Genomic DNA, 144,179 nt, shown 5'->3' on the forward strand with positions numbered 1-144,179 from the left:
ACAGGTTTCCTTATGGTGCAGGTTTCAGTGGTGCTGTTCCTGCCCTTGGTGGCAGGTGCCAGCTGGGGAGGGAATGCCAGGCCCTGGGTGCTTCTAACCAGAAGCACCAACACAAGATGTTCTCTAAATATTTTCTTGCAGTACTATTTTTAGTATTTGGTGAGGATGCAGTGGGATCACTGTGCCCTGTGTGAATGAGCACTGTATTGCTAAATAGTCCCAGTGGTTACCACCATGACAGAATTTTTCTCTCCAGCCACAGATAAATCAGCAGTGGCCAGTTGAGTCGGGTTTGCAGCGAGCTCCTGACTCTCTTTTGGCTGCTCTTTCTTTTGTTCTTTGCCCTCCCTGTAATACTGAATGCATGACCCAATTCACTCTATGGATCAGTGTTTGGAGAGGTGAGGAATGACTGCAGGGCTAATACTCCTTACAGGTCACCTCCCATCTCTGGGGAAGGCTGCAGGAACACCACGCAGAAGACAAACAGGGGAAGGGAAAAGGGCTCAAGACATGCACTGACAGAGCAGTGTGCAGTGGGAATGCAGCTGTGCCAATAATACCTACAGAGCCAGGATTTTGCATCAGCCTGAAGGAATTATTGCTACAAAAGCTGCACAGAAAAGCCCCTCCTTAAAAATTCAATGATGAGAAAGTAGACTTACATTATTAACAAAGCAGTTTTAATAGAAATGTTTAGGCTTGCACTTCAAAATGACTTACAAATAAATTTAAGCACAATGCATGTATTCTTTTCTTTAAAAAAACCCAACCATATTCATACTAACATAATATATATTTTCTGAGTTATAAAATCCCATATAAATAGCAAATTCTTCTCAGTACAGATTACAAGAATTCATAGAAACTGGGATGCATATCTGAAAAGAATCCTGAGTATGCATTCCACAACTGGCAGAAAATAGAACAATGTTAGAGTTGGACAAAAAAAATGCTGTTGTCCCAGCATGTAATTTTCTAAAAAAACCCCAAAAACCAAAACAGAACAAACCCACAAAAAACCCCCCAAAAACAAAAAAGCCAAAACAAAAACAAACAAAACAAAAAACCCCCCAAAACTGAGAACTTTTTGGTTGCTCAACCTTGTTTAGCTCCCTAGACTCAGGAATGGCTCTGGATGCTCCACTCCCTGAGATTTTTTGGAGCACCCTGTGGATTCTTCAAAAAAAGAAAATGGTGTCTGTCTTCAGGTGGACAGAAATAAGGCACTTCCTTAGAGCAGGTCAGTGTGGGCTGTAAGCAGCAGCTTGGACTTACAGCCAGAAAGCAGCAAAAAGTGACTCATGAATGATGATGTGTGGAAACAAATTTGGAAGAGGCAGCCAGTTCTTACACTCCTCAAGGTTCCCCCGATTATCCCCCAAAACAACATAGATTCAAACAAGAATGAATAAGTGGAAACTTTACATGTTAGAAAAATCAAAGCAAAAGTTTCCCTTTTTTTAGACTGAGGTAAGCAAACAAGCAAGTTGGACTAAGAGCAAGTCATAGCAGCATTTAGATCAGAGCAGTGACCCTGTGCTTTCTCCTCTCCCTTCCAGGAGAGCTGCTCTGGAGAGCTCGTGGCTGGCAGTGTTCCAGTGGTGTGACTGCCTCTCCCAGGAGCTGCACGAGGACACCGACGTGCAGAAGCCTCACGGTGTGTTTAACCTGGAGCTGTTTTATTTTAGTAGCACAATGGGGTTTTTTTCTGGTCATAATGAAAAAAAAAAATCAATTATTCATGGAAGAAACACAGACAATTCTGCCTGTTGTTTTCAAAGAGTAATGCAGTAATTACATCTTTCTTTAAATACTGCTGTCAGGTAAAAGATGATGTTTCTTCACAGGGTCACGAGCTCTGACTTTACAAAACCATGAATCACAGGAGCAGACTCATACATGCAAGCTGCAGTAAACAGAGGCTTACATTTTGCTTCTTATTAGAGGGTCAACTCATAGAGATAATGAAGTAAATTAGAGCCATTTATAGTCTCCTGGCTTATTCCCAGTTTAACTGGGATCAAAAACTGGATGAATGATGTTATACCGAAGTTGAGCCATAGTTGCAGAGAGCAGAACTTCACAGGTAAACAACAGATCCATGATAGCATTTTAGAATCAGAAATTCCCAACAGTTTTCTGTCCTTTCAAATATTAAAAATAACTTCTTTCTTCTTGGCATTCTATAAATACTCTCATGGTAATTTTCTTCCTGCTTTAGGTTAAAGACAACAGGAAGAACAAATTGTAAATATTGCACAGTATGTTAGGATGCAAGACTAGAAAAAAAAAATGGCACTTGCAGGGTGACTTTTCAGTCCAAAGAAAAGCTCTTCATTTTTTCTGCTAATTCCTGTCTCATTTCTATGTGTTTTTTCAGGTTTTGCACTTCATGGGGCAGGTTAATGTCCCACACTGACACGCAGGATTGTAACTCTGGAGAAAAAAAAAGAAAATTTGAAAACTGCAACAGAGATGAGTTATGGCATAATTAGAAATTATTTTGCTTATCTGCTTCTTCTCAATTACTCATAAATCTACCCAATGAAGCATGATCTTTAGGACCCAGAAGATCAATTCCATGACACTTTGTGTGTGAGGTGATGCAGTTATGGGTTACAAGCTGTTTGTACTTGTACAATGATTTGCATTCTAGTTCCTAAATTTAGAGTATCCCATTTAAATGTACTTGAAAAAAACATTTCTGGTGCCCGTGGGCCTTAAGGAACTGACCTGAGCTACAGCTAATGCCAATACTGAGGTGCCTGGTAAAATTTCATCTCTGTCTTTCCAAGCAGATATACCCTAAATGCCTATGAGACTCAAACCCCATTCACTGTAAAATAAAAACTGATTTCATATGCTAGTGAATACACTGAGAAAAGGTCACTTCTTCAGTCTCCATTCACGCAAACAACTCTTTATTCATGAAGAATTCACACTGTTTTTAGTGGAATAGGGACAACTGAGAACACTTACATGAGCTGAGGCTTATAAACTAAGACCCCAAGGATTCTGGAGTCTCTGATTCTTCTCTGTAATTACGTAATTCTTAAATAAAATAAAAATACTAACAAGCCAGTAAATGTTCTTATGGTTACAGGAATTTGGGAATACCATCATGTAAACCCAATGTCTCTAAAGTTGACCAATTTCAGTCAGTTCATCTACACTTGCCCTCCTTAACTTTATACTGTCATGGCCACTATTCCTAATAGTCCAGATCACTCAGCAATAAATGGTTAGGCTCCTCCAGCAGAGGCCATATGAGCACCCAGCAGAGTGTAAGAATTAGCTCATGCCTTGTAGACACACTTTCATGGTGTGAGAGTGGCGTTTGCCTCATCTGCACCCACGTGACAGGGCTGATTCATGAGCAGCCTCTGATCAATTCTGACCCATTTTCTGCAGCACTGCTGTTGAAGCTGATCATTTCCTCATGCTGGTACAGCAGATCATTCCTAATTAAATAAAAGGTCTTGCATTTGTCCTTACAGCATTGTATCCTATTGGATACAATTTCCTTCCATAGACCATTAGTTCTATTTGTCGGGGTCACTTTGAGTTCTAATCCTGCCCTTGGGTAAGCTTGTCTTAGCTGTGAGTTGTCTGCAAAACTAAAAAGTACATTCACTATTCTTTCATTCATATCAATCATGAAAACACTGGGGACTCCTGACCTAGCACAGACATCTCTGGAAATCCATTTGATACATTCTGCAATTAGACAATGAGATTTACTCTCCAAATACAGTTTTGCAACAAATCTTATCATATCTTTCAAACAGTGGCTTCCTCAGACCCATTTTTAGAAGTTACTTTCAGTTTGTATGAGCCCAGATATGCAAAAGAAAACAAAAACTATTTAATAGTAGTGTTTCAATAAAATTTTGTCAAATGATGATCATGATCAACTCTTCACTCTCAGTGAGTAGTCAAACACAATAGTGTCTCCTCCACTAATAATACAAGTTAGTAAAACACCATTCAGATACCTTTGTGATATTTGTTGTCTTCGGTGTCACTTTTATAGCAGTATCCCAAAACAAGGACCACATTCTTGAGACTCCCTTTTTCAAAGAAATAAAATGTCACATCTTCATTTCAATGTGAATTTTGTAATTTAAGGACAGAAAGAGTAAATGGCATCAAGGCATAAGAGCATAAGAGGACAGAAAGCAGAGTTCAATCAATCAGACCCTTTATTCAAAATCATTAACCATGAAAAACCCAGACACAAAGACAATATAGTTCCCATCTCCATTTAATGTCAGGGTTTATCAGGGTTCCAAGGCATAAGCGCAGGATCAGCCGACCAGCCTGCTGAACAAGCCCAAGAACAAAGCACCCTATTATACAGCACAGGCAGAGCTGGTGCAGGCACAGGGAACAGATGGCACAGCAAAAGGACAGGCTGCAAGTGAAGTCCCAGTGCACAGCAAAACGTACCAGTTCAGGTATGAAAAAAACCAAACCAACCATATATGACAAAATACTGAGTAAAAACTATGAACTGAAAGTTTTAAACTTATGATGGCATATGGGTGGGAAGTAGAAATAGGGGATAGATCATAAAGTGCCTACTGAATTACACAAAAAAGACCTGGAAGACTGTAGTGGTTGGATCACAAAAGGATAAACAGAACATGCCAGTGTTTCAGTATCAACTTCCTGCTTATTTCCAACAAGACATGTCTGTAAATGTCTTGCAAAGACAGACAGAAGCTCTCAGGTGTTCTCCTGCCACAGCAGCTCCCTGATCCTATTGGCAGCACAATGAGGATGGAGAGCCCTTGGCTGTCAGCTAGTAGAGGTTACAGGGCCCAGCCTGGGTCCCTGGTGAGGACCAGGCCAGGGAAGGAGCAGCCCCCACTGTGCAGACACCCCCACAGCTCACATGGCTTCAAGCACAGAGCCTGATGCTGCCAGGGCAAAGATGAGGAGGGGAGCAGCTTCTGGGGCATAAATAGACTGGAGTATGGCTCAGCTCTGACAGCTGCAGTTGGGAAGTTTTTTAACATGCCCGGGACTTCTGCAAGGTAGAGAGAGTGTGCAGACACCCCCACAGCTCACACGGCTTCAAGCACAGAGCCTGATGAGGAGGGGAGCAGCTTCTGGGGCATAAATAGACTGGAGTATGGCTCAGCTGTGACAGCTGCAGTTGGGAAGTTTTTTAACATGCCCGGGACTTCTGCAAGGTAGAGAGAGGTTTTTCCTGCCCTGAGGTCAGCACTATATTCTCCTCTGAGAGTGATGTAAACCTGGTTATAGTAGATGAGGGATGGTAGGAACCATACACATGCTCCATGCTCAGATTTTTCATAAATTTAATTTTAGTCCTATCCATAGTCCTTACAAAAGTGATTGGAACTTAACTATAATGTTTCTTATTTAGACCTAGGTCCTGTCTTACCATACAGAAATCTAAATTTGCACTTGTAAAATAAACTACAGATTTACATCTAAATTATGCTCTATGTTAAGTCTCATGCCTACTGAATGAACACATCAATGTGTTAGGTGACAGAGTTGGAAAAAGACATTGTATTTCCATATTCATATATGAAGTACAGATAAAATTAATGTCTCAAAGTCTGGCAATCTCTTTTTCCTGAAATATTTACCTCTGCTTGACATTATATATTTTAACCTTAAATGAAACTATTTCACACAAATATTTTCAAAAATATTTCCCTCTATCTTCTCTTATTTCATATAAACAATGTGGTACTGTCAAAAAACTGCTCAGCAGCCTCAGTGCCATTTTCAGAGATTCCAGTAGAAACCAAGTCCTTGAATTTAGGAAAAAAACCCCTAGCCCTTATAAATAATTGCTGCAAAAAGATAATCAAAAGAAAAATGACACATCAAACTGCATGTATCAATCTTATTTTCTGTTCTTGAGATTTGTGCAAATGCCGCTAAACTCCTCAATATTAATTTTTCTATAAATAAAATATGAATTAAAAATGTTGATGTGACTGATCCTCAAGGCTTTTTAAATCAAACTATACTATACCATCTATTTTCCTTGCTGCTGCCATCTATCAATGATCATTGATAGGCAAAAATTATTATGTTTTCATATCAACTGTTCTTTACAAAATGCTCAAAAGAAAATTTCTCTTTATGATACGAACATTGTAGCTATCAGGACTAGATGGAATGATAATGCTGTGCTATAGCTGGCACCTTTGACAGCTGGGCTCTGACCAGACTGTAACACTTGTTGTTTCAGGCAAAGGAAAGTCAGAGGAAGGTGAGGTATGTTTGACTCATAGGACGTTGCCAGCACTATGACCTGACTGTAGTGTATGGATTCTTCTGGTGCCAGAAAGGAAGAAACAGCCCGCAGAATAAGATCCTGATGGCAAGGAGAAAACATCCACAACCTGCAACTGTGATATTTGCTAGCAGAATTACAGTGTGCTGCTGAATTCTCAACAGCTTCAGTGTTCAGTTGCTTGTTATTTTTGGACAGCAAACACACTTTAAATAACACTGACAGGGAAACTCCAGAGTTTTTCCAAAACACAGTGGAAAGTGATGGGAATCCACATATTGTGTCACAAAGTACTTTTCAAACTAATGAGTATTTTGACTGTATTCACCAGAGCAGTACCACAAACTTGAGTCTATATGGCCTTTATTACTTTTGGGAACAGTGCACAGGTGAAGGAAGTTTTGACAGCCAAGGAGTGTCCCTTCCTCACCCCTTCCTCATCTGCTGTTTGTGGGCACCACTGAAACCTCACAACTCCTGTCTACCTACAGCAGCTCAAAACAACTGTCCCTGGTGACAGCAGCAGCACATCTGTACAAGTCCACACCCCAAGTCCAGGTGTGTAGCACTTTACCAGCTCTGCTGTGATCTGCCTGTGACCCAGATCTAAAAGAACAATTCCTGAATGAGGATGGAAGAAGAAAACTAGCCAATAAGCAATGAAAGAAAAATTGTTAAAATCCAGTATAGTCCACAGGGAGAAAAGGCAGAAGCGTAACATTTGAGATGGGGAAAGAACACAGGCAGACCACGAGACAGAGGATGGTGAGAGCTCTGTTGAAGCACAGCACAGGGATGCAGGTAAGGTGGGGAGTTCACATGCAGACCAGTGACAAGTCAGGGAAGAGCTGCTGATTTATGTGGGCACAGGTATTCAGCCTACTGGTGTTCTGTTTACACCCTAGAGTCTGACGCTGATGGAAGATGACAGCCGTGGAGGACAATGAATGAACAAATCCTGGATAATGCTAATCTGTTCCTGGAACACCCTAACAAACAGTACAGAGCAAACCTAAACTTAGCAGTGATTTCAAAGTACTCATCACTTGAAGGTTTTACTCACCCAGCTGAGCTGTTATCATGACTCGAACAGAATCACAGAACTTGTCTATAACTCGTACAGGACGACGCGTTGACAAATCAAGCAGCAGGATATGTCCTCCTCCTGTCCCTATCCACAGGGCAGTATTTTTCTGCAGACAAATGGTCTTCACTCTTCCAGAATAAGCCAGTTTGTGTTTTGATTCCTTATTTAATTTTTCCACTTTGTTCCTATAAGTATGGAAAGAATTTGCATTGGAATTTGGTGGCACCTCTTCTGCAGCTACTAAAATGACACTGAATACCAGACTTTTAAGCAATCATTCACCAAGTCAAACACAAAACTCTCATGCAAACAAACTGGGATGAAAACTACTGGACTCCAAAGAGCCATCTGCTCTGCTTCAGAAGACCTTTGAATAGAAGGCAGGAGGTTAATGTCACAGCAAAGCAGAAGAGCACACCTACACCTGCTCCTAACCTCACCTTAAAAAAGAAATGAATGTGGCATGCTAAGAACCATAAAAAAGAAATGAATGTGGCATGCTAAGAACCATAAAAAAGAAATGAATGTGGCATGCTAAAGCAGAGGAACAATTTAAATGCAAATGAAAAAGTTGTCGCAGTTAATAAAAATCTGATTTCCTACTGAATTTGTGCACTGTAAAAACATTCTTATTCAGGGGATGCAGGAAGTAACTGGATTAGCTTTAGTACCTGTAGAACAGCAAAATACTTTCCTCTTTCTCGAGCTAAACAAGCCTTCTTGACATCATAGAGAAACTGGGGAAGTACAGTAAGGGTCTTTAAAAAGTGGGATTCTGCATGGAATATTCTGAAGTTCTGGGCCAAAAGAAAGGATAGGAAATCCACACTTGCCCAACAAAATGGACAAATGCCTTACTTCTGGCAGGTTAGGGTACCATGCTAGAGAAGGCAATCTGATATTTCCCTTCCTATCCACCAGGCCAAAAATCTGACATAACCACTTACTTAAGAAAATGTGCACAGTCGATTAATTCAGAAAGTTTTTCTGTCTTCTTGTCCCAGATTTCCACAAAATGGCTGTTTTTCTTTGCCAAGTAGATGGATTTGTCTATTGCTATTGAAATAATGTTTGCATCACTGTAAGCATTATGACAGAACCTAGAAGAGAGAAGAACTCCGGTCAGATACATAGAAAATACCTAGTAGAAAAACTTCACTATGAGTGGGATTAGCTTCCCTCTGACTCTTGCAGAATCATTCAGCCTTAAAATCAAATTAGGCTAAGATACAACTGAAAGGCTTTGTTTAATCTTCCTACAATTCAACATAAATTCTCACAGTAACAGAGTTAGGCTGATGACATCCTTGGAGGCACATTAAAGCTCAAAGTCTATTAATAAATCTTTCTCATCAAACACTGTTTTCTCTGCTCAGGAAAAACTTCCCTTAATTTCAGAGGAGGATTGTCCACGTGAGAATTACATCAAACACTCCCAAACCCTCAGTCAATAATTTCTAAATAGCGAGAAGTCAGCAATCAGACATGATTAAATATATATAGGGCAAAGATATGCACACTTATCATACTGACAAACATGGAAGGACAAATACTATGATAAATATGTATATACAGTTCTAAGTAAAGTAAACAGGGCCTGGACTAAGCCAGCTGGAGATGAAAACTGCATAGATATTGACTTCATCAATCATTTATGGAGTAAAAATATATTTCCTTGTTTAAAAGCAGCAACAAATACTTTCAACATTCTCACTGATACTCCATCTGCATTATGGAAAGAAAAGAAAAGAAACAAGTAAACTCAAAGAATGAGCTCTAGAACAAGACATTATATCAAAGTACTGTCAGAAACCTTTGATGAAAACAAATCAGCCAGATAATATCACTTATAAAAATCAAAAACTTACAGTTGACTTGTCTTTGTTTCAATGAGCTTTTGAACAGAGAAGTCACTGGTTAAGGCCATGATTTTTGTCCCACAGCCTCCCCAGATGACATTTTTTTCAGATAAGCATGAGGATTCATTTAAGCACATCAGGGGTGTGCTCACATTTCCTATAGTCAGTATCTTCAAAGGTGTAGCACCCTTACACTGCAAGAAAAAATATATTCTGCATTAGAAACAAGGAGGATGCAGACACTCAGAATCCTGTTAAAACAAGGCCACACAGCCTGCTGAATTAAATTTACTCATGCAGATTTTCTGATGGCCCAGACCATTTCCAGAACATTACTGACTGAAAAGCACCATATTCCCATTATAGGTATCCCATAGGAGACAGCCTGAGAGCAGAAACAGGCCAGAGCAGGGACTGACACTTTCTGCAAGCCCTGGCACAATTCAAGGACTGGCTGGAAAGATACATCTATGTGTTTGAAGATGTCCTACACTGGACAATATTCTAATTCTGAAATGCACTGCAGCTCCATAACTGCTCTAAGTGCTTATGGTCAGGAACTAAACCTTCAGGGGCCAGATGATATAAACAGCTCCCTGCATTTCTTCATCTGTTCTATGAGCAGAACTCTGATCTACAGAAAACCTAAACAATATTTTATTTTTCAACATAGCTGTTATACAAAAATTTACTAAATGAGAGGAAAAAGGAGCTATCACAGCAATAAATAAAGGAGGTCAAAGCTATTAGAATATTCTTAACAACAATCAATAATGTCAGTCTCTAGACAGTTTGCCAGGCCTTTCAAAGGAATTTTCCAAGTCTTAACTCTTTTGTATAGCAGTTATTGTAAAGCGTGCAGTTCCTCTCAGACTGCAATAGAAAATTAATTTTAGTTTTAGAGAAGCAATTAAAAAAAAGTGGCATGAAATAAAGCTACGCTTAGTAGCTGCTTTAGATATTACTGATATCTCTGTAGCACACACAGCAAAGTTCTCTACCTTTACTGCTCTGTCTTCAAAAACTGCCAGTTTGCCATCAGCTGTGCCTACCAAGAAGAAATTCTTCTGTTTGCTGAAATAAAATAAAATAATTAATTCTAGAAGTGTCTTAATCAGGTAAGAAAAATTAAAATGAGAAGTCTCTAGTATTTCAAGTATTCAATTAAACACTAAAAGCAAACACAACCCCTGTGATCATGAATGTAGTCCCAAGTTGCATTGGGTGCAAAATTAAGTGGAAACAGGCAAAATAAGCAGTTGTCAGAACAAAAGTGCAGTGTGTACAGATGTCATTTTCTGAACACCTCAGTTTAGCAGTATTTTCAAATGTAACCCAAAACATTTAAAATTCATTTATACCTTTGCTTTGAAAGAGAATTACAGTATAAACAAGTGATAGAATCTGACATTTTCTGCAGACGATGCCTTCTTGTTTCATCTTCTGTGTTAACTGCCCACAGAGAACCAGACTGGGTTCCTGCTACAATCCAGTTTTCTTTCTCAGTAGGAAGAGTCACTAAGGCCAAACTTATAATTTTACTGTCTGCAATATCCTGAGTCAGAAAAGAAGAAGAAAAACAACTTGGTCATTATTTCAGGAACGGTAAATGCTAGAAATTTCTGATGATAAAAATATAGCACAATCTTCTTGGACTCTGGACAGACCCTTGCCCTAACTCTCCCTTTCAGAAATCTAATTCCCTCTTAGCAGAATACATCATCAGCTGGGCCACCTATCTTCCAAGTGCTGGGAAGGTCCCCTCAAACAGCACACAGGAAAATCTCTCAGCTGGATACTGACAAAGAAAGACACTCTATTCTAATCAAGATCTTGAAGCCATCAGAGAATTGAACAAATGGAACTCTCTCAATACTAATTGCTAACAATGAAAATACTGCCCTAATATTTCTTTTTCTCATTTTATTTTTAGAAAAACAACCCACATAATTTATACCAAAGCTACCAATTCAGATGTATCATGGTCAACAGATGGCAGATGGAAACAGAACTGAAACAACTTTGATGATGAATCATGCTCAGTTCTGGCACACATGTTCATCACAGTACATCAGTCCTGGGTAAAACCTTTTCTCTTTGCTGATGGGATACAACTGAGATCTACAAAATCAAATGAAAAGAACAGAAGGGCATCTCCAAGTGGCACAAAGAGATGGTATTTGTGGGAAGTGAGAAGCTGTTAAGAGACAACCTGGATTGTAAAAAGGAGGTAAAGATATGAAGGTCTGCCTAACTATTAACTCCTTTCTGTAGTCTCCATACTAGAAATAGTTTCCATCTCAGTAGAAAAAAGTAATCCAGTAGTAGAAACACAGTATTATGAGAAAGTTCAGGCTGGATAGCAGGAAGAGAGCAAAAAGCAATTGCTTTTCTATTTCATTTCATGGATACAGTGATGACTCACTTAGGAGCAATCTTTGTTCTCTCAAAGCTTAGCTTTCCAGAAGTAATATCCTGCTGTAAAAATGCAATTAATTTTTCTGAAATATATCTGTCTGCCAGAAAAAAATAGAATAAATGTCAACCTTCCCACATACCTCACAAGTGTGTCCATCTGTGTTCAGGTTAACAAATGAAAGTTGTGCCTTTTCTGTGTTCCCATTGCCTATCCAGACTCCTGCCTTCTTGCAGCTTTGATTGGCAGCCACCATGCACTCTGCTGTAGATGTGCTAGGTATGGAGACATATCTCATCAAACAGATAAGCTCTGCAGAATTCAGGATCTCATAAACCTATAAAGAAAGCCACAGCATGCCCATGGTGACAACAATGGCCTGTACAGCAATAAGTAACAAGCAATAGATAACAGCATTTTTTAGATATGGACACAGTATCTCAGCAGCCCTAGTCATTTGTACTGCCACAGAACAGTGTGCAACTGCACTGATAGTACTTAACAAAGGCTTTTTGCATAGCTCTAGTAAAGACCAAGAAGTAATCTGAATCCTGTTTCACTCCAATTGCTACAAAGCAACACCGGGAAAATAGCAAGCTAGAACATGTGGTTGGTAGATTTCAATGGAACAGTTTATTCTGGAAGGTGAGAGCAGGCAATATTTCATGGCAGTTTCCATTCCAGAAAAGAGCAACAGAAAGAAACCTGTGCTTCTCATTAACTTAATGTCTGATTCCTTTTTAGAAACCACAACTTTGTACTGCCATCTATCATAAAAAAGCAAATAAACTAAGTAATACCTGGCAAGATGTTGGTCGTTCCTGAGGGTTTTCCTTCAAACACTTTTTAATTAAGTTTTCAACTTCAGGCCAAGGGGAACACCCATATTCTTTAACAGGATCTAGAATGTAAAATTACATAACTTCTTAACCAGCATTTACCATAGTTCTAACTAACTTTATTATTTTTAGAATTCATTTAACTTCTTACTGAGCTGCTCTAAGATATATCACATTCTTAGGTAAAATGTCAGCATGAACAGCTTGGAATTGCTCATCTGCCATTATGGGCTAGAGCATGAAATGCTAGAACTAGAGTCTGTTTAATTAATAGCAGTTAAAGGAAATTGATTTTGCTTTATCTTTTTCTTTGATGTCCCTGTGCCTGGGACTGAATCACAGATACACAAGGGCTGTGTTTCCATTAATGCTGACCATTCAAGGCTATGGCACTTCAGTCAACAGTCCTTCAAAATCTTGTAAACACTGTTTTCCACATTTATTCTTCTGAGTATATGGAATACAGATGAACTTCCAATAAAAGATACAGCAAACAGATAAACAACTCCATATAGCATTTACAAGATATGGAAATTTAAATTCCCACTTAGTGCTTGGAATATGTATCCTATGACTATAGCTGCAGAACTCTCTGAGAATAAATCATTCATGATGGTGCCTGTATTGCTTTTCCTTTTAGTTTATCATAATCCACAGCAAATATTCCAGTCCTAGCTCAGACAGAGGTAACATTAGTGATGTACCTCCAAATGAACATATTCAGAGCAGCCAAAGACAGGCACTGTTTGCTTGAGAGATCAGCCAGCCCCTCTTTTGGTGGAAATACAGAAATTAGATACAGAGGTAACATTAGTGATGAATACCTGCAAATGAATACCTGCAAATGTATTCAGTGCAGCCAAAGACAGGCACTGTTTGCTTGAGAGATCAGCCAGCCCCTCTTTTGGTGGAAATACAGAAATTATGAACACAGGTGGAAGGAACTGTACTATCTCCAGAAACTAATACTTCAATTATTCCACAGGGCTTATAATACAGTCAGTACAGCTGCATTTAAGAGATACTTAGTCATCAGTTCCTGGGATATTCCCTTCAGGAAGGGGGCAGAAACTGAGCTTAGAACTGGACTGTTCTCCTAAAGGAGCAGAAAATGTATGAACACTCTGTCTCTCATAATAGAGAAGCTATGCCAGACTGAGTGATGCTGTTCTTTCCTAAATGGAGCAAAATACTCCTTAAAGAAATACAGCTGCATTTAAGAGATACTCAGTCATCAGTTCCTGGGATATCCTCTTCAGGAAGGGGGCAGAAACTGTCTGAGCTTAGAACTGGACTGTTCTCCTTAAGGAGCAGAAAATGTATGAACACTCTGTCTCTCATAATAGAGAAGCTATGCCAGACTGAGTGATGCTGTTCTTTCCTAAATGGAGCAAAATACTCCTTAAAGAATGTTTCATGAGTATATCCACTATTGCTGGGCAATAAATAAGAACACCAGACACTCAACTTGTAGTGCTATAAAAATTCAGCAACTCTCAACACTGGCAGAAGTTGCCCAAATTATGTTGTCCAGATGATTACATCATGTCCAGCCTGATAGCCTGTTTAATCTTCTTTCCAGCAGCCAATAATTACGTATTGTAATGCAGAAGGAATATGAAGAATGTTGTATTTTTCTAAGTCTCCTTCTATGATCATTGTTAGATACAACATAACTCATAAGATATGCTATTTCTGGAGGCAGGACAAAAGCTAAAACTTTTAGAAACAAGGCATACCTGGTAATTTTCCTTGTATTGCTAATTCATCAAATTCATTTGGAAACTTCAAGCCTTCCATTATTCTACCTCCTCCTGTTAAAATGTCATAAAGCAGCAAGCCAAATGAATAAACATCAGCTTGCTGATTGTAAATAACATTTCCTCTGGCAACCTCTGGTGCTCGAAATCCTGCAAATAAATCATTCATTAATAAGTATGCTTCATATCAAGATGAAGCCATCTTTGTACTTTAAAAAGTAAACAATTATTGATAAAAATGGCACAGGAAGTGTGAGGAAAAACATCAAGCTATTTCTCGGCTGGCAATAGCTTGTATTTGGCAGACCTCCAAAAATATCAGCAGTAAGTATAAAAGAAGGGGAAAGTACATCAGTTACAGAGCTCCTGCCCCTTTTAATGTAAAATAATTACTTTATCAATGAGTGCTGAAAATCAAGGGCAAGTCTGCAGTTTTTATTGATGGCCTAACATTTAACACTTGAAGTCACAGTCCCAAGAACAATTTAAAAGACCTAAAGGAACTTCTCAAAGTGGTTGAACTGTTCAGGGCTTTAGAATGGATGCTAATAGGTTCTCTCTAAAGTTGGGGAACAGTGAAGATATTTATTGCCTTTAAAAAAAATAAGACTTATGCACACTTTACTAGAAATTAAAGAAAGATATTTTAGCAGTATAATTTCAATATCACAATAACCATATTAAAACCAGACAACAAAAAATTATTATGAATGCATGTAATTTAATTTCTTCTTTTCAAACCTTTAATATACTCCTTGATTGTTCTAAAAGGTCTTCAAACATGAACAGGAGGAATGGCCAAAAAAGGTATAAATCTGACATCACAACTTGTAATATGATTAGGACTACTTCTTGTGATTTTTGACTAGAATATAGATTTGAGTTACTTCTTACAGACTACATGAAAAATATATTAGCTATTTTTGGACATAATGGACTTCAAATCAAATCCTTTTTCCATACCTGGTGTGCCTTCTGAGGTTTTTATTCCCATTCGGCAGCAATACTGGGCAATGCCATAGTCAGCTATTTTTGCAATAACAGCTGAATTGGGATATAAGGTAAAGAGCAACACATTGTGAGGCTTTAAATCACGGTAGATGATCATGGCTGAATGCAGGTACCTAGTGATGAAAAAATATTTACTGAAAGCATTCACAAGTTAGGGATGCATCTGTATACACACACTGAGTGCATTATTCTTGTAACAGTAAATTGTGCTTTCTAACATGAAATATTGTGTTAAAAATGTCAAACATAACCAACATGACACAGTCTTTCTGGATGATGACTTCAGAATTGTTCTGAAATACTGTTTACTGTTTACTACTTTACTATTTACATTGCAGTATTTTAATACCAAGTTTTATCTGAAGAGTCACTGATAGTTTGAAAAATGCATCTTAGAACCTTAAGCTTAAACCTCCTGCAGGTTTTTTCACTTTAAAGTCACACGGAAATGAGGTGAGGTGATTAAAGGACTTTCAGAACTTGAAAAATGCACTAAATTCATTTCTTTGACATTTCATTAAGAAATCAACATCCACGTGGAAACTGCATGAAGAGTCTTGCAATTTCTCTACTTATATGAGCATCACTCATTAGCAGGAAAAAAAACAGGTAATTAAAGTATGCATTACATATCAGCCAATCAACCATAAAAATACAAGCGTTTGTCTGATCCAGGAAACATTCTGCTTGAGATGTGAGAGAACAAAAGATTTTCATTTGCAGTATATCATCTTTGAAGCTATATCCTGTTTTTACAGCAATGCAGAAGTCACATTTACCTCAAGCCATCTGCTACATGCAGAGCTATCCTGTGCTGAAGTGTTCTAGTCAAACTTGCATTGTCCTGCTGAAGCAAACGATCAAGAGATCCTTTGAGGGCCAATTCCATCACCAGCATCCGGGGACGGATTGCAGCAGCCAGCAAAGACACCAGACTGGGGTGGTGGAGGTGACAAAGCACTGCAAGCTCCTGTCAATTGTAAAATCAGATGAAATAGTGCAAAAAGCATAATCTCTACAACTGAAGTAAACTGAGGAATGGTTTGGAACGAGAACTTGCAATTTACTTAAACTTTTAAAACTCTTTGCTAGGGCTGGTACTCCAAGAGCAGCACTACAGAAAAAAGGCAGGATTTCTTACTTGTCTTAGGAGCCTGAGGGAAGTATGTTTATTGAAAATCTTCACAGCAACATCTTCACCACCATAGGATGCACGGTACACAGATCCAAACCCACCATCACCTGTTGAACAACAACATTGAAGAGTATTATTAAAAAAGGGATAACAACCATTTCTCAAAAATAATAGCTGAAAGGGTTCAGTTTTAAAACATGTGGAACATTTACTGTGTTAAGATTCATGATCAATAAACTAAACACATAAAAACTAGTGTCCTAGTGCACAAATTAATGGAAAATTCAAAACTCAATAACCTGAAATTCAGAATACCTTAAAATAATACATTTCTTCAGAAAATAAATCTCTAAAATCCTTTTCATATGTTGCAGAACTTACTTCAATAGATTTGTTTACATAATCTCTATAAAAAAACCACACCCTAGAAAATAATGCTTACCCAAGAGAAATTCTGGAGCTTCATCAAATTCCAGGTCATCATGGTTCAACATAATATTTCTAGGCAAATCAGCCAGTATCAGATCAGGAGCAATCTGAGCAATTGGAATGGTCTGTCTTGGTTGATCTGGATTTACCAAAAGGTCACCTAAGGAAAACAAAAGAGAAAATGAAAAAGAAAAAAAAAAGAAGGGTATCAGTGAAAAAGCACTGAAAGGCATGAGGACCTCTGAGAATGTGTAAGATCAATATACCTAAAATAAGATTAATATATGTGCTTATATATACACATATATATGTCTGTATATATATACACATATGTATGCACACTGACATACATACTAATTAAGTTTGCCATTCAAATTCTTGGCTCTCATATGTTTAAGTATTTTCGAAGTTCTATATATGTACCTATGAAATGTGAAAAAATGCTGCAATATAACACTAACCAAGACATCATTTTTCTGTCTGTAAAAAGAAGGAATGCTGTTAATATGTAGAATGCCATACTGAATATTGTCTTTTAAATTACTGTGCTATGTGATCCAACCAAGAGATCAAATATTAGTTTTACTATCTGCTGGATTCAGTTCCAACATTGAAGCTGCATTATCAGTATTATGACAAAATTATTCTTTCCATTATTGCTATTTTATATAACTTCACAGAGCAGATGCAATCTGTCTCATATTCTATTCTCATATATACTAGGCAGCTGACATAAAAAAAAAACCCAAGCTGCTTCTGACTTACACTGTAATTTTTTTCTTACAGAAATGAAACATTTTTAAATAACATGAAATACCCAAATGTTATAAAGGAGATGTTGCATATTATTTGTGTAGATACAAGTGTACCTCTATATACCTCAAATGGCATAAATATATACCTTCTTCAGCCTTCCTAAGCAAGTCATCAAGAAGTATTTTTTGGTGTTCTTCACCATCTTGAAAGCTGTACAGAGCCCATTTCTTCAACAGTGTTTCCCCTTCACCACAAACATCTATTTCCAACAATCCTGGAAACCATTCTTCCATAAGAGAATCTATGTGATCCACAACTTGCCCCAAAAGGATGCACCCTTTAAGAAACAACAAGAGGGATATTACAGACCCAGTCTGCCATATTTTTAATTGCAAAGATAAACTCTATATTCCAAAGGCAGAAGCACAACAAACCAAAATGCCAAGCTGCAATCAAACCAAAGTAAAATTCAGGCTCAGGAATAATTAACCTTTTCTGCAAGAAGGTGCTGTAATTTTCAAAAAACTGTCTGGATTGTTGTCAAATACTGCTGATTCCACTAGACAATAAGCTTCAGGAGACCAGTTCAAGTAGATGCCTTGTCTCCAGTACATTCTGTTTGGACGAAGAGCTCGCTCTAGAAAACACAAAATTAGATTAAAAGTCCAATATGAATGTCAATTTTAAAATATTTAGAATAATTAATGGTACTTTGAATATATAATTATGATTGTAGGGTTATACTTACCCAAATAAGAAACAAAATAAAGGCTACAACCGTGCAGGCAGCACAGCCCCACAAAAACTAAATATATGTCAACTTGTGTTCAGTTCTAGAAGGCATACCCACAAACTGTAAGTATTTAACCAGATGGTAAGTCATGCAGCAGGTAGGCATTACAGAAATGCTTAGGTACATTCAGGCTCAAGCACAGAATATCTCAGGCAAAATATGAAAAAAAGCTGTGATTTAAATTTTTCCTGTCACACACTCATGAAATAGCAGGATGCAACTGGAATTTGATGCTCAGAAGAAACTCAAATGCCGGACATCAGGCATTTACTAGTGATATTTGTAGAGTATTATCATGTGAAAGCAAGGAATTCTTGAAAAAAAGTAAAAACATATCCCCTCTTTCTGATAAAAGCAAAGCTTTGAGACTTAATAAAGGGAGAATTAGTAAACCTGAAGAAAAGCAGTTTATTTTTCTGTGTGGAAGACAAATCCCTTACTGTATTCTCGGTGGAAGCAAATAGCAATAAACATCCCCTATCTCTAGCATGTGAAGGAGAGAGACAACCTTTACTTTCTTTTGCACACAACTGCAAGATCAGGCACTATCTGTTCCTGGATACTTTTAAATTCCAAAAATGACCACTGTCTTTTTGTTACATTTGTGAAATGTCCAATTTAGCTAAAGCTAAATGTTGGGGACTAAAGCTTTAACAGGCATGTGCTGGCATTCAAGGCAAACTTGCACACCATTCCTTTTGAAGACAAAGATTTGTACCTCTTCCTGATAGCATGTAAGGAGATATCTCAAGCAACCTGTTGATGAGCCTGGACCAAAATCCCATAGGAAAGTATGGCATCTCATACAGCCTGATGATAATTTCTGAATTTTCACAGTGGGGAAGCTCTATAACAGGTCTGTGATCAGACAAGCTGAAAGAAGAAAGACATTAAGACAGTATTTGATGATGTAATAACTGAGCTTATGACATATATTACTTATAATGTAAAATGTATTATTTATTAATGAATGGATGATTCAGATGGTCAGGAAGCTAACAGATAGTGTGTTTGTTTATTCTGCTTGCTGGTGTCAAAGTGAAGTTCTGACTGTAATTTAAACCCAACAGTACCTCACTAATGAATCATTAGATATTTAATGCAAATATGAGAAAAATCTGAGACATACATAAGGCAGGTAAAACATTCAGATAAAATCTTCCTATCCCAGGGCTTTGAAGGACATAAAAATCCCAATCACTGCAGCCATGAAACACTCTCCACTTGGCAACATAAACATTACTAAACACATAGGGAAGCCTGTAACTGAGGCAGAGAAACTGAGTTATCTGCTTCAGATAAAACAAAAATACCACATTCAAAGTCATAACACTTTTTTTGTCACCACATTTAGTATCTACATTTTTTGAAGAAGATAGTGCCTCTGAGTAACTTGTCAGTGGTTCTTACTTCATGCAAATAAGTTATAGAAATGTTTTGTTATCTTTTATATTTCAATAAATATCTGTAATGCTGGCACAGTGCTCTGAAGCTAAATTATAACCTCCTTGCTGTAGTCTTGAAGCATTGTAACTGTAAAAGAAGTCTTATCCTCATAAAGTGTTCTATCATTTATAGTTTCTATTTACCCACCATGTTGATACAACATAAGCTTCATCTGCTACAAGATCAGCTTAACATATCTCTTCTGAAAGCATTTACCAAAATGTAATATACAAAGAGTATGTCATGGTTTCATGTACCAAATTGCTCTGATGATCAGTGAAGCTAGTGAGCCTGATGGGAGGTTTCAATTTTGATCTATCTCTATGGCTGTCATTTGTGAATTTAGCTCATTGCTTACCTGCTTGGGATTAGTAGCTGGTCCTCTCCTAATGGCAAAGCAATCTGAAACTTTTCCAGAAGCTTAAAGTATTGTGACATATAGATTTTAGGGAACTTGCTCTTCTTCAAAAGGAATTTTTCCACATCTGAACGCTTCACAATTCCCTTAGGGTATTTCGAACAGCCTTCCACTTTCACCATCAGAATCTTTTAAAAAAAGTGAAACAATTTCAGATGTACATTCATCATTAGATGAAAGTTTCAGAGGTTAGAAAATCTGAATGTATATAATAAATTTTGAGAGTGTTTCTAGATCAACATTTCAATGATGGTCTCACTTAAACAGTCAGTCTGCTGCTCTGACATTCCAACTTCATATCCACTCACTTGTCTCTGCCATCTGTACCTAGCATACAATCACAATTCTTCCCCACTTCTTACAGCCTTTAGCTCAAAGTTCCATCTTTCATCCCAACCTGTGGCAACATATTGCAGGATTACCTGGCATCCATGGGGTTTTTCTGTTCTGCATGTATTCTTGTGACTGTTGTAGTTTAAATGATATTGAACATTACAATGTAAGAACAGACAAGCAATAACACAGTTGTCCAGAAAGCAACAGAAACAGAAAGAACCAAGTTAAAAAGATGGTGGTCCTTGAGAAAATTCTAGATAATGAAACAATAAAGAAATGGTGAAGAAGGAACACTGAGGAGGTACAGTGGCTTTAGACAGGGGAAAATGTACCATAAATGTATACACAAAAAGTGTTCAGTCTGACCTGTGCCATGATTTTACACAGCCACTTCGGATCTACGAAATACAGATCTCTTAGCTGCAGTGCTGGGTCTTGGAAATGAAGGAGAACACCTGCACAAAGAACACTGTAATTAGCAATGCAGTGCTCAAGATCAATATTAAGCAAAGTAAGCACTCCACTCTGGGCTGTTTTTATTATATGACTTGACATATATACTTTGAAAAATAAATACAGCTATATTGATGTCAATATCTCAGAACAGTAGATTGCAAGCACAGCATGCTCAGCTTTACCTTTATTTTCAGACTTTTTGTTAGATTTTTAATGTGACTTGCTTTTTTACTGAGATCTGTGTGGTTTATTATTGAATCTTAGGAAGTCAGTACTGCACTGAGATAAGCTGTTACATGTATTTCTCTAACCACAATTCTGTCTGAGTGATTGGAGCAATTGCATCTTTCTTCAGCAACTGTGCTGCCTAACCAGCAGTAGAATGTTTTCAAGGAGGGGTAAAAGAGAGCAAGAGATATAAACTGTTACAGTACTGATCCTTCATCTCATGAAATTCCCTTCCTAATAATGTGGTTTAATAAACTAATGTTACCCAAGCTTAGACACCTCAGCCTACCATTTTGTGGCTACCTTGTGAAAGATGTAAAATCACGTACAGATCTGTCAGCAGCAGATTTACAACAAATGCTAACAAACACACATTGAAGAGAATATTTTACCTGATTCATTCAGAAAGTGAATTGCATGAGGGAGCTCATTTTCATCCAGCTGTAACTGGCCTTCTTGTACCAGTTCCAGCAAGCGTTTCTGATCAATTACAGGAAATTCCACTGGGACGTTTTTACGTTCCAGCAAAATTATCTTTTCCAGCTCCAGGTAGCTGTCAGGGATTAGCTGACCAACCACTGGTTGATCTCTGATCTGTAAAATTAGGAATAATCTTAAATGTATTAATTTAGTCATGTGAAATGAAGAAAATAAAACCAAGATATAAAGTGTGTGTCCACTCAATAGCAGCAGAAAGGAACAAGAACACTCATTTATTGACTAGCATGGCTTCTGAAGCGTAGATATAAGTAATTATTCTTTCAGAATTATAATGTCTTTCTATAAATAATTACTCATAGAAGAAAATATTTCCGTATTACTTGTGTGGAAACATATGCACCTCCTTATATATACTCCCTTCTCCACACATGCTGACCTACTAACTTTTTTGAGGAAATGGGAAACAACTTTCCCAATATTTACAAACTGGCTTCTTAACTGTAATCTTTCTCTCACCAATGTACTGTGATGTTTTTAATGTGTCAACAATATAATTGGTACCTTGTGCAGATGAAATTAGTACCTTGAGTAATTTCAAAGACTTCAGAGTACCTGATGACAATGCTGAATACTTAACCAACGCTGTCTAATCTCTAAGAAGGTACCTTGTAACATTCCTTTCACAAACTACCTACATCATTTATGGTAATTATCTCATTTCCTTCAGGCATCCGTACATCTGTGTAGAAGTTTAAACATCAGTTGAAGTCATAGTCTCAAGAGATGTAGACATTAAAGGAACAGTATCTTTCAAAAAGCAGAACTTCTCTGGGGTGTTCAATAAGTATGGTGAGACACAGAGCCACATAAAAACAGCAGCTCAATTCATGCCTACTGGATGTGTGAGAGGAGGAATTAACCCATTCCACATGAGAAGGCACCTCCTTGCCATTTAGGACTGGTTAGCTGTTCCTTGCACTATGGAAGGAAGTTAGAGAGAATTTGGATATGGCTAAGCTGCTAATTCCTGAGAGAAACAAGAGACTTGTGTACACTTTAACTCATCTATAGCACCACTGGTGTGAGGCTAGTCATAAATACATCATTTGCTCTATAAAATCTTCCAACCAGTCAATCAAAAGAAATTTGGGTTCTGGTACGATTTATGAAGCTCTGCCATTGATTAAAGTAGCACAGGATATCACCTCTTCTCTTTAATGTGTTATGACATATATGAAAAATGTGTTGTTGCATAAATTAAAAAAAAAAGTATATTCTTTTTGTTACAGATAAGATCTTATGTTTCTACAAGCTCCATGTCTGGGCTGGTCTCTTCATTCACACTTAGGGCTTCATGTTGTGGCTAAGAATAGGGCAGAGAATGAGTTGGGATGACTTTGGAGACAACAGAATTACAAGTGCAGATATTCCAATGTAGGAGGGTCACTCAGTCCACAGGATCTTCCTTTCCTGCTTTAATTCACTTCCCTCTTTATAGAAATAGTTGCCTGCTATGTAAACTGAAATCAGTAAATGGGAAATCAGCTGGTTTTCACAAACCACAACATCATATTTCCTGTCCCCTGAAATCCTGCAGTACTTACTGTAATTACATGATGTTGCCCAAGAAAACAAGGTTTTAATTAAATTTCTTTGTAAGACAAAGATGGCTCATTTTTAATTAAATATTTGATTTATGGTCCTAGTGCTTTAAAACAAACCTTAGCTGGTATTTTTACTAAGTTGCATTTTTGGGAAGAAAATCAAATTAAAACAAACTTGGTGATTTTCCTTCATTATTTTGCTGTGTGTAACATTTTATAGAAGGCAAGATGACTTTGCTATCACACAGGAATTTATTTAATTATGTATTAATGGTCAAAAATGTACTCACTTAACTAAACATGGATATTTTCAACATCAAGACAGTATGCATCTTACCTTGAAGTGAAGACTCTCCTTTATGATGATTTTCCGAAGTCTGATAATGGAATCAGATTCTTCTGTAGCATTGACAAAGTGGTAATCCTGGATTGCTGGGAAGCCTCGCTTGTTCAGCAGCTCTCTGGTAATTTTACTCATGCAGGCCTTTCGTTGCATTTCATCAGAAACATCCAGATGGGTGCCAACAAGAATCACAGGGGATGTTGATGCTCGAGCCTGTTGGTGAGATCCACACTGCTGATTAACTCAGTGTTGATTTTAGTGTTTTATATTCACATAAAATGTGAGCAATTTAGTCAAACACTGAGACAGCCATCTATTTCAAAATAGAAATATTAAAAAATTAGCTTTTCTAAAAGGAAGGAGTGCATATCTGTATTTCATTCTTTGCAGATTAACACTATTGGCAGTAAAATAGAGGAACAGTATTTGTTAAGGACATCTAACAAAATGGAAAATCCAAAAGATATGGTACTTTGTTAGCTGTCATTAGAACAGAGCAGCAGGGAAACACCAGCAGGTACTGCACAGCAAAGGAGAATACATCAGAAGTGATGTTCAAGAACACTAAACTGATTGCAACGCTGTGTCCTGTATCACTGCCCAAGGTGAAAAGAGTGGAAAAGGCAAGTTCATTAACAGTAAACAAACTCTTTATGTGAGTGTACTGCCCAGTCATGGCTAAGCATCCTATAAAAGAAAAGACAAGTATGCTCACTCACCATGGAATGGCTCCATAGATAAACACTTAGAAAAAATGACAAATATACAGGCAGATTCTCAGGTCAGTTCCCTACCATAGTTCTGGAATAATTTCTATTAATAATAGGATATTAAACATACACTTAATAGTTTAAATGATTTAAAGCCAGTACCAATGATTTCAATTCAGTTTTAAATTAGTCTAATTCTGATTCCCCTAAAATTTATACTGGTGTAAAAGAAAAATGCAAGTTTAACTCATTATTTTTTTAATATTATTCCTTTCTTATTTTTATCAGTAAATTCAAAATATTTACTGAATATACAGAATATACAAACTATTCTTTTGCACATTACTTTGTACAATTTTACGTCCAAAATGGTGCTATCATGTCTTTTTATATCTAAAATTACTGTCATATCCAATACATGATGTATTTCAGCTCTTGTTTAATATTACTATTCTTACTTTTTGAAGAATTTTTTTTCTTCTTCCCCTATATAAATATTTATGGTTAATTTGCTGCTCACCTACAGCTCCCTGGAAAGGAAAATTCCATTCTGTATGTCTTACCTTGATGTTAAAAAGCCATGGCTTCATAGCATCCACCTCTGCTTGTCCTTTGCTGAGATCATAAACAGCAAGATATAAAGCCCTCTGTGTCATGAAATGAGGATGGGTACTGTAGAACTCTTCTTGTCCTAATGATCAAAAATTTCCATTGATTAGTACTTCCTTGACTGAACATCTTCAGATCACAAAAAGGCAGAGGAAAACATGTCCCCAGAGCATGTGTTCACAAGTGAAATGAATGTTTGCAGAAAGTTATATAAATTGACAGGAAACTGTAAAAACTACGAATTTTAGAAAGGCACTCTGTGGTAGCTCATTGACTGAAATGTAATTTTAAAACACATACACTGGTTTTATATCAAGTGTAAGATTTAACTGGATAAACACAGGTGCTGCATAGACAACTTAAAAGGTTGTGATTCTTTCAAAATTTCAATACTGAATTTCTCCCTCACTCTTTCCTTTCCTTTTCCTTTCTTTCTTTCCTTTTTCCTATACTTTCAGCAACTTCAAAATAAATTCATATAATTAAGCACTTAAAATTTCAGCTAAAGCTGGACATCCAGCTTGAATGGCCCTGGTCTGTGCTTATGCATTGTGATAGACTGTATTTAAATGATAACAGACCTCTGTTTAAAACTAAGTTTTCTATAGCCTCAAATAGCCCTGGATTTAGAAGTGCTTCTGTACTCCCCCAAATTTAGGAAGTTTTCCAGAAACACAAGGTTCAAGGACCCATCCTAAGTGCTTTGTTGCCTGTGACCTTACAAACCTGTGATACTGCAGAGCCTAGAGAGACCTGGACTAGAAAATGGAGAAACAGAGTTTAATGAAAGATTCTTCTGGTGATTACAAGCAGTTTCTTACTATTCTGAAATGATTATTTTAAATATTATAGTTGAAATGAGTGGTCAAACCACATTTGGTGATAAGAAATTCCTGGGGCTTTGAGGGATTAGCTGCTAATTTACAGAATCCACTAATTTGTAAGTGGTCATTAGACTTTGGGTGTACATTTGTGATTCTACTGTCCCCAGTCTGAATTACCACAGGCTGACTCTAAGAACAAGTAATGCATTAAAACATTAGAAAAGTCAATAGTAAAGGAAAATAAACTGAGGAAATACCTCCAAAGTCCCACACATTTAATATAAGCTCCTTCTTCATTTTGCCTTTCCCTTGAATGATCCAGTCTTTTACATCAATGCCTACTGTGGCTTTTGGAGAGCCCAGTTCTGTTCGTTTGCTTTTCATGAGCTGCTGCAGCAGGGTAGTTTTCCCACTGCCAGTGTTGCCAACAATCATGAGCTTCATTCTGTTATAAGGCACAGCCTTCTTCAGTCGCTGCTGAAGAAATCTGGTAGAAAAAGGTTTGCAAAACTCACAGAAGTGCATAACAGAGAAAAAGATGAACAGAACTCAAAAAGAAAGAAAAGTCTAGAACCATACAATTTTCTTCAAATTTTCAATATCTGTTTGATATTTCTGTTCTTTTAACTGTCTACTCTAATCTCTAGTTTAAAAGCTGAAGTTCAATTCAAAATATGTCTTTTATTGCTTTGTAATTATCCCAAAATTGTGCTCTGTGCAGTGCACAGAGGAACTGTGGAACACAATAAACACAATAAACATATTACAAATAATTAGTAAGCACCAATTTATTGCACAGTTTGTGGAAGCACCAAATTCAAGAGGTAATACTAGTATGGTCTAAACCACTCTATTTTATCTGTGTGTGTTATCATAACCTCCCCACAACAGCATGCTGGATTTCATATGACAAACCAGCATGTCTTTTCAAATCAGCATGTTATCTTCTCAATAATTCTCTTTTTTATTGCAAATCCCAAGAAAGCAAACCAGGAATATTCAAGAAGAATAGGGAAACAAACCTGATAATGTCTCTGGCTTTGCATCCCACATGCTTGAAGTCTAAATTAAGATGGAGTCCTTCCAAAGGAAGATCCCAGACTTTGGACAGTCTTCCCATTTCATCAGGAAAGAATCTCAAATCAGGATTATGACTTACATCCAGAGAAGTCAAGTTCTCTAGGAAGCCAATCTGAGGAGGAATCTAAATAAAATAACATTTAAAGGGCAATAAAATGTTAAAAAAATGAGGAACATGAACACATTAATTATTTAACAGAACTAGGTATTATTTTTACTGCTGTAGTTCATTTTTTTTGTAAAAAACAGGCCTAATATCCCACAGTAAGGGAGAAAAGACCTTATAAGTAATAAGAAAAGACCTTATAAGCAAAAAAAACCTACTTATAAGTAAGTTTGTATACTGACCTTATAAGTCAGTATACAAACTGACTATATGACACATTCCAGGCAGAAAAGCTGAATAGCATACAGCAATTTTCCCTCACAGAGAAAGGAAATATTTGCACTTACATACCATTTCACTAACACAATGCAACTGTATGAGAGGTGACACGAAAATCAAATTAACATTGAAAAACTGCATTCAACTGAAAAGCAATTAAATTTTCTTTAGGTAGACTCTTACACTTTACCTCCTTTAACTTGTTGTGGGAGAGGTGTAGCTTTTCTAGCCTAGACCATGCACATGCCTTTTCACTCAAGTCCAAGACATCTATTTGATTGTGATTAAATAACAGCTCCCTTAAATTCAGTGATTTCCAGTGCATTGGTCCAGGCAGGCTTGTGATCTTGTTTTGGCTTAAATCTACTGATCTCAAACTAAAAACATGAAAATAAAAAAGAGAGAAGTTAGCAAATGAAAAAGTAAAACCCAGATTAGCTGGAAGCAAAGCTGTATTAATTTTTAATAAACAAGTGGATTAGCTATCAGAAGAGATGGTTTTCTGATTGAACTACAAATACAAGCAGATACACTTGGATGCAAATACATGTATGTGCAGAAATTACACAGTTCACCTAGACCTATTGGACAAGTTTACATTATTATGAAACATGAACCACACAAAAATGCATGCAGGACCTTCTTCATTTGTCTGAGCTGGGAGATGCAGGACCTGAAAACTGCATTTTTTTTTCAACACATCCATAAAATCTGAAGCTGTGAATGTTAGCATGCTGAAATTGTGCAATATCATGTTAATTTCATTAATATAAATTCCCAGATCTGTGGATCTGCTCTCTCTATGGTACCATCAGCACACACAACTTCCCACACCTATTGGATCACCCCTTCCAAGCACTCCCTCCACAGTCTCATTCTAGTGATCTCTTAAGGTCAGCAACTTCTATAAAAAAAGCAAAAGTCCAATTTTCACATAAGTAATGCTTTGAAGGTATAGCAAAATAAATGTCACATGCATCTTTATCACAAGTCCTTCTGGAGGAAATGTTCTTCTTTGAGAATAAATAAGTATCTCATGCTATTTAGGAAGTGAAAAACTAATCTCAGTTGCAAAAGTCTGCAGAACTCAAAAAGGAAAAATTGCTGATATATTTTTATTGTTGGTTCCAAGGAAATATGAGATTAATTCTAGTATTCTCAGCAAGAATTGTCAGCTTCAGCTGTGAAGGAATATATTTTCAACAATAACAGTTTGAATCTGAGGAAGAGAAATTTTCAGAATCATGAAAAAATGTGATTAATTTGTCTTCAGTGTAAAAGCTACCATGTTATGGATTTAACCAGTGAGGATTCCCTGAAAACCAGTAAACCATACAGAATTTTCTGCATAACAATAATTTTGTCATCAGATTCTCTTTATCAATAACTTGACATTAACATCAATGAATAAAAGAGTAACTTACTGTGGTAGAAGAAGAATTGCTTCTGGAACATTAATAAAACAATTCTGGGATAATTTTAAACTTGTTATGCTGGATGACAAGTCAGGTATCTTTTCTAGAGCAGAAAAAGGGATTAATCCTATGATTTTAAGAATGATTTAAATTATTTTTAAGACTGGAGTTTAGACAGACTAAAAGGTCAGTCTATCCTTTTCATACAAAGATATCACCTACCAAAGGCAGAGTTCAAATCCTTTTTCTTAAAGCTTATTAAAAACTAAAGTCCCAAAATTAATTAATATATTCTCTTTTAACAAACTATACATTGTTATTCTTCACCTCCTGGTGGCATTAAACACCAAAATAATCTTACACTTTACTGTACTGCAAGTATACAAAAGATTCCCATGTGACCTAGGATTTGTTGGGTCTTATTCACTTATTCTTATAAAAATGAATCTAAACATTCAGCTGTGTTTAATGCAATTCTAAGAGTTACCTTCTGAAATAATGTGACACTAATTTCTAAATGGAAGATTTTATGTCTTGAAAGAATAAATTCAAACAGTAATTTATGAACTCTCACAGTATCATTGAAAATCTTATTTGTATAATTTTTATTTTGCATAAATAAAGTGATTTTGACACCGTTACAAAAAATATGCTAAGCCACTGACCCACACACTGGATGGACTCAATTCAGGTCCTTAACTCTGGGTTCCAGTGAAGGGGATCTGCCTTGTGCTACCTGAGCTGTGTGCACAAGGTTTAAAGATGAAACACAGGAGCTCTGGGTGTAAAACACAGATCTGCTTTTTCTGGACCAGAAGCTGAAAGCCCAGGGGAATGATTCAGGGTGTCTCAAATGACACCTGCATGCAGGGAACTAAACCAAACATTCTCTCTTGTTCTGAAGATAATGCTGGATACAGTGTGCCAAATATTTAATCATAGCATCATCACATAGGTTGGAGAAGACCTCTAAGACTATTGTGCCCAACCATTAACCCTACACTGCCAAGTTCACCACTAAAGACCTAAAGGCCACGTTCACATGTCTTTTAAATACCTCCAGAGATGCTGACACAACCACTTCTCTGTGCAGCCTATTCCAGTGCTTCTTTCAGTGAAGAAATTTTCCCTAATACCCAATCTAACGTCCCCAGGCACAACTTGAGGCCATTTTCTCTTATTCTATTGCCTGTTCCTTGGGAGAAGAGACCAACCCCACCTGGCTGCAGCCTCCTTTCGGGCAGCTGTAGAGAGTGCTAAGGTTCACCCCTAGTGCTCCCCATCAGACTTGTGCTCTAGACCCTTCACCAGCTCCTCTGTCCTTCTTTGGATTCACTCCAGCACCTCAACATCTTTCTTGAAGTGAGAGGCCCAAAACTGAAGGCAGGATTTGAGGAGTGGCCTGACCAGTGCTGAGTACAGGGTGGCAATCCCTTATGACTGTCCCCCTGTGTGCCCTGGTCCTGCTGGCCACACTGCTGCTGGTACAAGCCAGGATGCATCTATGTATTACAGTACAGTATTAAACCCGTATTACTACTAGATTTGCAAGCTAATAATTTTCTATTCTTTGAACCTTCCTTAACAGTGTGTGCAATCTCAAGCACACTCAGTCATTTTTACAGCATCCACTCCAAATGCAGGAACAAGAGGAGGTGAGGTGAGTCAGATCAAATGACTGGAAGCATACCCTGTGTTTCAGTGATCAAAAGCTGATGCTTAGGAAACTGTATAAACAAGGACTAGTACATGTGGTATTACTCTTTTCTGTTCTCCCAAGATTCTAAATGTTGGTGGCAGAGGAATTTTATGACTTGAATAGTTTCTAGAAGGTGAATCCTGTTTTCACAGATACTTACCAAGAACATTCATCCTGGCATTGAACTGCTCCAGTTTTGTACAGCCCATGAAGACATCCTCAGCAAGGGATGAAATACTGTTCTTACTAATGTTTAAAATTTTCAGGTCTTTCAAACATAGGGGTGAACATAAGCACGAAATTTTGTTTCTATGATAACAACAAGAAAAAAGACAATCCATGTTTTATTTAGAAACAATTAGGGAAAAGGTGAAAGTAATGTTGATCTGACAAAGTCATCATTACACCAGTAAAGCAAAAAGAAAACTTCATCCACATAAAGACTGAGCAAAACAGCAAAAACACTAGTACATGTAGCAACATGGAATAACATAACTGATATTAAAATTAGTTTAATTAATTTGAAGACCAAGTGTCAAAATGTATTGTAAGGTTAAATTTTCTGATTACATACTGGAGCTCAATTTCTTGCAAAGAGGTTTGCAGTGTTTGTGAGAGATTCTGTGTACTAAAACCATGTGTTTGCAATATCATAATTACAGAATTACTAACAACCTATTGAATTTTTTAGAAAAGGATTCCTGTATGGAATGCAATTCAGGATGAGTATATCATTTTACAAAATGTATTCTGGGGAGAAGAACACTAGTAAGAGAAAAGAAATATCCCAAAAATACAGAGATAAAAGATCCATCCACTGTTATGCCAGGGCAGTATTACTAACAAAGTTCACCATCTCATTTAGCAAGAACTGTAGGAAATGAACGAGACAGTCTCTGCAGTTTACAGAGCTATCACCAATTGCATTCTTAAGAATTCCACATAGGTATGAATTACCTTACTAAGAAATAGGATAATAAGTGCTGGCAAACAAAAAACTATATGTTTTACCTGTTTCTGTGGTTTAAAACACATCCATACCAATACCTAAAATTACATTACTACTACTTCCAGAAAAGCTTTTATGCATATGAAATACAGTGGAAACTGTATTGTGTATACAGAAAACCTAGTTGAATATGTCAGACCACACAGCCCTGTGGATAAATAGTATGGCAGAAAGAAACTGAGCTACAACATATTTAGTATGGTAATGGAACAGTGCTGCTATTAGATTCTATCAAGGTCCAAAGTCATTCTCACATCTTGTACTTTGCAATCCAACTACAAAAACTGTAGCAATTTACACATTTGGAAGACAATGGCAGTATTTTACCAGTGACTAAATAATTCTTTACATGCTGTAAAGAGTCCTCATTCTGCATGACAAATCTACTATTTCCTATTATGTTTGTAATGCTACAGTCCATTTTCTCATGCTACTCACCCTTCCAGCAAGAGCTGCTCCAGATTTTCAGCAACACTTGTAAGAAATTCAGGAGTGCACACCAGCTGGTTGTATGAAAGGTTAAGTTGCTTTAGAGTTGGACATCTGAGGCAGGGATCCAAAGCAAAGGAAGGGCCAATGTCATTGCGCGAGATGTCGAGATTCGCGATACAATTCATTCTCAGTAAGTGCGTGGGGAAAGAAGTAAATCTGTTACTGTGCAAATCCAGGTAAGTCAGGCATTTCAAGTTCTGAAAGAAAAGGATAATTTGTTTGTAAGAAGTTAAAATATTCATTTATATGTTTGCAATTGAGTTATATTTTTATACAAATTATTAATTTATGTATATTTATCTCACACAGAAAAGTAGCAAAAAATAGCAATCATACCAATGTAACCTATAGTATTTCTACAAAAAAATAAAGTATAGGGCATTATTGAAAAACAATTAGCTCCATTTCATAAAATTTAAGATATTCATTGCCTGCAGCTCCCTGTTCCATTGCCACTATTATGCTACTTAATATCACACATCTTAAAGCAGTTCTCTGCAGTAAATTACTTAAAACAATCCCATAAAAACACTTTTATTTCTAATGAACATGAATTCACTGAATGAAAGCTGAGTAAATGTATGAGGCATGCCAAAATATACACCTATTTTCTTGAGTAATATTGCTATGGATACATTATTACAATATATATGGATTACATTATTAGAGATCAACACTTTATTTTAACTAATTTCAACTCGTGTTACATAAAATTATGCAGAATTACTTCACACAGTTGTTCTGGAATGTTTGTAAGAGCATTTTGGTGGAGCTCCAGTTTCTCAAGGTGTTCCAGATGACTAATTAAGCAGCTGTTCTGGCTGATGGCATCAATGTTCTCCAGCTCATTTGATGAAAGATCTAGTGATTTAATATATTCTTTCTCTGAGATCAGTGAAGAAAGACTGTCTGATGGTCTTATATGTGATGACAATTTTGAGATGCCTTCTATTAAAACAAAATGTGAAAATATCATGATTTAATTTATCATTTAGGTAAAATTATGATCATTTAGCTTGGGATCTAAAGATGCAGAAGAAAGTGAATGTTTGGATATTGGTTAAGATCCAAATCCATGAAGAATTGTATTAAGACACAGAAATTTATAAGACAGTAGAGAATGGAAAGAGGTGAATGTTTATGCACTGCACAACAGAAGGAGCTTTTGAAAGCTAAAAGGGGCACTCATGAAATTTCATTGCCTACGTAAATTATTTGTTGACTCCAAGAAATAAAAATCTCTGTATATGCATTATTTGTACTTTACTGTAGTATTTCCAAAATGTATCCTCCTCTTAAACAAATATATAATGTGTCTCAAATCTTTGCATGCTATGCTTCTGTAAGCATTAAGGATGCAAAATCTGTTAATACCTCAAACAGTACAGTTTACTTACTGGGGGATTCATCTGAGAGCAAGAGTTTTCGCCTTTGTTTCATTAATGGTTCATAATCTGAGCCAGGTCCCTGCAAAATGCAAGAGAAAAAGCATTTAGGAACATATGCATGTTCTGAAATCATCCAAATTCAGTAAAACTCTTTTTATTGTGATTTCTTTTTATCAGAGTTTATAAGGAGAACACAAAAAAACTATACACTTGAACTCAAAACAATAGGTCACATCTTTGTGAAACATATTGATCCATGAAATATGAAAGAATGGTTGATTTAAAGTGAATGGAAGCAGTGCATTTCTGGCAACCCAGAATGACTTTCACTAGGGTGCAGTAACAGAATGGAGCAGAGTATTACAAAACATAACTTTCTCTAGGAAAGCCAGTCTCTCCAGTTCCCCTTTACAGTCAATGGAAAGAGACAAGCTCCTTCCAAAGGAACCTTACTTCTATTCCACCAATTTGTCCTCTTATGTCTTAGGGAATCAGTCTCTGTCCATTGATCATTACTGAAGATCAGCTTCACTAAGGGGAAGTTAAGGTTTTGTGACTGGGCCCATGATTCCTATATTTCCACTTGAACACCAGACTGGAAATCTGAACACTTCAAAAGGGTGTCTACTTTTTAGTGATCATAAACTTTTGCTGACATAAACTCATCCACGCAGTGCACCACAACAGAAGGAAACACTGAATGGCAACAGTGAGACAAAGCCCATATGGCTACATGACCTTTCCTATCACTTGATTATTAACAGTTTTGGAGTAGGCTACGTAGATGGACTTAAAAGCCTGGAATGAACATGGATCTGACTTACCACAGAGTAGGAATGTCGTGGCAAAGTAGGAGAACCTCTCTGACATGCCATTTCCCTACAATATAAATCAGCAACTGCAATGGAGTTGGACTTCTTTTTTGTAAAAAGTGAACCTTCACTTCCTTGAACACAGGAACAGAAATAGGTAAGAAAATGTATTTAGAGATGAGGCTCAGAATTCAACTGTACTACAGATGCTGACATACAAAGAAGAGATGCATTTCAAAAGCATCAATACTGACAAGATCTCACTGGCCAATTCTGTGTGCAGTAGGCCAAGAATGCTGTCAGAGTGTTTTAGAGCACAGGGGACATACTCACTTGACTTTCTTCAAGGTGGGCCTGCAGGTGATTGCAGGACCTGCACTGATGATTTATGACACAAAATTTCCATTGGGTTGGGATTATTATACATGTTTTATAGCACATGTTTCTTCAGTGTAAATTTCTTAAAATAGGAAAGAGTTGTATTTCAATACATAAATTTGCATTCCCACATTTATTGAGAATGAAACATCAAATGCCACTCTGGATTTGGTGATTAAGGAGACAATTGGGGAGATATTTGATGTCCCTCTTCTCAAAGCTACTTTTAAAACTCCCAAAACCACTCCTGCATTTTTTTATGATAACAACTATTCTACATGGGGCAACAAATAGACCTACAGAAATTAAAAGTGGTTCTGAATGATATAAGGAAAAGAACAAAGCAGAATAAAAAGTTCCTTAGGATTTTCTGATTCCAAAATTCAAATTCTTCATCTGTGTTGATTTTAAGTAACCAGCTGATCTAAAACAAGAGCAATACTTGAACAACAAAAAAGGTACATTAAAAATTAAGGCTATTTTCATTATTCAGTTACTGGTACTATAGAGAGAAGTGCTGTCTTTCTATAAGTTAAAGGCATTCAAATGTCCTGGTTACAAAGGATGGTGTTGGGCTGAACATAAACCTGTCATTTACACTTTCTGGTCAATTAGTTATCTTTGGGATAGGGCTTGTTTCACCTACTTTATTTGTTAATAACATAGTCCTCTATACCAGATCTGGTTGTATGAACTTTATTCACAGACTACCCAGGGAACAGAGGAGTTTCTACATCACAATACACCTGACTTCATGATGAGACAAATTGGGCTTGTGAAGCTCTTGCTTTTTGTCATAGTCTATAAAGGCAGCTCAGAAATAGACAGAAAAAGTCAAAATCTAAATTCAGTTGGAAGAATCTTACTCTTTCCCTCTACAAAAAACTAAATGCATGACAAATTAATTCTAAATGTATAACTGTGTAAAATTCTTCAAGGTCTTAGTTTTGTAGATGAAGCACATACTCACCACAAACTATTTTCCAATGCTATCCCAAACAAAATTTTAGATAGAAGTTTTTTTCTTCATGGGATGTGTTAAATCTCAAATACAAATAAACAACTGATTTATGACTATAGTCTAGCCCTAGAACATTAGATTTGGAATATAAAAAGCAAAAAAAAAAAGAAAAACAATTACCTTCACTATCAATATCATCACTCAAAGGAAAAATACTGTCCACTAATGGGTCAGGTATGAAATTCCAGTCATAGTTTCTGTCCACTCCATCTTCAGACAAGTTTGGATCAGAGGAGGCTCTTGATCTATCCTCTGAAATGTTCTTCATCTGGAATTTGAGCACCATCCTTGCCAATGCAGAACCTGCATCTATATGTACAAGAAATGGAAAAGATAAAATAATCACCAAAAAATCTAAGTAACTTAAAAAAATAACAGAAATAACTTGATTTATTTTCAAGTTTTGCCAAACTTTCTATAGCAAGCTGAATGCTATGAAGAGATTCTCAACTGAAAGTCTTCACCTAAAACACATTCATAGTATCATCAAAAGATATTGACACATTTTGTACAGCAATTGCTATGTATACTCACTCTGTTTTCTTGTTTGAGTAAGTTTATCTGGGAACAAAGGAATGAGCCAGGAAGGCTCTAATCTGCCAAAACCAAATCCTCCAAGACAAATACTGCTGTTGGTGACATCAAGGCTAAGCTTCTTTAATAGCAAGCTGATGATCTGGCTATCTCCTCTCTTTATACTGATGGTCAAAGCACTCCGAACATCCTGCTCTCGTGCACCGCTGGCTAGTAACAATTCCACCAATTTAGGATTACTTCCTTTCTCACAAACCTAATAGGGAAAAGCAATTAAAACAAACCAAGAATATGAAGCATTCAAGTAACAGCTCAGACTGCACTTAAGACGCTTGTCTCAAATTCAGACTGACTTTATTTTTAGGATTGTGTCTCTTTCTCAATTATTCAATTCCTTACTCCTGGAAGTAAATGCCGGCCTAAGGTGTCTGAGTACCAATTCCATCTTCCACGAAGGCTTTGCCCAAATCTCTCAAAAGCTTTGAGAGATTGTAATTTTTGTCATGAGTGCACGCAATTTTCAGGCAGAAATGAATGGTAATTTATCTAGTTTGGTTATTGTATATGGCCTATTGCAACTCCACTTATTTATCTGTTTAGTGGACACTCAGGGGTTATCATCTGGATATTTAATGAACAGGCAACAGTAGTTAGTCTCATCAAGCCTCGCCTAATGATAGTGAGCTCAGCTCTATTGGCTTTAACTACCTGAAAGGAGGGTGTACCCAGGTAACCTCCCCCAGGCAACCAGTGACAGGACAAGAGGACATGGCCTCAAGCTGCTCCAGGGCTGCTCAGGCTGGACATCAGGAAGACTGTCTTCAGTGACAGGGTGGTTAAGCATTGAAACCCTAAGTGGCAGAGTCTCCATCCCTGGAAGTGTCCTAGAAACAACTGGATGTGGCATTTAGTGCTCTATCTTAGTTGACAAGGTGATTTCAGCCAAAATTTAGACTTTACTGTCATGGAAGTCTTTTCCAACCTTTATGTTTCTATGGTTCAGTCAGCTCCTCCCAATCTCCAAGTCTGCATTGGTACACAGACCAGTGTTGATTGTGAATATTAAAAACATTTTCTAGAAATACATTCAGTTACTTCAGTAAGTCCACTGTGGTTTCCTACACTGATTTGCCTACCTAACACTCTATCAGTGGATGGTCAGGTCCAAACCCAGCTGTGCTTCATCACCCAGAAAGTTCTACTAGCAGAACTGAACACTTACTAATTCCATTAAGGCAGTATTGGTGGAGTTCTCTCAGACTATTTAAAACTTTGACACTGAACCAAAATAATGAAGTGCTTATGTAAATCACTCAAAAAAATTAAATTTAAAGGTGGTCACAGTTAACAGGAAGCACTGGTGGGCATGTGGGAGCAGCATCTCTGCTCTCTGTGTTCTGCCAAATAAATATTTGCATGACAATAGAAAGGAACCCAAAAGCATAATTTTTAAGCAATAAAATTGCATATATATTTCCACGTATTACCTGATAGATCAAAGAGTTTGTCTTTGTCTTCTTATTAATATCAGCTCCCAGTAGAAGTAAACATTCAGCCATAATACTATTGTATTCCATACATGCTTTTTCCAGCATCGTATTTTTTAAATCATCATTTTCAGCTATTTTAGCAAAACACCTACAACACAGGCTTTGAAACTGAATGGGAAGACAAACAACAAAACTTAGGACAAAAAAAGTGCCAACATTTTTCAGCTGTGGAACTGTCAGAGAAAGAAGATACCTGTTGATCTCGCTGGTCGGTGAAACACATAGACATCTGGTAGAAAATGACTGTGTCAAATGATTCATTTACCAGCAGCTTTGCAAAACAAGGTGACAAACCAAGAATTGCCAAGATTGCATGAAATCCCTAAGAACACAAGGAGAACATTGAAAGAAATAGAGGGTTAAAAAGTGTCGCTTTAAAACAGGTCATGCAACAAAATCAAATTTCAACCAAAAGATTCATGCTTTAATTTTTTTGTCTTACTTTTAAACATGTAATAGTTAAATAGGAAAAGTTTGGGAGAGAAGGCAGAAATAGCAGGTGTCTCTGTTTATGTCTTACTTTTAAATATGTAATAGTTAACAAATAGGAAAAGTTTGGAAGAGAAGGCAGAAATAGCAGGTGTCTCTGTTTATATAGCTGTAGTTACATGCTTTGTTTAGCTGACCCACTTAAACAGATATTAATTGACACACTGAAAAGTCAAATATGCACCATAATATCTGACAACATCCTGCCTGGCAGTGACAAATGTACTTGTGACTTCCTGAAAATGTAAAGAGGAAACAATCTCCTTCTAACTATATGGAATGAAGATACATCCCCTGTTCCAGTGTGTTGCTCTGTAATCCCTGAATTTGAAAAGAGCTATTAGACCAAATGAAAAAATTAACAGATGTATCTAATAATTAAGAAGAAATACAAAATTATCCTCTGATTCTGAAAGTAAAGTTCACCTAGAAGGATGAACTGGGTAAATTATGGACTCTTTGTCCAAACTCAATTGAAACCAAATCACTTAAAGTAACTTCCTTATTCCAGCATATTGTTTTTATTTCTCTCTACACTGGTTGCTAAACTAAATGTGGAAAGGCTGGGCAAAAAAACAGTAGCAAAGAAGGGAGGCTGTATTTGCAATATTTTCATATTCAACTGAAAGAGAAATATAGAAACTCTCACAGAAAGCTGATGTCACGTGCAAACTCTATCCCACTAGCAAAATGAAACTGGTAGCAAACAGGGAAAACTTCTGAAGCAGAGGAAACAGAACTTTACACGAGGATTAAATGTGTGTTTGCAGACAAAGAACTCTTTCCATATACAGATGTGGGTGAAAGCCTGATAGTATTTCAGTAATATCTTTTCTTAAATATATTATTCCTACACTAAGTTTATTCCTGGTGACAAGGCTGGGAACTAAGTTATCTTCCATGACTTCTCAAAGAAGGGCAATCAGTACTCTAATGACGGTTACTTCATGAAATGGTTACAGATTGACAGAATGATGGATCATGACTGAGAAATTTGTTCTAGTTTGCAGACCTCAGAAGTTTTAGATAAACACTTAACCTATGCTTACACATTCTGGATTGAACATATGCCTCCAAGAAAACGATCTCTACAACAAATGTCTCCGTTAAACGACAAAGGTTTATGCTAATCTAGTAGTTTCAATAGAATCAAAATCAAGTAAGTAAAACACAGAATTATACTCAAATATAACTATATTAAAATAATTTTCTATGGTTTTGAGTTTTGTTTTCAACTTCATAGACAGAAATGACACATACATGCATCTGGATTTCAACGACTTCTTTAAATCGTCGCAGAGTAGAAACCAGAACTGCTGACAGGACATGCATGGTTGCAATACACAAACTCTTCCGTGTAATCAAAGAGCGTAGAAGACTCAAACCTAAACACTGTATGTCTAGAAGAAAAATAAATTTTATTAAGACACTGATAATTCAGACATTCTGAGAGGAATAAACCCATGACTAAAATATTCTTTCAGTAACATTCCAGAAAGTTACTTGCACAAGCTATTATAGGGCCAGGCTACAGGGTGGGTGAATCTGAGGACTGTGCAACACTGCAGCCTTCTCTTGCCATGCAACCTGCATCACATCCAGCACTAAAGAGATCAACAGATCTGGTACAAATCCCCTACCATGCCATTCTCATTCTGCTGACAAAACACCTTCCCTACCTTGCTCATCTGGGTACATCTGTAGGGTGTGAAGCACGGTGTCAGTAGCTCCCTGCTGGGTTAAAATTTCCAGTGCACCAGTGCACTCGGCTACAGAACCAAGTAGTTTTAATCCACACTTCTGAATGCTAGGATTTCCAATAAACTAATGGAGAAAGGAAGATAAAATCAGATCAAGCTTGTTCTGCTTACAATGGCAAAGAGGAGTAGTTTGTTCTTAAAGCTACTCTGCAATAACAAGTGATTGCTTGTAAGTATGTGAAATTACAGCTGATGTGACAATAAATAACAACAATCACAATTCCAAAAAGATTTTCCTATCAACCATCAGTTTCAGCTGTTCATAGCTTCCCCAGATTTTTATCTTTGATTCTGAAAATATTCCTTAGATACTTTTCTGATGAAAAATTGTATTCTTTTCCCTCAAATTCTCACTGGTGGGTTTACACCATTTTTCTAGGTTAAGCAGAGGGAGAAAAGGTATTTCCTTTGTGGTTAAAAAGGAAAAAAAAAGTGTTTTTTTGAGAACTGGAACAAGTGATAAACATACTGACAACTGAAAAATATTAAAAGAAAAAGGAGGAAATCAAATGAGACCTAGAACTCTATCACAGAGAATGTCACAGCCATCACAAATCTACAAAATCTGCAAAATTATTTCAATGGAGTCATGTTCATCTTCTCTACTTTATTCTGTCCCTTTTTAAATACATGTGTCAATTTCTAGCCCTTCTGGCTGATACTGTAATACCCCAAACCACAAACCAGCTGCACTGGAAAATGCAATCAAGATGATCACAAAATACTGAAGACCTTCTGAAGCAAAATTTTTTTTACCTCCTTTGCTAACTTCTATATCTGATGCCTTCAGGTCAAGATGTCCTTTAGACACTCTAGAACTATTTCACTGATACATTACTTGCTATAACTTCTATAGTAACAGACATAAATTTCCTTGACTGAATCTGTTTGGCAAGCTTAAAATTCCTGAGAGGGACTTCTAAAAACTTAGGAATTGCTACATTTTGATTGTGATCAGGTGAACCTTGAACACCTTGTAGAGATTGGACTCTTCTGAAGGCCATGAAGTGAAACATTTCTAGTCACTAGGATTTGAGGTTAATTTGCTGTGCAAAGTTCCCAGTGTTTCCTTTGCATAGAGTGAGTCTGCTTCAGCCTTTCATTTTTCAGCTTCTTCAAGGCACTGTGATCATTCTATTTTACAGGGGCTGGAAAAAGTTGAACAGGGAAAAGAATGCAGACAACTGAGTTGTCCACTCAGTTCTATGTGTAGCTGAGGTGTAGGCATGAGGACACTTTTCATACATACACTACTCTGTTTTAAGAAAAAAGAAATACCAAATAAACTAAATACTTGAAAAAAAAAAGAAACCCTAGCTTTTTAAAAAAAATGAAATATCCCTTGGAATTACCGTATAACGAATCATCTAATACGTTCGAGAAAAGAAAGTAAGAAGAAACCCTAAAGGATTAATGAAACCTGGGTGTTAAGATTAATTCTATCAAATCAGTAGGAAAATCAATGCAGAACTAAAACTTACAAATGATTCACTGTTTCAAGTGTAAAAGAATGACAAAATTAGAATAAAGCTTTAACTATACCCTGTTTAAAGCATTAAGCACCAATGAGTGAGTTCCCTCCAACAGACACTGGCTTTTAATGACTTTTCCTGTAAGTGCAAAAGCAGCATCTCCCACATCTCTGGAAGAACCATTCTGGTGTTCATTCTTTGTACCTGCAACAATGGAAAGCAGCCTTCCTCAGAACAGCAGATTTCAAATTCTCCCCACCATTAACCCAATAATACAATCTAACAATCAAATGAACCCTGAGGTGACTCAGAGAGCACATTTCAGATCTCATGGTACTTTCAGAATACTGTACTGCAGAGACTGGAATCCCTCCAGATTTACACTGTAATATGAGTACATGTGCTTGAAAGGAAAATGTCACCACATATTTGCTCACTGCTTACTATGAAAATACAAAACCATGCCAAAGAATCTGTTCTAAGGTACATTGCAATCTATTACTTTTTTGAGCTATGGAGTTCCCTGATACCTACTTCAGAGTGCCTCTTCCTTCTGGTAAGGAGACACTATAGAGAAGCTATAAACTATTTGTTCTTGCACACTTGGCAGCACATCAGGGGACAAATTTTACACATAGATGACATTAAGTGGAATGTGAGCATATACAAGAAAACCAGAGAAAGGTCTTTCAGATTTACCCTTCTTGTAGCTTTTGGCATTTGCAGTCAAGTGACACTACAGAAAGTACCCAGAAATCCTTTCAAAGTCACTTCAGCATTCATATTTATTGTGATTATTATTTTTCCCATGAATTACTTTTTTATTCCCTAATTAACTTGCAGGAGTTAGTGCTCTCTGTGTTTGATTACACTTTAGAAGGGCCTCACTTCCAGGATACTGGCAAGCAAAGCACCTTGCCTCCATGTTAGAACACATATATCAAATCCAAATCTTGCTCTTCATTGAAAAAAGATGAAAGTCTTAGGTTTAGAACCCAAATAATAGAAGGAAACTGAAAACCTGCAATCAGTCTGCACATTGATCAGGTTGCTATTTTCAGAGTTATTAGTTTTGTAAATGTTCAGCTCAAACTGCTGAGAGATACTTGCAAAAAGTTGCCCTGAAAAAAAAAAATCAGTACCCATGTCTGTACTCCCACACTCAATATCAGAGGAAAAAAGCAAGATTTATAGCAGTACACTGACAAAAAGAGTTAAAACTTTTCCAAAATTCTACTAAAGCCATAAAATTAATAAAGAACATTTTTCCAGCCTCTGGATTGCTGATAAAGAGAGGTTTGTTTTTTTTTTTGGAAAGGAATTTCTAATTAAACTAGTCAGTTTGGTTTCTCCTTTTTGATTGAAAATAGTATATAACTGTATATTTTACATCTTTAAATATATAGATCATTGTCCAGTTTTTATGTTCCTTCCAAGAGAAACTATCAAAACAATTACATTTTGTGGTACAACAATGTTCATGTCACTATCATGATTTGCTCTCACTTAAAGGGCATTGATGATGCAAATCACAATGACACTCATAGCTCCACACCCATTCCCTGAATTCCTTAGAAGGAATGGAGCTAACTCTTCACTGATGAAATCAAGGGGAAATCAGCAGGGATCATTTTGGTCTGTTACCTTCAATACCTCAAATATTTTCTCCCAACTTCTATGTTCCTAAAGATTTACAGCTTTTCTCTGCTACAGATCTGCAACAATTTTCTGAAGTCCCATTAAAGGCAGTCTCATTAGATAAGAAAGACTAAAACCCAGCTATCTGATTCTATTCTCTGATGTGGTGTATGCCTTTGGATGACTTACTGGGCATCATGAAGTGTAAAAGGACTCGAAGAGCTTCCAGTTGTACAGAGAGTGATTTTTCATGTTTCCTCATGGCTTTTACAACTTCTGATACTGCTACTGTCATTACATCCAGATGAGGGAAACTGAAAATATTGTTCATAAAATAAATAAAAATAATGCATTTCCAAATTTTACGTTAGCACTGTGTGATAACCCTTTGGAACACTGTAAATCTGAAACATAAATTAAACTGTGGTAGTTTTCTTCATCATAGCAAACTATTTTAATCCCATTCCATTAATTCAGTCTATGTAAATAATTGCATCCTAGCCAGCAAGAAAGTAATATTAACAAAATGCTATTTTAATAATCAGAGGTAATTTTGTGGGAAATTTCTTATCTCTCAGTGCAATTCAGTGTGGCTAACAGAAGGGGAGACCACCCAAGCATTGTCTATTTGAATCTCACTGCTCAAGAACCATGAAGGGAAGAATATGCAGCTCACTCCCTACACACACCTACTTGGGCATTTAACTACAGGGCTTACCAAATTCAATGTCTTAAACAGGGCTGTCAGTCTGTGGTCAATTTTACTACCAGTTAACAACTTAAATGTAATCAGTCAGGGCACAGAATCCCAAAACTCTTCACCATGAAAGTGGACAAGAAATTTCTAATTTTATTACCTTCCTTCAAAAACGTGATTCAGAATCCTGCAGGCACTTTCTACAATTTCAGGAGAATGTGGATGTTTCCTCATTATATCCAAAACATTCATATGTATGCCTTTTGCCAGTAGTGTCTTCCTAATATTTACTAAAACACAAAAGAGCAAGCATCCTGTAAGTAAATCTTTCTTTCTGTGTAGTTCTCAAACACAATTTTTTTTCCTCCTTTTTTGTTTCAGTGTTTTCGCCTCATCAAACAGATATTACAGTACAAATTAAAATGGGAAACAATTTGAGTTGAAGCTGACTTATGTTTGCATAGCTTAATCAAACACCTTATAATTTCTGACTGTCTAGTAAGTTTCTACACATCTGCTATTTTTACTTAGGTAAAGGTAACATATGGGAAGAAGAATGTATAGCCTCACTTATATTTTCAGGAATGTTTATTCTTAGACTTTTTCCTTGTAATTGCATTCCGTGATCATATAGGAAAGCTAGAGCTTAAAACTTTAAAAAAAAACCTTTTAACTTCCAAAATGAAACTTTAAAAATGAACTTATATTTATTAATTCTCTTTACTTTGTTAATTCACTTTTTGCAAATTCAAATATCCAAGCACATGTTGTAGCTATAACTGTAAATAATAAAAATTAGAACATTATTAAAATTATCATGTAACTACCACCAAATCTTGTTATTCCCAGTTCAGTACATCCATTTCATATGGCTAGTTCAAGCAATACTGCATTATGCCAGAAGGTTTTACTAAGCTTCTTTATGTCTATCATTTCTGCTGTAATCGCATCCATTCAGGGGAAAAACAAAAATAATAATAATAATAATTTAAAAAAAAGAAGAAAAACAAAAACCTGCTTTAGACTTCTAAAAGGAATCAGAGGCCCGCTTGTCAGCAACATGTTATGAAAGTACCTGGTATATGACAACAGTATGCATACATTTATGAGATCTATTTCTCAGTATAGATACATATTGATCTCATAAATAATTATAAAACCTTTTCTGTGTTAGGTTTTATGTACTTGGATGGCTCAATAAACTGGTGATAAAACAATGCTTTCTCACCTAGAGAATGGTAATTAACTGCTAGGATTTTTCTTCCTATCTAGCCAGTGGTTTTCAATGTGCAGTCTGCAAACCACTTGAGGTCCATAACCATTTCAAAGGATTCTGTGAAAGTTATCTAATAAAAGCAGGCCAACTGTCAGTAGGCTTAAATACTCTACTCAGGGGTCCACATCTCCACTGAAAAATTTTGAGGGGGTCTGCAAATTGAAAAAAGTTAGGAAACCATGTTAGGGACACAAGCAGGAGTAAAGCAATCTTGAAAACTGTCATGCACATGCTTAACTTTCTACACAATTTGATCCACTGAAGTCAACAGGACTGTGTTAAGCAAGAAGGTGGTATTTGTTGGGCTGTGGTCCTTATTCATGTGATTTTTCAACAAATGCTGCTCTTGACGAAATTCAAACATGTGATAAATATTTAAACAAGCATACAATGAGAGCACAGTTTTTTTTCATGTCTCCTACTCCAAAAAGTAGCAATTGCAACACATAATGTGACAGCTCTTCATTTCCTCATATTTTTTGATACTAGCTAACAGTAACTTTTTCAAAGCAAAGAATAAACCTCCTACTTATCACAACAACATAATCTAATCACAGGGAGTACTGTATTGACTCAGCAGTACACTAAATTCTCTTTAATATTTTTGAAAAACTTTCTGCTGAATGAGAAAGAAAAGACAATTAAAGTCCCTTACCATTTTGTTGTGACAAAATTGCCAAGGTACTAGCAGCTGCCTGAAACACTTCTTTTGAAGAGGAGTGCATCAGCATGGAGAGCATCACTGCTCTGTCTATTGGGAACCTTTCAGAGAGAAATAAATCACTGCACATTGACTGTATTACAGCAGTTACTTCATAATTGCAGTTCAGCTTCTTAAAAAAGGTATGACATAACATAATTAAAATTTCAGGTGATTGCTCTTGGTTTCTAACATGTTTCCAGAGCAACAGCTGACAGAAAACCCTTTTTAAGTTATGCAACTTTATCTAGTCTGAGTCTCCCTAAATTCCTTGGAACCATGCTTTCCAAGGTCCAGAAAGGGGTATGAACAGGCTTACAAAAACTGAGTGACTAAAATTTTAAGGAGCTCTGAGAAATAGTTCAAGTAAAATGGAAATTTGTGTCTTATCCATGCCCAGTAGATTCTCCCTAATGAGGCAGCATTCCCTCTACAATGCCTTTTCATCTGTTTTGTGGGAAAATGAGCACTGATTTTCTACACTCCTTACATGCTAGGTATCTTAATCTTGTCTGTTTTCCCAGTTCTTACATTCTTACATTCTTTATCCTTGTTGCAACTGAAGACAAAATTCCTCATGAACTGTAAAAATTAGCTCTAATAGGCCGTGTTCTGACCCTTTATGAAAACACTAGCAGATTTTCCTGAGTCAAGGCTAGCACACTTTGGAAGAAACTTTCCCAGATGTGGTTGATCATCATGCATTTCATCTACTACAAAATTAAACATAACTGAAAAGTGAAACATCAAATGGCTTAATAACAGGCACTCTTTTTTTTTTCATTTCCAAAAATCCAGTTTAAGACAACACTGACTGATTGTCTCCATCTCCAATCTTCTCATGAAGGTTGCGTTGATACAGAAACAGATTTTTCAAAGCCCAGCACGCAGCCTCCTAAATATAAGCCAAGACAAAAATATTAAGAAAATATACCTCTAGAAGATTAAAAATGTATGAAAAAACTTACATAGTTTGACTGCTTTTCAGTTCACAAAAGAGGTACAAGGTACTTTATGTAAAAATAGAATAAAATGTACACTGTAACATTCTTTATAGCTCAGACAGGCCTGAGTTACAAACATGTGTGACAGTCTCATTATTTGATTTGCATTTTGGTATCTATTTTAGGACAAGATTAATTCTTCTGCTGATGGGTCTGTGTTTGGCTGTTGCATACAAAGGAGGTATGTAAACAACAATCTTTGCATGGCCAAAGTTTCAGGTATATGCCTTATCTTAACTACCAACATTTGATCTGAAGAAGTAACTAAAACCTCTAAAGACGAACAAAGAAAAGCAAAAAAGGTAAGATTTATTCTAAATCTAACCCAGATATTAAGGTCTTTCTTTTAGCCTGAGGATATAGATGAGAAAAGCATGTTTCTAAACATTTTATTCAATACATAATACAGTCTTTCCATATTCCCATCACCCATAATTTCTCACCAGCACATCTGTATTTTTTCGGTGCAGTTCTAATGCTCTGTAACATGCTTCCAACCAGCATAACTTTTCTTCCTCCTCCTCTTCTTTTCTTTCCTCTAAGTCCCGGTTTAAGAATATTGTTTCAGCTTGAAATATAAAATATTTACAATAAATTCTTATTTTGAAAACAAAACACCTATGTCTTAACCTTTCTATAGTCATGTAGGCACTCACACTGGCAATGTGTGAAAATCAGTGGGAAGATAAGACTTTTCTGGGAAGGGAGAAATCTTTTGATATAAACTCTGAGACAGACTTGAAAAATGTCTTCAAGGTTATTAAGGGAGCAAAAAACTTAAGTGTAGTGTAGTAAATGACTCACACAGTTACAGATCAGTCTAGGCTTTGGCTCTGAAAAGACCTGCATGTACCTCTTTTTGTTGTGTATTTACGTACAGAATACCACAGATATAAAATCTAACTGTGAATCATTTGCATGGAACCACTTATTACAGAGCCATCTACACTCTGAAGCAATGCCATTTAAAACAAAATGTAAATTGCAGTTGCTAAGAGACAAATAGCTCGGGAAGTGCAACAGAATTTGAAACATACCATTTTCTACCTGTGATTTTTCAGCAATTAAGGGAAAGAGAAATACTAACACTGAGCCTAATATCTGAGGCATAATGGAATGTGTACTGATATGTAATCTTTGATATTTTGGGGACTCTTAAACAGCATTTCCACTGACTTTTATATGGAACAATTACAAAGACAAAGAGGATCAGATTCTTAGCTTTTTCCCACTAGCTAACTAATTTCTGTCTGAACTGTACTCAAGGAAAAGTTTACATCTTTTAATTGATTTCAGAACTCAAGCACAAGCATTGATTTGTTGTTATCAACTGCCACAATATGAGTACTGTCATACCTGGCAAACACAACATCAAATCAGAGTTGTTATCACTGGAGACTTTAAGAAGGGATTATCCAAAATTTGTCTATGAATAAACAGTTTGCTCTGTTCAGATCTGTCAACATAACTCACCAACTCTGAACACGGTGCAGATGTTGGGCATATGATATGAACACAGTCTTATCATAGTGAAACAGCAAACTGTAATCATGTAGGAAATTCAGCTTTGTTGAAACTGTCCTGCCTGAGGCTTTTGTGTTAAAGAAATGGAGTTTGAAATTATTACACAAACTTACTAGAATGAAAAAATTAACAAGCAGACAGAGATTTACTCACTTAGAAGAGCTAAACAACTGAGAGCTGCAGCTTGTAACTTTGCATTTTCAGGATATGTTGTAACAGCCTTCACAAGGACTTCTGGAACCTTATGTAATACAAGGATATTGAAAAAATTTCCTGAAACCAGATAAGATATCAAATTATACAAACACATATCTAGAGCTTTGCATGCATTTAACATAAATTTCTCAGCACACAATGCACAAACTTTGCAACAAATGCTGTTTTTCTTACTACAGGGCTTGACACTAAAATTTTATTTGTGGAATAAGAGGTTAAGGATAAAAAATTTGGGATCTACATTCTTTGTGGACCTTTTTAATTTTTTTTTTTTTGTACAAGAGGCAGAAGTTTAATGCAAAATGAAATACACACTGTCATCAAAATAAGAAAAATACAGTTGGTGTATCATTTGCAGACTTCCTGCCAGGAAGCAAATGCAGTCCTGGTCCTGAATTCCTGCAATGATTTGATTTATCCTCTGACACAAGCAATTTAACCCTAGTTTACTCTCTGCTTTTGCCCTCCTCATTAAATAAATCAAGGCCAGCATTATAAATATAGAATAGATTCCTTCTGGAACAGAAGAAAGCCTTTGATAATAAATATATTTAAAGCACAACAATTATTCTTAGTTGTATAGTATTTTGTATTATAGGCTGAATACAAGGCATTCTCCAAAAAGCAAGCAAATTCAAATAACTTCCTTGTTTGGAGGTGCCATCAGAAAAAAACAGACCAACACTCACTTTGTCAAATATGGTTTGATAGCTACGGCTTCTATTTTGATATTCAATTTCATTTAAGTCTTGATAAGCAAAAATGAGAATCAGAGTAGTAACATGAAAGATCAGTTGTGCGGTCATGTTATATCAGCATTGCTGTTTCTTAACATATTTTAATGGAAATCGTATGTTTGTGTAAATGCATTACTTACCTAAAGAAATTAATAAACCTAGGCTATGTGATGAGTAATTCTGTTGGACTTGGGCTGGCCAAGCAGGTATCAGCCAGTTAAAATTCCAAAGACAGTCAAATCTAGGATAGCCATTACCGGATTAGCAAGAATGCATGATGGTGATTTTGGAAGCTAGTACATGCTAACTTTACCATTTCACTGCCAGTCAACATGGGCTTAAGAAGACAGTGTCAATCAGAATAATCTGTGAAGCAACACTGGCTATACAGATGAAAATCTTCCAGACTATTTCCAGGAGCACCTAACAATTTCACATCTGTTCCCATAATTGCATGGTGCTGTGAACACCTCTTCCATAACTCTACTACAGTAGCTCTTTATTAAGATGAAGGGCTCAAAGAAGAAATGGATCTTGTGGCTGCTTTTCTGCCACTCTTTGTTGTTGGTCAGTATAAACACATGGCAAACATCTGAACATCTGATTGAAACCAGGCTGGTTGCACTCACAGCAAGATCAAGGCCTGTCAACCAAGCTCCTGTGTTCCCACAAGTTCTTGGTTTCCCTGCCTATCTTCAGTTAGCCTTGCACAGCAAACTGTTCAAGGTCAGTATCACCTCTTGCCAAAAAAAACCCTGCAATTACCACCTCAGCATCCACCACATTTCCTTAAACATCTTATCTGGCTTTCTGAAGGGGAATGGGAAATTGCTCTGGGTTGCACTCAGGTCTGATCTGTATTTTCTACCATATGTGAATGAAGAAGTAGAAACAGATGGTGAAAGGATAGGACCAACTTTTTTATGGGGAGTCATACACTGGTACCAGCATCTGCAGCAGCTTCAGACCACCACCTGCAAAAATTGGGAAGTCTCTTGCTGAAGAAGAACCAGCCATGGAGTGAGGGCTGCTCAGGCAGCTGTTCACAATGAGCTTGCATGTAGCAGGGGAAAAAAGATATTTATTTTCATTCCATTTCACCACTTCCTACTACGTGGTTCTTGGCAAGTGCTCAGATGGATTTATTACAGTCACAAGTGTGAGAAGAGAGCTGCTAAGAGGCAAAACTTTTTGCCACTAACATAATTTCTCTTGATATGACACTAGCCCATTTTAGCCCAGACAACTAAAGTGCTTTTGCTCAAGTCAAGGCAAGTCCAGAACCCAGTGATTCGTTCACTACTGCAGCACTGGGGGGCCTCAAGACAGGCATCATCACTGGAATCATGTCAGGAATGCAGCACAGATCTCTGAAGATAAATGTATTGCAAGGAGGAAAGCTAGAATTTTTTAGAGAATACTTTTCAACTAATTCTGTAGCACCAGTTTCTCACACATTCACCACTGGCACTTCAAAAAATAAAATCTCTAGGTAATTTTCTTCTTTTCTATAGTAACTTTATACAGAATCGGACCTACTGAATTCCCATTCTCCTATTGTGCTTCCCACCCTTTTTGTCTCCTTACTTCCCCCTAACTTGAGTCTTTTATGGCAGCTGCTCATTGTTACTTACATTTACCACATAAGGACACCACATTGACTGCGGCCAGGGTTTTGCATCATTAGACACAAAGATCTATGCACCACCCTGAGGATTTACTGGAATAGCAGTTGTGGTCTGCAAACACTCCCAGTTAACTCCAGCTCTTACATAGTCAGAATAAGCTGACTTTATATAAACAACTTTGTGAACTTACCCAATGTAAGCTTGTGCAACAAACAGCAACTCACTTCCTGAACTGCTTCACTACTGGGGAAACTTTTCATCATTTCCACTATAACATTGTAGCAGCGAACATTTCCCGACATGAGCACTTCAACATTGCTGGCTGAAGAAAGAAACAGAAACAAAAACTGCTTCTTAAGACAGAGGGAAAGAAAAAATTGATTGGATTCCAATTCAGACTTTAGTAAAATTGATTTAGAGAACTGTGACTATATTGCAATTTTTACCTTGCATCTTGAAAGAAAGGTGGCTTTATTTCTTGATATGGATATAAAATGATGATGAACATTTGGAAACTATCCATTAAAACAATGCTTTCTCACCTAGAAAATGGTAATTAACTGCTAGGATTTTTCTTCCTATCTAGCCAATAGTTTTCAATGTGCAGTCAAAATTCAGATTAACATTTTTGGTTTTTTCCCATTCTGTATCAGGACATGTAACAGAAACCTCCTCCCAAACTAATCTTAGGTAGCCTTTTTCTTAAATGTGAACAAGTCATTTTATAAATACTATATCAATCTTATAAATGGTGTTTCTAACATGATTGTGATCAAGTACACATTTTACAATATTTAAGTAATATTCCCAGAGGCATAAAATTAAGAAAAAAAGTTAGATTTTTTTTCACATAAAATTTATTCTGTAGTAATTTATTTGATTAAAAATGAATTTCTGAGTTTTCCTTCTTTTTTTAGGGGGCAAGTTAGGAAGTTATTATTCTCATATGAATTAGTTCTACTGTACACCTGTTGTTCAGTACCTGAGGATACTGAAATGTTCATCTAATGTTCCTGCAATATTTTGAAAGCCATTGCACACCCTGTATTTCACAGAATCACAGAAGATTGACATTGGAAGGAGCAGCTAAAAGGTCACTGTGTCCAGCCCACATGTTCAAGCAGGGCTGCCTACAGCAGGTTGTCCAAATGGCCTCTGAGTATTTCCAAGGATAGAAACTTCACAGCCCCTCCAAGAAAACTGTGCCAGAGCTTGGTCACTGTCACCCTGTTTACTCTTTATTACTTGGGCCAGATACAGAAACCAACAGGACAATCATGTGAGCCCATACAGAGACAGAATGTATCCATTCCAACTGAGGACAGAGTGATCCTTCCTACATATAGTGATTTCAGGCAAAACAGCATCATGGTAGTTAAAACACAGTGTATGAAAGCATTGTTGTAGTATTTCTATCCAGGGTATGAGACAGAATATGAACCCAAGACATCTTGGCCAAAATCCTGGCCCAAATGAATGAAAGGGAGTCCTGTCACCAGCTCCAAGGGAGTTAGCAAGGTGTATAAATCTGCTTAATTTTTCTTTCAACAGCTTGGCTTCCCTGGATACAACATAAGAGAAATATTTACAACTGCATTATTAAATATAATTACCCTTTTAAAAAGAGCAGCAAATATTTAAAATAATACTTCTCTAAATATTAAATAATGACAACCTACCAGATGAAAAAGCAAGCTCTGAGTGGGAAGCATTTCTGAGGCACTCTATTTGATAGTGAAGGAAGGTACCTTTCACAATGCTTTAATAGGACAGCCGTTTATCATGTCATTCTCAACTGAAAACACACATTCTACAAAACAATATTGCATCACTCCACAGCAAGTTGTGATTTCAAAGGTGATACTTATGAATATAGTAAAATAGATTATTCCAAAATTAATCACTATGGAGGTGGCATAATGAACTGAATGTTGAAACTGCAAGATCCAAGCAATCTCCAGCAAGTCACCGTATCCCAGAACAAGTTAGAGAAAAGAGGTGGAACAGATCTCATTTAATCTTAACCACCAAAACCTGGTCATCTAGGTTGTTTCAAAAATCGATTATGAGATCTGAGCACTCTGTATGGAGACTCACCCCAGCTGGTTTAGGGTTAGGTAAATTTCCTCTTGAGGTGACTGTGTCTCCCTACTAAACAGAGCCCAAGCCTGGCTGGCTCCCTATCCAGGCCATTTAGATGGGTAACATTCTGTGATCCACCACTCCACTCTGGAGAACAGTCAGCAGCAAAGCATTTTTTTCATGCCACAAATACTACTGAGATTAAAGACTTCTTGTATATCCTTATCCTACAATTTCTTATAACATGAGCCAGAACCAAGTCTAAGTATGTATTAATGAAAGAAGGCCTAGTGATGTACTCATTCAGAATAGAGACTTGAACTTCAGGGAATGGGGACACATTTGCTACTGGATAACTTACAGTGTGTACTTAACAATGAATTATCTTCTCAGTGGTGGCCTTAAAGGAATATATTTTGTAGAATTCTTGAGGGATATTACCAACCAAGAGTATGAGCACCAGCTTTGTACACTCATGTGTAAGTAGTCTCTGTTCCTCTGGCTATTTTCAGTCTTTCATATTAGAAATCAGAGTATGAAATACCTACTTTAGAGCAGGTCTTTTTCATACCTTCTCTTGTGGCACTTTGTGTAACTATTTACTGCTTTAAAAAGGACTTAAAATCTGGCATTCTCCTCCCTAAAAAACAGCAGTAACTTTTGGGCTAGGGTAAAATTATTTCTGACTCAAGGAATACTAAACTTTTTAAATACTAACTGGAACAGCAAGAATTTTAAGAAACAGGAACTAGATAGCTTGGAGTCTGATGAAATGCGGCACACTTCAGTCTAGTTCTTGTTCAGTGGGCATTCATGGGGCCAGCACAGTTCCTATAGAGCCAGACAGGATGTACAAGCAAGGCTTTGTAAGTAAACACATTTGCAGGAGGTACACCTCATGAAAGACACGGAGAGCAGAACCCTGCTCTGTGCTTCCCTAAATTTGTCAGCAGGAAGCTGACAAAACCTGCCTCTGTGTCAACAAGATCAGATTGCTGCCAACAAATCAGCCCAAATCATCAAACACATTTCTCAGGATCTGATTTTGCACAGAACAGGGAATGCTGTTACAGGAAGACAAGAGATAACAAAGACATTTCCTTCCAGTCTTACTGCACAGCACCTGAGGACACTGTAAGACTACCACATGCACATGCTTTCCATTGCAGCCACCACTGAATTAATTACCACAGCAGGTGTCTGAACTCACATATTTTTTTCCCAGGCCTGGCCACTGAATTTTTAGGAGCAACATTCCTTAGTGGGACAGACTTTGCAAAAATATTCTTTACCTGTGACTCGAACTCGCTGAAGATTTATTTAGTCAATAAATATATCTTATTTTTCAAGTAATAAAAGATGACAGGGCAGGGTCTTGAAACTTCAGTCTCTACAACCATGATAAGCATCTTTGCTATCACTTACTCCAAGTGGAAGAAAGTATCTTTCTGTTATTTACTAAAGATTTATGCTTTAATGGTTAAATATACAAAATATCCTGTTTAAAAAAAAGGGTATTTCCCAAAGAAAACAGGAAGGTGATTTGTCTGGCAACTCCCAACCGGTTCTCAATGATTTTTTGCAATCACACAAAGATTACTTTTTACAATTACAGAAAGCAAGAGCTGATATACACTGTGGAGAAAATGAATTGAAAATAACTTCTAATACTTACGTGGACCAGCTAAGGAATGTAATGAATAAAGTGCAGGAAGAATCACCTCTTCTTTCTCTGGAAACTCTTTAAATACTTTCAGTATGATCATATGATCTTTGCTTTCAACAAATTCAGTCAGCTGCTCTTCTGGAACTAAATTGAAAGGCAAGAGATACAGTATATTTTGAGGAAATAATCCTTATCCTGGTGCATCATGAGAAAAGACAACTGCTTTTATCAAGTTTCCTTACATTTATTTTCTATGTTTCAGAGGAAGTAAAGTACTCTCCATATGCATAATCTTCCACGATTATGGCTTTTTAAACTAACAACTGAGCTTCTTTATAAACACCTTTTTCTAGCTTACACTTTATGTAATTGAGTTCTGACTTTTAAATGCTACCTTGTGAATCTGTATTTTAGAAGTCTTTTAGCATTTTCCACAGAATGCTAGTCTAAACCAAGTTTCCACAGACAGTCCAAACCAAGACAGTATATAAGGGAGGGAAAAGCTAAGCATACAGTGGAAAAAAAATAAAATTAGGGAATGCCATTTTGCATACTCTGATTTTTTTTTAATGGACTTTTTTTCCATAAAGCCACACTTTAATAACATCTCACTTTAATGGCTTAAGGTTTTTCTCTTTCTGGCCCCTGTTATTCATACTGACATAACTGTGTGGCTGTGCAATGAAGCAGATAAGAGAACTGACCCAGGATGAGAAAGAGCACCTCTTAAATTTCACAAGCTGAATTGTTTTCTGAATCTGGTTAAAGATAAGGTTATGCAAACATCCACATAACAAAAACTGACAAGGTGGCTCAGAGGCAGAGAAAACAAGGCAGGAGCGTCCCAGGAACTTGCCACATTGGTGCTGCCATCAAGAAAGTATGGAGGTAAATACCTGCAGTCAGATCTGTGAAAATCTGGCACTTACAAAAAACATGCACAGAAAACATAAGGTGGAGACTGAAGAGAAAATACAGCAGGGCTAAAGTATTTAAGGACAGGAAGAGGAAAAGGAACAGAGAAGATAATTCCAAGCACACATGTGCTAGAAAGACTTAAAAAAGCAATATAGAATGGTGCCAAAAACAACCAATCTGAAGAACTGAAGACTATCTTTGAAGCAAAGGAGTACAGCAGAGTGACAGCATTTCTCAATATTTATTTTTAATCAAGAAACTCAGTTCAAAGCAAGGGGACTACAACAAGGGGACTTCTGGCTGAAACATGCACAGTTCCTGAGGTTTCTGCAAAAATTCAATACATGTAACAACTTCATTTTTCAGCATAAATGGGAATATTGTATAACACATGATCACTTTTTAGCATTGTCAGGGTAAAAAGCAGACACAGTATTTTTCTAAAGTAATAACATTTATTTGATTTTAGAACTGTTCACATTACTAAAATTTACCATTCTTAAATACACAATCCTGTTTTTGAGAATTAAAATCAAATGTCACTATTCTTTGTTCCAGTTACTGACCAACATTACATCTCTTCAGTTAACTCTAGAGTTAGAAACTAAGGGATATTTTATTTTAAAAAGATGTCATGTTCATTGCTCTAACTTATAGAATATGTCATATTTCTTGGAAAGTCTGCTTTGTGCTAGCTCACTTAAGAACAGACGTAATACAGAAACCAATCTGGAATGCAAAAGTTCATTTATTGCCTTTAAATTAGTATCTGTCATCCCTCCCAATCTATACATTTTTCTAAAGTCATAAACTACAAGATAAAATACCTTTCTCAAAAAGTTTGTGTAATGCTTTACATCCATGCTGCTGGATCTCTTCATTTTTAGGGAAGGTGTGCATGGCATTAAATACCAAGGAGAACACATCCACCTCTTCTTCCAAGAGCAGGAAAGCAATTATGTCTAAACAGCAGAAGAGATTACATGTTGCACTGATTATTTCTCAATATTTTCACAGAAACACCATAAAATCCAAAATTCTTTAATATTGTCCTTAAAGTTTACACTGACAGTTCAAATCCAGTTTTATAACCCACAACAAAGTTATCTCTTAAGGTAGCATTTTACAATAGTACTGATGTTCTAAAACTTTACCACCAAAAGACAGTTCATACCTACCTGGTAAAAATAAGTTCAAAAAATAGCATTTTGTACACATTAAAAATGACAAGTGATTTCATGGAGTAAAACAGAGAGTAAAATCCAGTCTGCCATGTACAATCACCCACTTTGAATCAGCTCTGTGTTTTAAAGGCTTAGATGAAATAGGAAAGTAAAGCACACAATACCTGACATGAGGAGTAGATTTAATGCTTTTAGTCCTATTACTGAAAGATTTACATTTCCTTTGTGGACTGTAAGCATTTTAAGAATCTGCCTAAAAATGAAAATTTAAAAAAAAGGGAAAAAAGAGTTATAGCTAAAGAAATATTGGCACACACAATTTTTTGTCAAACACATACTTTGAAAACAGAAGTAGTTACAGAAATTAGCAAAACCTTAAAAATCTCTTAAATAATTTTAAAATCCCTTTTATTTCAGTTTATATTTTTTCAAGTTACCAGCGAAGTAATATTAGAATTTCAACTATGATCATAGTTCATTAAAATACTGATGTATAACTTATCCAATTTACTTTAATTTTCAGCCAGTTATATGAATTTATTCTGTAGGGCCATTTAGGACATGGCTACCCTGCAGAGCACCAGTCTGTGGAGCACCACAGAGTGAGGACAGCACAGCACAGCTCTGCTTGCAGCAAGAGCTCAGTTACAGTGAACAACCAGGGGTCTGCTGGGAGAGAAGCAGCACTTTCCCAGCTGAAGAACTTGAACAGCATCTTGATGAACTCAATCCTATGTTTCAGCCCCACAGAACTTACATGATGCTGGACAAACTCCTAAAAATAAACATTTCCTAGACTGCCAGTTGCACACTGTGTACTTTCTGTAAGTCTGTTCTGACTTTTTAAAGAGAGAGCCAAACAATGACAAGTACTGCAAAATTCAGGTCATGTATCAAACTGGGCACAGAAAAATCAGTAGATAAGTAGATATTTTCAACATACTTTACTCAAATTACTATCTGTAAATTAGTGACTAAAAATCTGCAACACCTCTTCAAAACAAAAAAAAAATTAAAAGCATTGATATCACACTGAATGAAGCCTATATCATCATCAAAATGGGGGGGGAAACTGTAATTAAAAACGAAATTAAAATGCATAGACTTACACACAAAAAACTAAAGAATTTTTTCTTTTTTTACTTTTCCTTATTTTAGAGAGCTTGATTCCGCAATTTTAATAATCTTCAAATGTGAATCTTTGCATATATAATATCTAATAAAAATAGACTGTGCAGTAATACTTCAGTTGATATACTTGACCTGTCCTGAAAAACATAAGCAGCACTTGAAGTTTCACCCAAATTTCATACCCCAGCCCTGGCAGTGATGTTGTTTGCCTTGCTGAAGTCTAAATTTATAAGCTGGAATGAATGTTTTCCTTTCATACTATGATGCTGCTACTTTCTCCTCTGTTGTAGCACTAGTGTTGTAGCTATGATGACCAAAGTAGACATGAGAGGCAAAATCTGATGAGAGGTATAACATCAGTTAGAGACATACCATCCACTTTCCCAATTCACTTTCAGAGAATTCCCTCCCATATATCCTCCCATTTCAAGTATAACCAAGAAGGAGGTAAACCTTTCTAAACTTCTGCTGCTGCAGGAAAGTTTAACGTAAGAGATTACAAAACATCACATGAAGACTATTTAAGCTTGTGGAAAGAATGCAAATACACTGAAGGAAATTCTCTATCTCTTCACAGTGCTATCACTGTGAACTATTTAATGATTTAATTATTTATTACACTCTCTGTCAAAAACACCTAAATCAATAGCAAACTACTATTTGTAAACATAACTGCAGTGAAATCAAGTTGGATCACAGCTGAGAGACAAAAGAAAGAAATGCTTTTTCTAGTCTAATATTCCTATTCTCCCAAAATAGTTACACATACAAAAGGGAAAATCTGCAAAAAAATGACCTTTTCTTCTCTATTGTAACTGTTTCCTGCCTTGCTGTAAACAGCATGTGTTCATTATGGTGTTGATTTGCTGCAATTCTAGTACAGTCCTTGCTCAAGGAACATGAGACATAATTCAGCTGGCTTGCTCTGCCTTTGGCACTGACAGAAATGCCTGGGCCCACTCCCTCACTAAGCCTCTCCACAGCAAGGAAAACTGTCAACATGTCAGGCAGGGATACACATTTGGCTAAAATGATGGTACTGAGAAGGAATCAATGTGCAGCAATGCTATCATCAGATCTTTAGTGAAGTTTGAGTTTGAAAAGGATGCCTTGTTAACTGCACACACTGCGTGGGCGCTGAGGAGGCTGTAGGAAAGATCAGTCCCAGAAAGTCATTTTTCTGGGACCTGAGAATAAGCAGCAGTATCTCCAGCTCTCTGGATAACTTTCAGTCAATTAACAATCTTTTAAGCTGCCAAAGAAATTGTAACCAGCACATGCAGCTTCAGCTCAGTTATTTCTTGCTTATGAAAAACAACCCAAATCACTTTTGCTTTCCAACAAAAACTGCCAACACATCTTTCAGGGGAGTTCATTCCCCTACTGACCATGTATTCTAGCCACTATAAACCAAATCCCCACAAAATCAAAATGCATTTTCATCCTATTTTTCAACAGCAACCTTTCAAAGGAAGAGTGTGGTAAGAACTATGGAGGCAGATTCACGGGGTTATAAGGCTGTAAGTGCTTGCTGCTGTCATTATCAGCCCTGAAAGCAGCAATCTGCCCAAGAGTGAGAACACCAAACCAAGCCCCCACACCAGCCCCCATGTGCATCTACAATTAGCATTTGTGCTACTGGGCAACAATTCAGCCAACCTGTGTGGGTGTTCATCCCAACTAAGCACAGACATCCAGAAAACACTTCCTTAAAGCTGATGGATGAGAGCTGAGCAAGTCCAAACCACAATTTGCTCCATTTACTAAAAATACAGAACAAACCATCCCTTCTGAAGGTAATTGTATCCACTGAATTCACAGGTAGTTGAGGTGATCAGTGTAAATACTTACCTTTAGACAATAGTAATAGGTGTGACAAAACCTCCTCTTCTTTATTTACACTACTTTAGGTTTGTGGATATAATTCCTCACATTTATAAAAAAACACACACAAACATCCAGGTAATACTGCCTCTGCCAAAAAGGTTACTTAGGATTTTTTTAAATGTGTAAGTGGACTTTTCTATTTTTCAATTCAGGCCCTTTGCTTCTCATTCTGTCACTGAGTGTCACTAAAAAAGGCCTGGCTCAATCTCCTTTACTTTCTGCAAGAGGTATTGAAATACACAGAAAAGATCCCTCTTAGTGCCACATTCTGAAGATTGAAGAAATGCACAAAAAAGCTGATGTAATAACTTTATATATTTCATTGCATACATATGCTGCCAAAATGACCAAGCATTCTGGCAGACTCATTGTACACAAAATACTTACTGGTGAACACCCAGTACTTCCCAGTCCTTCCCAACATCCTTAGGAGCTATGTTTTGTAGAGTACTTGGACAAATTTCTATTAATTTACAAAGAAGTGACCAGCCCATCTGTAAAACAAAAATGCAGCTATTTTAGAATAGATATTCTGCTTGGAACTTCTACATTGTCTTGTAATATCCTTGGCTTTTGCAAGACAGCTACTCTGTTACCTAGCTAAATCAGTAAGGGAAAATTAATTAACACAAGCTAATATCCTTGACTTTTGCAAGACAGCTACTGTTACCTAGCTAAATCAGTAAGGGAAAATTAATTAACACAAGACAAATGGCATGGAAAGTAAAAAGATGGAAGTAAAACATATGCTAATGTTTCTGATTGCATTGCTTGCAGGAATGCATCACTCTCAATCTGCTTCAGCACTGCTTGAGGATAAAGGGCACACAGTTAAACGAGTTGCTGACAGACAGAAAGATATGATGTGATCCACAGCATGTTATCATTGGCCAGGGAAAACCCCTGCATTATTGCAAGTGTAGTTTAAAGAAAAATGTGTGTTTTCCTAACAACTTGCTATTTAATTGCAAATTGTAAGGATAAAGTATAAGTTTTTAAAGGCCTTCAATGTTTTAAATGGGGATGAGATACATAAACCATTACTATACATTTCATATTCTTGCCATCAACCCTCAGTATGTGTGCTTCCAAAATGTAATGAAGGCAGTAGCAGTTTTGAGATCATAAGGAGTGAAAGACAACTAAACCCAATGTATTTGTTCTTAATAACTAGCTGTTTCATCCAATGCAAATTCTTTGACTTTCAAATATCTGTAAATAATGCCAAAAGCTAAAAATGCTCCTCTTTGATCTTCTGTATTGGAGAAATCTGCTGTCCTATGAATTTTCACAGGCAGATATGACTGAATAGGCTGAAGTAAGGAAGCAGTAAGCAAAATCTGCACAAAGAAATAACTGATGAAAGAAAATCCCTCTGTATTGAAAGAAAAGTAGTGAACTGTGAAATGCCAAAAGTCAAGATGAAGCAGATTTTACAGAAAGGAATTATAGCAAGGCATGTCAGTTTCCTTGAGACTATAAGTAAATAAAAAGGTAGAAGCAGGCCTCTGTGCTTCAAGTACAGAGTCAAGGCAGAAGATAATATGTCACAAAGACTCCATACATAACTGGATCACTTTTTCACAGAAGAGTTATGTAAAGCAAAGAGGTCAATATGGGACAGCCAACAACAGGAATGTAAATGGCTACCTCCAAGAGTTTAACAGCAAAGTTCATATAAAGTGCATGATCCCTAACCCTGCAATCAGTAAGACTAGAGACATGGAATTCCTGGTAGTGTAGAGTCATCCACAGGAACAGCATAAACTTGAATTTAGACAGCTTTCCTGACAGCTCTGTAGAGTGTGCAAAAGGTGATGTAGCTGCCTGGGGACTGGAATTCCACTTTTGTCTTTCACAAACTTGGTTGCAGTGTGAGCACAGCCCATATCTGCAGTACCTTTCCTTCTGTTTCAGTTTAGATTTGCAGAGACAAGCACTTTAAGCCAGTTACAACCTCAATGTCTGCAGATTGATCTGGACTATGAGAGAATTTCCATGCACTTCTTTTCCTTGGACAGCAAGCTGCCTTGCCCTGCATGAGACTACAAATCACTTACCATGGATATTCAGGGTGGTCTGTGAAACTGAGTCCTAACTAAATGTACAATGAACAGTCTTAGTAACTATCAGTCCAAGATGAGGATATGTAATTCCCTAATTTTCCATATTCCAAGCAAAATAGAGTTTAGTGGTGATGGTCAATCAGGTACAAATTTCAAAAACATTGTAGAGGTGACTATTAATTGATAAACTACTTATTCCTTAGAAAACACTTTCTTTTAAAGTCCCACTTTCTAAGAGCATCCTAAGTGTTCTTATAAAAATTAGAATCTGATGAAAACTTGCTTAATTACTTTAGAAAATTCCTTTCTGTATTAACTGTTTCTGATGAATTTTATATTCCCATTGAACATTTTTATTTGGATTGTTAGGACTGCAAGTATTGACAAACATTTATCAGAACTATGGGTCCAGAGAAGACCAATGGAAACATCTGACCTGCTGATATGTGGTCTATTTTACAATATTAAAATCACAACCTCAGGTAACTGGGAGCTTATTGGCTGTTTGAAAATTAAGTAAGAAAGCAAGGGTCTTTTAAAAACAGAAATCCTAAAGGTTACAAAGAAGGGAAATAAAGCAAAAAAAGATGTCCTTATAAAGAAGGTGTATATATATATATATAGGGACCTTATAAAGGTTCCTATATACAGAAACAGTTGGTAGCAGCAATGAAACTCATTATTTTAAAATCTGACCCTTTTTGTTGCTAGCACACAATTAATTTATCTTACATTAGGTCCCAACATCTACGTAAGACAATAAAGCTCTGCTGACTGCTCTTTACTCAAGTGCACTCATATTTTGCTCTAGAGTTTCTAAGCTGCTGCAATCATTGCCAGAGAAACTACAGAAAACTACCCTATTTACTTAAAGACATATTTTACTTACAGGAACTACTGGCTTTCCACACCAGTACCTTCCTATTTCTGAAGGAGCTTGCAGGGTTTATGCCTGCAGTCTGCCTTGGGCCAGATCTGCAGTATTGATCTGCTAGGCAAATGAACCCTGTACAAGTTAGTGGAACAGCATCTAGGGCTCCAACATCAACCCACAATGCTTTGTAACCAGTTAAGGAGGGGAGGTGAAGAAAATTCTCACTTCAGTTATGTCTCTGACTGTATTAATTCTCTTATGTTTATCAAATTTTTTATAATGCCAAAAGTAAAAGGAGGATAATTAATTATTTATTCAATAAAAAATCATTAATAGTGCAAAGAGACTACACTGAAATCAGGACCTCGTTACTTCACTGCTGTAAAGTGAGAATTTATTAACAAAGATCATAAATAAATAGCAGTGAATGAAGCAAGAAGACAGAGCTCTGCTGACATAGTGTGAATGTTTGTAAACATCAGAACTGAATGTCAAAGAGGAGCTGTTCAAGATATTTTATGAGGAATGGGATTTGAGCTTTGCACTGGCTATGAATTTCCCACAGCAACACAACATAGAGGAGGACACTGTATGACTGCAAATGTTGGCAGGTAGAAGATTAAAATTAATTTTAAAATATTGCATTAGAATGAAGTATTTTAAGAGAGTTAAAATGAAAGTTAATCACTATCTTCTTTATGCAATTTTGAGAGTCTTGTGCTATCATTTCACACCTACTTCTTGTTATGACTGATGTTTTACTTCCAGGTTTACATTTCTGGGCAGAGGTTTTATAAACTAATGAGTTTTGTCTTGAAAAAACCTGCTGCTTCATATTCATGCTGCTTAATAATTAAAAAAAAAAAGGCATCAAGTGAGTTGCACAGAAATCTGAAGCTTATAAACATCCTTTATGCATAGTATAGTCAGATATTTAATATATACCTGCCAGGAAGGAGCTGCTCTGTATGACAAGTCTGGCAGCTGTACCATAAGTATAACATCAAATTGTGCAAGTGCCACACCTAGTCCAAATGGGCCAATGTCAAATTACAGGAGCAGGCAGGGAGAACCTTAAATTGCAGAACTTACTCTCAGCTAAAATATTCCCCCCGCCTTTAAAAAACTGTCCTAGCACAAGTCTCAAGGATATGGCTACATATATACGAATTCATGGTATAAAATCGTGCTTTCTGGAAGTTTGTCTAACCAAGGCAAAATTCAATATGGACACGTCGGAATTATATTAGATAACACTGGTAATTCAGAACCCTACATTACACAGTATTCACATGGCTGAATTTTTATTTTCTATTTCTCCTCCTTCTGCCGGTAAAAACAAGAGACGCAGCCAGTGGCGTCTGCAATAAGTTGGAACGCTGGGTCCCTTTAAAGGCCAGCGGTGACAGCGCCCTTCTGCAGCTCAGAGCACTTCATGAAGCGGCGCAGGGGACGCACGGCAGTTAAGGAGAAACCAGCAAGCGGAACAAGAGCTCGTATCCCGGGAAGGGCCGCGCGCTCGCTCATCCCGCGGAGCGCGGCCCCGGCCCGCCCGGCCCCTGACCTGCTGCACGCCCGCCGCTCCCGGGTACAGATCCACCACCAGCAGCAGGGGCACGTGGACGTTTTTGCCGCTGAAGAGCCGGGGAGCTGTGAAGGCACAGAGAGAGAGACACCGCGTTAGGGACCGGCGGCGGGCGGGACGGGGCAGGGCAGGGCAGGGCAGGACAGGGCAGGGCAGGGCAGGGCGCTCACCGCTCTGCCGAGCCGCCAGCTCCAGCAGGTCGCTCAGGGTCTGCACCAGCGTCTCCAGCCGCTTCCTCTCCTGGACGTTCTGGAGCCGGACGACCAGCTTCCTCAGGGCTTGTTCCTCCCCCGCCACCGCCACAGCCTCCCCCTCCTCGGGGCCGCCGCTGGCCATGGCCGAGCCGCTGCCCTCTCTGTGCCCATCCGCCGGTCGGCGGGACGAGCGCAGGGCTGGGCTGGGCGGTGCGGGCCTGTCCCGCTGTGCCGTGCCGTGCCGTGCCGTGCCGCCGCCCGGCCGCCCTCAGCCGGCCCTCCCGAGCCGCCCCTGCCGCGGCCTCCGGCCCCTCCCACGGCGCCGCTCCATGGACACGGCGGGCGGGCGGCCCCCGGTAACCCCTGGGGAACGCCCCGGGGCCGCGCGCAAGCGCCCGGCAAGGACAAGAGACCCGCGGGCGGCTCCCCCCTCACAGTGACGGACAAACAGCTGCCCAATAGAGCGGCCGAGCTGGACCGGGTCCGCCCAGCAAGGCCCCGCGCTATAAACCGCGGCCACGGGGCCGTGTGGAATGGGCGGTTTTGGTCTCTGGGGTGGGTGAGCTTTGGGGGGCGAGGCCCTGTGGCCCTGGGATACCTACACTGAGTAGTCTGTTCCTGAAAGGCTGTGCCCTGTGGAAGGGTGTGGAGCTGAGCTTTGGAAGAAGGGAGGGGTGAGGTGAAGGTGTTTCAAGACTCATTTCCATCTCTAATTGCCCTACTCTAATTTGTTTGGCAATAAACTAATTTCCCCCAGTTGAGTCTGTTTTGCCAGTAATGGTGATTGGTGAGTGATCTCTTCCTGTCCTTATCTTGACCCATGAGTATTTTACAATGTTTTCTCTCCCTCCTCTAGATAAGAACGTGAGTTAGAGAGTGGCTTTGCTGAGAAGCTGTGTCCAGTGGGGTCAACCCACAGCAGTCCTTTTTGGCCCCCACCACATTACTCTTGCCTGACACCACAGATGTCTGAAATCTTCAGTGTGCATCTTCTATACACCTGCATAGTAAATATTGTGTAGTTGAAGTCTCTCTGCTTGTTCCAGTTTGTAACTGGCTTGAAGTCCTGGATTACTTGTAGTTCCTTCAATAAATAATTTGTTGCAATTGTAGATTCCTGAGCTGGACTGCTTGAGCCTGAGTTAATGTTTCCTCTTCTTTCCACTTGTCTATGTTGTGACAAGTGTGTCCATGTTGAATTTCCACTGTTGACAAAGAAATAAAAAAAACTGTACTAGTGTTTCTGAGGTTCCTGAATAAATACAGGAACTAGCTTTTAGAGATCAGGTGTTTCAAACACTGATCTTCCAACATGTCTCCCAAGGTTCATTCCTCTGCAGGTAGCAGTTCCCTGGAGTGCTGGTTGGAGAGGATGGCAGCTTTTGCTAAGTCTCTGGAAGTCTGGTAGAGTTCGGCAAAAGTCTTCTGAAGTATATTAATTAGTTAGACAAGAGGAAAATGGAAAGAATGAGGTAGTCTTGGTAAGCATTTATATTGTAGTTTTTCTGGATTTTTCTAGGAAAATCCAATGAAGATACATTAATATCTTCACCAGAATGAATAGGGAGAATGGGTTCAAATTCAAAAACAAAGTTGAGGTTGAACACTAGGAAAAAAGTCTTTAGTGTGGGGGTGGTGAGGCACTCTAACAGGCTGCCTGGGGAAGTTAGCAGATGTCCCATCCCGGGGGATGATCAAAGCCAGGCTGGATGGGGCTCTGAGCAACCTGGTCTAGTGGGAAGTATCCCAGCCCACAGAAGGAAGGTTGGAACGAGATGGTCTTCAAAGTCCCCTTCTAACCCAAACCATTGTATGATCTATAGAAATTATTAAAGATTGTGACTGAGCTGTCTTTTGTTGATGTCTGGCAGGAAAACTGAGGTGTGATAGTAAAGTGTAGTGGTCTGAATGTAATTCTTAGCATGAGAAGAAGGCAAAGGACTTTATCTCTGGAGCACCTCTTAAATGTTTTTCTGTTCTGGAAGTTTCATATATTTCTGAGCTTTTTCTGAAGTTCTATCAGTGAGTGTGGATGGCTTACATGAAGACCACAGCAAAGGGCCACAGATCTTTAACTAATTTAAACAATTTGTTTTTTTCTGTGAGGTCTCAGTGTGTTCATTCCATACCTTCTGTCCTCTATCAGCTGTAGCATGTTGTGTTGTTTTATGCACATAGTTTGAAAAGACTGTTCAGAGTCGCAGAATTAACTGGCTTGGAGAAGATCTTTGAGATCATTGAGTCCAACCTATGACTAATACCACCTTTTCAACTAAGCCATGGCACTAAGTGTCACATCAAGTCTTTCTCATTTTAAACACCTCCAAGGACAGGGATTCAATTTCTTTTTGGCCACAGGCTATAATTCCACATCATACATATAATTCCACATCAGTCTTCTGGTGTGATTTAGCAATTTCCATGGCCTCATCATCCAGTGTATAATGCATATTGTTATACTTTATTGAAATCAGTGTAATGTTATGTATGGATGGAGGATGCATTGACTCTTAGAGAAACTTTCTAAGTGACCACAATGTTAGATTTGTGTTAGATTTTGTGTTAGACTGTGACAGATTTTATATTGTAACACAATGTTACAGAATACTGTAACTGTATTGTGTTTTACCTCCATGCAGAAGTTGATTGGGATAGGAGCTTTTATCTTACTCTTCTTGGAGTAAGGCTGCAAAGGGGACTCCAAAGGAAGGGGCAAACTGCTAGAGAACGCACCAGAAGACCCTCAAGAACTTTTTTTGTCTGAGTTATGGCCCATGCCTGGGCCTAAGTCGCATTCCATTCCTAGGATTGGTTTTAGAAATGAAATCCAGGTCGGAACTCCAGGTTGATTTGGGTTGTAAAGGGGCCAATTTTGCCTTCTCTTCTCAGTCATCTCTAAGGTCTCTTCTGAAAATATTTTTCTTGTCTTGGGCCCATTTCCCTCTCTTGGCTATACACATTTTCATGTTTGGAATAAAGTTTTCTGCTACATGTTTTAATTCACTCTGTCCTTGATATTAGCCATCTCTGATTGACTTTTGCTATCAGCTGTGTAGCAGGTCCCTCATTTCTTCACCCTCCCTAGATTTGGTGTTGACACTGATTTAAATGTTCTATGGTTCATAGAGTTATCAGGATGCAGAGAGAGATTGTGGATTAGCTGTGAAAGGAGTGTATCTTGCAGTGTGATACAAGTATTTTTCAGAACTGAAACTTCATCTTTTTGACAGGAGAGGGAGGCTGTGTGCAAGGAAAGACTGTAGGCTGTTGTTTCTGCATTGCTAGGAAGGAAGGTGTTTTTCTGGAACAGTTCTTTTCCCTGGATCTTTGCTAGTTCAGCTGGGATTTCTGGGGGTTGAACTCTCTTTGGATTTTCATTCTGTTTGGTTTTGTAGGGGGGAATGTATGTGAGAGTGAGCGTGGTTTTTTGTGGGGGAGGTTCAGGATTTCTGGGGGCTGAACTCTCTTTGGATTTTCATTGTTTGGTTTTGTAGGGGGGAATGTATGTGAGAGTGAGTGTGGTTTTTTGTGGGGGAGGTTCTGAATGTTGTTTTTTTTTGTTTGGCTTTGTTTTTGAGGATTTGTTGTTGTTGTTGTTTGTCTTTGGTTGGTGTTTTTCCCCTTCTTCCTGCTCTCCCATTATTTTATTTGTGGTGCTTTATTCCACCTGGTGAGCCTGCAGAAGCTGTACTAGGTATTGCCTGGGGACTTTCCTTTGGAAGCTATTTCTGACAGAGAGCAATGCCAGTCAGGTCCATTTTTTCACATTCAGTTTTGTCATGTCTCATCATGCTTCCCCCAGAGAGAAGAATGAAAATTTAATTACACAAGACTTTATAACCACCTTTTTTGGTTTTGAAATGTGCTTTGAAGAGCCCATGCATATTTATCACTGAAGGCATAATACTCTGAATAAATATTCTTTCCATTGTTGCTTCCCCATTCTGTGTGTTTTAACCCTGCAGCTGGAGAGGGGGTGGTGTTAATTTGAATGACAGAGGGTGCTCAGACAGAACCTGTTCAGAAGTGATATGACAGTTATTTGATTCGCCCCTGGACAAAATGCTTATAAATGGACCCTCTGCTTTTATGTTGTAACCAGCAGGGGCTCTGTGGTGTTAATGAATTCATTGCTTCAGAAAACAGTGGCAGAGCAGGTATTCTACCTCAGCCTTTTCAGCTCTCATTTTAGCTATCAGGCATTTAAATTTAAAAAAGATTACGTACTGTGCATAGGCCCATACTTCTTCACTCCTCTCTGTGTGTGAAGGTGCCTCATCTTCACAGCTTCCAAGTGGATGGGCTGGGACAGGCACTCTCTTTGCTGGGGAAGGAACTGGCTGATGGCTGGGCCCAGAGAGTGGTGATACATCCACGTGGTGGCTGGTCACAAGTGATGTTCCCCGGGGGTCAGTATTTGGACCAGCCTAATACCTTTATGGACAAGGTGATCAAGTGCTTCCTGTCAGTTTGTGACAAGTTGGCACCAGAGTGGTAGTGTTGATTTTCTGGAAGGTGGGAAGGCTCTGCAGAGGACACTGGACAGACTGGACAGGATTGATGGGCCAAGAACAATTGCGTGAGGTTCCACGAGGTCAAGTGCTGAGTCCTGCACCTTGGTCTCAACAACCCCTCAACAATGGAATGCTGAAGGCTGGGGCAGAGTGATTGGAGATCTACCCAGTGGAAAAGGACCTGGGGGTGCTGATCAACAGCAGCTGAACATGAGCCAGTGTGTGCCCAAGTGGCCAAGAAGGCCAATGGCATCCTGGCCTGGATCAGAAATATTGTGACCAGCAGGACCAGGACAGTGATTGCCCTGTACTCAGCCCTGGTGAGGCTGCACCTCAAGTCCTGTATTCAGTTTTGAGCCTCTCACAGCAAGAAAGACATTGAGGTGCTGGAGCAAGTCCCGAGAAGGGCATGGAGCTGGTGAAGGGTCTGGAGCACAAGTCTTATGAGAAGCAGCTGAGGGAGCTGGGGGTGTTCAGCCTGGAGAAAAGGGAGCTCAGGGGAGACCTTATTGATCTCTACAACTGCCCAAAAGGAGGTTGTGACCAGGTGGGGGTCAATGTCTTCTCCCAAGGAGCAAGTGATAGAAGAAGAGGAAATGTCCTCAAGCTGTGCGAGGGGAAGTTTAGATGGGAAATTGAGAAAAATTTCTTCCCTGAAAGGGTTGTCCAAGCCCTGGAATAGGAAGTCTAGGGAAGTGGTTAATTCACCATCCCTAGGGATATTTAAAAGACATGTTGACCTTAGGGTCATGGTTAATGGTGGACTTGGCAGGGCTGGGTTAATGATTGAACTCAATAGTTTTAAAAGACTTTTCCACTCTAAATGATTCTATGAAATGTACCTTTCTGAAAGCAGGTGCTCTACTTGCCTTTCAAAAATATTTTCATTATTAATTATTTAAGTATAACAAAAGCAAAATGTTATTTAAAGAAATTTCTGCATATGTTAAATTGGGCTGACACCTAGTGGTGGGAATACTTCTAACACAGCAGTTCATGGCCTGTGGTTCCTTTGGTTCTGTGGGTATTTTAAGTTTAAAAAAGGCAGCTTGAAACTATGCTGTTCTTAGAGGAGGCCAGAGAAGACCTGGATTTCATCAAAAGAAGGGCTGTCCCTGGAGTTCCTGCCCTTTATCTTTCCTGAAAATCATCTTCCCTCTGCATGCTTTTCCCCTCTCATTATCCTTTGGGGTACACTGCATTGCTATATGGTCTGTATGTTAACAGAGCAGATGAGTACTTCAAAGCTCAAGTAAGCTTTCCTGCTGTTTCCTGCTGAATAGCTGATGATGCACTTTGTGATTCTAAATTAGAAACTGAAGGAGATGTTCAGGATGTTTTCTGCCAGTATCCAGCTGATTAAACAGCTTCTGTTAAAGGGATAAAGCTTTCACTTCACAGAACCATGGAATGGTTTGGGTTGGAAGGAGCCTTAAACACCATCAAGTTCTGACCCCCCCAGCCATGGGCAGGGACACCTTCCACTAGACCAGCTTGCTCAGGGCCCTATCCAACTTGCACATTTCCAGGGATATGGCATCCACAGCTTCTCTGGGACCCTGCTCCACTGCCTCACCACCCTCACAGAAAATAATTTCTTCCTAATGTCTAATCTAAACCTGCCCTCTTTCACTTTGAAGACATTCCCCCTTGTTCTGTCACCACATGCTCTTGTGAAAAGTCCCTACACACCTGTAGAACCCCTTCCAGTTATTCTTTGCAACCCTTGCCAAGTCCAGCTCCCATTTGACCCTGGCCTCCCCCCCCATCCCTGTACAGCTGGACTGTATCCCTATACTCTTCCCAGGTTACCTGTTCTTGCCTCCTTTGCCTGTGCATGTACATTTTGCCCTTTAGCTTGACTAGGCGGTCCAGACTCAGTGATTCCCATCTCTTGCCTTCCTTGACAAATTTCTTGTGCCTGGGGATCACTAATTTGTGTACTCCATGAAGATGTCCTTAAAAATTTGCCAGCTCTGTTCTGTTCCCTTGACCCTGAAGAAAGATTGCCAGGTGATTGTATTGATGAGTTCCTAGAAGAGCTGGTGTTTACCTTCCTAACCAGGCCTTTAAGGGGAAAAAAAATCCTCAACTGAAAAATTATAAAGTGGACTTGTGGCTGGTCTCAAAGGAGGTGTAAAAGAAAGCCTAAATTTCTGGATCACTGGCTTCAAGAGAGCTGTGAGGAGGAGGGTTAGGGGCCACCTGATCCAGAGTATGTAGCACTTGGCCATGACAACTAACAAAGTGATGTAGGTTTAAAAAGGGGGCTCCCACAGCTGAGCATAAAACAGCACTGACTGCTTGAAAAAAAGAGTATGAAACAATCATCACTTTCAGAGTGGCTGAAATATATGGACCTTGGATATGATAGGATATATGAGGCCACTGGTTTATGCAATATAGTGAACTTCATAATGCTAGGTCTACTAGAAAGTCCTGCCTCTACTCATGCTACTTCCTTATAGCATAGACACTACAATGTCTGCAGAAGTGAATTTACTCACCAGATAGAGGCCAGCACTGTGTCTGACCTGGGCAGCACTGCTCATCTTGGGATTATTTTACTTCTTATTTAATTTTAAAGTATTTTCTTAATAACTGTTGCTATTACTATACAGCACCAGTGGGTTTACAGGGCCATGTATGAGGCATTTTGCTTATGTCTAGGGTTTTGTACATATTTTCTAATTTAATTTTTATGGGTCTCTTTCATTGTACCATAACATCTATCTCTCATCAGATTTTATAAAGAGTACAAATAAAGATGGGGATGCAAATGAGTGTAAATCCCTGAAGCAGAATTCAAGAATGTGGCACCAAGCTAAATAATAATCCAGCAATATATTTTTCCCCTCTCTGTCTATTCAATTATTAGTGGATTGATCACACTGGTTTTAGTAAGGAAGAAGATTCTTGGTTCTTATATGGACAGTTTTTCATGCGGCTTAATTATTTACTTTGGCAATTTATAGAAAAAATGTCTTATTGGGTTTGCCAGTGATAAAATATAAACTTTCTAATTCCCACAAGGCTTTTTAGGTTTGTTAGATGTTTTTCGTTCTTCCAGAGAATGCATTGTTGTCCAGTACATGTTTTTGCTCTGGTTAAAAATAATTTTCTTTATAAGAATGAAGAGAAGGCTTCAGGGTGACCTAATTGCAGCCTTCCAGTAGCTGAGGGGAACCTACAAAAAAGTGGGAGAATGATTTTTTAAAAGAGTGTGTGGTGACAGGGCAAGGGGGAATGGCTGAAAACTGAAAGAATGCATACATTTAAATTTGATATTAGAAGAATTTTTTTTTTTACTGTGAATGTGGTGAGGCACAGAAACAAGTTACCCAGAGAAGCTTTGGCTGCCCCATCCCTGGAAACGTTCAAGGCTGGGTTGGATGGGGATCTGAGGAACCTGATCTAGTGAAAGGTGTCCCACAGCAAGGAGGTTGAAATTAGATGGTCTTTAAGGTCCCTTACCAACCCAAGACATTCTTTGATTCTATGATTTCATTAGTTTAAATGTAAAAATTATTCTCAGTAGCACTCAGTGGATTTGCAATGGCTAAAATGATTGACAATTAATCAGACAATCAGTGCTCCTATATCTGTCCAAGCCTTCTGGTGCTGTATCAAGTAACTGATACAGGATAGCTCAGCTATCCCACTGCAGGTCCTAGCCTACCACTGAAATAGCATAAAACTTCCCATTCCCTTTACCAAGCAGACATTTTTCTGAATCAATTGTTTATCCATTTATTGCCTTTTTCAAACTGGAAAAAAATTCCAATCTACTAACATTCTCAAAGTAACATAAAAGAGTACTACCTGATAGTGCTTTTAATTAGCCAAGTACTTTTCTTAAAATATTAAAATTGGTTTGGCCTTTGTCAACAATGACAGTGGCAAGGCCTGTCCTCATTATTTCCTCAGTTAAAGTAGCAGGACTAGTGTTAACTTTATTAATTTTCTTGAGAAACTGAGAACTTAAGTGCTTGAAACTTGTTTCTTATCACTGCAAGAGGCTTCTAATCAATATTTTCTCTCTTCATAATTGGAACAGCTTTAGTACAAATAAGTTTTACAGCATGAATCTTTTGACAAATTGCCTACTGTATCAAACACATAACAATTTTTGCAGTTTTGTGTACCACCATGCTGCTCAGATTAAGCAATGCCATTATTCTAGTTTCACACTAATTCTTAATTTCTATCACCAGTAGCAAATTACGGGTGAAGCAAATAACAGGACTGGAAGGGAATAGTCCTCTGGTTTAACCCTAGTTCATATTTTTCCGAGGATATGTTAACATCCCTCTTTTCTTCAAAGAAATACTCTGCATATTCTCAGTCCAACTTCTGCCATCATTGTTCTCTATTCCTCTTCTTGTCCCTCAGAGGACTTTCTTATTCCCTAAGACATTTCTTGACTTTGGCATGTTTGTTTCCTCTGGTCCTTCACCAGACTGCTGCAGGCACAAGTGGTGCCTGCCCCAGTACTAGGACTCATGCCAGGCATCCATGTGGCAAGAAGGTCAAGCCCCACTGCCACATCTGGCTGCAGCATCAGTCCCCTCCCTCTTCCTGCTTGGCCCAGTGCTTGCCATCCATGTTGCTACTCCTGATAGTGATTATCTTGGATCTTCCACAATGCTGATACAAAAACAATATTGTGGCACTGTCAAATACTGTGATATAACATTATTAAACTGATTTGAAAAGCATTAAGGTGTATCAACTTCCTAATGGTACAATTCCATCTACTGTGTGTAAATGATTGCAGTACTGAAATTGCATTGCAGTTGCTAGAAAATCATTTCAATCACTTCAGTAAATGCATTGCTGTGTGAACAGTGTATTGCGATACTCAGTATGCTGTCACTGAGCATGTAAACAGAACACACTTAGGTAGCTCCTGTACTTGTGGTGATAGACTACAAAGTCTGCTTACACTGGCTGGTCTTATCTTAGCAGTAAGATAAAAACCATGAGCCACAACAAAGTCAGTCAAATATCTCAGTTAATGGTCATTGCAAGTGTGCCAAGTCCTCCAAGCTTTTGCCTCGTTCCAAAGAAGGTATGTGTATCAAAGTGCTCCTGAGAAAGACAGCTGAGCCTTTGGCACCAACAGTGCAACACCAAGTAGCACAGCTGGTTGCTGTAATGTGCATTTATCTTGGTGTTATCAATATTGGCTGTGGTTGGCTTCCTGGCAGGCTTCCTACCACATCCATGGGTGATGTTCCAACTCTGGAAATGGAAAGGGTACAATTTAATTTCTTTCCCTTGCAGTCTGTTAACAAGAGTACTGAGTACAAAGTCCTTATTATTTTAGTCAGTATTTCAGTGTAATTAAGCCTCTCTCAGAACTGATTTGGCATTCACTTCAGCCACTGAACAGCCCTCTAAGTCATATCAGGGACTGCTTACCTACAGCAGTAGTGGGTCTGTCCACCAGCTTCCAGTAGGACCTGCTAGAAAGGGAACTGTGCAATAGGGTCTGCATGATCACAGGGAACAAAATATTTATTTGGAATAAATCAGTGGCTCTTTTTCAGTTGTGTTGTTAAAGGAGAAAAAAATTAGCCAGACGTTCTCTAAGGAAAAATATTCATTTAAATAAGCTTTGTTCTAGATGAGTTCTTAAATAGGAAAATGAGGCCTTCACGTGTGTTGGTCCTTGCCCTGTGCACCTAAGCAGTGATGCCTCAGGAACAACTGTTCCTAAGCCACTGCTCAAGTCCTGGTCCTGGTGATGTGTGTGCGTGGCTGACAGAGAGGTGTGAGGACTGAAGAAGTTTGGAACCATGGAAACTCAGAGGCTCTGCATTGAGGAGAAGGAGGCAGGCCTGACTGGGAGAATGTGATTCTTTTCTGAGCATGGTCAAGTTGAGGGCCTGACTCAGAGGCCACATCACCCTTTCAGTGCTGGGCTTCTGTAGCAGCAGAAGGCCTTAGACCAGTGGCCATGCACAATCAAATGCTGCACTTGAACAGCTCATTACAGCAGGGAAGGGCAGCTGGCCATCCTTCCTGGTGTGTTAGTAGCTCACTATTCATTGTTTTCTGTGTGATGCTGGTTTAGGCTGCAGCTTTGGCTCTGATGTTCCCCTGCTATGGTTGCAGAGACAGGCTCTGCCCAAAAGTAACGGGTAAGGCCCTTTGCTAAGTTGGTGACTCTGCGGCAATAAGGAAAGGATGGATATAGGATGCCCTAGAGTATGGTGTTGAGATGTGTCAGAGCTTGGGAAGCCACAAATCTATTGACACAGACATGATGATGTGATATTAGCAAGATCTTGTCCATGCAAGCTCAGAAAAGCAATCCCTGCTAGTATCTTACCCCAGTCACTCTGGGGTTTCATTCTAGACTGAGCCACTTGAATTTCTGGGGTATTTAATATGTAGGTGAGGTGTCTGGCCACTCCCAGGCTTGCCTCTTAGGATTATTTAGTAACATGAACACAGCTTGTAAGTACTACAAGTTAGCTATGGGAGAATGGTTTAATCAGTTGGGAGTTCATATGAGTCTTGCAATTGTATGCAAAGTGACACTCAACTGCTGCTGGTCCAGAAAGTTTGCAGCTGTTCATGTGAGAATCTCATGTGTCTCATTCAAGGTGAAGGAGGTTGTGAGTGACAAAGTACCTTGCAGTTATTTTTCTTTCTCCCTCTAAGGACTAGTAGGAAAGCAGAACTACTCCTTTCTGCTCCCCTTATCCCCCAAAAGAGCAAGTCTGTATGTGATCTATTTCCTTTTTTTTTCCTTTCTTTCCCTAATGCACAAAACTAGGTCATGAAATTCAGCTGCAGACTACTTGGCAAATTTCGTTTAACTAGTTTGAAGAATCAGTCACAGTTTTGATGTAGTCAGTGTCTTTAAACACCACTGGTTTTAGAAGATGTGTGTTGGTATAGAGAAATGCAGCATTGCCTTCTCTTGGATAGTCACCCAATAGTACCACGCAACACAAACCAGCAGTGAATGTCTCAGTCACAAGTACTGTTTAACAGTATTATTTGAGCTGATTTTGTCTGCTGTGTGCAAGAGTCTAATACTAAAGACTCACAGACTTCTGTTACTATTCAAAGCATGGTGATTTCTCTGAGGAGTTTCTGGGTGGGCATTTGATCTTGGTGTTCAAGAGTTTCAGGAGGTCTGGCATCCTCCTCCTTCTATGATAAAAAGTGAGATTTGGTTCCTGCAAATATACTCTGCAATAAGACTTTCAATTTCTTTATAAGGTTTTTTAATCAGTGGGACTTCCTGTTGATGTAAGGCCTCAAGCTTTTGATGAATACTGTTCCAACATGTCTACTGCAAAGCTAAAATTAGGCCATATTTAAATGCATGACTTTGGAGTATAGTGACAAGAGTGACTGCCTGGGTTGTCAATATATTGGCCAGTAATTGTACTTTCCAGAAGATCAGTCTTCATAAATACTCTCAGATAATAACTTTTTTTCCTGCACAGAATAATTTGTTCCCAACAAAATATGTCCAGTGCTGGAAAGAGTCTCATTGACAGCAGCCACCTCACCATAATCCTCTTCTCTCACTGCAAAAATTCTCTTTCCTCAGTTATGGCTCATTTGCAAAGCCCAAATCTCAAATATATCCATTCTACTAAAAGAGGTCAGTCCCAACCTCCAGCTGGATAATCTCATCCCTTAGTTGTAGATTAAAAATTCTTGATGTTTCATTAGTTATTTGCATTTCATTTCTGATCTCTCAGGATTCATGCACAGTAGGGCTCATGTCCAGTCCATGTGCAAAACAGTCTTGTTTCATGAAAAACTGGAACAAAATGGACTTGAGCAAAATTTTGAGTCTAGGTGATTAGTATGAATTATTATTGTTAGGACTATTTTTAAAGTATCAGTGAAGCAAAAACAGTTCAAGTTTTATAAGCTATTAAAATATTTATGAAAAAGCATTGGACTGAAAAAGTTCCTCTTTTATGCTGACTTTGTGTGTATTAGTGGTCTTAATCTCCACGTATGTTATATTCAAAGATTAAGTATTGCTTCTTAATTCTGTGTGGTTTTGTGTCAGTCACCTGAATTGCAGGGTCAGCAGCCATGCAACAATACCCAAAATCCTGATCCAGTCTTGATGATTGGCATTGCTTTTCAGTCTGTCAGATTTCCAAATATATTGTTCTGTCCTTAAGTTACTCATTTTTAGTTGGAAGACTTTTCCTCATTTTTTTGTCACGTATTTAATTAAATCCTTGTTTTGTGCATCTCCTTGCAGTTGTATTTTGCTAACCTTTCCCCACAAAACAGTGGAAAGAATGTACTTGTAAATGGATTTGCAATCATTAAGAAGTCTTTGAGGCTGAGAGTTCATTTTAATACTCACAAACTGAAATTATTTCACTCTTATTGCAAATATATTTCTTCATGTGACTGTATTGCTTGCTGCAGTGAAATAATGTTATAATACCTTGTACTGCTCCTATCGCATTACTTTTCTGCCTTTGATCATATTGGTTACAAGTGGCTGTAGATGTCTTATTCCAATTTGATCAATTATGCTTTGACTTAGTCTTTTTATTGGTAAAAAATTGGGCTTTGAGCTATTTTGAAGTATGTGCAATGGAAGATTTTGGATTTAACAATTTTTGGCATATCCTATTTTCTGCCTGTCTGGAGATTGTTCAAGGTTTTTACTGTACAATTAATCAGATTTTGACTTGGGACAGAGTCATAAAGAGAGACTGTGAAACACTTTGTATGACAGTCAACTCCTCCAAAATCTTTTTCATCATTCCACCATAAATTGAATTTTTTGAAAATTAAGTATCTAGGACAAAAATATTTGTAGTGGAACATAGATTACAGGAATATCCAAATCTGGATTGTGGCACATGTAAATATTGATCAATTTCCTGTGTCAAAGGCCCTTCAGAAGTCAAGATACACGATATAAGTTGTTTTTCCCTTGTTGACTGATCCATTAATTCAATTGTAGAAGGCCACTAGGTTAGTCAGGCAGTATTTGCCCTTTATGAAGTCAGAAATCCCAGAAAACAAATATACTCAATACTCTAAATATTAAATCAATATACAACAGATGTCTTTGCTGCAAATGAAACTTAGCAGAGCACCAGTTGTATGTGTGACTGGTGGGCTATGGGCTAACAGTGTACATTGTCCAAATCTCTATAACAATCATATGATTGTTATACTAGATATAGTCATTATCTCAAAAAAAAAAAAAGAAAAAAAAGAAAAAAAAAAGGAAAAAAAAGAAAAGTAATACAGTCAATATTCAAGTATAAGGTTTTATGGTTAGGGCTGCAAGCAGTGTTTAGTAGTATATCTATGATGACAGTGATTTGACATTAGCATTATCTCTGTCAGATTGCTTTTCTTCAGGAATTTAAAGAAATACATAAAGGCTGCTTTTGATGCCAAAATTATTACTGTTTCTTCCTTTTTATTTGCTAATTGAAAAATTCACAGATAGGATTGAAATGTGCCATGCTATCATATCCATATTATCCTCTTAGTGCAGAGAGGGTTAACAAAAAGTTCATGCAACTCATCCTCATTCATTGGCCTCACTACACTTGCTGCAATAATCCTTGTATTTAGCCTGGTAGTTATTGTTCAGTCCTGGTTTTTTTCATTCCACTCTAATCAGAGGTAAACCTGAAGTTTTATTTTAAGCATCTGTTTTGAGATCTTAATTTTCTATTCTACTTGTCTTAGACCTGGAAGTGTTTATTAGGACAAAAATGCTCACTGTGCACATTGCTTGCAGGAGCTGCTGAAAATAATCACAGTATTGCTTTGTGAGATTGCTACATAAATATGTTGAATTATCTTTAGCAAATTAAAATCATTGTTTATTTGCAAGAGTTTTCAAGCACCCTGTATTTGCTGACAGGTCTGCGTTTCCTGCTGGTGAATACATCTTTGAAAAATATGAACATGTTTTGGAGATAGTTATCATGAAATTCTAGTGACTGCTGCCATTCCATGCTAACATGATATTTTACAGGCTTCAATTGCTCTGGCAAACAGTGGAAGCATAAAACTGATGAAGATAGCAGTCTGAAAATAAAAGAAATGTGTAAATTTTCTGAGAAGAGCTGTTCTCCTGGAGACAGAATAAGCAAAATTTGAGTGGTTGCCAAATTTTAAGCAAACCTAATTCTGCTACAGACCAAAGTAGCATTTTTGTGAATGGGACCTGCCTGTGTGCTGTGGTAGAGTCAGGGAGGTTTTATTAATGTCTTCACAAAAATCTAAAGCCTTTCTACCTTCTTGTTTATAAAAGTAAGCAATTGGTCTCTTGTTTGATATATTTGCTGATGAAAAAGGACTGCATTAGGTTTTTTTTCTACACAGAGGACCAAAAATTGACTTGGTTTTGTATGTTCTTATTTTATTATACACACAGTTGAAAAGTCATTGCATAACTTCAGCTGTAACTCTTCTTTCTATGGTCTTGAACATCAATACTGTGGCTATGGCTTATCTCATGAATAGTTAATTTCTGTGGGTGCTACTTGTTCCTCTCTTTGCAGCTGCTGTTTCTGTCCTTAGAGTCCTTTTCACTGCCTTGTGTAGAAATGCTGCATTTCCCAGGCTTATTCACTAAAACCATTCTGCTCCATTGCAAAGCTTAGATGCAATCAACATTATCCTCTCTCAGCAACATCCTCTGCTCATGTGTTTTTCTGTCTTGAACTGTTCATCACTAAATGGATATATTGCTGTATAAATCTATGGTGTACTGACATCTTGAACACTTTATAATTTGTGTTGTTATCTCAAGAATATAGTAAAACTGAAAGCATTCTACCTAATATGTGTCTGATTTTGTGATCAAGGAATTGAATTATTCCATTATGGGGGACAGTTTGCTGAATCCTCATCCAGGCTTTTTGGTCTCAAAGCGAGAACTGGGTTACACATGAGTAAAGCTGTGAGTGGCACAAACTGCATAGGGAACTTCTTCCACTCATTAGTGCAAGAATTAATGGGTGTCAAAGCCACCTAGCCCATGGTAGGGTGCAAAATATAATTCATCATATCATGCTATTCAGCTGTGGAATTGGTCATCACAGGACATTGTGGAAGCTGAAGATGTGTTCCAAAACCGATTGGATTAATTCATAGAAGAAAAATATCTCAATTACTATTAAGCACAAAAATTCACTTTTGACTCAGAAGTCCCTGAGATGAGGATTGCTGGAAGCACTACTGTAGCTTGCACGGCTCAGATCAAACCTTACCATCTGGCAGGTCTGTTCTTACTCATTTGTGTGGTGCTGTAATCTGACACCCAGGGCTCTACTCTGCAAATGCTGGGGAGAAATTTGTCCCAAAATGTCGGTATAGGTGAAGAAATGAAAGGTATCATCACAATGAGAAAAAGTCCCAATGGCTCAGTGAAGTTGAGGGGGAAGCAATAAATATCACAAAGTGGTTGAGATTGGTTGGAATGTCTGGATGTCTTCTGCTCCAACCATCCTATTCAAGCAGGGCCACTTAAAGGTGGCTGCCCAACACTATGACCCTGTATCCAAAGAGGGAGATTCTAGCATGTCTCCAGGCAGCTACCAGTGCTCAGTCATCTTCATAGTGCAAAAGTGTTTCCTGATGTCACCTCTGTTTCAGTTTGTGACCCTTATCTCTGGCTGTCTCAATGGGCACATCTTGAAAGAGTTTGACTCTGTCCCCTTTTCACACTCCTTTCAGGTCATTTTCTGAAAGCTGCTTTCTTAGTTGGGTGTCCTCTCATGTCCTGGTGCATGGGGTTGTCCAGCTGCAGGACTTTGCACTTCTTATTCAACTTCCTGGGGTTCCTGTTGGCTTGTTTCTCCATCCTGTTAAGCTCCCTTGGGATTGCAGGATGGCTCTTTGGCCCCTGCTCTTAGTTTTGCAAACTGGCTGAGTGTACACTTTGCACCACCACCTAATGAAGGTGGTAAACAGGAGTAAACCTAGTATTGACCCCTGGGGTACATTGCCAGGTACTGGCTTCCACTGATCATTGGCTCTAGGCCTGGTCAATCAGTCAGTTTTTGGTCCACCTCCCTGTCTGCTCATCCAGCCTATACTTCAGCAGCTTCCCTGTGAGAATCTTGTGGAAGAGTTGGAAAGTCTTACTAAATATCCACTGTTACACCCTTTTCTACCAGGATAGTAATTTCATCACAGAAGGTTGTCAAGTTTGTCAAGCATGACCTGCATTTGGTGCATCCATGCTGACTCTTCTATATGATTGTTGTCTTTCATGTGCTTAGAAATGGTTTCCAGGATTAGCTACTCCATCACCTTCCAAGGGATCAAGCTGAGTCTGACTGGCCTGTAGTCCCCTGGGTCCTCCTTCTTGAAGATAGGATGACATTTGCTTTCTTCCAGTCTTCAGGCATTAATCCCAATTTTTGTGATAAATCAAGGATTATACAGTAGCATTACAATGGCATCAGCCATTGTAATGGTTCATCATCCATCCCCCCATGGAAGAACTCCATGATGTTTGGGCCATCCAATATATAAAGGGGAAGTCTAGAAGCAGCTCTGCCTTGTAAGTTGAAGCAGGAAACAAGCAACACACTGAAGCAAGTCTAAAAAGTGGGAGATTCTATTGCCAGTGGTTGAAAATTACTGACACATAACAAATGTGTTCAAGCTGGAGTTGGTGAGTGTGATGCTTCTGCTAAAACCACTACTGAAATTAATAAATAGCATCAAAACTATCAGTAGTTCAGCAGGTAGAGTCCCTGGATGTTATTGAAGATATGGGTAGCCAATATAGAAAACTCATTAAACTAGCCTATTTAGCTTGATTTGTATGCATGAATTCTGTTACTGCCAGCTGCAGCAAGTTTTGGCTTTGAAGGATAGCACAATGACACTCTGGAGGGAACAGCTACCCTCTTCTGCTCATCAACAGACTTCAAGTGTGGCTCCGGTCTTAAGAGAAAAGGTTTTCATACTAGAGTCCCTGTCTAAGCTCTTTAATCTTTATTCCCTGCCAAAACCAAACTCAACAGAATAATCTGTTTGGACAGATGGAGGCAAAGGCTGTCATTTTATACAGTTTCATACTGTTGATATGCTGAGTGTTATTCAGTTTGACCTGCCCACAAACAGCTCTCTTTATCTTTCCCATTCCTAAATTCCCCTGCCTGAAATTCAGTTTTGTGTGACAGCTCTGACACCACAAAGTTATTCTAATTCCTTTCCTCCAGCTCTTGCTCAGTGTCACAAGAATCCAATATACTTGCTATGTTTCTTAAGAGAAATACTGCTTGTCTGCTTTCTCAGCTTTACCTTGTGCTACCACAGGCGACAGTTCAGCTGACAAAATAAAAATTTGCATCACCCATTGACTGTGCTAACTCCTGACTTCTGGTAATGGCCATATTCTTCCAGATGCTGCAAAAACAGAACCACAGGCGTGAAAGCAGTAGCTGCAAGAATTGGAGCGTGTCCACTGACTCCAAGGTATGTAAGTAAAGACTTACTTGCCTTAAAGGACTAACTTCTCCTGTGCATATATTTTCAGGATTATTGGAAGAGTGCAGCTTGGGAGAGTGTCTACTGAATATAGTTAAGCTTGAGTTTGTAAATATTCACCAGATTAACTACTTGAAGAACTTGTAGCAAAGGAGGAGGAGACTGCTGCCTTGATGTATGACAAAGTGGCATGTTAGCAGCTTTTTTTTTGGGAATGTTGAGCTTTACTAAGATGCTCAAGCTAGTGGAAGCAGAAGCCATGGTCTCCCTGCAGCCTTATCTAGCCAAAGTACAAGCAGATTGGAAAAAACAGAGATAACATAAAATTAGACAAAATATCCTAGTCACTCACACATGAGAAGATTCCTTCTGGATACTGAAGGCAGATACAGAGATGAGTTACCTGATACCAAGATGAAGGTAGAATGCAGAAAAACTGCACTTTTATGTGAGTAGCATTTAGTGATCATCACCTGGACCCAAGAAAGCAAATGTTTATGTCTTGGGCTTTTGAATGGATACACTGAGAATGACAGTGCCATGGTGGGCACTGATGCTGGCCTTTCATTGCACCTGTAAGGTTCTCTTCAATGCAGGATGGATTGTCTTAGAGTTCATTTTTTGAGGTAGAGGTGACTGGATTTGTGCTTAGAGCCCATCTTTCGAGGTAGAGGTGATTGGGATCTGTGCTGTAGATTCTAATAATGAGTGCTACAACAACTGGAAAGGAGATTCTTTTTCAGAATTGGAGCTTGTTGTTTAGGATGATCTGTTCAAACTGCATGGGCAGATGCTGGCCTCACTGATCTCTCAGCCTGCCTAGGCAGTGTTTAAAATTCAGTTTTCTTAACCACAAATCTGTATAGCAATATCTTCTGCTTCTGAATGTAGGCAGAAGCATCATCTCCTCAGGACTGCCAGGATTCTCTACAGCTTCCATGGCTGCCAGACTGTTACTAATACCAGCTGCAGAGTTTTTAATCTTCAAGGTACAAATTATATCTGGAGCTAAGCATCTGAAACTGTTTTCTCTCCTTGTGACAACTGCTTCTTTCAGCATGAGAGTTGTATGCAAATGACTCTTCTCTTCATGGCACTGACCTTTCAATTTGAAATCATAGTAATTTCCTTTGGGAAACTATCCCAGGGACTGCTGCAGAACTTTTGCATGTTTGGGGAAGGAGATCCCACTCTTGAGATTGGGCCTGTTGGTATTCATCCAGCCCCTTAAGGTTTGCCATCATGTAGTCAGTTGACAAATGCACTGGTCAAGGGGCTGGGGTGGTCAAGGCTAGTGGGAGTGCATCAGTGAGTGCTTGTGTGTTTTTATTAGAAGGAGACACAGTGTCTGTCAAGCCTTAGGGTGGTATTTGAACCTTGGGTAGGCTGGTGTGTCTGTGCCTGGGAAAAGGATCTTGGCTTTACCTTTCTGACCTTGGTGTCTCAAGTGCAGCTGCTGTATTCATCTTTCTCAGCAGTCTTTCAAGGGTGATAGAGCCTTTGACATTTATTTCTTGGTAGGAACCTCGTGGAAGATAACAAATAGAATTTGGTTCTTGTTGATGGCTCCAATGCAGCTGAGGGGCCCCTGGGTGTTAGGGCCTGACCAACCTTATGTTATATATATTTGGGAAACCAACATTCAAATTATTCAGTCTTACCCACCAAACCTGTTCATTGTGGACATCCATGGGTTTATCTTTCTTTTATTAGGGATGGTGTAACTCTGGAGGGCAGTATAGTGTCCTAGGAAATGGAGTGTTAGTGCTAAATAGCAAATGTTAGGTTGCTTGACATCCAGAAAATTGTGGTCCCACTGTTGTCCATCCTGTGTGTATACAAAAGTCATTCCTATCAGAAACAGAATGGTGATGGCTCAGGTGAGCTGGCCTACCACAGCAGTACCATATATCTGAATGGGCAGCTCAGGCCTGTGACATGGAGTAAAACCTATGATGTGTAGTGTAATTCTTGTGATCCCATATGCTGGAAAAAGCCAGGTCCACAAACTGGAAAGAGAAGACATCAGAGACCCTCTGGAAGAAGTACAAGGAGCAAATGCAGCGGATGTAGAAGTAATATCAGTGAGAGCAGATATCATGGTAGAGAGTGCTGCACAAAGGTAGGAGCCATCCTTCAGGTGTCTGTTTCTCTGCCCTGAGCAGGCACAGTGCACATGCTGTGCTGAAGTAGCGTGCAGGTCAGCATAGAATAGATACTGAGCACTACAAGTGCAGAGTGAACATGACAGAGCAGATTTGGTCTGTATGGTGCTCTTTGTGCTGCAAAGAGGAAATTGCTGCCTGGGGAGATGTTTGTGGTCGTGTAGATGTAACCTAAGGTAACTGCAATGCAGTTCTTGGTACCTAACCACATCTAGCTTAAATATGCATGTCTAATGAGCTAAAGACATTATTCAAATGTCATTTAAAACCAGGTTTCTACAGAGAGTTGCATTTTACCTCTGGTCATCATAGTGTTCTTCCAAACCAAGATGTTATATAATATATGTACATTGTTATACACCCACTCAGGCAGTGTTACTAGCCTGGTAGGCCAAGTCACCTGTAGTCATCACCATTCAACCTCTGAAGGAAAAAGATAAACTATGTGTACAGGATGAATTGTGTTAACAGACATAAATATGTGCAGAGAGACACCACAGTAACAAGGAACATTTGTTCTGAAGGAGGTCTTTTTTAGCTCTAGTAATAAAGTTGCATTTTTGTGCAGTGGATATATTTTGAACTTGTTACGCAAAATCTGCGTTAACAAACCCAATAAACTGGGTCTGCTTTAATAGCTATTAGGTGGAAATTAGTGTCTTTTGGGGAACAATTAGAGCTCCTCCTAGTGCCTTTGGAGTAATATTGTAGAGGAGCTGTACCAATTACACTCAAAATATCTTGCAATTTTCACAGAAATAAAAAGTAATTAACAGCTTGCATTAGTGTTCTCATTATCTAAGTTCTGAACTGCTTCAAGGCTAGGATTTTATTTGGAAAATTATTGGAAAGCTTTCCCTTAAGAACTATTCCATTTTTCTTTTTACCTCACTGTCTTATATAAACAGATTTTAGAGTAGTTGTTTGTGGTACTGCTGCTGGGGAAAATAGTTACATCTTTGGTTTATTGGAGCCAGACAAGACAACTAGGAGAACTGGATAAACCTGTGCATTTTCATAATGAGACTGTTTGAAATTACCCATCAGCATGTGTAATTATTTTCTGTTTATATTTTCAAAACAAATATATACTCTAAAGGAAATTAGCTAGCTAATTGGGGGTAGAGCCTAAGTTTTGTATTCCAATAAATCAAACTGGGAGGGAATTCTTCTAGCCTATTTTATTTTATTTTATATTAGTCTTCCTGAATTCTTTTAAAGAAAAAATTTACTATAGCAAATACATAAAAATGCTAAGTAGCACTTTTGTAATAGAACAGCATTAGCATTTACCATAATCTTTATAAATATAAGGGTTTGTTCAGCCTGGATAAGGGAAGAAGTTTAGGGATGACTTTATTGTGGCCTTCCAGTACCTGAAGGGAGCCTACAAGAAAGATGGAGAGGGACTTTTTACAAGGGCTTGTCGTGACAGGACAAGGGGGAATGGTTCAATCTCAGAGTAGGTTTAGATTAGATATTAGGACAAAATTTTTTATGATGAGGGTGGTGAGGCACTGGAGCACGTTGCCCAGAGAAGTTGTGGATATCTTGTCCCTGGAACCATTTAAGGCTAGGCTCAATGGAGCTCCGAGCAATCCGGCCTAATGGAAAAGTGTCCCTGTCCACAGCAGAGGGGCTGGAACTAGATAATCTTTTAGGTAATTTCCAATCCAAGCCATTCTTTGATTCTATGAAATATATTACAATTTCTCTTACACAGTTGAAGCATAATGGCAAATTTAGTTAGAGAAGTTCCACATGTTCTTTGTCAAACTAGGGGACAGGTAGGTACTGACTTTGCTCATGCTAAAATCACACTGCTGCGAAAAGGCAACAGCAATTGCTTTAAGACTGATGCAGAATCCTGTTTTAGTGAAGTAACATAGTGGGCTTAAAGCTGGTGAAAGTATTGATATGTGCCAGCTGAACTATTCTGGAGCTTAATAAAAAAAACTGGCATTGCATTGGGATATTTTGGCGGACGGTGTAACAGAACTGTCTGGCTTTGGGAAACTGGGATATTTTGGCAATTGAAATCCACTAAAAAGAGATTAAAAAACCCCCAAAGACCTGAATTTTTTTTTTTTTTTTTTGCTTCTTGGAAGTGTTGACTATGGTTTTATCTCCTTGTAGGTATAAATTGAGAATGTCTAGGTAATTAAATGTACTGCTCAAATATTTTCACTGTGAATTAATCGTCTTGAACCATGCTTTTCTATTTTCCTGTAGTCTTGAGAGAGCAGTTTTAAAAAGCACACAATTATTTTATATTGAGATAACAGAGGATCCAGGGCTCTTGACAAGCCAGTGGACTCATTAGGACAATAGCAGATCACACTAATGAGCAGGGTACCAGTTCTGAAGTGATGCAGCATGTGGTGCTGCAAGTATGCATGGGATGAAGACTGATCATATTTCAGCTCAGTATTAAAGTGGTCTCACAGACCACTTGGACAGTTTGTGCAGTTCAAAGACTGTGCTTGTGGCACTAAATCAGGCAACCTGTTTTCAGAGCTGTGATCCTCCCTGCTGCTGAAGAAGCATTGTGCCTACCCAGAAGGCAGCATTGCTAGGTTGCCATGATAAAACATTGCTTATGTAGGGAGATAAAGAATAGGAATTTAAACCTTAGTCTTTGAATTATGTCTTTTTCTACCTTTTGAGGCACTCCTAGTCTTTGAAAGGAGCCCAAAATTAAGCAGAATTACCCAGTCCTGGAAACTCAGTGAGAAGAGGAAGCATCTTCTTTTCAGGGATGGCACATTAATGTTTAGGGCCATGTATGTCAAAGGAGGATTCCTTCACTTGCCAAAATAATCTGTAATGAAACAACAATTTGTCATGGATAGAAGAGTCGACTGTCTAAAAGGCAAGTGTTTTTGTTTGTTAATATGACTTCACCAGGACAGTGAAAAAAACTCAAGATTCTTTGTAATGTCAGGTTAAAAGGCAGATTGGTGTAGAGCACAGAAGTATACTTAGCAGTAAGCTAATGAAAACATCATCATTATTAATTACACTGTTTACATAGAGGATATTGTTCATTTTGGGTGAGTGAACTGAGATATTTCTGAACCTGCTGGGACATAATTTTCTTAAGACGTCATTTGGCTTGCAATAGGCTTATCTGCATCAACAATCACAGCTGAAAAAGGAACCATATATCTCAAGCAGACATTGAATTCCTGTATCTGTTGAATCTGAAGCTGTCACCACTCTAAATATCTTTTTAGTCTTTCTGTTTGAATTGTGGTTAACTGCTGACATTATAAAAGCAACCACTTCCAAGTAGATGTAATGACAAATTTCCTAAATTTGGGTATCTGCTTCACTACACTTACCTCTATTTGCATTTCTTCAGGACTTTTTCTGGCTCCTGTTACCACTTGAAATGTTTCTGGTGAATCTGTTCTCATGTGTGACTTTTGACTAAGTGAATGGAAATAAAGTGAAGGATCAACCTTTTACTGTGAAAAACTCTGGTACTTGTGAACATGTTATGTTTGTCATGCAGAGAATGATGGATTAATACTAAAGGGAAAGCTACACTTTTTCATTTGAGGTGTTTTGCTCAATTTAAGGCCTAGTTCAGGGGTATTCAAAGTACAAAAACTAATGGAGCTTTAGTTGCATATGATATTTTGATATTATGGTAGTTGCTCAGATATTGAAGCCTGTACTCTTGCACAGGACTTGTTGGGCATAGCAAGATGTTTACCATGCATTAGCACAGTATATTCTAAAATACACCACTTCTGTCAGGTAGTATTTTGATTGCATGATTTAACTAATAGTCTCCTGCATGCTGTATAAATACTATCCCTGCCAGGTAAAATTCAAATAATTGATAGTCACATTGATTTTTGGTTGTTGCTGTTAGGTTCAGGTGTTATCAATAGATTGTAAATCTGCTAAATAAATTGTATTGCTAGAACATGGAGTGCAGCTGTTGTTATTCCTCAGATTAATTACACAAAATTAATTTTGCTGATGTACAGGGTACCTGGAATAATCCAATTGTATATTCAATATTCATATTGTCACCCACTTATTGGAGACAGAAAATTACCCATTTTTAGAATTCTGTTCTTGTATTACAAAATACATTTGACTGAACATATTTTGAGAAAATATTTAAACAAAAATACAATTGAGACCCCTGTAATTGAGGTTCTAGTTTTTTCCTTAATTTCTTCCTCCTGTATACTTTCCTATGCAGATGGTTTCTAGCATAGCTTTTGATAGGACTTGTACAGTTCCTATCAAAGCCCTGTGATTTACAGCCATGCAAGCATGTCTTCTGAATGCTTTTCTTCCATCCTAACAGGCAGCATACAGCCCTTTTTGTCTTGGTGAATTGCATCTGTTCTGTAATAGATGGAGAGCTGGCAGAAAAAAGGCTGGAGTAGTTATGAAGGTGAGAAAAAAAACCCCAGATGAATTATCCTGCCATGATGTGCATTTTATATTCCCTATATTCTTTTCTTTCCTTTCAGTTTTGCTACTTTCAGTGTTCCTAAACCAATGCATTAAGAAGCACAAGAGCACAAAGATAAGGTGTGACCTTAGACCTATTTCCATTAATGTGTAGCATAACTTTGTCAAATCTTTTCTTTGCTACTGCTGCTGTCAGACATTTCTTAATAGCATACTTCAAAGGCTTAAAATTAAAGTGATCCAAAATATCTGACAGTGGCAGAAGAAAACCATTAAACAATAGCAAGCAAAATTCTAAGAGCTATCTTAGGCTAAATTTTACCCACATCAGATGGTATACTAGAAACCTGATTTGGAATAATCTTGCAGTCTTGATTAGAAAATTTTTTCTTCCCCCCATTTACTGATCTGGGATGAGATGGAGGCATAATTCCTGAGCACTTAAACTAGCTCAAGCTGTGACTGTGCATTAAAGTAGGTAATGAGAGATTCTGGTTTTTGGGTTTCTTAAGTTTGTCATTTTAACTTAAACTTCTGAAAAGCTGATCACCATCTCACCAGGCAACTAGCTTTTTAAAAAGGATTTGCTCTCCTGCATGGCAATTTCTCCTGCTTCAAGTTACTTGTTCATGTCTGTTATTCTTATATGTCATGTGATTAATATAAAACATAAAATAAAGGCTTTCTCATAGCCAATTCCTAATATCTGACAAATAGTACTGAACTGTGTAAATATAAAATGATTGAATTAAGAGAATGTTATTACAAAAAGAACCTTGCAGAAATTGTATCACTTACTGGGTTGGTTTCATAGTATGAAAAGCACATGAGGCTCCAAATATTGAGAACAGACTGCTCAGAACACCAAGCATTGCTCTGTCAGACTTGGGTCCATCTCTTGGTTCATGTACTACAAAATTTTAATAATGTTCTAATTAGGCTAAGTCAACTGGAGAATTAAACTTTCCTTCTGATATCCAACTTAAAGGAAATAAAGACATTCTTCTTTAGTAAATACCATGTTTAATCTCCACAGTTCCAAGCAGCTCTGAGAATGACTAAGATCACTTGCCTTCATAATGATTATTAATGTTTACTCCAAAGATGGATTTGCAGATGAGGCCACCATAGTACCAATATAAAACAACTTTTTCAGTGATGACTAATAATATAGACAAGCTGGGTGGACCTCGTGGGCAGTTTGAAATAAATAATAAGATAGAATTCAAGATCTGCATTTTGTGTATTTAAATTTTATTTGAGACATTAATTTTCCTTTGTCTCTCTTTATATTACCTTTTATGTCATGTGTATTTTAGGATATTTATAAAAGATTCTGTTAGATAAACATCACAGAAAGTGAGTAAAATATAAATTCAGTTCATTAGAAAATACATTTATAATATGCTACATTGTTTATAAACATATTTCAGTGACTCTACATTCAGTCAAAAAGCCAGGCAGGTCTCTGGGCACCAAGGAGAAGCATCAGAGTGTGAGCTGCCCTTGCAAATATGGTTGAATTAGGCTAAGCTAATCACTGCTGAGGCAAATGAGCATCAGACCTGGAATACTAATAGAAGCTTCTGGCTGCAGCCTGTGGTTCATCCAGGGAGACATGTAGCTGGGAGAGGGCTAGGAAAAAGCATCGTGGCAGGATCTGATGGAAAGGAAAAAGTGAAGGAGTTTCTGTAGTGGTACAGATAGTCTAGTTGTTTTGGATTGACAAGCCTCGGACCTCTGTCTACCAAGGCTGGAAAAGGAGAAACAACTACTAAAAACCAGAGTAAGAGAAAGAATTTTAAAATAACAAAAAATAAACCCTATGCAATGATGAAAGAACTCACAGAAGAGCAATTGCAGAGCATAGGACTGAGAACATAAGTTTCACATTGTGTCTAAGTCTTTACTTACCGCTCTGAAAGAGTAGACTTGGTTGAAAGATCATGTCAGCTACTTTTTAAACAAAAGAGGTGAAAGAGAAACTGATGCAGTAAACTGAGATAAGGAGAGAGCAATGCCAGATAGTATAGTTGGGGTGATGCTGCTACTATGTATTTCACAATGGGATTAACATAACTTTCACCACTGCTTTGTCTTGAGCAGAGTAGGCAACCCTGAATGTCATCTGAGTCTGTTTTTCTTTTTTTATAGATGAACTTTCTTGGTATAATAACTCTAAATACTGTTGAGTTTAAGAAAGCCACAAACAGCTATTTGAGGACTTGCTCTCTGCCCCAATAGAGGTACTCAGGTACTAAAACCCAAAAAGTAATGTTTTGTAGAACAAGTGCTGGTTTTGGGTGCTGTGTAAGAATCAGTTGAAGCCTGTTGCAAATTTCATCGGGTTTCCAGAGTTCAAGAAATGTCCTATGGTGTGAGACCAATCTCTGATGGTGAAAGTTTAAAATGCAGTTCAGGGAGAAAACACAAATCTAGCTGCTTTCTGCCATCCATTCCACTCTACTGTCCACATTTATTGTGTGATGGATGCTGGAGGGGAGAGTCCTGGTCTGTTCCTTCAGCATCTGGTACAACACCTACTTGAACCTTTTGCCTCTATGGCAGCAGATTCCACAACTTTGCTACAACCCATGGGGATAAAAAGCAGTTTATACATTTTCAATTGATCCCCTTCTATTTTCAATGAGTGACCTATAGTTCTGATACTTGAAGGATTTGGTGAAAAGCTTGTGCATGTTACTTTTCCTCTGCTTTGTGACTTTGTAAGCTTTACTTGTATGCCTTCTCAGCATTTTTAGTTCTCCTTGCAAAGCAGCTGATCTCTCCCTGTCATCATTCAAGTTGCCCTTCTGTGCTTTTTCCCTCTCTCTGCTATTTCCTTCCTGATGTGTGGAGAGTGGGGCTGCAAACTGTGCTTGAGATGAGAGCTTGGCAAGGTTTTGCATGGAGGCAGAACGGTGCCCTCTGTTTTGCTCCACTGCCCTTCTGGTCTCAGAAGACAAGCTGCATCAGCAGCTGCTCAGGGCTGCAATGTGCAAACCCCTGTCCCAGCCATTTTCCTTTGGCATCTTCCTCATCTTGAGGCCACGGCTTTATGGCGCTCCCCAGAAGTGAAATAAGCAAAGACCCCTGGAATTCCCTGACTCCAGCACAGGAATGAATGCTCCTTTGGAAAGTTGCAGACAGGATTTACTCCTGCCAAACAGAGGTAACCACCCTTTCTCAAGAAGGGCTTGGTGACCATAGTGATTGCCCATGGGTTATGTTGCCACAGTCACAGCAGTGCAACAAAAGACCTCCCAGAATCCTGCTTGTGGTGGTTCTTGCCTGGTGGTTGTTCACACTGCTGGGTAGGGAGGGAATTTCTTATTTCTGCCAATGAGTATTTGACTGAACACCAAATCTCACAATTTATTTGCATTTCCATATTTTTCTTTCATGAAATGTTTAATTCCTTTGCATCATAGGCTGTTTTCTAAATTAGAAATTCACTTTAATATCAATTGCTTTTGAAACTTCCATATTTTGAGAAGCAATCAGTGAGGCTGAAATAGTTTACATGACTAGAAAATGAAACCTAAAGGTACTCAGTCACTGCTGCAAGATTTTCATTAACATTTATCCACAAATAATGATGGATATTTCATTCTGAAAAATAACTTATTCTTAGAGCTATATTACTGCAAAGCTGTAATATACATTCCTTTGCACAGACACTTCCAACCCCACATCAAACCAGTTCTTTGATTTAAAGGGTCCCTTCTACAGAAATGGTCCAATTTATACAGCAAATGGCAAAAGACCAGGCAGTATTGGCTCTTGGAAAGTGTAATACAAAGGAAAAGCATATGGGAGCATCTAGTGGGAGACCCATGCCTGAAGCCCTGGGATGAAGATACCTGGCTGATGTACTCCCTGTGTCACCAGCAAGGCCTCCACAGGACATTTGCCCAAAGGGGATCAGCTGCTGCTCCCATAAGTCCTTCAGGCCATCCCCTCCTCTCTCCAGCAGCCTTCCTGGGTTTCCATAAGGCACTTACACCTTATTGCTTCTGTTTCTCTGTGCTCCCAATGTTCAAATGAGGCACTTAGAAGGCAATGTAAGATTTTGGGGTGAAATAGGCAATGCATATATTGGTGGGTTCATGAAGCTTGGTTCATGAAGCTTTCCTTACAATGCTTTTCTCCCTTGAAAAAAAATATTGACTTGAAAATGGAAGAAGAAACATGGCTTTTTTATACCTGGTTTTTCTCTTTGTGTAGTTTGCTATTCACAAACTGCAAACATGTTACTTGAGAGTCTATTTTATTTCCTGTGATATTTTTATAGCTATGTGAGGTGAACAGTATTTGTGTCTGTCAGAGCCATGCAGAAGGTAGAAACGCCTTCGAAGGCACAAGGAAGCATCTGGATGCATGGCAGGTGTTGGGTTTATGCCTGAGGCTGACAAGGACTAATTGTCACTAATAGCTACCTGAAAAAAGCTGAGAAAGCTTGCAAAGCATGTAAACTGTAAATTCAGCAAAGTGCTAGCTCTGCATAGCTGGAGAGAATGCAAACCAGACAGAGGGTGTTCCTCTGTGATATCACCTTGTTTGAGTTGTTTGATAAGCCATTCTTCAAAGCAGTGAGTTAGAAATTACCTGCTATAAAAGAGATTGAAACAGCAGGTTGCCTTACAAAAGTCCTATGATTTGAAATAGATCCCTCAGCTTGTCTGCAAGAGCCAGATCTCTGCCTTATGAACACACTGTGAAGTCTCCTTTATGAGGTTGGGAGGAGGATTTATGTACCATGAAGGTGCTTTTGATCCTGTGGGTAATGTTCTCTGGTCTGAAAGCTTGCTTCCAGGGAGCAGATCTGGCTGTGAAGAAGATAATCCTAGCGACCATCGGTGTAAATGTAATGCTTTGTATGTTCAAACACTGAATGCTTTAATCATTTATTAAGGAAGGTGGAGGAAGATGGGAAGATCAGTACCAGCAACAGATTTAAGTTCTAAGGGCTGTTGCTCCTTTTCTTTCAGAAACCCTCATAATTCTTCTGTTTGTCACAGGGTTTTGATGTCCAGCAGGGGGAATGTGCAGGAGTGTCTCTTCTGCATTGCACAGAATTCTGATCAGCATTTTGAGAACTGTAAACTGTTAATTGCTATTTCCACTCTCTTCCTTTTATTCCTTATGATAATTTTAGCAACTGCATAGGAATGCTGCATTTCACACAAGAGCTCAGCATCCCTGGTTCCAAGCCTGCCAGCCACAGCAGCGGTACTGAATGAGGTAAAGGAAAATTATACAGTGTGGTAGGGGTCTTCTTTAAGGAAAAGGGTATAGATTGTAGGTGTAGCACCTCCTTCTTATTCCCAAAACCAAGCCAAACTTAGAAGTGGGGCCTAAGCCTGTTGTCTGACTGCTCTTGGGCACTATCTTGGGTCTCAGTCCACGCCCAGGAGTAGCCAGGGCTCCATACGGAGTCCCTGTGTTAACAACCAGCCAGCACAGCTGGTTTTGAAGGCTGGCAGCTGTGAAGGCAGAGGTTCAAGGCTTCAAATCTTAGTGCTGATTCCTGGTAACAAAAATGTTGTTCTGAACCCAGTTGTTTCTTTTTTAGCCTTTCATTCAAAACAACTCTTTTAAATTGGGAAGTGAAGCACACAGGAGAAAGGTGTCAGGTGCCTCTTACTGGGCATGACAGTGGGATATTCAATATCATGAGCATGTTCTGTTTATTCAACAGGATATTCAAACTGCTGGATAGATGCTCAAGAATATATATTTAGGGCTGCTTGACCCTCATGTTTTCACTACTTTACTTCACAACTAAATATTATTGTAAAATGCTGCTAAAGGTACACACCTATTCACAATTTCTTGGCTATGCTGCCTCCCAACATGTTTTCAGTGTCATCTTCAGACAGAAATGTAAGTAGGGCAAAAATATCTATATTTAAGAAACACATCCATGGGTATAGACTGAAAATTGTGTCATTGCCAGAAATAAAGCCAGAAAAAAGAAGAATTTTAAAATAAATCTTTCAATATGAAATGTAAGAAAAGTGATTTCTTCAGCTTTGAAGGTGATTGATAATATCATATAATTGCTTACATGTGGGAATGAGAAATTAAAAAGTGTTTTTTCTAAAACACTTCTGGGTGTTTTAGAAAAAAGCACAATAGCTTGCAGGTGAAGTTTCCAGCTGGAAGCTGTAATCTAGTAAATGAAGATTTCCACGTGAGATAATTTTTCTGACATGCGTACACTGTCTAGGGACTTAAAATGAGACTAGACAGCTTTCTAAAAAATTATTGTATTCTATCAATTTTAAAATTCTTTTGACTGCTCAATGCAAGGAAGTCCAAAAGAGCAGAATTGCCCCCTCTGGCATTTGTCTGTGTGTTCTGTAACAAAAAATGCTCAGTTAACCCACCACACCTGCACATGGCTTCCAGAAGTTGAATTTGACTTGAAAATCATGGGGCTTTGCATTACAAATTCATTATGTGGAAATAAAATATCAGAATTTCCTGGCATTTTTTAGCTAATTCCATCACCTGACACTTTTTCTTAATATATTGCAATTTTAAATCAGCTTTTAATGCTTTTTCATTCACCCCAGTATCTGGCATACACTAAGTTAGTTTTCTTTTTAAAGTCAGAATCTCCATATGGCAGATGTTGATACCAAAATAACAGCTGTAATACCATATTCTTATATTGAATCAAGAAGGAAAATGCTGTTAAAGATTAGTAATACTTAAGTGTCAACATTATTAGTCAGAAAAAATGTTACCTCTTACAGTCAAACTTCCTAACCACTTTTCTTCAAATTGGTGTTGATGTTTTTCAAGCCTTGAAAGTAATGGATGGTAGCACACAAGGTCTATAGCAGTTTACATATTCAATTTCACTTATAAAGCAGTTACAGAATTTAGCTAATAAAACTGCTGGCACACTTTTGTGTTTGTTTTACTAGCTTATGATGCAGAAGGATAGTTAGGTTTATATTTGTTCTGTATAATTTTGTTCAGATAAAGCCAGACCCAAAAGAGATTGACTTTTATTGAGACATAGAGTTCTTTTTTATCAAAACTAGTTGTGAATTTAATACCACTTGTCACATGAACTTCAGCAATAGATTTTAGTGCAACAGGTAGGTTCAGACACCAGACCATAACAGCAAGAATGTATTTAGGTCACCCTGGAGAATCTATCTGATACCTTTACCAGCTGACTTCTGTTAGAGAAAGCCAAAGGGTCCTACCACATGCTACAACTAATGGAACGTGCACCTGAATTACAAAAAACTGTCTCCACTTGTTGCTTCCTTCTCTCTCAGTAATGGTGATTTTAGTCCCATCTGAACGATATATGAGCAGTTCTTTTTCCAGTTATATTTGAGAACATATGACAAGTGGGGCATAAAACACACCAATTACTTTTTTTTCATTTTGTTCTTTTTGTAGTCAGGCCTTGAGCACCCTCACCACTGGTGGGTTGTCTGCCTGTGCTGAAGTTTGGTGCCTCTGTGTAACCTTGGTTCAGGTTAATTGTGTTTAGGTGAGTTGTGTGAGAAAGCTGTGAGCAGCAGCTGCTGCAGTCTGGACCTGCATTTCAGCTCAGGCCCCTGCCCTTGTTTGTGCCTGAGCTATGTCACAGCCATGTCCATGTCCCCTGTCACTGCACTTGACTTCTTGGCATGACCTTGGATCAGCATCATTATCACAAACTTGTCTAGCTGTCAGTGACTCTTGGCTGTCTTGGTTACTGGAACTGATCCAGACCCTGGATTGCTGACTTGATCACCCTGCTTAGACTGGTGGATTGGCACTGTGGACCCTTGGCTGACTTTGGTTACTGTCACTCCAGCTACTTTACTTGTCTTTCTCAAGTACTGGGGGACAGCACCCTTGGCTATGATGTTCCTGACTGTGCTCACCTTGCTCTCGCCCTCCAGTCTAGTCTCCCCTTCCCTAAGGATCTGTTCCTAGAACTTTTCTCAGGGAATAAATGTAATGGCTTCATTTTTAGTTTTCTTTGGTGAATGCTTGTCGTATGAAAAAACTTAATACTTTAATTTAATGCAGTATCTTCTTTGGCCCATTATTGTATCCAAGTTTTGTATCCATTTCTGAACATTTACAGGCCTTGTTGAAAAGCCCAGGGATTTTTTCCTGCAGGATAGCAGGTATGAGAAAATCTGAACCTTTAAATATTCATACATATAAGTAGAATCCCTTGGAGCAATGGTTGAATTTTTTAAATGATCAGTGTCCAGGATGAATTCCTGTTGCAGAATACATCTGGTGTGGCAGTTCACTGTTGTAACACCACTGCTTACAACAGATGTAATCCTCAGTGCAATTGTTTTACTCTGGTTCATCAAATATAGACAGTTTGGGGCCACAACGTTCCTCATGACTGAATAAAAAGGAATTAATAAATTACTCTCCTGGCACAGGGAAATTTGAGGACCCACTGTTACTATTTTCAGGCAAAGCTTATTAATAGAACCCATGTCATGTTGCTTATGTGCAGTCGGGGTGTGTTGAGTGACTTACATGAAATGCCATAAATGGAAAGACACAAGACAAGAGGCAGTACAGGCATGCTACTAAATAGCTAGAGATTCAGTGCTACCTGGGTTACCTGTTCAACCTGCCTTCACTGATGTGGTGTTCAGCACTGCATTGACAAAGCCTCTGTCTGAAGGACAAATTGGCCTGAGTAGGGCTCTGTGCTCAGGTGGCAGGGTGTGCCCTGCTCTAGTTCAGATATTTGTACTCGAAGCTGCAGCTTGTGCTGCAGAGGTACTCTCACCTCTTCAGATGCCAGCCACAGTTAAAGTTGTTCAGTGCTGCCCATTGGAAATCAAACATGGCTATAACTGTTAGACTTCAGTTTGTCATTTGTCTCAGTCTCGATTTTTCCTGAAAATGTCAGTAAATTTTTCCAAAGAGCAGATTATAGAAAAATATGTTGATTTGACCATGTCAGTATGCACATACCCCATCCCTAAAATCTTAAGATGGAGAAGACCAGCTAGGTCTTTGCTTTGAACTCATGAGAGATGATCATTGCTGGATAGAAAATGACAAAATCAGCTGAGTTGGAATAGACCCCCAAGGATCATTGAGTACAACTCCTGGCCCTGCACAGGACAACACAAGAGTCACTCCATGTTCCTGAGAGCACTGTCCAAACAGTGCTCTTGAACTCTGTCAGGCTCGGTGCTGTGACCACTTCCCTGGGGAGCCTGTTCCAGTGCCTGACCACCCTCTGGGGGAAAAGCCTTCTCCTCATATCTAACCTAAATATTCCCTAACGCAACTTCAGGCCAATCAGCTGTCTGTTTTGAGATTTTTAAAAAGAGACAAAAATTTTCAGGAGGCAAAAGTGGTTGAGAAAAAAGATTTTAACAGAGACTGGTGAGAGATTCTCAGCTGCTCAGAAGATGAACCTGGTGTGAGTATGCTCTAGTCCAGAAAGTGTGGCCTCAAGCAGGCATTTGTATTGCTCCTGGGCAACAGGTCTGTTTTGGTGCTTTTCATAAATTCGTTTGTTTTCTCAAGGGGTGGGTCAAAGTCTCTCTAGAATGGAGAGTTCATCCCTTTCATCAATGAAGAGACCTTAAATCAATGGTCCAACACACCGAGGTGACCAATTAGAAAATAAAGCTAGAACAGGGTATTGATTCTTAATGTTGCATGAGAAGGGGAGGGGGAACAGAGGTTCCTAGAGAGCAGTGTACCCACACAGGCATCTCAGCACCTAGAATCATCCCTCAGAAGAGCTCCAGCTGCCCACCCAATGTAATAGGGGATAGAGTCAGGTCCCATCCCAGGGTACCAGTCCTGAACATCTTTCCTCTGAGTCTAATGAGTTGTGTTCCAAGCATCTTTGTCAGGAAGAGGCTGACAGTAGCAGATTTGATTGCCACAGACAATGTAATACCTGTGAGGCAAGAACATTGCTCATTCAAAGTGGTCCCCCATACAACAAATCAGTGGTCTACTTTAAAAGTTTATTTTCTTTAATTAGTAATTATTTTCCTTGAAGATTTCCCTCATCCATGGGGATCCTCTCATCTCCTTTCTCATCCTAGGTCTCAGATACTTTATTTCATGTATGTTTATGAACCCTATTACCCAAATCAGTTATGAGTATTTGATGACCAAACATGACTTTTTTGTCCATTCATGTAACTCCCAAATAACTGACGCAGAAATTTCAAATGACAGGCACTGATGCATTAGTACTACAGAACGTTCCAGTGTAAATTGCAGTGCTTCAATTTGCTGTGCCTCTCTTCCCTAATCATTTTTCATGAATGAATTTGAGGAATCAGCATGCCTGTAAAAAATAATCCATCTCACAGCCTAGCTACTTTCCCTTCTATTTCCCTGGTGGGGAACAAGGAGGACAGTTTAGCTAACATAACTGCAAACTCCTTTTTCCCTATCTCTGTTTTTGCTTAAATTATAAACTTTCAGACTAAGATCTGTTTTCTAATATTGCTATTTGCTCAAAAACCTTACAGTGTTTTGAGGCTCTGCTGGCCCCAAAACACAATGTAATACACACAGCAAGCTTATTAAGGAAAATGGAAAGATGATTGTGATGCTGAAGTAATATTTCCTGTTCAAACAGAATTTGTCAGCACACCGGTTTGTGCAAAATGTGCTGCTTGGAGGAACAGGAGGAATGGCATTGTCAGAGAGGTCATTTCTGTGTCGAGAGCTGCAGACAGACTAGTCTGCAGGGACCAAGGTGCATCTGCCTGGAAGGAAGCTGCAGCTGAGGAAAGCCATTTCTCATGAGGAGGCTGATCCCTGTAGAGGAGTCAGAGCCCAGCTCACAGCTGTCTTCATGAGAAACAAGCCCATCCTGGCTTCATCTCTTTGTCCCACAACAATGGCTGCAGAAACCCAAGCCTGGTTTGGTGGTCTCCTATCCACTTCCAGCAGCAAGGAAGGGCTGGAAAGGGCAGGTAGGAGGTCTAGGATGAAGGGATTTGAAGGGTGGACAGGTCAGGTGGGCTGCCCCTTTCCAATGGGCTCTGAACTTTGCACCTACATCAAGGGGTGGTGCAAGAGCTTTGAAGTCAACTAGGATAGTTGTGCTCTAGGATAGAGCACAACTATCCAATGTGCTCTGCATTGGCTCCAAAAAGAAGAATTGAAGTCAACCAGGATAGTTGGTCTGCTCCCATGTGCTCTGCATTGGCTCCAAAAAGAAGACGTGTGTGCTGGGCCAGCCTGTATCCTCCAGCAATTTCAGCCTTCAGGCATGGGTTGAACTCTGAAGCTGGGAGGGTACTAATAAATGCTGCTCCTGATGCAAGCTGTTATCTGAGTTGGTGAAGGCTGGTGATGTTCAGAGAAGGAAGGTTCCAAGTAGAAGGTTGCTATTGGTCCTAAGAAATAACCACCCCACTATTCACAGAACTCTATCTTTGATAACAGTGGTAAATATATTCACCAATTTGTGTTCCATTAATAGCTCTTGTTCATTTAGAGAAGGTCCACCTGTTTACCATTAGAAAAATATAGACCACCTAATTTCCCACTTATTAGGTATTTCCCTCTGAAATCAAATTATCATAAAGATTAGTATACAGATGCAAATTTGCAACAGTAATGTAACTTTAATAGACTTCAGTGTTGAGAGTAAGCACACACATTTCAGTGTAGCCAAACCTTTCACACTTTATTAATGTGTTTACATTCTTGTGGTCTTGTGAAGAATACCAGTGTCATTGCTCAACTCAAGATGCAGTCCTTAATGTATTCTGTTACCTCCCCAAACCCGTACATTTACATGCCTCCCTCTGGGCTGTTTGGCTGTGCTCACCTAGGACATATTGAGGATACCTCTACTATCAATTAACAGTGTTAGCTGCCCACTTAATGTCACCCACATGTGTTACTGTCAGAGCTAGAAGCTCCACATATCCTAAACTGCACTGTTAATGTCTTAGAGGAGGCTGAATGCTACACCATCCTTTTTAAATTAATCTATTTCATATTAACATACTATACACAAAGTGCCTTAGTCTCTATTGACTTTACCATATGTTGCATTCTGTAATTCAAGACCTCACATTTATGTCAGTATTACACGTGGGACTGTGCCCCTCAGGACATCGTTTTCTGTAGTAAATGCTTTGGTACAGGCAGGATGCCCAGTTGCCTGCGTTAAGGTGGGCATTCACACCATCTTCTTTAAGCATGTAAGCAGAAGTGTTGAGGCAGGAGTTACAGCTGCCTACATGGTCAACAGAGAGGCTCTTCTGCTCTGCTGAAAATGGTAGCACTAGTGAGAGAAGTTGAGTACTGATCTGTAAAAGGTGTAAGTGCAAAACTGTAGATCATTTCAGTCTCTGTTCTGGAGCAACCAACAGGACCTGGAACAAATCCTGGGAGTGGCTGGGGATATGTTGCTCCTGGACCATTCCCAGCAGGCAGTATGAACATGGCTGCATCAGTTGTGGCTTTCTGTCTCGCACAGTCATCCAGTGTAGTCCCAGCACTACTCGTGCCACATGTGCTCTTGGTGATGTACGGAGGGCAAAGCTGTCTTCTTATCCCTTCTTATCTGGCACACCCCCCTGTGCTCCCTCAGGTAAATGGCCCAGGAGGAACAAAGAATGACTTGTCCAGGAATTACTCAGGCTGACCTGCAGTTCCCTCTATCTTGTCTTGCCTTTAAAAATAAATGTAACACGATTCACATATGCCAACTAGTGCAAAAAAGCTGCTGATTACTTGAACCTTCACTGTGTTGTCTCTCCCATCCACCTGTGGACGCATGTTATAACTATGTTATCTCTTTTTGCCTTACTACCCTTTATGTCCCTCATTAATTTTAGTTCCAGCTGGGCTTTAGCTTCCCTGACTTTATTCCTCAGTGCCTAAGCAAGTGCTTTTTGGTTTTGCTTTCTGCATATTCCCTGTCTGTATTGTAGTTCACCTGAATGGTCCTTGCCTAGCCCATGGGCTGTAAGCTGAAGCTTCCTGTGCCCCTGCACAATGGTATAGCTCATGCATGAGCTCTCATTAAGTTCTCTCTGAAAACCAATTAGCTCTTCTAGGGACTTTTCCCCTTCACAGCTGCTTCCCACAGGCTATTTCCTGAAGAAGTCAATCTGCTCACTCAGAATCTTGTGGCTCACCTTCCTGGCTCTGCTACATCTGTCACCTCATGACTGCTGCAGCTTGTGACAAACCACCCACAGCCTGAGCAGTGCTCTGTGACCCCTCTCACTTCTTCCTGCTCCTCAGCAGAAAGCCAACCAGCATGAACAAGTCAGTCATGACTGCCCTGCTCTTGTGGCAGGAAAATGTCACAATTGCACTCTAAGAACATCCTGGGTTTTCTGCCCAGTGCTGTGCTGCCCCTCCAGCGGACAACCAGGTGGCTGAAATCCCCAGTGAGGACAAGGGCTTCAAGTTGGAGGCTTCAGCCCCTGCCTCCTCCTGCAGTCTGTAGTCCTCACCTACCACAACATGCCCAGGTTGCTCCTTGCTGTGATCTTGACCCAGAAACTCTCACAGGTCTGTCTCCAGTTTGATACTGGGGCACTGCATTTGTCAAGGAGCTCCTTCATGTAAAGCATAACACCCCCAGCTCTTCTCCACCTGTGCTTCCTAAATACTGTGCATCCATCCCTGGCCACATTCCAGCAGTGTGCAGCACGCCACAAAGTCTCTGTGTCCCTGACAGCAGCCCCTGCAACTGTGCCTGGCAGTGCAGCTGCTCCTCCTGATTTCCAGGCACTGGGCATCACTGAGGGCACCCGAGGGAAGCTCCGAGTGCCTGCCTTTAGATGCAAGCAAAAATAGGATGGGCTCAAATCTGCCTCTTTTAGGCATATAATTTGTAGCTGTAGAGAGAAGCAGGTGCAGAAAATTTGCATCATTAGTGAATACAGCCTGGTACCTTGGAAAGCTGCTAGAAAGAGGTCCTCTGTGTTTAACTCCCGTTCTTTCACACAGAGCACCATCAGAAGTGCTCTGGCCCTCCTACATATATCCAGGGCCATGTGTTGTTAGTGCCATACTGAAAGCAGACTCCTCACTGAACTTACAGATGCTTTTTAAAAGTCAATGGCATTGCTTTGTGATGGGTATTAGTGACTGTCCAACACTTCTACTAAAAATCCAACCTTCCCAGGGGATTAGCAGATCCACATATCAAATGCTTTGAAGTGGTCAAAAATCACTATTAATGCAATTTTCAAGAGTCTTTAATGTTATATTTAATATTATCACCTTGGCCACTATGCTGCTTGTCAAGGAATTGTTAAAATTTCTAGAGGAAGATACAGAAAACATTTCACAGAGGATCTATTCTAAAGTGCAGCAGATTTTAATACTTACAGCAGAACAAAATAGATTAAAAAACACCCATACAGCTACATTGGTGGAAATAGGACTTTTGAAGAGAAAGAAATAAGCAAGGAAGCAATTACAAATGACAGTGTGCTGCAGCTACATCCTCTTTCCCAGCAATGGAAAGTGCTGATTTTCAATTTCCATGTCCCAGTATGATGCCTGGCATGTGTCAGTCAGCTTTAGGCACTCTCTGAATGTATTTTGCCTCTGTACAGGGAAATAACATGGTACAATTTCCTTCTCAAAGTTGCCTATCTCTCATGGTACAGTCCTCTCAGAAAAAATCCCACTAAACAAGTTTTGATGGATACGTAGTCTGTCAGATCCAAAGGGCTGACCAACTTAATGAGTCAGTGACTGGATTCTTCCTGGTCTGATTCCATTTTCATTTACAAACTCAGAAAAAGCACTTCTGTACAGTGTTCTGCGCTGAGGCAATGCAGTGTCAGGGCTGGCAGCAAAGCCAGCTTTTAACCTGCAGCTTACAGAATATGGCTTCCATTTCTTGGAACTTTAATTTGATGGAAATACTTTGCATTGTTGACGTGAGAGTTTATAAAGTAGCGAATTCATACCAGATCAGATGCTACTTTTCCAGGGATGGAGAATAGCATTTAGTCATAAATAAACCTGAAAGCCTAATTTATTTTTCATTAAATGATAGACAACTGATGTTCTGGTCTTACATAATCTGTAGAAGGATTTGGTTTAGAAGTACTGTCCACCTTTTATGGAAATGGGCTCTCATAAATAAAATTTGTTTAGTGAACAATAGAATGAAGGAGGTTTGGACCAAAATTAATTGGTGTGCATGTAGTTCTCTTCTTCCTGTATATGTCTTCCATGTACACCAGATGCTAGGTGTGTGCTGGAATAGAGCATTACTCTGTTTCCAGAAATCTGAACTGACTGAGAGCCTGTTGTTATTCTGGGCTTACCTTCAGCACTTGAGGAGGTTTTTGTTTGGCAGAGAAGCAGCTCTGTGTGGGCGTACATCTGTTTGAAGATACAGTGTATGAAGAGCATTACTGGTACCCCTGGAATCTCACGGGTAGTGTTGTGCCAAGTCCTTGAGTCTCATGCTGCCAGATGTTGTAACTAAGTAATTATAACTTTTACAGGGTAATAATGACCTCATAAGGATTGTAAACTGGCAAAGCATCTTTGCAAGTACACAAATGTAAAAAATCCAAATTGTGCAATGATAAAAGTCTGCATCCCACTCCACCCCCACTCCCCATTCTGCACTGCCACTGGCTTTTAGCATGTGTTGGGCCCTGAATTTTAGAGCAATGTATTTAAATGCACAGCCTGACCCTCACCCCTGGACACCTGCACAGATAACAGTGCACAACTCTCCATTTCATGGCTGCAGACACAGCCATTGGGGCACACTGGATTTAGCAGCACGTTTTCACATGTGTTGCTGCTGCCTGTACCAGAGACTGTTTCAGTCAAATCTCTTTAAATCTTCCTTTTGACAGCCAAAGGAAAGCCAGAAAGGAACTGTTCTCCTGCCAAAAACTGAGTCCCTGCTCTAAAGCACAAAAAGTTTTATATTTTAAAAATAGAGAAATGTGCTTCTTACAATTGCATTTTCAATAGGACTGAAGTGGATTTGCTGGAATTCATATTTATAGAAAGAAAGAGAGTGAAATTATGCAAACTGTGAGCTCAGATGGTTACTTTGGTAAAGTTACCTGTGATTGAAACAGCCTGTGATGTGATGTCTTAGCAGCCTTAGCTGTACTGTGCCAGTCTGTCAGGCAAAGAATGCTTCATCTCCCAGTTTGTCAGCCTCTTTCTGCTATCAGCCATCATCCATACCCTTCTCCAGTGCTAAGGGTTGTAACTCTTCCTATTTTTTAAGCAATTTGTCTCTTAACACTTGACCAGTAGGATTAAATACATGGCGCCAGTACACTCCTTATTTATAAATTCTGATGCTACTTTCATTTTGAAAGGATTTTACAGAGGAGGTCAATAGTGATGTCCCAGTTTACAGCTTCAGATAACTGCAGTAGGAGGTAAACAACAGGCTAAAAGTCTCACTGCAGACCAGGACACTTAGGAATAAGAGAACCATATAGCAGCATCCAGTCAGGGAGAGGTTGGGTATATGAGAGATGACTTGTGTTGAGATACTGGAGAAGGATCTAATCAGGATCTGTACATATAAATGAGAACCCAAATCAAACATTGGAAGGATTACAAACAACTAAACTGTATTGAGAACTCAGAGACAGGCACATTCAGATAAATGAATGACTCTGTCAAGATAGAGAAAATGGCTGGAGAAGGAATGTTATATGGGGACCAGCAAACTATAGAATGTACCTGAAAGTGTCTTCTTTCCAAAGAGACCAAACAACATGGTAGTAGGATGAAGTCTGGAATAAAAGGAAGTCTTATAGCAATACACTGATTATTTCAAATAGTTTCTAAACTATTTTCAGATCCTGTTTTCCTCTTTTAGAGAATTCCTTACAGTCTCAATGTTATATTACCCCTACATACCTAAAAACTCAACAAACTGGTGTGATCATGGGTCAGGGTTTGTGTCTTCTTAGCAGGAAGAAATAATCTTAGTAAAAAGTTGTACCCCACCATGACACACTGATAATGTAAAATTCTATGTACAAAAGAGGTTTATGAACCTTGAGACTTCAAGCAAACTTAACTTGTAAGAAAAGGTTATGTCATTGCTTTTCCAAGGTTTCAGACATTATATAAGCTGCTGTTATAAGCTGTATTTGCTGATATATTTTTTGCATATTCAGCTAGGTGATTTCCCTCAGCCCAGCACAGTAGTATTTCTCAACTCATACAGCAACTCTGTTTGGCAAAATATTGTGGCAAAATAATTGACTATCAAAGCAGTATCAGAGTTTAAGTCATCATAACAGTAACAAACAAGAAATTATGAGCCGAAAATCAAAAGGGGTTGGACAGTGTATTGCTGAAACCCACATGAGGCTAAAGACCTCATGCCCACTCCCACAGTACCAACAGAGATGGGAAGAATTCTTGGTTTGAGGATTTGCTCCTTGTAGTCTCTCTTTTTTTTTGTGAAACTAGTTTTACTTAAATAATATAACCATCATTGATAAAGGTGACCTTCTTTTGCCACAGAATCACATAATTTTCTGCCTCACTGTCTGTCTAGCCCCACAGCTCTTACATTCTTGTCTGCACATCATCCCAATTTCCTTTAAGAATCCATCTTTTCCCTATTGAACCTATAATCTTCTTGAGAGGTGAGAAAGAGATTTCCTGGGTCCTGACTCCTGGCCTGAAGCAAATCCATGAATCTGGCCTCCCACTTGCTGGGTGAGGCTACTGGCCACCAGACTATCACACAACAGACCGAGAGCATCTCTGTGAATCTTGGCTGGAGATTTCAGCACTCATCCACCCACTTATGAGTGTCTGCAAAGACAGGAGCTTACTCCCCTGTTCTGGTCTGGCAGAGTTCTGGGCACACGTAAAAAGTCTTCAGTAATTTTCTGGAAGACATTTTCTGATGTATGCCATGTATCAACAACATAAAAACAGTAAAATCTTGTGATTATTCCTGCTCTTTATGAAACGCAAAACTGAGCTTTTGAAAGCTGGACAAGTTCTTTGATCTACTTCACAACATCCTGGCAAACAATTGTGCAAACACACCTTAACGAGACAATGAGAAAGTGCTGTGAATCTAAACAGTGTTTCAATTAAATATTCAATCTCTTGAAAGCATAACATCATACCTAAAATCCACTCAAATCCTTCTTTGAATCTGATGTCCTGTTTTAGATTACTGATCATACCTACTGCATTTTCAATTAATGTGAAATAATTTATAAGTCAGCTTTTATCATGAAATGCAGTACTATAGAGAGATGATCTCAATAATGAAAATCTACAAACCAAACAAATCCTCCATCTTTCTCATGAAGTCAGTCTTCTCTGTAATGCATCTCACAGCTGAACTTTTTTTTTGTCTTTCTTCAGGGGATCCTTTTAAGAGAGAATCTTGACAGCATGATCTGATGAGAAATTATGTCTGTTTGTGCTTGTGTTGGGCCATCAATTGAAAAAAAATAAAAGCTTTTTGTTAGCTCTCTTGAGTCTCTATTAACTGCAACACACAGAATGCCTCCAGCATCTGCGGTGGCTATTAAAAAGACAGGTTGTTTTTGTGACAGCCAGCTGTTGTGACAGTATTCTGTAAAAGCATTCCTTCTAGCTGGCGAGGGATTTGGTGTGAACGTTTTCTGTTTCATGCACTGTGTCCCACATTTTTATTTGGGGCTTACATAATAAAAAAACCTAGTGAGTGTTGTGCTTGTTAGGCAAGTCTGGAGACTTCTGGAAGATTGCAGCTTCCCTCCTGCTTGTGCTGTAGAAATGTAAGCCAGTCTGCTCATGGAGAGCTGCTGGACCTGAGGGGACAGTTCCTGGTAGCCCACCTATTGGATCAAGGGAAGATGGTTGATGTAAACTTTTTGGATTTCAGTAAAGCTTTTGATACTGTCTCTCATAATATCCTTCTGGACAAAATGTCCAGCATTCAGCAGTTCAACCAGGGAAAGTACCAGATTCTGCACCTCGGATGGGGCAACCCTGGATGTATGGACAGACTGGAGAATGAGAGGCTGGAGAGCAGTGCCACAGAAAAGGACTGGGGGATCCTGGTCAGTGGAAAGTTGAATATGACTTAGCACTCCCTGGCAGCCAGGAGGGCCAGGCCCATGCCCAGGGGGCATCAGGCACAGCAGCACCAGCTGGGCAAGGGAGGGGATTGTCCTGCTCTGCTCTGCACTGGGGCAGCCTCATCTCGAGTGCTGGGGGCCACTTTGGGCCCCACAATATAAAAAAGACATTGAACTATTAGAGAGTGTCTAAAGATGGTGAAGGACCTTAAGGAGAAGCCATGTGAGCAGTGGCTGAGGTCACTTGGTCTGTTCAGCCTGGAGGAGGCTGAGGGGAGACCTCACTGCAGTTACAACTTCCTCATGAGGGGAAGAGGAGGGGCAGGCACTGATCTCTGCTCTGTGGTGACAGTGACAGGAGCTGAGGGAGTGGCCTGAAGTTGTGCAGGGGAGGTTTAGGATATTGGAAAAAGGTTTTTACCCCAGAGGGTGGTTGGGCACTGGAACAGCTCCCCAGGGCAGTGGTCACAGTGCCAGCCTGACAGAGTTCAAGGAGCGTTTGGACAATGCTCTCGGGCACATGGTGTGACTCTTGGGAATGGTGCTGTGCAGGGCTGGGAGTTGGGCTTCATGATCCTGGCGTGTCCCTCCCAGCTCAGCACATTCTGTGATCCTGTGATAACTTCATTCCTGATGCTAGAACCTGGAACTGTTTCTTGATTTAGTACTGGGTTGGCCCCTATTGGTCTTTACCAAAAGAAGGAATGCCTTGTGCCAATCATACCATTACCCAAATATTGACTAAAAATAACTGAATGTTAACATGCATTTAATTATTATCTAGTTCAGGCTTCTCCCATGCTCAAACATGCGAGCTGACCTATTGTATTTAGAAATCCACTGTCACATATGTCTCTAACTGGATTATCTATATAGACATTATTATACTCTACTATAATTCATTTTTGTAACTACAGCTCAGTATTATATTTAGTTGGTATTATCTGGACCAGTATCAGTATGTCACAGCTTGCTTTGAGGCAGAGGCAAATCACCAAAGAGGCTGTGTGCAGCTGGCCATGTTGGACTTTGCTCCCTCTTCTAATTTTTAAATTCACATGGCTATGACTAGTACTGCTCACAGGGTGTGGGCTGGTAATTGATCCAGCTAATTACCAAAATTCTCTGGGTACTGGCTGGCCTCATTATGAGAATCTCTACAGAAGACAGTTAAGTCAGAAGGAAAAATTTTGTTATATCCATATACGTGCCAATATACAAGAAGTACAAATTATAATATTGTGATGACATTTCCTAAAAAATGCATTGCATCTGGAAGGCCCTTCTATGCACACTGCCATAATGCTTGCCTGGGTCCTCCTGGAGCTGGGCACCTCTCCCTGCTGACAGGATCCGCCAGGCTCTGCATCTCGGTGAAAAATCCCCAAAACCACTGTTTAAAGGTGGAATTAGCAAAACACAATGCTCTACTTCTCGAACACGAGAACAAGCTCCAGACTCTGCTCCTACATGGTAAGACACCTGTCCCCCTCTGAACAACAGCTGGCATTTTCCCTTTTTATTTGGAACAGAATCGCAGAGTTGTTGGGGCTGGAAGGGACCTCTGGAGATCATTCAACGCCTCTGCTAAGACAGGGTTACCTAGAGCCGGTTACACAGGAACACACCAGGAAAACCAGGGGGGTTTTCAGCGTCTCCAGGCAGCGAGGGGTCCCAGGGCAGGTGGAGTAACCTAGAGCCGGTTACACAGGAACACCAGGAAAACCAGGGGGGTTTTCAGCGTCTCCAGGCAGCGAGGGGTCCCAGGGCAGGTGGTTTCGGGGCTCTGGCCCCGCTCTGGCAGCAGCGCGGCCCCAGCTCCCCGCACAGCGGCAGCGACGGGGGCGGCCGGGCGGGCTCCCTCAGAGCCAGCGACCGCCAAGGGCTTTTCGGAGCCCCAGGGCCCTTCCTGTTCAACACCCCGAAAAGAGGAAGAGCAGGGGAGGTCGGGACAATCAATCGACACCAACGATCTGAAATGGTCCCCGCCACTGGACTCAGAGAGCCCGGAGATCCCAGCAGTGAAAACCCGCTACTTCCGTGCCCAGCCAGTGTCGCCCTGTGCTTCAGAGAATGACAAACGCGGATCGCTGTCTCCGTTCAAACGATCCAGTTATTAAATCAACTGCGATCCTTACGCGCGCCCGGCACCCGGACGGCGCTCCCCAGGCAGTGCGGAAACCGCGCGGGGGCAGGCGGGCAGCCCCGGCTGGCGGCCCCTGCACCTCGTGCAGACGGGGGCCGCCAGCGGGAACAGCTCCGCGGGCTCGGGGACCGGCCCCCGGGCTTGCGTGGCACCCACCCGCCCAGGGCTCCCTTCCCGGCTTCCATCCCGACTTCCTTCCCGGCCCCAGCGCCCATCGCCAGCCCCGCGAGCGAGCGCGGCGGGGGCGCTCCGTGCGCAGGCGCTCCGGGCCGCGCCTGCCCCGTACCGCGAGCGGCGGGGGGGCGGCCGCCTCCAGCTCCGCCCGGGCGCTGGGAGCGGCGGCAACTTCCCCTCAAGTCCGCCCGGCGGCGGGGGGACGATGCGACCCAGCTGAGCGCGGCCCGAGAGGGGCGGGCGCGCTGAGGACGGGCAGCGTCGGCAGCAGCGGCAGCCCCGCCGCCCTAGTCTGAGTAGCCCGGCAGCCGCCCGCCTCAGCCCCCTGCCCTCCCCCGGTCGGGGCGGGAGCCGCCGCGGCCGTCCCATGTCCCGCAAGGCCAGCGATAATGTGGAGTACACGCTGCGGAGCCTGAGCAACCTGATGGGCGAGAAGAGGCGGCGGCAGGCGGACGGGTCCGCCGGCTCGGGCGCGGCGGCGGGCGAGCGGAGCCTCATCGCCGCCGAGTCCTGTTCCAGCCTCAACAGCGCGGCGTCGGGCGCAGAGCTGGAGCGGGCGGCGCGGCGCCAGTTCCAGCAGGACGAGACCCCCGGCTTCGTCTACGTGGTGTCGGTCTTCTCCGCCTTGGGGGGCTTCCTCTTCGGCTACGACACCGGCGTGGTGTCGGGGGCGCTGCTCCTCCTCAAGAGGGAGCTCAACCTGGACGCGCTCTGGCAGGAGCTGCTCGTCTCCAGCACGGTGGGCGCCGCCGCCCTGTCCGCCCTGGCCGGCGGCGTCCTGAACGGGCTGTGCGGCCGGCGGCCCTGCATCCTGCTGGCCAGCGGCCTCTTCACGGCGGGGTCCGGCGTGCTGGCCGCCGCCCGCGACAAGGAGACGCTGCTGGCGGGACGCGTGGTGGTGGGGCTGGGCATCGGTGAGTGCCGCACCGCCCGCCCGGCTCCCTCTCCCGCGGGGACCCGGCTCTTGCCCGGCGGGGGCAGCGCTCCCCCGGGGCAGGTTTAGCCGAGCCGGGAATCGCCCGTCCCTGCACGCCCGCAAACGCCTTGCGGTGAAGCAGAGGGCGGAGTAGTGCCGGAGTGCCCAAGGCTGGGGAGCTGGCGAGGGGAGCGCTTGGCTGAGCGAGGTCCGGGGCGGGGTCCCATGGCCGTGGCAGCGCGGTGTGCAAGGGGACGGGGTGTGTGTGCTTGCCCTCTTCGCTTTTATTACAGGTGGTGTAGTCCTGCCCCGTTGCTGGGAGAGTTGCCTGTTTTCTGTACGAGGGGAATGGTCTCGCATCCTTTCTGCGGGTTCATGTTTAGGGTGGTCTGCCAGAGTCGGCACCGCACGCCGCAGGCTCGTGCATTTGAGGGGGCTCTGGGAAGTCGGGGCGAGGAGATCATGCCTGGCTTTCTGAACTGTGAATACCTCTCTACTCCCCGCGTAGCTGCACTTGGGCACTGAAGGAATGCCTCCGGGGCAAAATAAGGTGGTAAATCTCCCTGGTCTGAATAAGTTAACGCTTGCTTTGGAAGGCTTTGGATTTCATTAATGATATACTGAACGTGAATTGCTGCTCTTTATTTGCCTTCCTATATGGACTGCAAGCAGTGGGTTCTCGTAAAACTTTGTAGTTGTCCCAAGGAACTTGCAGTGATGAGGACTGTTTTCTCTGACCTATGAGACTGGTTTTTGTGCTGACTGTATCCTAAATAGCCTTCAAGTTTGAGTTGCTCTTCAGCTTCAGCTGCCATCCTGTCTGGCAGTAATTGAATTATACTCATCATCTGAGATGGGCTGTAAGAGGTTAATCAGAGTTCTTGGACTATAGTAGGTATAATCTTGCATCCCTTTCTATCTGAAAGCACAAGGACAAATTGAGAACTAAGATTGTTTTCATCTGTGTAGAAAAGTTATGTTTTTTAGCCATCGGATAATTTCCTGAGTCCTCGGGCTTGTTATAGACACACTTTCTCTGATGCAAATCGTGGCCTTATTAAGGAAGAAAAGTTAGTGAGTCATAATAAGGGCTGTCGGAAATAAAATTGTCTCCATCCATGAAAGGGCTCATGCTGGTTTTCCCATACACAAACATCTTTGGGTTGCAGTTTTCCTACTTCAAGTTGGATGGTTCTTTTTTTATTTTTTTCTTTTGAATGCTACCTCTCTGCATGTTTGCTGTCTTTTCAAGATTTCAGACTGCAGAATGTTGATAATATTGGTCATAGAGTTCAGGAGGCAAAACTAAATTTGACTGTGAGATTGCACGGGTAACAGGAATTTTGATGGCAAGGTGTAGTACATATATTTAGTGGTAGATAACAAAAATACCAAATGTGATGTCTTTCTGTGTTTGTAAAGCTTGTCATGTTCCTTTACTGTAACTGATTGCAATGACAACTTTAGGGGCTGTAGAGAAATGAAATGGATGGATGGTTTGCTTGACTTCTGTGTGTGTGTTTCTTAGAGAGATACATAGACATATTGGAATTGTCTGACAGTAGTGCCAATAAGTGCTATTCAAATTGTTGGCGAGATATGAGACCTGGGACTTAATATAATCAATAAATAACCAGAAATGAAAACTAGGAGCCCTGGATCTCTTGTGTGCCCTGGGGAGAGCAATCTTTCTTTGGCCTCTGTCCACATCAGGGTCAGAGTTGTGGTTCTGTTGGGACTCTGGAGAGCTGAAGTAAGAAAGGAGAAATGTTCTGAGGATTTTGGAGCACAAAGACAATAATTTGTGTTTTAAAAATGTGATGTTTTTGCTTTTTTTTTTTAATCACTGACTGCTCTTCTTTATGTGATGTAGCTTAGGGCCAGAAACAAAGCTTTACCTCAGATTGCTGTGACTGAAGCATGACAAGAAACTCCAGGAATTGCAGAGTCCAGTCGTAACACAGTTTGTTTTACAAAAGAAAAAACCTGTTGTGGTTCAAAGCTGTTCTCATATAACAAACTAGAACAGTTTCTACATTAAATCCCCCACCAGAGGGAGCCTGGATAATTTCATGAAGGCGTTAGAAATTGGTGGAAGTTTTTTCTTCCCTTTCATTTCTTGAAGAATTCTGACTATCATTTTACTGCCCAAAGTGGGCCAGAGCTTCCTAGTGTTGGTGTGAGAAGTCTGTTTAGTAGTGTGACATTTCAGCAGTAATACAAACTGCTAAAATGTGAGGGTGCAGTGCTGTAGTGTTACAAATGCTTTCCTACCTGAAAACCAGTAAAAAACTTCTTAACTGTGTATAATTTTATAAATTTCTTAGGTATCTTTCCTGTAGCTCTCTGCAAATTGCCCATCAAAAGATCTCCAGATATATGTGGATGTTTTTGCATTTACTAAGTGAATTACTGTGTTATGATCAGTACTGTGGTGCTGTAAAAGCAGATGTGGTGATGTTCCTTCTGCCCTTGCTGGTTGCAGGATAGATCAGTGTTAATTTTGTCTGTGTGAGAAAATGGCTATTTTTCTTGTGACTGTGATTTATAAAGGAATAAAGTTAAACTTTCAAGGATGAAAACCAGAGGATGTATGCTGAAATGAGGAACATCTCTCATTTGCCTGTCTTGTCCATTTTTTACCATTTTCTTTAGAGCTGTTTTGAGATGGAAAAACTGTCCTTTGTCTACAGCCATTACAGAATGAGATGTTTCTGGAAATAAAGACTTTCTCTCAAGGACAAGCCTAAAACTTCTTTTATTGTAAATGTTGAATAGATTTTTGTGGTGGAAACAGTTATGTTCCCTTTCTGTCCCACTTCCCACAGTATTAATACAAAATACAGAGAATTCATAAAAAGGGAAAACATGTTCAGCATGAGCTTAGAATGTCCTTAGATATTTTCAGATCTCAGTTTCTAAATGCATAGTTCATGACAGTTCCAGACTAAATGGCTTAAGAACAAGGTTATGGCTGTTATTCCCTCCCACCTGCCCATTTCCAAGCACTTCTGGTGCCCTGGACTCTTTAGGAATTTGTCTGAGCCAGATGTCAAGAATGCAACACTTGGACAGATATTCATTACAGCAAATGGGGGCAAAATCCAAACATTTAGGAAATTGGATTGCATGTGCTTGGTAACACTTATTGTGATCATGGCTAGGTAAAGGAGTCACTGGTACAAAGTGTGTTTGGACCTTTGGCATCTGATAATGGTGAAGGCCTCCTCCTGTTGTGTTGGCTGCTGTAGTTTGGCTGCTGTGCTTGACAGGAAAGCTGGATTCTTCACTTGGCTCGTATTTGGTCTGTCCCAAAGCCTGAGGTCAGGCCAAAACTGAAACAATAAAAGCAAGAACCAGGCGTGACTGGAGATGAGAGTTATTTCTACTGAAAACTTGCTGTCTTGAGAAGGAAGGCAAAGAGTGGGAAGAGTAATCACTGGGGCTAAACCAGAGACCAGAGAGGATAATAATAAACAGCCATGTTTGCAGAATCACTTCTTTCTTAGGCTGTGATCAGTCCAGTGTCCTAATTTACCTGAACCCATTGGCCATGGTTTGCCAACAGCTTGTCTGTCTGCAGTGGGAGTTGTTTATCCTCCTGTCATCTGGGGATGCTGAAGGTTTTGAGCTTACAGCTGGTGTAGGTGGGTGTTGGCATGGTGCTTCAGCTGTTCAGGTTACTTTTTCAAGAGCACTTGCGTACCACCTGTGGAAGGAAAGCAGTTTGAGCAGGGTTCAGGAAGTGACAGCATTAAGCTTGCTCCTCCTTAGCTGATCTCTGTCTTGATGTACAATCATTAGCTGGATAATTAGATACTCCTGTCTTGTTTGGCATGCAGAATAAATGGTGCTCAATTAATGATCAGCTTTTCAGGGTTTTGTTTTCTTGCTGAATGTGTGGCTTAGGCATTACTTAATGCACACATTACCCAAGCTCCCATGAAAGCAGAGTTACTAGGATTACAGTATGCGTGTGTTAGTGAGTCTGCAGTGCAATGGGGACCTGTCTGGTTAGGTGCCTTATCTTCCTGTCTCTCGTACATGAGGTTTCTAAGCAATGTAAGCCTAATGCTCACTGCTTGCTTTGTGCTCAAAATGTCTCTAGTATTTTTTTTAAAGGCTGTATTTGAATCTGACATATGTAGTGCTGCTGGTAGCATCTTTTGACTACATATGTAGGTCATTTTCTGAGCAGAGGAAGCAAGACTGTATACAGAATTAGGCAGGAGTGAAAAGTTCTGGCATATGGTTGTGGCTCCCCTGGTGGGGTTGGCTTCTATTGACAATAAGGTTCAATGCCAAATGACAAAAATAACCAAATTTATCCAAAGGACTTGCATTGTGTACTACAAACTCTGTATGATATTTGAAGTAGTTAAATAAAGGTCTGCCATATAATCTTGACTACTAGATATGCTGTGGAAATACTAGAAAATAAGTGGTATGGCATGTTGCCTGTGAAAGGTTAGGGTATGTGTGCTGGTTTTTATTACTAGGTTTTTTTGGGGGGTTCCTTTTTTTTTTTTTTAATATGACTGAGCTTTTCCAGGTATTTTTCAGTGTATTTTTATCTTGGAGAACCAGATTAATTTTCTCATCCTGTCTCAGCAATCTGATGTGGGAAGCTCTGAAGCTTCAGTCTGTTTTTATAACTGAGTGTCCACCAGCTTTTTTAAAAGGAGTTTATACCTTGGTACACTTTGGAGTCACCCTCAATCCCCAAATATGCTGTGCTGCTTCTGACAGATGCTTGTAATTTTCAGTCCAGAGCTTCATAGGCTATTTTTACCTCTGGAGACAGTGGTTTGTTAGTATAAGCTGGCAGTAGGGATGGAGAGACAAATTTCTGGGTTGTTGCAATTGATTCTTGTGCTGTCACTGCCCACAGATGGTCACCCAAGCTTCCAGGACCTAAAGGTACTGACATGACTGCGTGTGCTCAGGATTGAATCTCTCTATCTTAAGAGCTTAATCTATTCTTGAGCATCTGGAAGGATACATTGGCTTCTGATTGGAGCTGAAATCTTTCAGGGTACCAGGATTAATTTAAGATTAAAAACTGTATCTTTTGAAGTCCTCTAGTTTTGTGTGCCTTGGACAGGATACACAGTTCTATGCTCAGTTCACTGTCACGTCAATAAGCACTGACATTAATGTTTTGTCTGATGGTATAATACAAAAAGCAGCAATTTGCACAGGAAAGTTGCTACCTTATATTCAGTGACTATTTCAGAATAAAATATTAAGTACACAAAATTATCTAAGAGAATTTTTGGATTTTTGATTCTTCTGGACACTCCTTAAAGTCATAAGGGAGCTGTTTTGGCCTTTTTGCTATTTTTTTAAAATTAACTTAAGAAAGAAATTAATTCCCATAGTTCATACACCTTGAATTTGTTTTCTGTCTTTAAAACATGGGAATTTTTCTAAGATAATTTTCCCTGTACTTGGTCAAACTGTTCTATTAAAACAATCCCTGTTGGATTATAAGTATCTTTGTTTATTTTGGAAAAATATAGAAAGCATCCATTTCATAGATGACATAAAATTGAAATTATGGTCTTCTTACTCCTGATAAAAAGGCAACTTGAAGGAAGCAAAAAAACACGAGTGTTTTCTTACCTTGAAAAATTCATGTGGGCACTGTAGGTGGGCTTATTTTCAGAATGCTTTGTTTGCTACAGGAACAGGAGACCAGTGGCATGCACTTACTGTGAATTTAGAGACAGCAAATTGTTCAGCTGGAGCTCTTGGGTCTGAGTGACTTGTCTGGCTGAAGTTTGCAGCAGTCCTGTCAGCAGAGTCACAAGTCAGGATATCTGAGGACAGTCCAGGCAGCACATTTGAGGTGCTGGCTGCTGTCTCGTGCTGTGCACTGTCAGAACTGGCACTTAATTTTTGTCTGAGCATGCTAGTCTGTACTTTGCCAATTGTATCCTGAGAAGCAATGAAAAAAATGAATCACTGAAAAGGAGGTGCTGAAAAGAAGAGATCTTTTAAATTATGTTTTTCCTTATCTCATTATCAGTAGACTTCATGATTAATTACAGCAGATTTATGCTTTTAAGTGAAGTTTTATAGAATATATCCTATTTTAAAATACATTAATTTCTTTTAAAAGTAGTATTTTAAGACTCTTAGGGATTATTACATTGAAATATGGCAAGGTTTTGGGTTGCAAGTCCTACAGAAGTCCTGAAAATTGGTGATTTTTACTTAATATGGTTGGAGTCAAAGTGAAAAACTGTGGCTGTGTGGCATGCTGGCACCACAGAGGTATAATGGGCCTGATGAATAGCTTTGTTTGCAAAATTGCTTTATGGGTCTTCATCAGTGGGCTTTCACACCTGACCTGTACAATCAGTGTTTCTGGTGTGAAGCTTGTGAAGAGCATGGGTCTGTGCTGAGCTGCTGGAAGCCTGAAACCAGTGACTGATGCACATCAGGAGGGCAGAGTTCCATCTTTGGGCTTTTCTTTGCAATGATTATGCCTGTGAACAAGTATCAAGAGAAGCAATTGTTAACTCTGTTGTAGAGATCTTGTGTAACATGGCTCTGAATAAGTCTGGAGCCATTTGATTACTTTAGCTAAACTCTGTAAGTCTTTTAATGCAACTTAGGTGCAAACTCTTCTAAAATGTATTTTGCACATGATAGTTGTGGAAATGAAGGTTTAAAAGCACACTTTCCTGTTCTTTCCATTTCTGATCTTCCTCTGATTTGTTGTCACATTTAGACTGGTTTTGTAAAGGATTTATTCAAAGTAAATGCATGTTCTGAAGGGGATTTTTCATAGGTGGTTTCTTATTTTGGCTTTTTATCTACCCAGTCACTGAACTTAAGTTTCTTAGCTCAGACAGTCTGTCCCTCCTTCCTTCACAAGTCCCTTCCAGACATGCTGCTGGCACAGATGAAATGCCACACAGTGACCCCAGAGCCCTCTCCCCCCCATCTAGCTGGCTGTGGATGGGCCACAACACACTTTCAGCCATGGGGTTGGCCAATGTGTTCCCTCTAGGTTTGGTCTCTTACTCAGCTGAACAGTAAGGGTGTCTGCCTCTTCTGCAGTTGGGGACAGACCTCCTTTTGTGTTCCTTTCAAACTGCAGATTCTTGTTTGAAGTCCACGTGTGCCCTAGGGATTGCACCTGGCTTGACTTTCTTTGGACTTCTGCCATCATTTCATATGGGTGTGTGCTAGTGAGCTCAGACACTGAAGCAGTTGTGTAAATTTAATAAATAAAAAAAGAGGTGTGTGTTTATTGATAAATGCAACTTTCTGCCTTTACGTTGGGCTTGTCCTTTAGTTGTCACTCAGGGGTTTCCCCCCACTCTGTATATGGGTTTTTTAGTTGTGTGTATTCAGGAGCTGTCAGCCCAGCTTCTCTGCCTGAACTTTCCTTCCACGCTCCTCCTTGATTTTTACAGTGTAATTCAGCAAGGGAGCAGCTCTCTGGAGGAGGTTTGTCCTCTGGCTAATCTGAATGGCTTCTTGGTTCTCATTAAGAGCTGATGTTTTCCAGGACCACCTGGCACTGACCTTAGGGTTCATCCTTTGTGAGTGTTCTACAGCAACAAGCATACTCTGCTTCAACTCCTGAGTGACAAGATAACTTCCAGCCAAAAAAATTTTCCAGGCAGTGCGGAGAACCACAGGAATACCTGATGCTTTTAGCACATGGGCTGTCAGACACTGCAAGGCTGAACAGTCTTCAGGGAGAAGTAAGGATACCCTTTCTTCTCCCCGAAGGCCTGTGACAATTGCTTCAAGCATCAGTTCTAGAACTTTCTAGTCTCTTTTCAACACTGTGTTTGGGAAGGTCTGAGTTCCACAAGTCTCATCTCAAGTGGTGATTTTGAGGAGCTCTCTAATCTAATGAGCAGCCAGCCAAGCACATACAGCTGCATGCTCAGTTGTCTCTGAGGCAGAAGTGGTTGTCAATCTCCAGATGACAGACACAAAATCAGGAGATGCCAGAAATGGTGGAGAACTTGCTATGTAAACAAAAATGTGTAGCTAAAATTATAGTTACCTTGACATCATTCATATTTTCATAGTCTAGACAAAATTAAATAGTTCTAGAATCTTAGTACCATAAGTGGAAGCTTTATGGCAAGAGTTTTCAAGCCTTTTCCCAGAAGTGGGAGTTTCTGCAGGCTAACCTGCAGAAACAAGAAGTAACAGCCCTTTTGTTTCCCTTTTCATTTATTTAGGAGCCTCATATACATGGTTTTCTGTACTGTTGCTTCCCTTGAAAGGGAAGCAAAACCAGTGATTGTGGTTTTAAGTGTCTGTGCATATAATCACTTTGGAGAAAGATCGTTTTCCAGCAGCTGGAAGTATTAGATATGTGTTTGTGTTTAGCCACAGCTCTTCTACTTTGCTGCCTTTCTCTGGAAATACAGGGGCATGCATTCTAAGTTGGAAAGAGCAGAAGAACCTGCCTGGGGTTACACTGGTTGTATTGCCCATGCTGTAGGGTGTATGGCCTTGTAAATAAGGGATGTGTTCTGCGTGTGCTGCTCTGAGAAACATCTACTGAATTGATTGCTGGTATGTGCCAGTGGAAGAAACTTTTTAATTTCTGTTTGCTCATAAGAAATTCTCTCCTGTTCCTTCTCCTAAATACATTTTCTGTGCAAGAACTCTACAAAGACTTGACCAATCTTCCTTTCTTAGTAACACTGGATAGTTCTCTAGGTATGTTTTTGTCGTTTTAGTGCTCCTGCTCTTGGTTCACCAGATGAGAACTTTGAACTTAGGCCTACTTGAAGGCACCAATAATTTGAACTTTAAATCCATGTTGAACTGACTACACTTCTAATAAATGGGTGGATGTCAAAAGTTTTGCATTGGGTCGTTTGTTCTTTTCTGGCTGTCTTCTTTCCTTCAAGTACAGAGTCATAAAAGCATGAAGGTGACCTTAGTGTCATTAAATAACTGCATGTTGTTAGGACTGATACGTTGCTGTCAGAGCAGTGCCATTGTTCATAAGCCATCAATTACATTTTTTCTAATAGAAAAGTGAAATATTGGTAGTATTTGAATACTATAGCAATTGCCTTGATTCATGTCCTTCCTTGAGCTGTCTTCTGCAGTTCATCAGATCTTGCTTTTGCATTTCTCTCATTTCCGAGGGCAAGAGATGAGCAGATCTAGAAGTACTCCTCCTTTTCCCTAGTGCAGACCTGCTGTGCCCAGAGGAGCAGGCAGAGGGGCGGAGCACTGGTGCCATCCTGTTTTCATGCCTCGTGGTGCAGTTTAGCTTCCAAAACAAGACCAGACCAGCTGGTGATGGGCAGCTCCTGTTTGCATCCCTCTGATTTCCTCCCTTAAATTACCATTCATTCTTGTTCAAAGCTTGTAGTGGTGCTACAAATACTTGGAATCTGTGATTCTTTGGAGTTTTTAACTAATATTATGAAAATTCAAACACTATTACCCTTTAGGTTTTGCAGGTCTAGTCTTGGAGGAACTTCCAGTACTTAACCTGGAAAAAATAGAGTTGTTGATTTACTCCGTTGTTAGCTCACAGAAATTAGAAGGCAGTCAGGATTCAATAATTTTTTATTCAATAATTATTCAATAATTTCTTTAAGGAAGAGTTAGATGCTGAATACAAGTAACTTCTGAGCATGTTGCAATTTTTTTCTCAGGCTTTTGTAGCATAGGTTTCACATTCCAGCTGTAAAAATTGTCCAAATTCCAATTGTAAAAATTACCAGGATTTATGAAAGGGAAAAAAAAAGCTACTATCTTAAAAGTGCCTAAATAAATTCAGAAGCAAAACCTCTTTATTGATGCTAATAAATATACTTAATAAAGTACTTATGAGATTTTTATAGGAAGAATGGTAGATAACTAAATAAATTATGATGAAAGCCATGACAAGAAAGCTGGAGCAACTTCAGCAATCTAGAAATATAACGAGCACAGAGCCTACATGAGGTGTTAGAGCCAGGGAATATTTTTACTGCCTTTTTGAACATCTTACTGGAGTGCAAGTAGGAGCAGGGAGAGCTGGGAGCCTAAATTCTTGTATAGCTGGTGGAGGATGGTATACCAGAATCCCAAAGTCAGAGGACTCAAATCAGATTTAGTACTCCTTTTTTCAGTAGGTGATAGTAGGAAAGAAATACCCATTCTTATGGCATTTTTTGTATGTTTAAGGTTCAGGTCATTGTGCTTTATTTGCTGTTCCTAGTTGTATGAAGGCCTGCTCTGCCTGTTATTTTGAGCTTTTCTGCTTGTAGCTGCCTACCTGGGCAGTTTTGTTTACGAGGTTAAGGAGGTAAAAATCACAGTGACCCACCACTAAGTTCTTGCTCTCTGATTTGGTTAGTTAATTTTTTTGTAGTTTTGGTTGAAGCTCTGATGGAGAGTGTGGAGAGTCTAACATCTGAGGAAGGCAGTGTGGTGGTGGATAAACTGCCACAGGCTGAGCATGGAGGAAGTAGTGGATAAGTCCAAAGCTGTGTGTACTTTAAGCATGCACTTCAGCAGATGTTTGCATACAAGTGACCTTTTTTGTTTGTTCACAGGTCCTTGATTATTGGACTGTTGAGGTCAGTAGTAGCTATGTCAGCACAGGAATGGGGAATCTGCCTGAGGGGAAAAGGTAAGACTGGTTTTATTCACTATGGAGTTCAGCTAAGTCTTTTGCCTGGTAGACTCCCTGCTCCTGCATTAATCATAGGTGCTGCTGACCTCACCAGTCCAATTCACATTGGAACAGCTTGGTACAAATGAAATCCAAAGCCACTTGGGCAATTGCAGGATCCTGAAAATAAAGTGGAAAAGGCTAAAATGTTGCACATAGGCATTTATGATGTTTTACCCCAAAAATTCAATCACTGTGAGAATATTTTGAGCTTGTACTTGGGTCTGGTTTTGTCCTGTGTGTTGTTCTTTGTTAGGAGGAGAAATAAAGCACAGATCCTTCCTCTTGTAATGATTGACTGGTGTGTTCTTGGAAAAAAATCACTGGTGCATTTAGCAGAAACGTGGGCACACACTGAGTAGAGCATTACCCAAATAATGTTAACTTTCCTTTAAGTGAGTGGGAATGTACTTTACTAAGTTCTTTGAAAATTTGGATGAGAAATCCAAAATCCTATTTATCATAAAATCGAACATTGGGTAGGGCACAATATTTGTTTGCACCTGTGTGGTCTGTATGATTTCCTCTGTGCATCCTGACCTCTCTGCAGGTTTTATGGCTGGGGTACACAAAATATTATCATGTTCAACAGCCTGTGTGCTTCTGAAAAAGCTGGAGTTTCATGGCGTATTTTTTAGGTCATGCTTTGTTGTTTCACCTTCTGTTGTGTCTCTGATGGTGACTTTAGAATAAGAAGAGATGCTGTTTGTGTTTGGGCTTTGATTCTGCCTACTCTCTCCCCACCTACTCCTTCCCTGCATTCAAAAGCTGTCTGTTGAATCAGTCTGCAGGCCTCTCCCTGATTCAAAGTTAATTGCTTTCCTGACACCTATGTAATATCTGGGCTGTTAATCATTATCCTCTTAGATGTGGAGTGTTCCTTGCACAGGAGGAAACAGTACTCCAGGCTTGTTACACAGAGTGCAGAGAAGGCTTTTCCTCATAGCTCCAGACCAGCAGTCCTGTCTCCTCTGTAATACCAGCTGGATCTTTAGCAGGATCTGAGCCACCTGTTTAGAACAGTTGTGCTTAATCTATTCCGAAGTTAATTCTCAGTAATTCACCTTGTAATGGTGAAACTTCTAAGGGACTGTGTGCATGTTTTCTAGTGTTTCTTGTGTAGAATATTAACATGCTTATGGTTGACTTAATAGAGCCTCTGCTTATATGCTCTCTTTAATCCCGGAGTATGGATTTGTATGTGTGGCTGTTTCAGATAGGTTGTTGGGGCATCAGTCTCCTTGGCAGTGTGCTGGCTGGATGAGGCTGAGCCTGGGCTGCCTGTTAGCCTCTTGTCTCAGGCTTTGGTATTCATTCTGCTTTTTTCCCCTGAAGACTCTTCATGGGATACACGGAGTGGAACTGTGCTTGTGTGTTAAATGTAATGGGGACTTCTTATGAACTACTTTGCTACAGTCAAATTAGTCAGTTTTTCAGTTTTGCTAGCTGCAATGGCTTCTTGCCCCCAAATTTCTCCAGGGAATTTCATTTGGGCTGGGATGTAGGGAAATCAGTCCTTGCACTGGTGCATAGAAGGTGGAACTGGAAGTGTGAGTGCTAAAGCAGCGCTGTTTGAACCTCAGTAATCCATCTGCCATACTTGTCTTTCCTGGCCCATGTTGGTGAGAAATTGAGTCTGATCCTGGCCTTCTTGGGAAGCAGGACAGCCACCTTGGGAAGCAGGAAGGAATGCAGACATCTGGAGAGTTCCCCATGTGCGTGTATGCACAGAAAGAGTTGAGTAATGAAATTAAATTATATTAGGAGTTGATTGTATTTTTGTGGTGAGAAAAAAGCAGATTGAAGATGGTTATGCAAGAGAATACTGTAAACCAAGTGTACAGATTTTCAGGATTAGTGTGTTTGAGACAGATTCTGCAGCTGTGCTCTGGAGGATGGGAGAAGATATAAAGAATGGCTTTGGGGTATGGGGCCATTCTTTCTGCTTTTAGTGGCTGATACTGCTGACAAATAGAAATACAAACCAAAGAACACTCAGAATAACTGTGAAAAGGAGACAGAGTAAAGCAAACACTTCTCAACCTATTATTGCTTTAGGGATACATGAAAGGTATATCTCAAGATGACAGACATTTAAAGTGCTGAAAGCACACGCTGCATTGGAAGCATAGTCCATGAGGAGCTTTTCTAGCTGTTATATATTGCAGTAGGTTACAAGTATTAGGGAGGAAGATTCTTTTATTAAGGAGGTTTTATTTGGTGACAGGAAGAGTAGCATTCTGCTAGAGCAGTTTATTCCCAACCTCCTTGACAAAAGCCTGTCATCAACATGTGTGCTTTGCAATGGATAGTAAAATTTTATGGGGAAAATACTGTGGTTTTATTATTTTCTTACTGTATGCAAGTATAAATAATACTAACTTGGCAGGTAGGAGTGGTAGTGACTAATTCAGAGATCTGGTCACCTATGAGCCTGTTTTGTACTTCATTGTAGGTTCCTAGTGCTTTATTAGAAGCTGTCACAACTGGTTCCATTCCTACTCACAGTTGCTTTATTATGCTCAGTTTAATGATTCTTCCCTAATGGGTAATTAATTCTGCTTTGTGATGTTGCTCTCTTGCAGTATTGTCAGCAGTCCCTACCTTTTGTTTTGGGAAATAAGAAAGAGGAGGTAGGCCAAAAATCTCTTAAAATGTAAATAAAGTGAATTTTACTTTTGAGTGGAAATTCAGTTATACGTAGCTAGGTTTTACCATAATTGATGTTTCAATTATATGAAGATTTAATTAAATACTTTAATTAAAAAATCAGGTGAAATGTGATATAGGAAAAATCAAGATGGGAGATAATAATTACTTGATAGAGTTTCTTTGGAAAGAGTCCTGTGAGGATTCAGACATCCTTCCCTGCTCTGGTCTAAGACTTTTCAGTTATCCTCAAGTATGGAAATTTCTTCATAAATTCTTCTCAGTGAAAGTGGAGTAATGCTGTAATCACAGGTCTTGCAAAATTTATTTTTCAGAGAGATCTTGGATTTAGTTATTTTTCTCAGTGGTAGCTTGTGCATGAATCTTTTCTCTTAAAGCTTGAACCTTAAATGAGAATGTCTTGTCACTTCGAAGGAGAATGTGGCTTTGTTTTAACTATAAAGTTTCCAGTTTTAAGGATGGAATCCACTTCAAAGTGGGAGCAGGTATGAAGGAGTAAAAATTTACTATTCTCCAGTAGCTGTGCCTCAAGTACAAAAAAGCTGGGTCACTTGGAGGCTGGCAGACAGCAAACTAAAGCAGTAGAGTATTTCATTGCCCAGCTTGTTATCTGACAGCTTACACTGATTTATTGCAAGTTGTGTAGTGCAAGTCCCAGGAAAAGCAGATTCTATCTTAGAGATACTTGCTGTATCTGTGTTAATTGGAATGGGACTGTCAGATTTTCAAATTGCAGCACCTAATTTTTCTTAAAATTTCTCATTTTCACTATTCTCTCACTGTATAGAGGCAACACAGCAGACTGATAGGAGAATCAGTGCAGTGCCCTGAGTTGCAGAATGACACTTCAGATACCCATCTTTATTTCCTCTTAATCCTGAGGTTATCTAAAGTTCTTGAAGTCTTGTATCACTTAATGAGATTTACCAAGAACAATGCAGAGTTTGCCCAGCTTTCTCTGTAGCTCTGACCTGGAGCTCTGCCTGAATCCTCCCCTGCTAATGTGCCTGGAGGATGAAGATAGGGCAGGAAAGAGCTGCTCTGCAGGGGGACCTCAGGAGTTGTGCTTGGTGCTGAATGCAAAGGCTAACAAAGTGCAAAGTAAATGTTGAAGTAAAGCAACTGTTACCAGAATTACATCTGCTGTTTGGAAAATGGCTGTCCATCACAATGCATCGAGAGAACTATAAGTTGTCAAAAACTGAAAGTCATGAGAGCAACATTTCCCAGAAAGCTCTTTGGCAGTCCATTTCCCTGACAAAATGTAGCAGTAATTTCTTTGCTCCCGCAGCATCCCTCCATTCCTGGCTGGCTGAGGCTTCCTCAGCTTTTTGTCCCTTAGATGTTGGTAATGGAGTAGTTGATCTGTTCCTTTTTTCCTTTTAGCATTTGACACTACTGTCTTGCTTTTTTCCCCCCTCAAGTGCAGCAGCCTCATTCTTCACTTGTAGCTTCTTTTTTTTTGTCGGTATAAGCTACTGGTAGAAGTAAATACACATCAAAAGTGTTTGAAGTAACCTTGTATCCCTTGACAACTTCAATATTACACCATGAGTGCTGCATGTTGTGATAGTCTAGGAGAGCAGTCACAAGTCATTTCCATGTGCAAACCTGTGTGACATGAAGAAATTGGCTTATCCCTCTGCTAAGAGCACCCTAATGCAAGATTCTTGAGCTTATAGTTAGAACCCTCTCTGAGACTACCACTTTTCTTGAGAGATCTTTACTTGGGATTCCTCCACATGATGCTCTTCTATTACAGTTGCATTGCACTGGCACTGAGCAGCTGTTACTGAATTGGTAGCAGGGAGACTCCAGATCATGAAGAGAAGTACACTAGATATCACACTTAAATATCTAGTGGCAGCTAGATTTGTAAGCTGAGCTGCTTTTAAAGCAAAGAAGTGTGCAGCACTGGTTGACTTTCCCATGTGCCCTGGGAAAGGCCTGATTCTCCCTGGCATGCAAAATGTGGGTGCTGCAGAAGGTGCCTTGAGGAAGAAGTACTATACTGATTTCTATCACCCCTCACCCTCCAATACTGCATATTTTCGCATATGATCAAAAATAAAGGAGTTTTATTATCTCTACATGGATCACTTGGGTTTGTAAACACAAGCTTGGTTGTATATGAATCTGCTAGTGTAGAAAGGAACTGAGCTATTGCTGTGATTCCTGTATTTTCATGTTAACTGTAGCTATACTTACATTACTATCATGAGTGCTACTTGCATTATAAAGACGTAATTGAAACTTAGATTTGAAAATCAAGCCTTAGGCTGTAAAAAGCTTACAAGGCTTTTGTTTATTTTTTAGAGTAATAGTTGCAAAGCCATATAACTAGTACCTGTCTTCCTACCAGTCATGCTGTTTTCTGCACAAGTGGATAAATCTAGCAGTTCCTATAAAAATGTAGTTCTCTGTGTTGATGCTTGCAATGTGTTTACCCATGGCAAGCACAAAATTACTGGGAATATACATTAGACAGACAGTATTTTTGAATGGCTTTCCTGAATAGGGAATGAAATTATTCAATGTTACTTTTTCTCTAAAATGTTCATTTGTATCTCTAAAACACTAAGTTTGCAAAGAGATTAGTCTTTATAATTTTTATTTTTCTTTTAATTAATTGCAAGTTGTAGGTAAGAAATGTGTTCTTCTGCTTATTTGCATGTGAAGGTTCGTGTTTGAAGACAGTTGCTAGATTTTAAATCCAGTGCAACATAAAGCAGTTTACAGAGAAGTTAATAAGTTTACTTGTAGAAAGAGGCACCATTAAAAACTATTTAGATCTTAGTTGAAGAGTATAACTATAGCTTTCAGGTATAACCTGAAGTCATGCTTTTGGCTGAGTTCAGCTTCCAAAGCTCGTTCATGTTTATATAGATGTCACATCCCTTTGAATTCTTGTAAGCTGGGTAAAGCATCACTGTAGTAGAATTAGAGAAAAATAGCATATAAGCAAAAGTGTAAAGTTAGAAAGAAACATTTGTTTTCTGTATAGTTTTCAAACTATTACCCTTGTCCTCTGAAAATAAAATTTCTCTGCACAGAAAATATGTGCTAATCCTTGAAGCATTCAGCCATTTTTCTGGGGTTTTTGATGTGGGATAGGTTTTTTTTCAACGTTGTGTTTATAATGCTGACTTTCTGGCATTTATGAATGGCTATGCAGATGAGCCCTGATGAGTCTTTCTGGGTCACTATAAAACCACACTTCCCTGCTGGAAATTGCAGTTTGTGTGGCTAAGTCAGCAGAAAGAGACAGATTGGCACCCCCAGCCTCTCAGTTAGTGCTTGTGGTGATCTGTGCCTCAGCACAATTCCGTGCCAGCCACCAGACCAAAAGCCTCCAGTGGCAGTGGGGTGTCTGAGATGGGGATACAAATCCAGATTCCCTGCCTTGCTGGATGGGGAAGGAATTCCTTATCTGTGGCTGGGGCTGCCTCAGGACCTGAGCACCTTCAGCTGCTGGTTCTTCCTAGGTGTGAGCAGCACATACAGTGCAGTCTGCTGGTGCTAGAGAATGTCTACAGAAAAGCACTGCTTATCTCAATTAGTATTTATTTAAACTGAAACCACTCTTGAAGGAGATCAAGTAGTGCTTGACTTACGTGTTTATACAAGCTGTCATAAAGAAAACTACTATGTTGTATTCATAATTTTCAAGTGAAAAAAAAATGCTCTTATTTTCTCAAGTAAGAAGTTTTTGCCATGTGGTAAAAATAAGTGCTGAGTGGTATAAACATCTAGGCTGCTTTACTCTTTCACAATGAAAGATCTGCATCTTACAATGCAGTTACAGATTTTTGCAAATAGTTCTTGATCAAAATTAATTCAGAAACAGAACAAATTAGATCTTTTTCCTAGTTGCTTTTGGTAGCTTTTACTCACTTCTAGGGTTGATTGTAATTCTAGTATTACTATAATGATTCAAAAATGCATTTCTTTATGATTTCTTGTATCTTTCTGAAATGAGATCTCACAGCTACAAGCTACAGGCACAGATTCCCAGTATGGCATTCTCAGTGGGATATTCAGGAACTCGGGCAGCTGGGTGGGGTCTGGCTGGGATTTTCCCAGCCTGGATTAATAGGAGCAGATGGTAGCCATAAAGAATGACTGAACACAGGTAACTAATTCCAGGTTGTTGAGAAGTGTAAACTGACATCTGTCGTGGGTGTGGTCATAAGCTTGGACAGTTGCAAAGAACTCTGCTTCACATTTTCTGGATAATTATCTTGATTATTTTGCCTCTGGTTAATTAAATCCCACTCTCTTATTTTGTCACTCAAGATAAATTTCCTCTTAACATGTTTTTTTGAAATTATTATAACCTTGAATAATCTCAACATAGTTTTGAATAGAAAAAGTTATTTCTTTAGGAATAGTTTCTTCCAAAAATGAGCTGTTCCACATATAGTGCTAATGTTGAGTTGAATAAGACCCCAGAGATGAAGTGGTTCTAGCACTTAGAAGCATAGAATATCCACAGTATTTTTAAATTACTGCCTGTTCGTATTAAAGATTACTACATTCTTTTTGTAACTCCTAAACTGTTTTCTTTTAATAAACAGAGTAAACTAAGCTTTATTTTAATAACTTTCACACTGTAGCCTGTAGGTGGTTCTTGTCTGTCTTTACTCAAGTGTTATGGCTCACTTGTTTCCATTTCACAACCAGAAAATTATTAAAATATTAAAAATATTCCTCGACTTAAAGAAATTCAGTGTAGGAAAATCAGTACTGTGATAAATAGTCCCTTCTTGATTATGCTTTGTTGAATATTCATGTCTCTTTACTGTATGTGATTACCCTGGGCTGTTCTGAGATGCTGTCCTGGAGATGCCAGAAAAAGGCCTTAACACTTCAATTATGGAGGAATTGTATTCTGTGTTGGCATGTTATTTTTGTTATGAGCTGGATTTACTTCTGTATCTTTTGAACAAGGGACAGCTTGAAACTTGGAATTACTCTTGTGGGAAGCTGATGCTGTCTTCTTGGGGCATTGCATTGTCTACTCTATGACAGTTGTGGTTGCTTCTACTGGACACAGTTTGAGGTTTCCTTGAGTGAAGAAGGATTTTGTGGTTTTGATCCATGCTGATAGCACACAAAAGTAAAAAAGCCTTCTTGTGGTCATCAGAAAGAATTGTTTATTCAGGCTCATTAAGATATGATTGTTCTATAAATCTGAGACAATATCAACTAGTGAGCAGCTTCATTTGCATTTCCTCAGATTGCTCTGGTCCTTGACTCCTTCACAGTTGGATGCCACATAGCAACATGGGTTTGGTTATAATTAAAGTACAATGTTGCTCTCACAGATTTGGGCTGGTGGCTAGGTAGGGATGTAAAGGTCTGGAATTTCTTCTTCTATTAGGTGTTCAACAGTACAGGGTTTTTAGTTCTGATTAACCAGCTCTCTACAATTCAGCAAACTAGTGTTAAAATACCAGACTTAAATGAAGGCTGCTGATGTTGAACCCCCATTCTAGAAGAGATGCCCCTGGGTCTGTCCATTACTGTGGTCTATGTCCTCATGTGGTTTTGGTGCTGCTGGTTTGTCCCTCTGCCCTTGTGCATTTCAGTGCTCTCCTGTAGCTGAGTACAGTTGTGCCCCAGCTAAAAAATTGACTTCTACTAATCTGACATAGGGGAGATACTAAATGGGGAAGTGTGCTTCCAGTCATCCTTGAAATAACTTTCAGTAACCAGGTAGAAACTGCTGATAATGCCTTTACTAGATATGTGCAGTGGGTGGGAAGCCAAGATAGTGGAGAGGACTTGAGCTTTCACTGATATTCACACTCAAGTACAAGCTGTGCAATGAATATTTTAACTTTATCTGCTAGGGAGATGGTTAGTGTACCAGAACAGCATTCAAATGCATTGCTTTCTCAAGTATTTCCTATTAGCATGTTTAATAAGGCACTCTGTTATCCCCTTAGGTTGACTGTCATTACTGAAAGCTGAAGTGTTAACTGTAATAGCACAAAAGGACTCTATGAGACTATAAAAAGGCTTAATTTCTGATTAGGTTGAGTAATATAATTTAATATGTTGTGGAGCTGTCTGTAGAATGGGAGGTAGCTGATTGTTGGCAGCTCCTGTAGGTGTGTTTGTGAAAGCTAATGGTCTTTTAAAATAAGTATCCTTTGCAGTTAAAATGTATCCCTTTTGATGAGTTTGTTTTCTCCACAAACTATTTAAATCGATTCTTCTTTGATGGTGAAGATTATACAGTTATTGTAGAACTTTTCAATTCTTTCAGGAAGTTAACCAGCATGTTGCCCCTGTCCTCCTGAGTTTTGGTACCCAGATGTGAGCAATGTTCTAAAATTATCAATTGGCAAGAACGCTGGTTTTGTCAGAGTAAAGCAAAAACCTTAAAGTATAATTTTGTGGGAATACAACTGAAAGAAAATACTTGATGAAAGTCTTTTTGTCTATATAATGTGACATACTTCTAGGGTCAATCATATTTCCAAGGCACTAAATTCAGATTGCATGTCCAGTATCCAAGATGTAGGGTGTTTACTGGATTTCCTGCGAAGTTGCTGTGAGAAAACATTAGCTCAGCTGTAGGCTTGCAAGTTTCCCCTTGTCACCTTAAGAATTTTCTGTTATTTATACTTCTGTTGTACCCCACTAAAAGCTCATCTCGACTTTGTATTTAAATTTTCCTGTAGCATAGCAACCTCTGCTAATATTTAATTCCTAATTCTCTTTGCCATAAACTTGCTTCTTCATCAGGTTGTCCCCATAAATCCCCTGTCTGTGGAATCACTTGCTGCTTGGATCCTTACCATTAACACAAACCATTATGGGATACTTCTTCATTAAGTGAATTTTAAAGTTGGCAGCATTAAAGTTTAAGATTTTAATGAAAATTTGCTCTTGCAAGATATGTGAAATATTTTACCTTGGTTAAGTACCTCAGAGCAGCTTTATATGTTAGTGAAGGATGTTCTGAAAGGAAACTTTTTAGTTTATGCCTGTTCATTTGTAGCTCCTAACAACACAAATTTTTATAATAAGCTGTGTATGTTCTTCTAATAGAGATTAATTGCTGAATTACTGTACTCTGAAATAGAATCAGAGATTTCTTTGCCCTTTTTTTTGTGATTACTTCACATTTAAATTTTAGTTTCCACCTGGGCAGTCTGGAGTCCCATGGTGGTTCAGGTTACTCCACTGTGATAACTAGTCCTGCCTGGGGGCTGGTACAGTCATCTGACATCTTTGTGAACTGTTTAAAGGAGATAAGTGGTGCAACCCTCTTAAGAGGCAGGTGGATATTCTTCTAGCTGGTTGTATTCCCTGGTTTGCTTGGTTTTATGCAAAGGATCAGTAGAAGCTGGTCAGGAGGGACAGAACCATGATAGGGACATCAGTTCCTGGATGTGCCTCCTTAGCACTTCTAGTTAACCATCAGTCCTCTTTATTACTAAGCATGAAAGACTAATTGAGTTGCAGTAACAACAAAAGTTTGTCAGGAACCCTTCCCTGTGTTTTTGGTGCTCCTGACACTGGTTATTGGCTGATGCCAGTGAAAAGACTGACACATTTCTACTATCTTAGAGCTCTTTTATTGTGCTAGCAGTAAAAGTGCATCTCATTCAATATCCTGTCTCCAGCATTGTTGCTCATCTGTTGTTCTTATGAAGCACCTTCCCTCCTGTCGGCAGGAGGCATGACAGGAACTGTGGTGGAAGTCCTGGTCTGGACAGGGTATATTTGTGTCTGTCTGATCTTGCACAAAGAAGTCTTTAAAAATATTCAATTTCCTTAGCATTAATGCTCAAATGCATTTTACAAACAATAACTTGGATTCCTTTTTCAGTACTTGTGTTTTCTACTGTAATCTCATTTCTTAAAATATAATTCTAATTATCATAGTAACTCTCCTTCATTGACCTTCCTATTTCTATTGTCAGTAGGTTTGTTGACTTAATTTCTGAACTTTTTAATGAATTCTTTATGATGCTTACATCTTCATACTGGAAATACCTTTCTGAATGATAAGGTGACTCTAAGATGTCTTTTCACATTTCTAGTCTATTGATTGTCTTAAAATTGAGCTGTGTACAGACTTGTCTCTGCTTCTACTGGTAAGTCTGCAGATTATAGTAGGAGCCCTAATAATTAGTCTCCTAAGTGATTTTAGGAGTGGAAAAACATTTAATATGATGATTTCAGCCCATTGTGTCATCTGATGCTTCCCGTATAATAATTAGATGCATCTTCTAGTCAAAGTTTAACCTTCTGTTATGTTTTTTCTAAGCTTTATCCTTTAATGAGGTCAGAAAGTTCATGCCTTGGTTACTCAAGTGGATAAAGACTGGACTTCCCTGCTCTCTTTTTTCATATTTCATAGCTGTGGTGCACAATGTAGAGCTTCAGCCTTCTCTGACACATTTCCAGTTAATTATTTTCATTTTCTATTTCTCATGTCTTGTCACTTATCAGCTCTACTAGTTAGGCAGTAATATACTTGCCTGCAGCAAGAATCTTTTATTTGGTATGAGCAATTTAACAGTGAGAGCATATTAGAAAATGTCATCTAAGTGTAAATGAAAGCATTCTCATATGAAGGATTAAGGAAAGATTCCATTGCAACTATATTTGTTTTGCTAGGAAAGCTGTTCTTTGTTTTCAAATTTCTTTAATACCTGGCTATTAAAATAATTACATAACAAATACTGGTTATGTATTTTAGAGATTTTTATACTTGACTAATACTTAATGCACTGCATCTGACTATGCCTTTTCAGATGAACTTACTCTGCTCTGTTCTAGTGTGTCTTAAATGGAAATCAGAGAAGGAAAGTCTGGAGAACATAGATGCATTCTAAGGCAACTAAAAGGAAATGAGTAATGAGAATAACACTCAAGAATCTAAAATATTATTTCTTTAAAGTCATGATTTTTTTTCTCTTATTTTGATAATTTTCAGAAAAGCCATTTTTTCACTCCTGGTGTTTATTTCAAGAAGAACTTTGCTTTTGTGTATGAGTGCTTGCTGCATGACAGTCAGATAAACTGGGAAGGCTTTCCTAATTGCCTCCTCCTGTTCCCAGAAACCTCCTGCTGTACTCTTTCAGACCCAGAGTAGCAAAGCATATGTTTTGATATTGAAATGATAATTGAAAATATGTAACAAATGCGTCTTCTGAATTGAGGTTTTTGCTTGAATGTTTTGAACCTGTAGGTTTTGGGACACACGGTAGAGGAAGTAAGGTCTAAATAGAAATCCAGAAAGGCTGTTTTAGACAGCAACATTGTGAACACATTTCTCAGGGCGAGAAAGCTGCCATGGAAGCTGCAGAATTAGAGTAATTTTGGTTAGAGATCGATGTGTTAGGTCAAGGCCTAACTGAGCGTGGTTTTGGGCAGCCTGCTCTAGCTGCCCCTGCTTGAACAGCAGTTAGACTGGATGATCGTTTTGGTTAGAGATTGATGTGTTGAGATGGTCAGGGCCTAACTGAGCGTGGTTCTGGGCAGCCTGCTCTAGCTGCCCCTGCTTGAACAGCAGTTAGACTGGATGATCTTCAAATGTTTCTGGCAATCTAAGCAATTCTGTGTGATTTTGAGCTAATACCCTAAATCCTTAGTTTTCCTTGAGAAATCTTGTGCTATTTATTGCAGGTTTGATAATAAATAATTTCAGCTATTGTATTAATGCCAGCTGAATAGCTGATACCACTGGCTAGCTTGTGATAGGACTGTTGGGGTGTGCAAGCTTCCTTTTCTCTGTTTATTCCTGTAGTCATCAACTTGTGAGAAGAACACAGCAGAAACAATAAATCTGTTGTCATGACACCTCTTGTTCAAGACTTTTTACAAATACAGGTTAACTTTCATACCACCCCTATGTTATGCACCAGGTTTTAGTTTCACCTGTAAGAGGCAAGTGTTGTAGCTGTGGCTCCCAGTGGTTCTAGCAGCATCTCAGGGCTGGTGGTGTGCTCTGAGCATGAGTGAGAGCTGCTGGTCTGGACAATGGTGTGGCTCTGCTGTGTGGATGCCTGAGAAGCATTTTCGGCTGGCATGCTTTGAACAAGATTCCTCTGCACGTCCTGGTAGAATCAGTCTTCATCGAGAGTTGAAAAGGGGTAAAAGGTAGCATTTTTACAAAGCATGTATTGGTTTTGGTTGTGCACACCTTTCTAACTGCTTTCTAGTAAAAACCACATGTAGATGTTGCCACCTTTACTTCTCAAATTAGCTTCACTACATGATTATGTGTGTCAAAGATACATATTAGCCTACAGTCCCAAGCATCCTATGGGAAGATGGCCACACCACAGTAGGGAACAAGCCTGGGCATTGGAGATGACGTGCCCAAGGCAGAAGGGTGGCTGGGGGAGCAGGAATTCCCAGCCTCACTAGGCCAGGGCTGCCTCAGCTGTAGGGCTCTGCCCCTCTGCTCCAGGGGCAGCTGCTGCCTCGTTGGGTACTCAGTGGCTTTTCTTTGCAGCATGTGGACACACACCTGTGCTTTCCCAAAAAGGATTTGCTGTTATATGTGTGCATATATCTCCATCACTTTAATCATCATTATTTCAAATACTGACATGAAATATGAAAGAGGAATACTCCTAATGGTGGGCTGGCTTGAAAATTCACTTCTCTGTCAAATACACAAAGGACTATTTGAATGCTTCTTTCCATGGTGCATTCTGATTGGCTTTGAAAATTGGTTGAATAAATTTTTAATGCTCTTTTTTTTTCCCCCTGACATTTTTATTTGGATTTTTTATTCCGTGCTGGTTGCTCAGTTGATAAAGAAGGAAGCATTGGCATGTCCTTGGAGGCCCTGCTGGGAACTGGGTTATCACGCTGAGAGGCTGCTGTGATTGTTTACCTATCACAACAAAGGATCTTCTCATGCCATTTTATTATTGAATAATCTATACTCCTCGCTCGAGCTTTTGGAGCCTCCCAGCAGTCATGTCAGGCTAACCTTGTTGCTAAAGATGATTTTGTGCTCTTAGTTTGGCGAGTCAGCCAGGCTACCTGAAGCCTCTGCCATCCCATGATAAATCCCTTCTACCGTGACACAAGCCAGGAACAATAGCTGTGCTTCAAGAGCCATGTGCTTGCTTTTAGGTGACCCCATTTCCTGCTGGTGACCCCATTTCCAGCACTGGCCTGTGCTGGTGTGGGGCTGTCTGTGTGGAGCTGGTGGAGCTGCCCCAGGCTGGAAGATGTGTTGTGTCTGATGGTGCTTGGCTGTGCTCAAGTTGTATCTCAGCTGACTTCAGTCAAAATATGGGTTTGGGTGGCTGCTGCCAATGTACTTCTAGTTTAACTACAAAATAAATCACTGTTGCTTTTCAGTGATGGTTCTTGTAAGGAAATGGGGATTTCGACCACCAAAGCATGTGCTGCACCCAGGTGTGCTCTTCATACACTGTTGAACTCTGTTTTTACAGTTTGTGTGTGTTCCTTGTGGAAGGAAGTGTCTTTTGCACAAATGACTCATTGCCTAGTTAGTAGGACTTAAGACAGAATACAAAGCAGCTGTGGTTTAGCATTAGTCCTTGTCTCCTTATAGTGAGAGAGTTTTTGCATTGACTCATAGAATGGCTTGGATTGGAAGGAGCCTCATCTAGTTCCAGTCTCTCTGCATGGGCAGGGAGGCCACTCCCTAGATCAGGTCGCTCAGGGCCCAGCCAACCTGTACTTGAAATAGCACATGGAATATTTTTAAACAAAGTCAAGAAACAATTTGTTCTATAGCAGTAATGAAATTGCACAATAATAATAATCATAACAATAATGCTTGGCCTTGTTTTTGTTTCATGTGGAAACCATGCTAAAGTTCTTTTTGAATAGAGTTTTGTGAACACCTGATGTCTTCAGTTAGTCACTTTGACTTATGTGTGCTTACTTGGCTCATAGCATGTCTTTCTTTCAAAACCGTAGTTTTATCTATCCTTTTATTTAATTTCAGTGTACATGCAATGTGAATTGAAGAAATTTATTCTTTGTATCATTACATCAAACCTTGAAATGCTAATACAGTTGCTAGCAACTATTTGCTTTTTGTATGCTTCTAGAGTTCATTAGTTGCATTTTTGTTGTTTTCATCCTTTGAAAGTCAGAAATCAAATTTGTCCAGCTTACACTGTTTAAGTGTATGCAGGTTTCACCATGAATAGAGTTAATTTTGTAAACACAAAGTCCTAATTTTAACTCCAAAATCTAGCCTGTAGTGGCTGCTATGAAGAATAGTAACTCTACCCCAGCTGAAACCAGCACATTCTCCACCCCTTATTCCATCTAGATGCAGTGCATTCTTATTACCCGTGAACTCCCTTCCCATTCCTTGATATAATACACAGATATCATTCCCATAGTCTATGGACCACCCCTGTGGAATGTCTGTAAAGTACCCATAAATGTCCATTGAGTTCCTTTAGTCCATGACTTTGGGCTCCATATGTTGGGGTGGTCACTCAGGGCAGGAGAGGTGGTGTTCTCTGTGGGGTTACTGGGCACCAAAGCCAGCTCAGTTCGGGTCTCTGCTTGTCAGGCCCAGCCTTGGTCAGCAACTCAGCCCTGTGTAGCTGCTTGCTCAATCCCTGCTGGTAGGGTGAGGGACAGAACTGGAAGAGTAAAAGTGAGAAAACTCGTGGGCTAGAGTAAAGACAGTTTAGTGGCTATAGCAGGAGCCACGCACATGAGCAAAGCAAAGCAAGGACCTCATTCACCACTTCCCACAGGCAAGCAGGTCTTGAACCACTTGCAAGAGAGTGTTACAGCTGTTGGGAAAGACAGACTCCACAACTCTGAATGTCCCCCCTTTCCTCCTTTTCCCGTAGCTCCGTATGTTGAGCATGATTCCATGTAGTCTGGAACATCCCTGGGATCAGTTGGGGTCAGCTGTCCTGGCTGTGTCCTCTCACAACCACTTGTGTACCCCCAGCCTTGCTGGTGGGGTGGGGTGAGAGGCAGAACAGGCCTTGACTCTGTGTAAGGAATGAAGAAAACATCCCTGAATAGTTAACACTGCTTCCAGTACAAATATAAAACATAGCCCTATACTAGCTACTATGAAGAAAATGAACTCTGTCTCAGCCAAGCCCAAAATAGTATTATATGATGAAAAAGCAATGTAGTATCTCTTTCGATTTTATAACTGTAACTGAATTTATTTTTGTAGGTGTAGCATCTATGACTGTGCCAGTGTACATTGCAGAAGTGGCTCCACCACACTTACGAGGCAGATTAGTCACCATTAACACTCTCTTCATCACTGGAGGGCAGTTTTTCGCAAGCGTTGTCGATGGAATCTTCAGCTACCTCGCCAAGGATGGATGGAGGTTTGTGAGCCTTCCTTGCTAAAAGCAAGCTGCTATAGTCCTGATTTGGTTGACAGCTATTATAATTCTTGTTGGTAAAACAGAATTTACATAGAAAGTGGTAAAACTGTGTACTAAAATGGAGCTTCAATGTCTTCCAAAATAGATCCCTACTGCTTTCGCTTAAGCTTAATATTCGCAGTATGCACAGGTTTTTTGACTTTGCTAAACACTGAAGTGGGAGAGTAATAAATATACATCACAAGCATGAATGATTGTCCTGATATTTATGAAGGTAGCTTGCCTTTTGCATTTACCATAATTACATGCTGATTTTTCAAAAGGCAAATTTCCAATAAGTAATATGCTCTATGTCCAAGATAGAGGTGAACTTTGAATATTCTTAATCTGAGCAGTGGTAATGTATCAGAATTGAAGGATATTGTAGCATAAATTTATAGTTAGACATTTATGTTATAAAATAATAAAAATCTATTTTCTGGGCTGCACAAACCCAGTTCTCTCAGCCTCTTCTATGTCACATGCCCCAGTTGTGCAACTCATCTTAGTGATCCATGGTTATTCCTGGTTTGTGGCTTTCTCTTGTATTTGTAGTCCTACTGCAGAAGGTGTGTGCAGTAGTGAAGAGCAATAGTTTCTGCAGCCTGCTGGTACGTGCTGGGTGACTTTTGCAGTAGTGCTGTGTTTTATGCATGTGCCAAGTACTGCTCTGCTGGATTGAGTGGAGTGAAGAAGTAGGCTACTTGCTCAGTGATGAGTATCCAAGTATTCCAGCTGCAATGCTGGAGCTGTTAATTGAGGATGGTGTGCTGTCCTCAGCTAGTTCATTGCAACCTAAGGCTGAGCAGGGAAGAGTACAGATTTCTGTCACCTGAAAGGAGTGGCCAGCAAACGTGTGGAGAGAAATCACAAATGTCTAGTCCTGAGTCATTATATAGAAGAAGGAACATTACAGCAATTATTGTATCTCTTACTGACTGAATGGCTGAGCACTGGAGTGCTGTAACAATAAAGAACTTTAATTTTTCTTGGCTCTGCTTATTCTTGGAAATGCTGGATATTAAATTAAAATAAACCAAAGAAAAAAATTTTTAACATGACCCTTAGGTTAGCTTTATAAACCCTGCTAATGCCATCCTAATAGTATTGCAGCAGTATGTCAGAGAAGGAGAAATGTTACAGCAGACTTATTAAATTTCATGCTGGATTTTTTCAGGTCTGCTAGACATCTGGCTTCAAACACAAAGTCTTGTAATCTGTATAGGAAAGAACTATATTAGATTTCTGAAAGCTGGCTCACTGTGTGAAATGTCTAAAATTGCCTGCTTTTACTCTAAATTGATTATATCAAAATGGCTTGCTCTGAAAGTTACACCAACTCTAGAACTTGCAATGGATGTTCCCTCTCAACTAAACGTTTTCCTTCTGGCCTGCTCCTTTTATTGAACTTTCCAATCTGCAAAATTCTGGTCAAACTAACTTCAGTGAGGGAGCACTGTCTGTACATTTCTTTCTTGTCTTGCCTGTGATAAACAATCCAATAGTCCAACTGGTATGAATCAAGCTTTCAGGAGCCTTGATTGATTTTGCCTCCTAAGATGATTGCAGGCACCCAGCTGCTTAGCTCTGGAGGCTCTGCTGCATTTAAGTAACTGAAGGGCTTTGGAGGAGCAGAAATTTAAGCAATAGGAGTCTGAAGGACTCAATCTGCATACTTAGATACATGAAAACATACTTCAGCATGTACTTTGATGGGATACAGCAGTTTTAGATCTCTGTGAGTTTGTTTTACTTTTCATTTGAAATACAAAAGGCTTTCTAAATATCACTCCAATAAAGATATTGAATCTACAATTTAGTGAGCTTCAATGGTCAATGTATTTTGTACACAGCTACCAAAATGTTTGTGGAGGAGGAAGAGTGTAGGAATAAATTAGGCCATTAATGAATGAGAGCATTAGTGAATGAGAAATGAGAACATTAGTGGATTAGTGACACTGTTAGATATGTTGACTGAAGACTACTCAGCTAATAAGCCTTCCACTGACTTTATGGTTTGAATTTATTTTCTTTCTTATGCTTTTCTTTTTGACTAATAATGAACTATATAATTGTTAAAGTGTTACCAAAAAAAAAGAGCTGCTAACTGAGCTCTTTCTAGACCAAGTTTTGCTTGTATGGCCTTTGGAAATTTTGACTGGTTTTAAGAAGAACTTCAGTCCTCAGCTGGGGGTGGAAAGACTGGTCTGCATGCACATAGTGCTGGCATGGCCATCCTCTTTTCATTGCCTTTTGAGTGTTCTTTTTACCATTCTCCAGTTTTCTGCCTGTTGTACTGCCCATGTTTTTCTTCGTTAAATCTACAAATGCCTCTAAGTATTTTTCCATTTTTACTCAAAATGCATTTGGACTTGATAAATGCATTTGGTTCATTGCCCCTAAGATAAGGTTTTCAATAATAGTTATTCTCTCCTTCCTACTCAATTAGCAATGTGATGCATGCTTTATAAAAAGATCCAGGTAAGAGGCTGCAGAGTCACCTGTGAAAGCACACATCCTGGCTTATGGAGAGAGGAGCTAGAGGAAAGATTAGCAAATCTCCTTAGTCTCCTGACTGATGTTAAGGTGTTTATGAGTGCAGGCTACCTCAATGTTCAGAAGGACTGGTTTCTGGAAGTGTTTTAATGATTATATCCAATGATGTGAAACCTGTGACAACTGCAGTGATGTACAGGTGACACCTGCACTGTTTAAAGTCTTTAATGAAAGTGAAAAGAATCTGGGTGAAGTGTAAATAGGAAAAGGTCAGATTTTAAAAGCAGGACAAAATTATTTTGTTCTGCAATTATTTTTATCCTTTTATTGTTTTACTGAAGAAATATAAAAATGTGGTGGGTATAGACCAGAGCCACCCATGAAAATTGGTGGTATGTGTGTCTTCCACAGCCTTTTCCCCCACTTTGGATGGAGCAAATAACCCTGCTTGGGTGTTGCCACAGGTGTCAGTGCTGATTCTTGGAACCATAACTGTGCTTTTACCAGTGGTAATTCTCTGTTGAGTAGAGAAAAAGCGTTAATGGTGCACATAGTAACCCTTGGGCATCTAAAATGCAGTTTTGATTTAAAACCTCACACTGCATCTGACTGAAGATTTCAAAGCAGGCTCTCTGAAAGATCACATGTAAGTTGTTGTGCTGGTGAAATGAATTTTTCTCAGTGTTTCTGCTTATAGTCAGAAATTTTCAAAATTAACACTGGCAAATGTGTCTGTGTGTATGTACTACTGACCAAATTATGCATTGTTCTCCTGCTGGTTTTTTTCTTGTTGTTGTTTGTTTGTTTTTAATATGTTGGTGAAATGATTAGTAGATTTCAATCTCATCTTTGTCATCAACAGTACTTGGTCCATGCATGTGCTTTCTCTTTCTGTTGATTATTGTCACTGAAGGGTTTATCAGTTTCCAAACTAGTGTAATATTTCAGGTTTTTTGTTTAGTCTTACTTAGTGTCCTCAGGACCAGTGGCTAGAATCAGTGATGGCAGAACAGTCACCATGTCACTGAGATTTCCTGTAAATGAAGGAAAGATCATGTTTTCTAAAATACCTGCAGAATATGATTCTTCCCCCATTAACTTACAGTGAGAAGGAATACGAGGAGTGGGAGATTTAATCTGTAAATACAGTTTGAATAGCTGTAACTGAATCTTCTCATAGTGTGTTTTTGTAGGCAAATAGTAGATATTTATCTATTTTCTGATTTATTTCCAGGTACATGCTGGGCCTGTCGGCTGTACCAGCAGTTATACAGTTTCTTGGGTTCCTGTTTCTTCCTGAAAGTCCCCGCTGGCTCATTCAGAAAGGCCAGACCCAGAGGGCACGGAGAATTCTGTCTCAAATGCGTGGCAACCAGGCAATTGATGAAGAGTATGACAGCATCAAAAACAACATTGAAGAAGAGGAAAAAGAGGTTGGAGCAGGTATGCTGAATACTTGTTGGCCACTCTGTCTATCGGTGAGGAGATAAAAATCAGAAGAAATGTTGAAGCTGTAGCTTGTGGGAGCTTTTATTTATCTGTATTGTTTTGCTCTTTGAAGTATTTAATGTACTGGTAGCTTCAAAAATGGAGATACTTCTATGATCCTGCACTTTCAAATTAGGTTTGATTTCTTAAGTGAGGGAAAAGTAAAGTTGTGTAGGATTCTAAGTTTACACCACCTACGCTTATGTGAGAATTGATTTCAGAAAATGGATCAGTTTAGGAATGCACATCTCCAAGAGTGGAAATAAATAAAATAAAGTTTGGTTTCTTTCATCAGTGGAAAAGGCCAAACAGACACGAGAGAGGTCAGAAGCCATTGTACATGGCTCAGTTATCCAGCAAACTGCATTCTAGGCGAGAAGTCTTTGAAAAGATGTACAAAACAAGGCCTGTAATACAGATTCTTGGGTTCCTGTTTCTTCCTGAAAGTCCCCGCTGGCTCATTCAGAAAGGCCAGACCCAGAGGGCACGGAGAATTCTGTCTCAAATGCGTGGCAACCAGGCAATTGATGAAGAGTATGACAGCATCAAAAACAACATTGAAGAAGAGGAAAAAGAGGTTGGAGCAGGTATGCTGAATACTTGTTGGCCACCCTGTCTATTGGTGAGGAGATAAAAATCAGAAGAAATGTTGAAGCTGTAACTTGTGGGAGCTTTTATTTATCTGTATCAGTTTTGCTCTTTGAAATATTTAATGTACTGGTAGCTTTAAAAATGGAGATACTTCTATGATCCTGCACTTTCAAATTAGGTTTGATTTCTTAAGTGAGGGAAAAGTAAAGTTATGTAGGATTCTAAGTTTACACCACCTACGCTTATGTGAGAATTGATTTCAGAAGATGGATCAGTTTAGGAATGCACATCTCCAAGAGTGGAAATAAATAAAATAAAGTTTGGTTTCTTTCATCAGTGGAAAAGGCCAAACAGACACGAGAGAGGTCAGAAGCCATTGTACATGGCTCAGTTATCCAGCAAACTGCATTCTAGGCGAGAAGTCTTTGAAAAGATGTACAAAACAAGGCCTGTAATACAGATTCTTTTTCTGTAAAAGCAACTGCTGAAAGTCCTTTTGATCTGTTCTCAAGAGAATAAGGCACCTAAATCAAATCCTTTTTTCTAATCTTTTGAATCTTTGTGTCATATTTGCTCAAAACTTTGTGTTCATGTGTGTACTTGTAAAACAAGATTACCATTTGATTGACTTTCTGTACTCTGCATATTTTTTCTTTCCTTTCTGCTGGAAGTGTTGACCTGGGAATGTCAAGTAAGGATCTTAAGTAAGAGTTATCCTTGATAGGAAAATACTGTAACTTCTCAGAGCTGGTGGAAAGAAAAATGGATGTTACTTTATATCTGTGTAAACTGAGATTCAGCATCTGATAATACCTATTCTCACTACTGCCTTATCGAATTTGTCTTTGAATCTTACAGTAAATAATTATGAGTCTAGAAAAAGTTATATAACATATAGTTGAAGGATTTTTAAAATATTCATCACTAGTGTGAAGCAGGGCTGGGTTTTTTTTCCTCACATTATAGTTTTGAGGCTTTGGATACCTTTTTTTCCCAGTTCTTTGGGGCTGGGAAATGAAGTTCATTAAAGCTAATTTTAAAAAAGGGTGAAGTGTGTATTCATAGAACAGCTTGGGCTTGAGTCCTGTGGTTAGGTTCTTCATTCTAATTAGGGATTGGGCTATTGACTTCTGTGGAAAACCACTTAATGTCTAGTACTAAAGTTTAACACTTTGTAGAAATAAAAGGAGCAGGCATTTGGTCTACTCAGCCTTTTGTTTTCTATCACTGGGCTATAGGGTATGACATTGCTTGTCACTCTTAAATCTTTTGTCACGATGCTTTTTGACAATTATGAATCAAATGTGGTGTTGTAGGTGCAGTAGGATTGACTCCATTGTTAAATAAATCCTTTATATATTTGTAGCTTGGACTGGGACACTGATTGTGTCATCAGTCAATGAGATTGTTGTCAGGGATATGCAGGTCTCTTGGTTCCCCTGCCAAACTTCCCCAAAAGCTTAATGTGTTCCTGGAGTTCAGTTAAATCAATCACATTTCCTAGGAGAAAGCTTGGTTACAGACAATCAGTGTTTTGCTCTCAGGTAATCTACAGCTTCAGAGTTGTTACCCAAGGGCATTATAAAAATGAGGGTAGTTACAAGTATATGCTATCCCATTTGTTATAAATGCTTAGCAGACAAGCATTGGATAGCTATGGTCACTTTTGATTTTGATTATAATTGTACTTCATCTCATTTAACTCAAGCTCTTCATTGTTATAAAGAGGTAC

General features: G+C 39.3%; 2 protein-coding genes across 6 annotated transcripts in view; one reads left to right on the forward strand and one right to left on the reverse strand.

Annotated features, from left to right (window-relative positions):
• Positions 1 to 648: 648 nt before the first annotated feature.
• On the reverse strand, positions 649 to 65,127 carry LRRK2 (leucine rich repeat kinase 2). Of its 3 annotated transcripts, none has more exons than XM_039700489.1 (51): positions 64,254 to 65,127; positions 64,063 to 64,148; positions 59,946 to 60,052; positions 56,705 to 56,793; positions 56,184 to 56,318; positions 54,448 to 54,582; positions 50,881 to 51,012; positions 48,263 to 48,382; positions 47,029 to 47,153; positions 46,397 to 46,476; positions 45,537 to 45,643; positions 43,766 to 43,895; positions 43,098 to 43,222; positions 41,341 to 41,474; positions 39,718 to 39,862; positions 39,299 to 39,438; positions 37,743 to 37,871; positions 37,487 to 37,657; positions 36,000 to 36,255; positions 35,586 to 35,774; positions 34,079 to 34,200; positions 33,264 to 33,333; positions 32,594 to 32,814; positions 31,813 to 32,063; positions 30,526 to 30,674; positions 28,676 to 28,769; positions 27,442 to 27,628; positions 26,809 to 26,990; positions 26,044 to 26,273; positions 24,917 to 25,044; positions 23,638 to 23,856; positions 21,648 to 21,849; positions 20,938 to 21,026; positions 20,176 to 20,363; positions 19,090 to 19,244; positions 18,069 to 18,215; positions 17,724 to 17,915; positions 16,836 to 16,982; positions 16,400 to 16,500; positions 16,038 to 16,228; positions 15,211 to 15,371; positions 14,227 to 14,397; positions 12,449 to 12,549; positions 11,791 to 11,985; positions 10,594 to 10,787; positions 10,234 to 10,306; positions 9,242 to 9,426; positions 8,321 to 8,473; positions 7,350 to 7,558; positions 3,999 to 4,073; positions 649 to 2,439 (listed from the first exon to the last, which is right to left on the reverse strand). In XM_039700489.1, exons 1-51 carry the CDS (start codon positions 64,417 to 64,419, stop codon positions 2,318 to 2,320), a joined length of 7,605 nt encoding a protein of 2,534 aa, XP_039556423.1. In that variant the 5' UTR covers positions 64,420 to 65,127; the 3' UTR covers positions 649 to 2,317. The 3 variants fall into 3 exon arrangements, with proteins under 3 accessions (XP_039556423.1, XP_039556422.1, XP_039556421.1); XM_039700488.1 differs by having other exon boundaries at positions 3,999 to 4,100; XM_039700487.1 differs by having other exon boundaries at positions 64,063 to 65,127.
• Positions 65,128 to 110,403: 45,276 nt separating this feature from the next.
• The window catches only part of SLC2A13 (solute carrier family 2 member 13), a 153,765-nt gene continuing 119,989 nt past the window's right edge, over positions 110,404 to 144,179 (forward strand). For 2 of the 3 annotated variants that reach the window (XM_039700496.1, XM_039700495.1), the window contains exons 1-4: positions 110,404 to 111,164; positions 137,674 to 137,833; positions 141,603 to 141,650; positions 142,283 to 142,443. In XM_039700496.1, coding sequence (XP_039556430.1) covers positions 110,618 to 111,164; positions 137,674 to 137,833; positions 141,603 to 141,650; positions 142,283 to 142,443 — 916 coding nt within the window. In that variant the 5' untranslated portion in view covers positions 110,404 to 110,617. Of the gene's footprint in view, positions 111,165 to 137,673; positions 137,834 to 141,602; positions 141,812 to 142,282; positions 142,444 to 144,179 lie in introns of all 3 variants that reach the window. The other variant, XM_039700497.1, reaches the window with a different exon arrangement.

Source organism: Passer montanus, unplaced genomic scaffold, assembly GCF_014805655.1.
Source record: "Passer montanus isolate IOZ18808 unplaced genomic scaffold, ASM1480565v1 scaffold141, whole genome shotgun sequence".
Classification (NCBI taxonomy): domain Eukaryota; kingdom Metazoa; phylum Chordata; class Aves; order Passeriformes; family Passeridae; genus Passer; species Passer montanus.

Bases quoted from the DNA above. Each gene is read 5' to 3' on its own strand.
- LRRK2 (XM_039700487.1), bottom strand. From the start codon at position 64,419: ATGGCCAGCGGCGGCCCCGAGGAGGGGGAGGCTGTGGCGGTGGCGGGG. The intron at 46,477-47,028 runs GTGAGAAATTAT...GCTTATATTTAG, and splicing joins GAAAAAATACAGATGTGCTG to GAGGCTGCGTGCTGGGCTTT. The intron at 4,074-7,349 runs GTGAGTAAAACC...TCTTTGAAAAAG, and splicing joins CATGATAACAGCTCAGCTGG to GGAGTCTCAAGAATGTGGTC.